This window comes from Salmo salar, chromosome ssa08 (genome assembly GCF_905237065.1).
Source record: "Salmo salar chromosome ssa08, Ssal_v3.1, whole genome shotgun sequence".
NCBI classification, from domain to species: Eukaryota; Metazoa; Chordata; class Actinopteri; order Salmoniformes; family Salmonidae; genus Salmo; species Salmo salar.
The window spans coordinates 6,880,007-7,011,203 of record NC_059449.1 but is presented as its reverse complement, the minus strand read 5'-3'; the positions used below and the strand labels follow the sequence as shown (position 1 = coordinate 7,011,203).

Here is a 131,197-nt window from a genome sequence, read left to right as displayed (position 1 = left end):
TGAAAGAGGGAGAAGCAACCTAGTCCACACTCTGGTAAGGTTATTTTTCAGATTACATTGTGCAAATGTTCCTTTCTTTTGCTTTGCATTATCATGACACAAGGCGAGACCCAAATGCAGACACAGGAGGCAGATGGTTGGAGTTTAAGATGCAAAAGAATGGTCATGGACAGGCAAAAGGTCAAAACCAGATGTTAAAAGAGTTTTATATCTTGATGATAATAATCAACAATCAATAAGCCTTGACCAATTCCCAAGACAATGGGTTAAATATTTAGGCAAGGACTCAGCTTTCTGCAAAAGGTTCATGTAGCTTTATTCAGAGAACGTTCTGAGGTCAAGATAACAAAACAGTCATTATATAGTTTCTTGCTTACTTACACACATGCATTTACACACAAACTGTTGGTGAACTGCATCCCCTTTGACTTCCCAGACTGTTTATCACTATCCAGCTCAGCCTGTTCCTTTCCCTCAAGGTTAGGAACCCCTTGAAGTTTCTACTCCCTTTACCATCTGGCCCCTGCCATCTTGGGCACACTAAATACACACACACATTTCTCTCCCTCTCCAGCCTCTACTAGACTTTCTGGGACTAATCGGACTAATCATTCATTACATTGATTATTCATTAACCATGCTACATGACTAATAATTCATCATGGTTTATTGATTCATTTACCTTTATTAGATAATTCTCTTATCATTCCACCCTTAAATGATTCAATAATTCACCATGATGATCAAACGCTATATGGGAACACTACTAATCACATGCTATATGTAAACACTATTAATCATATGCTATATGTAAACACTATTAATCACATGCTATATGTAAACACTATTAATCATATGCTATATGTAAACACAATTAATCACATGTTATATGTAACCACAATTGTGATACAAGGATTAAACAAAACCAATACATGAATATTCCTCCTATACCCATCAATGACTGTCCTAAGCCTATTTTCAATTATGACACTTCGATTCAGGATTTTCATCATAATTTTCATTAAGGAACAGTCAATCTAAATGTTGAAAATTCAATCTAAACGTTTAAAATTGTGTCATCAAACATTGGCTCCTCGTGATTAAAAGAGCCATTTTCCTGGCCTGGAGGCCCGCATTTGCCATCCCACTGATCGGAGCTCGGAATCGGCCCATATCTCACCAACTGCTGCGTCATCGATCTCTCTAGAGTCCTGGTGATTAAACCTCTCACACATGGGACGAGAAAACATCCACACAACACAAGCACACTCATACAGGTGAAAGCAGCCCATAATACAGTTCTTACAACACTTTTCCATTTCCCAAACATGAGAAGTGTTATCAGGAATGTACGTGCAGCAATGAACCTAATCATTCTACCTACACCGCCCTCTTCTGCCAATAACATATTGAGAGTCAGTCTATTTTACCAGGTCATGAGGGAGGTGGCGGATAATTAGTCAGAGAACCTCTTTACTGCATCCCCGTTTTCATTCATGAATCTCTGTTGATTATAAAAGATGTCATTAATCCAATCCACATTTCTATTTGTTGTCAACCACCAAAATAATTTGGTGTTAAAGCATTCACATATTTGATTCATAGCTTTGTATTCATCTGGAACTTCCCTGAGGATGCCAATAGCATCCATCTAGACAAAGCTACTCCCATCCTGGTCAAAACTACTCCTGTGCCTACTTTAGCCTCCTATAACTGGCCTCTGATGACTAACTTAAACTGGTTGGACCTATAACCCCAGGGCGCAAGTTCCTAACCACCCTTTGTGGTAATTTCTGTCGTATGCGTCCTTTGCTGGTACTAGCCCACCCTACATCAGTTATAGGTGCTGTGAGGTTAAGAATTTTCTATTCATCTTTCAAACCTAAGTCAGTCACATTAACGATTACTTTCCAGCCATTAAAGTCATCTAAGTTCTCGGTGCCATTCTTGTATCTATAACACTGGTACTCATCAGGAGTTAAGGTGAACCGAGGTGGGTTGGCTAAGCACTTCTATCTGGCCAACCCCAATTCCTGTACAGTTGTCTGCTTCCCCAGGAAATTGTTTAATGTTTACCTTGATCTTCTTTGATTCCTTATTCTGTATGTCACTCATCAGTGTATTATATAGTTTATCTTTTACTTCTTCTCAATGACAACGGTATCGTATGATTAGTACCGGAAGGTGGTGGATCTGAATGTATCAGAAAGGTTACCAAAACTATGATGCAGCTCAGAGTCTCTACTCTTCCCAAAAACCGCCAACCCTCTCCTGCCCTTAGTCTCTCTGCTAGGTACCACCCCATACTCACACCTCTAGGAGCACACACAGTGATGAACAGTCGGGATAGGGAATCTTTGTTAAGGAGGTAACCCCCGGACCCTGTTGGTACTTGGTTCTTCTCCTAACTCTGTGTGTGATCAGCAGTGCTCATATGTGTACATACCTCCTTGCAGTGGATAACGTGGACCCAAGTGACTCTTTCAGCTTTTCTAATGGCAAAGGCAGCAGTGGTTTAACAGAACCTGGTATGGGCCTTCCCAACGGGACTGCTTCCAGTCTTTTCTCCTCAAGGACTGGATCCACACCCAGTCTCCTGGTTGGATCGAGTGAATCACCTTCTCCTGTAATTCACCTGTTGGACACAAAATCTTGGACATACGGGTTTGGTTAACAAACAGTCTTCTCATGAGTTCTGTTAGTATTTCTTCAACTTCTATGTCTACCTGTTCTGGTATCTCTAACTCTGGCATTCTATTTGTTCAACCTGATTAGCTAAATTGTAATCCATCATTTAAAGAGATAGATCCTAGTGAACCAACTCTAGGGATAATATCTTGACCTAATATTTTAACTACCATAATCATGTCCACCAAGTAAGTTGGGAACGCTTCTACCCATTTGCTATACTTATCTATTCCTGTTAAACACCCCTTCTTCCCCTCTCTTCGGAATAGTTCCATAAGTCCATTTCCAAATGTTGGAATGGATATCCTACAATTTTTTTATTTTTTTTTAAGTAGTTATTCTCTAGGCCACTAGGTCTTTCCTAACCTGCAGTGTTTCCTTACCTGCTCTATCACCTGTTCTACTATCCTACCCCCCCCCCCCGTTGATACATTGCTTAGCCTATGTATCAATATTTCTGCATATCTAAACAATGTCTTTGGTAAGATAAGTAAATTATCCTTATGTCAGGCCTTCTCTTGTGAGATTGCCCCCTTTCATTTTCCACATGTCCAATTCTTCCTGGGGCCTTCATCCTTGGCTATCATGTAACAATTCTCTGTCAAGTGTCTTATCGTCTTTAAGATTTAACAACTACTTTCAACAAAATTACCAAACCTAACTTAAAATCAAAACTAAAATACATGCTTGCCAACGGAGCCGATAGTCTCTCCATGAATTAATATCCTAAAGCTAAGTGAACCAAATTCTCTTCCTATCTACTCCTGCTGGCCCCCCTCCTTTCTTCCTGCTACTCCCCAACCCTCAAGGTTTCAGCAGTGCAGGGGAGGACTTCTCCATCTGCCCTTCCTGCTATCTGTCTGTTGCTCTTTCTCATAACAGTCAGTATCAAATATGGGTTGTTTACAAATATTGACTAAATGTCTCATTGTCTCCTTGGTTGCACTCCTGAATTTTAGAAAAATCAACCTGTCTAGATATTGCATATCTACTTAAATTTATCTCAATACCCTCAATGATCCTGGATCACCTACAGATGTCATATATACCTGTCCTGTTGACATAAGTCTACCATTATTAAACTTATTCACAACAAAATATAGTAATACTATTATATCAATTCCACAGCCTTGTTGTGTTAAATCTCTTCCACTGAATTCAACAACAGCTGACTTCCTAAGGGAAAATACTTATCTAGATAATGTAAAAAATACCCCTACTACTGGTCAAAATATTTTCAAATAACATAATCCGATCAAAATGACTAATCTGAATTACTCCACAAAGAAAAATCATTGTACCCTTATCGTCATTCTGTCTTCTCATTGGTTCAAATGATCAATTGTGTCTAAGAACTTTAACTCCATCGTAATTATCAGTTCTACCAATTTCCTTAAAATCAATATCACCAATGACCTTAAATTCACCATCCAAATGGCTTTTCATTGCGGCTGATCAGACCACAAAAGGAAAAGTCACCAGAGGGGTCAAAAGTCATACCACCCTTTCAGAACCGTGTTTCTTACTACATTAGACAAATGAAGGCTAAGAACTTTATCTACATTTTGTATCCCAGGTTCCCAGAACATTCCCTATCAAAATAATTTCACGTGCTTAATTAAAACTCAGAAAACAAACTTCCAAAATGCCATGTGTGTATACCCCTTTAAGATATCCTGTCCCTAGGAATTTTTCCCAAAGAGAGCTAAGCGCTCCTTTTTCCATAAAATAACCATGAACATTTGGTCATCATTCCTTATACTACACCGATTCAGAAACCCAAACGTTAGCTACAAACAAAACCTAATAATACTTATAATTCCATTGTACTCCCCCCCAATCATTAGTTTTAAACTACCTCAATGGTTTATGTGATTGAACATGCCTTTCCTTCCTCCTCCTCTGAGTCTGGCTGTGGGCGCCTGACCTTCTTCTCTCTGTATTTGTCTCGACCCCCTCTCTGGCATCTCTTACTTCCCTCAGATCTGCTAGCCCCCACCCTACGAGGTTCTGTTTGATGGCACGACTTATCTCGGGACGCATTCCACTGAGGAAAGCAAATTTTAATTGCTGATAATACGGGGCATCAAATCCATCCACTACCGGGGGTTCTATTAACCCACTATTTGCGTTGGACACGTCCTTTAATCTCTCTAGGTATTGGCTTATAGTCTCACTGTCTTCTTGTTTACACTCGTGGACCTTAGAGAAATCTGCATGTCGGTGATAGTGGTCGCTCAGATTATTACACAGCTGTGTGATTTTCTCGACATATTGTCCATCTATCGCCCAGGGCACTACTATTAAATCACCATTTCCTGGTACCCAATTTATTTGTTTAACCATTGATTCCAATCTTTCAACATTTAAAAAGCAAATGAAAAAGGTAATTCAAATAACCAAATGCAACCTAGCTAATTTCCAAAACATATGAAATTGTTTTACTACAGAGGTACCAAAACTATACTTCAAGGGCTCAGAGCGAGTGACGTCACCAATTGAAACGCTGTTAGCGCGCACCACCGCGGTTACACTCACCCCCCTTACAAATAGCGCATCCTCGAGTTAGCTTGCGACTCTACGTCCTACAGGAACGCGCACGCCGGCCAGGCACACGTACAACTATGATTCATTTGCACTGTTCCTGCGAAATAAAATAAACTCACCCTGCAATCCACCTTTCTGACCTGACATTGTTTCATGCAATGGTAACATTATAATGTTAGCATACATTCACTTCCCGTTCAATTCACTGGTGTTACTAGACAATCAAACCACGAATCAATAACCAGAATTTATCACCAAACTTTTACGATTCCATTATTCAGACCAGAATCGCTTCCAGCCACATATAGTCCAGTGCTCACAACCAACTCTCCTCGTTTTACCCATAGGAAAAAATATTATCTCTTTTCAAACAGCGTTCTGCCTTACCTCTATCGTAAGATTAAAACCAATGTTACAACTTTATCTCTCTTTCGGCTTCACTCTTATGAAATGTCCAAGACTTTAAAAAATATGATGTATATCGCCAAAATTCTGTCGCAATTACCTATCCGCTCCTTATAATTCATTAGATTTAGGTAACTGCCTTTTCCTTGATCCCGTCATTCAAATACAACTTCCATTCTCTATAAATCCTTTAAGCAGGCCATTTAGACCACAAACAACGTACTTTATCGAATTCGCCTCGCTATTATTTTGAATGAATCTGTCTTTCAATTTAACCTAAACAAGCTATCAAAGCATTCGGTTTCTATCTTAAACAAACACTAACAACCGTATCGTTCCAGTCAAAACATACCAACAGTTGAATGACAATCAGCACCTCAAATTATCCCTTATCGCCATTCTGTCTATCCGTAAACTGTCTCTGTCTACTGTTCCTTGGTGGGGCCTTACAATCCTCTGCCATGTGGCCTGTTTTATTGCAGTTGTAGCACTTTCTGTCCTCGGGTTCTATCCACTTTCTACTCTCCCTGTTTCCCCTTTCTTTTTAAAATCTTTCCTGCTTTTTCCTGCAATTTCCCCAAGAGTGGCGATCAAATTTTCTGCTCCTGTCTGTTCTTTCTTACTTTTCTTTTCCTTGCCATTATGCTCATGGTGTATAGCATACCTCTTTACTTCGGCCAATGTGGCTGTTCCCCACCCTATCAGAGTCTCTTTTATGATTTGGCAAATTTCAGGCTTCATACCACTCAAGAAGGCTATTTTTAACTGTTGGTGGTAAGGTCCGTCGTCTCCCTGTCTAGGCTCTACCAGTCCACTATTAGCATTGAACACGTCTCTCAGTCTCTCTAAATACTGGCAAACAGTTTCCCCATCCCCTTGTTTACACTCATGTATCTTTGAAAAGTCTGCATGTCTATGGTAATAGTCCCTAAGATTATTACAGAGCTGTGTCAATTTGTCTGCATAATCCCCATCTCCTTCCCATGGTAAAACCGGTTCTCCTCCTTGCCCTGGAACCCAGGCTCCCTTCACTGCTGCCCAGTCTTTCCCCACTATCTGTCGGACAGCCCTTTCCAATTCTCCTGTATTTAGTTTAAAACTCTCGGTCAGTCCCTCCATATCTCTCCTAAACCCTTCTATTCCTGTTTTTGGATGTGCTATTCCCTCAACTGCTCTTGCTACATCTCTCTGAGTCCAGGGTCGATACACTTGTAAGGTATCCGATTGATCAGCTTTGCCTGCCCTAGGATTAGGAAGCTCTATGAGAGGACATTGATCCTCCTCCCAATCTGATTGAACCTCCCTCAGCCCTGGCTTATTATATGGTGCCAGTCGCTTTTTAAGGTTAGACTCTCTTGGTTCTCGCTCTTCTTTCCTCTCCCTGGCTATGGCTTGCTCTCTCTGTTCGCGTTCATATCTTTCTCTCTTTTTCTCCTTTGAGGATTTACCACCCATGTTTATTCAATTACTGTTATTCCTATTGTCACAATATGTGTGTACTTACTCAATTACTACGTTTATTTTCTAATATGTATTTTCACTTTAAATGGGTGTAACCTCCTTCCTCCTGTTTGGAATAATCAGACCTATTTTGCGCGCCTCCGGTAGATCTCGATTATCCCCTCTAAAATGTATTTTGACAGGCAATCTATATTCATACAAATTATGTCCCTGACCTACGTTCTTATAAATTGTATTATTATATTTCGCCTTCCATATTATGTTTTCTGCCTAATATATTATTGACCAGGTATCGTTTAGGTCTCAATATTAGCTCCAATTCTCACAATCTATGTGTGTGCTTCTATAATTCTGTTATTATACTTAAATCTCACAATCTATGTGTGTGCTCTACTGTTATCTCACTTACTCCTGTTAGTCCTAGACTAACGTAACTTACTTATCTTTATTTCGCCTTCTATATTACGTTTTCCGGCTACTGTACTTCGACCAGTTTTACTGTTAGGTCTTACTGTTAAATACTGTACTTCAACCAGTTTTACTTTTAGGTCTTACTGTTAAATACTGTACTTCAACCAGTTTTACTTTTAGGTCTTACTGCAACCGGTTTTACTTTTAGGTCTTACTGCAACCAGTTTTACTTTTAGGTCTTACTGCAACCAGTTTTACTTTTAGGTCTTACTGCAACCAGTTTTACTTTTAGGTCTTACTGCGACCAGTTTTACTTTTAGGTCTTACTGCGACCAGTTTTACTTTTAGGTCTTACTGCAACCAGTTTTACTTTTAGGTCTTACTGCAACCAGTTTTACTTTTAGGTCTTACTGCGACCAGTTTTACTTTTAGGTCTTACTGCGACCAGTTTTACTTTTAGGTCTTAGATCTGTGACCCAGTGCCGCCAACACTAACATAGATACTTTTGTCTTAAACTTTCTCTACATTAGATTATATGGACGGTATACCCGATACAAAGCTTACTTTTTGTTAGTTTTACGGTTAATATCCTCCCTCACATTTATCTTGACCAATGCTTAATAGGAATTTAATCCAGTCCATTCTAAGTCAATTTTTAGTAAGTTTAGAATTTAACCCCAAACTAATGAATAAAGATTACTGACCTTATTTTGCAGCTGAGAATTCAATGTAGGTTGGATCTCGTCACCGCTTCTGTCGCATACCAGTTTGCCACCGGCCTGTAAAGAACCCACAGAAAAGGGCCAGGTCTTTGATTGACGGATATTTCCTCCACCCGTGCATGGTTTCGGTGTCTCCATGGAACGACAGGAGCGGGTATTGAAATCCGTCTCGAAAAGGACCAATTGTTAAAAGAGTTTTATATCTTGATGATAATAATCAACAATCAATAAGCCTTGACCAATTCCCAAGGTTTGTAAGACAATGGGTTAAATAATTAGGCAAGGACTCAGCTTTCTGCAAAAGGTTCATGTAGCTTTATTCAGAGAACGTTCTGAGGTCAAGGTAACAAAACAGTCATTATATAGTTTCTTGCTTACTTACGCACATGCATTTACACACAAACTGTTGGTGAACTGCATCCCCCTTTGACTTCCCACACTGTTTATCACTATCCAGCTCAGCCTGTTCCTTTCCCTCAAAGTTAGGAACCCCTTGAAGTTTCTACTCCCTTTACCATCTGTCCCCTGCCCTCTTGGGCACACTAAATACACACACATCTATCTCCCTCTCCAGCCTCTACTAGACTTTCTGGGACTAATCGGACTAATCATTCATTACATTGATTATTCATTAACCATGCTCCATGACTAATAATTCATCATGGTTTATTGATTCATTTACCTTTATTAGATAATTCTCTTATCACCAGATCAGAGTCCAGGAGGTACAGAGTGGCAGACAGGCTCGTAGTCAAGGCAGGCAGAATGTACTCGCCTGCCTGACCAGAGTCCAGAAACAGGCAAGGGTCAAAACCGGGAGGACCAGCAAAAAGAGAAAAGAGAAGGCAGGAGCACAGGGAAAAAACGCTGCTTGACTTAAACATACAAAATTAACTGGCACAGAGAGACAAGAAACACAGGGATAAATACACTGGGGAAAACAAGCAACACCTGGAGGGGGTGTAGACAATAACAAGAACAGGTGAAACTGATCAGGGTGACAGTACCCCCCCTAAAAGGGACGCCACTGGGCGCCTACCTGGTTGACCGGGGTGTCGGCGGTGGAAGTTGGTGATGAGGGCTGGATCCAGGATGTCTCTAGCGGGAACCCAGCACCTCTCCTCCGGGCCGTAACCCTCCCAGTCAACCAGGTAATGGAAACCCGTGCCCCGTGGTCGAACACCCAGGAGACGTTTTACCGTGGGGGGGCCTGGTAACAGAAGACAAAGAACAGTGAGACACGGGCTTAATCTTAGACACAAGGAAGGTAGGGTGAATACGGAGGGTACGGGGTAACACAAGACGGGCAGCAGTGGAACTCAGGACTCTGGAGATGGGAAACGGCCCAATGAAACGAGGGGACAGTTTGCGGGACTCTACCCGGAGGGGCAGGTCCCGTGTGGACAGCCATACCCTCTGCCCAATGCGGTAGCGGGGAGCTGGAGTCCGGCGGCGGTCCGCTTGTTGATGATACCTGGAGTTGGTCTTGAGAAGTGCTACCCGAGCTCTTCTCCAGGTAGGTCAACAGTGACGGACGAACATCTGGGCCGAGGGTACGTTGACTTCCGGTTCCTGTTCTGGGAAGAGTGGCGGTAGATACCCAATGGAGCACTCTAAAGGGGAGAGTCCGGTGTCTGAACAGGGATGGTGTTCCGGGCATACTCCACCCAGACCAGTTGTTGGCTCCAGGTAGTAGGATTGGTTGAGACCAAGCATCTTAGGGTGGTCTCTAAGTCCTGGTTAGCTCGCGCCGACTGGCCGTTCGACTGTGGATGAAACCCGGAGGATAGGCTGGCCAATGCCCCAATAAGGGTGCAGAACGCCTTCCAGAACTGAGACGAGAACCCCGGTCGGAAACCATATCCACCGGGAGTCCATGGATCCTGAAGACGTGCTACACCATGAGCTGGGCCGTTTCCTTGGCAGAAGGAAGTTTGGGGAGAGCGGCCTTTGAGAATCAATCCACCACTGTCAGAATGACGGTGTTGCCATCAGACGGGGGAAGCCCAGTGACAAAATCCAGGGAGATATGAGACCAGGGTCGATGAGGGACCGGTAGTGGCTGAAGAAGGCCAGAAGGAGATTGCCGTGGAGGCTTGTTCTGGGCGCACACCGTGCATGCGGCGACGAAGGCAGAGGCATCAGGCACCATTGTGGGTCACCAGAAACGTTGTCAAAAGAAGGCTAGAGTATATCGGGAGTCAGGATGACAGGTTAGCCTGGAGAAATGAGCCCATTCCAAGACCCAGAACCGGATTGAGTTGGGGACAAACAGCCGGTTAGCCGGGCCCCCTTCAGGTCCAGGCTGGGAGCGTTGGGCCTTGCGAACCAGGGTCTCAATACCCCAATCCAATGTGGCTGCTAGGCATAAGGTAGGGAGAATGGTTTTGGTGACCGAGGGTGTGACAGAGGAACTGTATAGGCGAGAGAGAGTGTCAGGCTTCACATTTTTGGACCCTGGGCGGTAGGAAATGGTGAGTTTAATCTGGTAAACAACAGAGCCCACTGGGCCTGCCTGGAGTTAAAGCGCTTGGCTGTACAGAGATATTCCAGATTTTTATGGTCGGTCCAGACCAAGAATGGCTGTTCTGCTCCTTCCAGCCAGTGCCTCCACTCTTCCAACGCCATCTTGACTGCCAGGAGTTCTCGGTTGCCTACGTTGTAGTTCCTCTCTGCAGAATTGAGATGATGGGACAGGAAGGCACAGGGATGAAGCTTTTGGTCCTGGGCAGATCGCTGGGACAGAATGGCCCCCACTCCAACATCAGATGCATCCACCTTAACCACAAATTGATGCAACAGGTCCGGATGGATGAGGATGGGTGCTGTTGTGAACCGATGCTTCAGGTCCACAAAGGCTTTGTTGACAGCAGCAGACCATTTGAACGGTACATTGGGAGAAGTGAGTGCCGAGAGGGGGCCTGGCAGGGTGCTGTAACCCAGAATGAAATGGCGGTAGAAGTTTGCAAATCTTAGGAAACGTTGCAACTGCACCCTGGACGTAGGTTGAGGCCAATCCACCCCTGCTTTCACCTTTCCAGGATCCATCTGGACATTACCCTCAACAACGACATGTTCCAGAGAAGCGATTGTAGAGCCGTGGAACTCACACTTCTTGGCTTTCATGAACAGAGGTTCAAAAGCCGAGGAGAGGAGTGGTATTGTGTAACGATTTTTTACAACAATGCTATTCAGTCCCCGGTAGTCAATGCACGGAGGGTCTTGTCCTTCTCCACAAAGAAAACCCTGCGCCGGCAGGAGATGCTGACGGACGGACGGCCCCAGTAGCCAGAGACTCCTCTATGTACTTCTCCATAGCTTTGGTTTCTGGCCCGGATAGAGAATATAGCCTGGGAGAAGATCAATGGCACAATCATAAGGACGGTGCGGGGGTAGGGAAGTAGCACGTGCCTTACTGAAAACTTGAAATAGGTCATGGTACTCAGTGGGAATGACAAACATCCGAAGCCTTGCTGACGTCCTGAGGAAGACGTCTGGGGGAAAGTTGTGCTGCTTGAAGACAGTGGGAATGGCAAGATGGGCTCCAACCCATGATGGAACTTGTGGTCCAGTCAATAATAGGATCATGTTTTTGGAGCCAGGAAAACCCCAAAACAACAAGTACATGGGGAGATGCAATGAGGAGGAACTGTATGGTCTCACTGTGGTTACTGGAAATCCGTATTTGAATGGGCACCGTACAATAGGTGACTCCATCTATTGAGCGGCTGTCCAGTGCCCTAGCATCCATGGGAACCGAGAGAGGTTGAATGGGAATACTTAGCTCAGAAGCAATAGTAGCATCCATAAAACTCTCATCCGCCCCAGAGTCAATAAGCACTCGGAGAGGCTTAGATTGGTCTCCCCATAGCACAAGCACAAAGAAAGGTGTGCGGGTGATGGGAATTAGGGAACTCCCAGTCTGACTCACCAAAGTACTTGTACCCACCAGCGACAAGGGTTTCCTAACAGGGCAGGTAGCTATGTAATGTCCTGCCTCTCCACAGTACAGACAACAGTTGGAATTCAGCCTACATGAGCGTTCCCCAACCGATAACCTAGCTCTTCCCAACTGCATAGGCTCAGGACAATCCAACTCACCCGTCGTAGATAGTTCACAAGGGAGCTCGGGTGGCTTCGGATCCTCTCGGCAAAACTGCCTTCGTGAACTTCCGGATTCCTTTGAAAATGAGCTAGCCATAGCGGGTGAACGAGTGTGCCCGAGGCCAGACCTCCTATCACTCCTGCGTTCCCTTAAGCGTCCATCAATTTTAATGGTAAGAGCGATGAGGGAGTCGAGATCCACCGACAATTCCCGAGCAGCTAGCTCCTCTTTTACCACCTCGGATAATCCATGAAGAAAGGTATCGAAGAGAGACTCTGGATTCCAGGCACTCTCGGCGGCCAAAGTGCGGAAATCCACCGCATAGTCTGCCACACTATGGGAGTTTTGACGTAAATCAAGAAGTTTACTGGCCGCCTCTCTCCCGGATACCGAAGACTCGAATACCTTCCTCACTTCTGCCATAAATTCCTCCAGATGACAAAGTGTGGATTGTTGCTCCCAGACAGCCTTGGCCCAGGAGAGCGCCCTTCCCGATATTAGCGTAATAATATACGCCATCTTCGACTGGTCCGAAGGGAACGAAGTTGGCTATAGCTCAAATAAGCGAGCACTGAGAAAGAAAACCCCGACAGGTACCAGGATCTCCAGAATATAGCTCCGGAGAAGGTATGCAGGGTTATCGGGGAACTGGGGTAGGCTGTACCAACTCATCACTAAAAGGAAAAAATGTACTGGGAGGTTGGGGTCTCTCAGGGATGGCAGACAGCCTATGAGTTAACTCCTGAATTAGCTCCATAGTAGCCTTAAACCCTTGATCGTGGCATTACAGGACCTTCCAGAAGGTCCTGTAACAGCTCCTCATGTCTCCCAATGGTGGCTCCTTGCAGGGAGACAGCGTGACGAAGCTGGTCCAAGTCTGCTGGGTTTGTCATGGCCAGTTCGTACTATCATGACACAAGGTGAGACCCAAATGCAGACACAGGAGGCAGATTGTTGGAGTTTAAGATGTTTAAGATGTTTGCCTACTCCAAAAGGAATAGGCAAGAGAATGGTCGTGGACAGGCAAAAGGTCAAAACCAGATCAGAGTCCAGGAGGTACAGAGTGGCAGACAGGCTCGTAGTCAAGGCAGGCAGAATGGTCAGGCAGGCGGGTACAGAGTCCAGAAACAGGCAAGGGTAAAAACCGGGAGGACTAGCAAAAAGAGAAAAGAGAAGGCAGGAGCATGGGGGAAGAAAAACGCCCTGTGCAACTCGGTCCTGGACTTCCTGACGGGCCACCCCCAGGTGGTGAAGGTAGGAAACAACATCTCCACTCCGCTGATCCTCAATACTGGGACCCCACAAGGGTGCGTTCTTAGCCCTCTCCTGTACTCCCTGTTTACCCACGACTGTGTGACCATGCACGCCTCCAACTCAGTCTTCAAGTTTGCACACGACACTACAGTGGTAGGCTTGATTACCAACAACGACGAGACGGCCTACAGGGAGGAGGTGAGGGCCCTCGGAGAGTGGTGTCAGGAAAATAACCTCTCAGTCAATGTCAGCAAAACAAAGTAGATGATCGTGGACTTCAGGAAACAGCAAAAGGAGCACCCCCCCAATCCACATCGACGGGACAGCAGTGGAGAAGGTGGAAAGTTTTAAGTTCCTCTGTGTACATGTCATCGACAAACTGAAATGGTCCACGCACAGACAGTGTGGTGAAGAATGCGTAACAGCATCTCTTCAACCTCAAGAGGCTGAAAAAATGTGGCTTGTCACCGAAAACCCTCACTAACTTTTACATGTGCACAATTGAGAGCATCCTGTCGGGCTGTTTCACCGCCTGGTATGGCAACTGCACCGCACACAACCGCATGGCTCTCCAGAGGGTGGTGCAGTCTGCACAACGCATCACCGGGGGCAAACTACCTGCCCTCCAGGACACCTACAACACCCAATGTCACAGGAAGGCAAAAAAGCACATCAAGGACAACAACCACCTGAGCCACTGCCTATTCACCCCGCTTCTATCCAGAAGGCAAGGTCAGTACAGACAGAGATTAAAAAACAGCTTCTATCTCAAGGCCATCAGATTGTTAAACAGCCACCACTAGCACAGAGAGGCTGCTGCCTACCTACAGACTTGATATCATTGGCCACTTTAATAAATGGAACACTAGTCACTTTAATAATGCCACTTTAAGAATGTTTACATATCTCGCTTTACTCATCTCATATGTATATACTGTATACTGCATCTTTCACTATCTATTCTTTACTATCTATTGCATCTTAGCCGCTCTGTCACTACTCATCCATATATTTTATACCTTTATATTCTCATCCCATTCCTTTATTAGATTGTGTGTTAGGTTTTGTTGTGGAATTGTTACATATTACCTGTTAGATACTTCTGCACTGTCAGATCTAGAAGCATAAGCACTTCGCTACACTCGCAGTAACATCTGGTAACCATGTGTATGTGACCAATCAAATTTGATTTGGTTATATTATGTAATGCTTGTATGTGTTGTTTTTTTCTTCATTTCCAGAGATGGAGTCAATTTAGCAGACCAGCTCACAGGAATAGCAGGAAGAGGAGAGTTGTCTGGTTGTTGTTTTGACCTTCTCCTCCAATGGGTTTTGAGCGGGAGGTGAGGAGAGAGGACGCGAGGAATCAAGGAAATGCAACTGAGATTTTCCAACTGTCCTCAATTGAGATTTTCCAACTGTCCTTATTCCGCTTACTATGTCCTTGTTGGAAGGCTTTTTTAGTATAAAATTCATGGAATTCATAAAGTAAATAGTTTCTCAATACTTAGGATAGCATTCATTATTAGTTGTACATAGATTGCATCAAAATTGACTGAATTGGGGTTAAGGTGTGATCTTTACTCCCAAATTTCTCTTAAATATAACTTCCAAATGAAAAGAGACGAGACATAAAATAATCTGCGAAAAAATGCTATTTTATGGACAACGGTGAATGGTTATTAAAATAACCTTGGTGTTTTAATAACCATCCATGGGACTTCGCCTGCTGGCGATGAGAAGTAGGTGGTCAGCTTCTCCCTCACCTGGAGTGCCTGTTGGGGGCGTTGTTGGCACCTGCCCTGATGATATCAGGTAGGTGACCATTTGGCGTGCCCATCTCCATCCGGAGCAGCTTCTGGAATGACCTCCGCAGGTAGTTGCATCGACATTTGAGGGGCCGAGACCAAGCACTCTCCGATACATTCTCCACCGGGCTGCCAGAATCCCAAAGGCGCATTCAACAACTAACCTTGCCCTGGATAGTCGTTTGTTAAAGATCCTTACAGGCTTTGGCAATGGCAGCTGGTGTCCAGCGTAGGGCCTCATGAGGTTGGGTCTCAAAGGGAAGGCCTCGTCGCCGACGAAGACGTGGGGAACGGGTCCCTCCTTGGGGACAGGCATGTATTCACCAACCAGACAGTCCCAAATGGCTTGTGCCACAGAGGGGACAATGTCTGCCACCGTGGACCGTCCAACTCGGAAGCTGAATCCGAAGGTGCTGTAGGAGTCCCCTGTTGCCAAGAATCTGAAATATAATTCAAAATAATTATATTTCCCCAAAAAAGGTATGGCATGCGCATGTCATACATGGGCTATATAGTAAGACAGAGGGGCGCTGTTTCGCTTTCTTGGATGCTTTCTCCGCTGATAGTTTCAGCCACTTGCGAATTGAAGGAAAGTTGACGGTGCACAGTGTACAGCTCAGACGCTGGAATTATTTTGGATAAACGTACAAAGGTAACCTACTTTTTGAAGTGATTTGTTTAACAATCAGATAAAACCTCATGACTGGTTGTGTTCATGGCACATTAAAGGTAATACATTTGTATAGTTAATTCGATGTGTTAACTATAAATCTATGGAACGCCGTTTGGGTGTTTACGTGTCAAAAAAGATACACATCAAATAACACTATATGACGTGTTAAATAAACTTTTAATTTGTCGTGTCAAATAACACAATTCTATTAGAATGTTGTGTGTGATGAGTTTTCACGTGTAAGCCAAGCTCCACCACTATCAGTAGCACTGTCAAAGCTGAACAAAAAAGTCAACAAACAAGCACACACTGGTCACGAATGATGTGTTTACAGTACCGCGATGGTAATAAAGCATTATTTGTTCGACCGCAACTTCTGGTGTAGCTAGCTTTAGCTTGGTACCTAGCTAGCACCAATACAACCGGCCTGAAAACAATGACCAGTAGAAACTGCAGTCATTGTCATTATCCTTAACAATGATTTAGGAATCCCTGTGAATAAGTATTAGCTACGTAGCCACTTGTTGTTCGCCTATTGAAATTGAACTTCAGTTCATGAAAATAAATGGCTAGTGAAACCGATGTGAAATGGCTAGTTAGTTAGCGGTGGTGCGTGCTAATAGCGTTTCAATCAGTGACGTCACTCACTCTGAGACCTGAAGTGGTTGTTCCCCTTGCGTTGCAAGGGCCGCGGCTTTTGTGGCGCGATGGGTAACGATGCTTCGTGGGTGTCAGTTGTTGATGTGTGCAAGGGTCCCTGGTTCGAGCCCAGGTTGGGGCGAAGAGAGGGAAGGAACCTACACTGTTACACTAGCCAGCTACCAAACCTTGTTGCCCAAAGCTAATGTTATAAGCAGCCAGCTAGCTTCATCTGGCTAGTGAGGCTTGATCGGACCAGTTATGTGTTGTGAAGCTAGCCACAATAAGGATTAGGCACAATAGTGGAATTTGCAGTTTGCCTTCAAAACTGAAAGTACCTCTTTGAAAGTGATGCAGAAGGTTACATTTGGTGGAATTATGCCATGTTTAGACTAGATAATGTTAAACAAGGTTGGAATGTGAAGCAATGAAATGGGTAACCAGTCTACTCTGTGACACCCACAGAACACAACTGTGAAGAGTTTACGCAAATATTAGTGTTGTAGCTTTTATCGCGGGACTGTTACTGTGTGAAATCACCTCCCCAGTCAGCCTATTGTGTGTATTGACATTCATATTGCACTGTACAGCTTTACCTAAGGATTGGGGATCAATGAAATGGGGTATCAGTCTACTCAATACCCAAGATATTCTCAGAGTTATCAGACTCCAAAACATCCACCCAATATTGTATTTCCTTGGGAATGGTGTTCAATACACATGGGTTGACAATAAATGTGGCTCAATTCACAGTTGTTTCAGAGTCCCGCAATAAGAGCTACGACGCTAATGTTCTCTGGGTGTCACTAAGTAGACTGATACCCCATGTCATTGATCCACAATCCATAGGTAAGGCTGTACAGTGAAATAAGTATGCCCCCAATGCAATTCTAAAGTCTAATACATTCAGTGTGATTTCAACAGCTTTTTGTGAAATGAACAAATTATTCTCTTTTGTTGATTTTATATGACAACATTTCAAACTCGTTTAGCATGATCTATTCAATTATGGCATAATTATATTTGCATGAATTTGCATCACTGTCAATGACATTCTTTTATTTTGAAGGCTAACCGCAAAGTCCACTATTGTGGCTAGCTTCACATAGATGGATCCGACCACCATTAATCAAATAACAACCGTTTTATGAGGGTTATTTTAGATGATGACACCGAACTATATAGCTACTGAAACAGATTGTCGTTTTGGTGTGTTTTTGGGGAAGAACATTGTTTGCATCCATGAGCTAGCTAGCTTTATTTTATGACCAGCACTGTAGGTGCGTGAGACAACTTTACCAGCGTCATAGCATGCGTATCGATGAATCGTTGTGACCTATGAAATACGAGTGATAGTGTAATCATTGTGTAATAACTACGTAAAAGAATTCTGAACTCGTTAAATTATTATGTGACGTGTAGTCATATTCAGGTCCTGATTGGTCAACAAGCTTATTTGACACGTCAAATAGTGTTATTTGACACATGAAATAAATAGTATATTTTTTGACACGCAAAAACCCAAACAGCGTTCCATATAAATACCATTAAAAGAAAATGGTGCATGCGCATTAGTGGCATGGGCCTCTGACTGGCCTCTCCCTGGGGCTCCAAATCAATTGGTCTGCACATTCTTACTCCTTCTCGCTCTCTCTCCTTCCTCCTGCCCTCTCTTTCCCTCTCACTCCTTCCTCCTGCGCTCTCTTTCTCTCTCACTCATTCACTCTTTCACTTCCCTCCACCTATTTTCTCTTTCTTTTCCTCCTCTCTCACATCCCTCTCAGATGAAGTGCAGATCTGCTGCCCCCGGTGGCCACCTTGTGTCGGTTTATAACAAAAAGGCCAACGCGGACCCGCTTTAGAACCAAGCCAAAAGCCCTCGCATCTGGCTGGGAGGCTTTGAACTCTTCCTGGTAGGAGAGGGATGGATGGAGAGGGAGATGGATGGATGGAGAGAGAGAGGGGGGTGAAGGGGGATTAATGCATGTGGGGAAGAGAGTAAGGGAAGGACCACTATGCCAAACGCCTTCCCATCTGTCTAGGAGGCTTCAAACTCTTCCAGGTAGGAGAGGAAGTGATGGATGGAGAGAGGGGTATGGATGGAGAGAGAGGGAGTGATGAAGACAAGGCAGATAATGGGTGGATGGAGAAGAAGGTAAATTAAGGTGGGAGGAAAGAGTGATGTTCGGTAGAAGGGGAATGAGGGAAGCTTTGCAGCACAACATTTCACTTTGAACATATGACTTCTGTCTTGATATCTACATTTACATTATTCCGACCCCTTCACTTTTTCCACATTTTGTTACGTTACAGCCTTATTCTAAAATGGATTCAATTGTTTTTTCCCTCATCAATCTACACACTACCCCATAAATGACAAACACAGGGTTTTAGAAATAAAAAACGGAAATATTACATTTATGTAATTATTCAGACCTTTTACTCAGTACTTTGTTGAAGCACCTTTGGCAGCGATTACAGCCTCGAGTCTTTTTGGGTGTTACGCTACAAGCTAGGCACACCTGTATTTTGGGAGTTTCTCCCATTCTTCTCTGCAGATCCTCTTAAGCTCTGACAGGTTGGATGGTGAGCATCGCTGCACAGCTATTTTCAGGTCTCTCCAAAGATGGTAAATTGGGTTCAAGTCCGAGCCTGGCTGGGCCACTCAAGGATATTCATAGACTGGTTTTCATCAAGGATCTCTCTGTAGTTTTCTCTGTTCATGTTTCCCTCGATCCTGACTAGTCTCCCAGTCCCTGGTGCTGAAAAACATCCCCACAGCATGATGCTGCCACTACCATGCTTCACCGTAGGGATGGCATTGGCCAGGTGATGAGAGGTGCCTGGTTTCTGTGACGCTTGGCATTCAGGCTAAAGAGTTCAATCTTGGTTTCATCAGACCAGATCCTCTTGTTTCTCATAGTCTTGAGAGTCCTTTAGGTGCCTTATGGCAAACTCCAAGTGAGCTGTCATGTGCCTTTTACTGAGGGGTGCTTTCCGTCTGGCCACTCTACCATAAAGTCCTGATTGGTGGAGTGCTGCAGAGATAGTTGTCCTTCTGGAAGGTTCTCCCATCTCCACAAAGGAACTCTGGAGCTCTGTCAGAGTGACCATTGGGCTCTTGGTCACCTCCCTGACCTAGGCCCTTCTCCCCCGATTGCTCAGTTTGGCCGGGCGGCCGGCTCTAGAAAGAGTCTTGGTGGTTCCAAACTTCTTCCATTTAAGAATGATGGAGGCCACTGTGTTCTTGGGGACCTTCAATGCTGCAGAAATGTTTTGGTAACCTTACCCAGATCTGTGCCTCGGCACAATCCTGTCTCGGAGCTCTACAGACAATTCCTTCGACCTCATGGCTTGGTTTTTGCTCTGACATGCACTGTCAACTGTGGGACCTTATATAGACAGGTGTGTGCCTTTCCAAATCATGTCCAATCAATTGAATTTACCACAGGTGAACTCCAATCAAGTTGTAGAAACATCTCAAGGATGATCAATGGAAACAGGATGCAACTGCGCTCAATTTCCATTCTCATAGCAAAGGGTCTGAATTCTTATGTAAATAAGGTATTTCTGTTTTTTTATTTATAGTACATTTGCAAAAATGTCTAAACCTGTTTTTGCTTTGTCATTATGGGGTATTGTGTGTAGATTGATGAGGAACATGTTTTATTTAATCAATTTTAGAATAAGGCTGTAAAGTAACAATGTGGAAAAAGTGAAGATGTCTGAATACTTTCAGAATGCGCTGTACATATTTTCTCAACACCTGTCTTTCTATCGCTCTCTCTTTCTTTAAACACCTCTTTCTCTCTCTCCCTCCTTCTCTCAGTGTTGTAAGTTTGTGTGGACTGACGGCTCCAACTGGAACCCCTGGGGAGCCCATCGCCTGCTGGACGAGCCGCGAGGACTGTGTGGAGATGAACTGAAGCAGTAAGAGATGGATGGAGGGAGGAGTGATGGGAAGGAGAGAGGGATGGATGGTTTTTACTTGCAATAGCTGTGATATATGTTTGTTTTTACCTACCTTAGTTGAATGCAGTGGCTAATTAACGGCTAAAATGACAAACGTGAAATTAACATTTAATGGAAGGTGGTGGGGAGGAAGTTAGAATGAAATGTGGAGAGAAGAGATGCTATTTTGAACACATTTTAACCTCTGTTTGTCTGTCTGTCTCTCTGTATATGTGTTCTCTATCTCCAAGGCATTGGGAAGTGGAACGACCACACATGCTTCACCAAGAAGAGCACGTGTGCTTCAAGAACAGAGTTTGAGGAGAGAGAGAGACTGTGGGTCTTTTCTAATATCCACACTCACATACTTAGTATGAAGCAGCAATGGGTCCCCTGGTCAAAATATTGCACTATAAAGGATAGGGTGCCATTTCGCACTCACCCTGCTCCTTTCTCTAATGATCCCAACCCACAGATCTCCCACTGTGAAACCAAACCACAGAGAGATGTGCCTGCTTTCTGCAAACTAAAAAAATGCATGAAAAATAGAAATAAAGAGTGTTAAGCAAGTAAACAACTAGAGTTTTTGTTTGTCTGTTTCGAGCAGGATTTGAGTCTCTGGCAGAATCAAACCAGAATCAAATTGAAGTGACATCATTTTATTTAAGTTGTGGGTAGCCTTTAATAGGAGCTCAAATACAATAGTCCATGGTGGGTCACATGCAAAGTTAAGGATTACACATACAACCTCCACTATGAAAATATTACAGGTAAATTACAGGTTCATGTGAAATATTAGGGATATTACAATGCTATACATATATGCATTCTCTGTCTGGGGTGAAGTCTACCCTAGATACAGATCCAGGATCTGCTTCCCCTTCCCCAATCCTTACCATAACCATTTGTGGGGAAAATGTTAAACTGATCCAAGATTAGGGTCTATGGGCAATATCACCCTAAACCTACATTTGCAGCCAAACATCCCAAATTGCCACCACCCACCCCTTTCCATTCCATTGGCTGTCCGTTAGCCGTATTGCCCAATGGAAAAGGCCCCTGAGTCGTTTGACTGCTTCTCTACTCCAATGAACTCCCTACTCCGATACAGCCCATTGCTGGATAAGGAGTTCTCGATCTGCGTGTCTGATACCTAATGGAGTAATGGTAGATTGGGGGAGAGAGAGGAAATTACTTTATTGAATTGTATACACTTGAAGAACATCAGGTGCACATTTTCACTTAGTCTCCAGTTGCTATCAATGCATGATTTAAGTGGACGTTAGAATTTGCCCCTTAGTTTCAACTATTCCTCTGGGCCGTATGTATCAACTTCTCAGAGTAGGCTTACTGATTTAATATCAGTTTTGCCTTTTAGATTACAATGAATAAGGTCATGGGATAGGGGTGAGCTGATCCTAGATCAGCACTCCTACTCTGAGATGGGGCCCCAGGCTTGCAAAGGCTGACACTTGTTATTAAGAGAAATATCTATATCACAGTAAGCAGGGTTGGTGTCTTGCCTATAATTTTACCTCCTCAAACTTCTTGGCCTTGTATTGCTCTGCTCCCTTCAGAAAGTTCAAGAGTATGATGTCACAAAGCACGGTGCCCTGCAACCAATCCAAGGCAGAGAAAGAAAACAAGGTTTTAAAATAGAATAGAAAGAAATTGAAGAAATGAGGAGAGAAGATGAGAAGAAAGGAGAAGAGAGTAGAAAATAAGAATAACTTCATTTTCCCCGGAAATAAATTCAGTTGGCGAGACATTTTCAAACTAGCCAATAGAGACTGTGTGGATAATATTATTACAAAGTTAAGAGACTGAAGGTGGAACAGATATGTTTTAATTCAAAACTAGCCTAGAGACGGTGTGGATAGAAAGTAGCAACTGAAAAGAAGGGCTCACCACTCCAACTGACGTAAAAGCAGCTACCATGTTGATCAGAGTTGGGATCATGTTAAACTTCCCTGCCTGTAAGAAACAAGTTAAGTACTTTTTTCTTTTAAGGGGTTAAGTATTTTACAGAAGTGAACATAACACACACACACACACACACACACACACACACACACACACACACCACAAACACACACACACACACACACACACACACACACACACACACACACACACACACACACACACATGACCCCCCCATCTAATAACACATACATGTAGAACAGTCATGGACCCACATAGGCAATTAGAGACACACACACACACACACACACACACACACACACACACACACACACACACACACACACACACACACACACACACACACACCTTCCATTAAAATCACTCACATTTCCATTGACAAGCACATCAAACCTGATGGCATAGGCCTTGAGCAGAGTACGGTAATCTGTCCCGTTGTCCATCTTGTAGTACTTAGCATACCTATCAGCACAACATGGACAGAGAGTAAGGACATGGGCAATGCACATGGGTTGACAGCTAATCCTACCCCGAGTCCATATTTACAAACGAAGCATGTATTTAGTGAGTCCGCTAGATCAGAGGCAGTAGGGATGACCAGGGATGTTCTATTGATAAGTATCTGAATTAGACCATTTTCCTGTCCTGCTAAGCATTCCAAATGCAACGAGTACTTTTGGTTGTCAGGGAAAATGTATGGAGTAAAAAGTACATAATTGTCTTTCGATTTTGGAAAATTGCGCTGAAGAGGATGGCTGACGTTTTACATGCCCGTAATCAATTGTGCTATTTTGTTAGTTTTTTTTGCGTTGTTCGTAACTTATTTTTTTACTTATTTTGTGCATAATGTTGGTGCTACTGTCTCTTATGACTGAAAATAACTTTTGGACATCAGAACTGGGATTACTCACCACGGACTGGAAGAAGCTTTTTCCTTTAACGAGTCCAACGAGAAAGATATACTGCTCTCCCGGGGACAGGCCCAGGTCCATGTCATTTGCGTGAAGAAAAGACGTAGGAAAAGAGGACGCAGATCAAGCTGCCTTTTGAGAATCCATAAGCGAGCGAGTAAACTCCCATTACCATCAATTCTACTTGCTAACATGCATTCATTGGAAAATAAAATGGATGACCTACGATTACGACTTTCCTACCAACGAGATATTAAGACCTGTAATATCCTATGTTTGGCTAAACGACGACACAGACAATATAGATCTGAAGGGATTTTCAATGCACCGGCAGAACAGAGAAGCTACGTCTGGTAAGACAAGGGGTGGGGGTGTGTGTCTTTTTGTCAATAACAGCTGGTGCGCAATGTCAAATATGAAAGAAGTCTTGAGGTATGATAAGCTGTAGACCACACTATCTCCCAAGAGAGTTCTCATCTATATTATTTGTAGCCGTCTATTTACCACCACAGACCGATGCTGGCACTAAGAGTGCACTCAACCAACTCTATAAAACCATTAGCAAACAAGAAAATCCTCTCCCAGAAGCGGGGCTCTTAGTGGCTGGTGACTTTAATGCAGGCAAACTTAAATCAGTTTTACCAAATTCTTACCAACATGTCACATGTGCAACCAGAGGGGAAAAAACTCTAGATCACCTTTACTCCACACACAGAGATGCATACAAACCTCTCCCCCGCCCTCCATTTGGCAAATCCAACCATAATTCTATCCTCCTGATTCCTGCTTACAAGCTAAAACTTAAACAGGAAGTACCAGTGACTCGCTTAATATGGAAGTGGTCAGATGATGCGGATGCTACGCTACAGGACTGTTTTGCTAGCACAGACTGGAATATGTTCCGGGATTCATCGAATGATATTGAGGTGTATACCACCTCAGTCATCAGCTTCATCAACAAGTGCATTCCCACAGTGACCGTACGTACATATCCCAACCAGAAGTCATGGATTACAGGCAACATCCGCATCGAGCTAAAGGCTAGAGCTGCCGCTTTCAAGGAGCGGGACACTAATCCGGATGCCTATATGAAATCCTGCTATGCCCTCAGATGAACCATCAGTCAAACAAAGCGTCAATACAGGTTTAAGATTGAATCCTATTACACCGGCTTAGACGCTCGTCGGATGTGGCAGGGCTTGAAAACTATTATGGACTACAAAGGGAAACCCAGATGCGAGCTGCCCAGTGAAGCGAGCCTACCAGACGAGCTATATACCTTTTATGCACTCTTCAAGGCAAACAACACTGAAGCATGCACGAGAGCACCGGCTGTTCTGGATGACCGTGTAATAACGCTCTCGTTAGCCGATGTAAGCAAGACCTTTCCACAGGTCAACATTCACAAAGCCGCAGGGCCAGATGGATTACCAGGATGTGTACTCAAAGCATTCGCGGACCAATTGGCAAGTATCTTCACAGACATTTTCAACCTCTCCCTGACTGAGTCTGTAATACCTACATGTTTCAAACAGACCACCATAGTCCCTGTGCCCAAGGAAGCGAAAGTAACCTGCCTAAATGATTAGTAGCACTCACACCGGTAGCCATGAAGTGCGTTTGAAAGGTCATGGCTCACATCAACAGCATCCTCCTGGATACCCTAGACCCACTCCAGTTTGCATACCACCCCAACAGATCCACGGATGACGCAATCTCAATCGCACTCAACACTGGCCTTTCCCACCTGGACAAAAGGAACACCTACGTGAGAATGGTGTTCATTGAGTACAGCTCAGCGTTCAAGACCATAGTGCCCACAAAGCTCATCACTAAGCTAAGGATCCTGGGACTAAATACCTCCCTCTGCAACTGGATCCTGGGTAGGCAACAACACGTATTCCACACTGATCCTCAACACTGGGGCCCCTCAGGGGTGTGTACTCCCCTCCTGTACTCCCTGTTCACCCACGACTGCGTGGCCAAACACGACTCCAACACCATCATTAAGTTTGCTGACGACACAACAGTGGTAGGCCTGATCACCAACAACGATGAGACAGCCTATAGGGAGGAGGTCAGAGAACTGGCAGTGTGGTTCCAGGACAACAACCTCTCCCTCAATGTGAGCAAGACAAAGGAGCTGATCGTGGACTACAGGAAAAGGCGGGCTGAACAGGCCCTCATTAACATCAATGGTGCTGTAGTGGAGCGGGTCGAGAGTTTCAAGTTCCTTGGTGTCCACATCACCAACGATCTATCATGACCCAAACACACCAAGACAGTCGTGAAGAGGGCACGACAAAACCTTTTCCCCCTCAGGAGACAGAAAAGATTTGGCATGGGTCCCGAAATCCTCAAAAAGTTCTACAGCTGCACCATCGAGAGCATCCTGACCGGTTGCATCCCCGCCTGGTATGGCAACTGGCAAGGGATGGAATAAGAATATGTACATATAAATATATGGATGAGCGATGGCCAAGCGACATTGACAAGATGCAATAGATGGTATAAAATAAGTATATACTGTACATATGAGATGAGTAATGTAAGATATGTAAACATTATTAAAGTGGCATTTTTTAAAGTGACTAGCGATCCATTTATTAAAGGGGCTAATGATTTGAGTCTGTATGTTGGCAGTAGCCTCTTTGTGTTAGTGATGGCTGTTTAACAATCTGATGGCCTTGAGATAGAAGCTGTTTTTCAGTATCTCGGCCCCAGCTTTGATGCACCTGTACTGACCTCGTCTCATGGATGGTAGCGGGGTGTACAGGCAGTGGCTCGGGTGGTTGTTGTCCTTGATAATCTTTTTGGCCTTCCTATGACATTGGGTGCTGTAGGTGTCCTGGAGGGCAGGTAGTTTGCCCCCTGTGATGCGTTGTGCAGACCGCACCACCCTCTGGAGAGGTTGATGGCGGTGCAGTTGCCATACCAGGCAGTGATACAGCCCGACAGGATGCTTTTAATGTGCATCTGTAAAAGTTTGTGAGGGTTTTAGGTGACAAGCCACATTTCTTCAGCCTCTTCTTCACCACTCTGTCTGTGTGCGTGGACCATTTCAGTTTGTCCGTGATGTGTACGCCGAGGAACTTAAAACTTTCCACCTTCTACACTACTGTCCCGTCGATGTGGATAGGGGGGTGCTCCCTCTGCTGTTTCCTGAAGTCCACGATCATCTCCTTTGTTTTGTTGAAGTTGAGTGAGAGGTTGTTTTCCTCACAACACACTCCGAGTGCCCTTACCTCCTCCCTGAATCCTGAGCCAAATATTGTGTGTCATTCAGTTGTTGTAGCCACTAGGTGGTGATCTACCTCAGTGGTTATCAACTGGTGTGCTGCGAAACTTTTCCTAATCTCGATCATTTTTTGAACACTCACTTATACACGTGACCTGTGAAATGCACATGGAATTTTGTCTTGGGAGCACCAGTGCCGCTCAGATAATACATTGAATGGCACATTGTTTCAAGTCCCGTGTGCTCAGGCTGTTGTTACCTTTGTATCATTTGAAGGTCACGCATCATGAGCAAGGTCATTTTTATAATTTTACTTTGCCTGTGACTGAGAACCATTAGCACATGCACGTCTGATTAGGCTTACCTGTACCACAGCCTCTGCCACAGAAAAATACGGAGCGTGGTGTTGTGTTCCTGGTTGCACCTTTACAATGCAGAAAACCAATGTCTTTAACCCAACCCGTTAAAAATGAATGACCTATTTTATCAGAGCTAAAAAAAATCCTTCCAGCACATTTTTCGTGGGGTGCTCATTAAGGGGTATCAGAAAAATGTATCAAATAAACCCGATTTAATCTATTCAAATTTTTGTCACAGAAGTAGATGACTTGCAGTTTGGATCAGATGAGACTGAGTTAATTTACACTAAATCAATTAATAGGGACATTTTAGGTGTCAGACCTAATTTTTTCTTCCATCACGCTGTGCCGTGGTAAAATCACTGATCTAGCTTAAAGACATTTACCACTCATAGGCAACCCAATTTGAAGAAGAAGACAATGCTCGGATCATTGACTGATCGCTCCCAACCCATAGGAATCCCCACCAATTTGACTACTTTAAAATGGTGTAAGCCCTCAATGGCAATGTCCATGCAAAAACTGGTTATATACATCTAGATATCTCTATGTATCTCTATGGGGCTCACACTCTAAAGGTTAGAGGTCAGAGGTCATGGCTACCTGAAGTTGTACCCAGGGGAGACGCTGTTCTTCTCCGACATGGCGTCCAGCCGGGTGAAGGAGTAGGAGGGGTTACACTCATCCTCTGACTTGTCCAGGTCACACATCCAGCCAATCTTTATACCTATCACCCCTCCCTGTAGGAAGGGGTTGACATACATTTAGAAAATCTCTCTCTGGGAAAAAGACAGCATTTGAATGTAGCCTAAAGGGGAAGGAGTGAATACAGCCGACGGGTAGGAAAAAGAGAGAAAGAGAGCATAATATGTGAGTATATAAAAAGACTAGTATCGATGGAAATAACTGTGGATAGAAATCACAGGAGGCTGCTAATAATGGCTGGAACGGAGCAACTGAAATGGCATCAAACACCTGGAAACCACGTGTTTGATGAATTTGTTACCATTCCACTGATTCCACTCCAGTCATGAATAAGAACCTGTTCGCCCCAATTAAGGTGCCACCAACATTCAGTGATAGTAACACATCGCATTCAGAAGGTATTCAGACCCCTTCCTTCATTACACATTTTGTTACATTACAGCCTTATTCTAAAATTGATAAAATCCTTTTTTCCCCCCTCATCAATCTACACACAATAACCATAATGACAAAGCAAAAACGTTTTTTTTAGAAATGTTTGCAAATGTATATATATTTTTTAAACAGAAATAACTTAATTACATAAGTATTCAGACCCTTTGCTATGAAACTTGAAAATGAGCTCAGGTGCATCCTGTTTCCATTGATCATCCTTGAGCTGTTTCTACAACTTGATTGGAGTCCACCTGTGGTAAATTCAATTGATTGGACATGATTTGGAAAGGCACACACCTGTCTATATAAGGCCTCACAGTTGACAGTGCATGTCAGAGCAAAAACCAAGCAATGAGGTCAAAGGATTGTCAGTAGATCTCCGAGACAGGATTGTGTCGAGGTACAGATCTAAGGAAGGGTTCCAAAACGTTTCTTCAGCATCGAAGTTCCCCAAGAACACAGTGGCCTCCATCATTCTTAAAAGGAAGAAGTTTGCAACCACCAAGACTCTTCCTATAGCTGGACACCTGGGTCAAACTGAGCAATTGTGGGAGAAGGGCCTTGGTCAGGGAGGTGACAAAGAACCCGATGGTCACTCTGACAGAGCACCAGAGTTCCTCTGTGGAGATGGGAGAACCTTCCATAAGGATAACGATCTCTGCAGCACTCCACCAATCAGGCCTTTATGGTAGAGTGGACAGATGGAAGCCTCTCCTCAGTAAAAGGCATATGACAGCCCATTTAGAGATTTCCAAGAGGCCCTTAAAAGGACAAGATTCTCTGGTCTGATGAAACCAAGATTGAACTCTTTGGCCGGGCACCATCCCTACGGTAAAGCATGGTGGAGGCTGTGGGGATGTTTTTCAGCGGCAGGGACTGGGAGATGAATGAAGCAAAATACAGAGATCCTTGATGAAAACCTGCTCCAGACTGCTCAGGACCTCAGACTGGACAATGATCCTAAGCAAACAGCCAAGACAACTTAGAAGTGGCTTCAGGGCAAGTCTCTAAATGCCCTTAAGTTGCCCAGACTTGAACCCAATCGAACATCTCTGGAGAGACCTAAAAGTAGCTGTGCAGCGACGTTTCTCATCCAACCTGACAGAGCTTGAGAGGATCTGCAGAGAAGAATGGGAGAAACTCCCCAAATACAGGTGTACCAAGCTTGTAGCATCATACCCAAGAAGACTTGAGGCTGTAATCACTGCCAAATGTGCTTCAACAAAGAACTGAGTAAAGGGTCTGAATACTTATGTAAATGTGATATTTCAGTTTTTTTATATATAAAAAAAATGCCAAAAGAATCCAAAAGCCTGTTTTTCCTTTGTCATTATGGGGCATTGTGTGTAGATTGATGAGGGAAAATAACAATTTTATCAATTTTAGAATAAGGCTGTAACATAACAACATGTGGAAAAAGTGAAGGGGTCTGAATACTTTCTGAATGCACTGTATGCCAAGTTAATATACTAGTATGGATATATACCTGGGAGTGAACCACCATACCTTCTGTGCCAGCGTGGTGAAGTTCTGGTGTGCATAGCGGATGACGTCCCCCACCCTGAAGATGGGACAGTAGGTGTTGTTCTCATGGTCAAAGTTACACGCCTTGATGTACTGAGGGGTGATGGTGGGCAGGAAGTTACCCCTGAGATGCGCACACACACACACACATATAAACACAGGAGAGACAGGGGACCATTTAGAGTTGTAACATGATTATCTTTATCATCATGGTCAACATCATTATCAACATCAACATCATCATAATCATCATCATAATCAATCATCATCATCCTCACTTGGTGAAGTTGAAGAGGGGGAAACGGATGCTGTTCTTGATGAAGATGGTAAAGTTCTCCACCTCCATCATAGGATGCCTGAGGGAAGGTCAGAAAGAAAACCATGTTCATCAACATACACATCTGAGCGCGACATATGTTTGTTGTTGAACGCCGAAAGCTGAACGAGAGACCTCGGTTTATTGTTTTTGTAAAGCTGTCAGTGTTTTTATATACTTATATTTGATTTTGGATCCTGCGGCTCTGTTGGGCTTAGTTGCTCTGAGCGCTGCTGTCTGTCCCGGGATCCTTCAGGATTCCGCAGAGGGGGAGAGACATGGAAGCCCAGCTAGACTAGCTGGTTCGGCGGTCTCAAATTGAGGTCACTATTGAACGTTTCCAGTGCTGCAGGAGCTGTGTTTACTTTGCTTTGTTCCAGGACAACGTGGACCATGCTGACTTTCAATGCAGCAACTGCTTGCTTGCGGAGGACTACAGGAGCGAAGTGGCTACTCTTAGCAAGCAAGTAGCACACCTACACAAGCTACTGGGGAATTCACGCCCGCGTACTTTTTATTTTTCTTCCACCCCAGTAGCCGGACGCCGCTCTGTTCTGGTGGAATGGAACACAAGTCACTTTTGTCATGACGTTGGCCTGTGGGTAAGGTTTATGACCCCCCCATAAATACCTTTCTCCCTTCCCCTCTCTTTCTGACCCTACTGAAGGACTGTTGAATAGCCTGTGTTAAATATAGAGAGTCTGGGAACATCAAACAAATGGGGAAAAGGAACCATATTTTGGTAATAAAACCAGTTGGAAATATGCTTTGGAACGTAATGAGTATGGATGTCAGTTCGGTTGTCATCTGAGACATTATGACTGATGACAGGACGACATAAACTGTACCTGGGAAAGTATACACCCTCTAGTTATCAGAGTCACATGGAATTGTTATGCAATTGAAATGTTTGATATTGAAATTGTTTGTTAGGAGATTAAATGTAATTTTAGCTTCCAAATGAGAGAATTGGGTTTTCATAAGGAAAGTGCCGTGCTTGATCAGTGGCCCGCCCCTGTGAAGAGACAGGGGTTATAAACGATGAAACACATCCTTCCCCCTCTCCACTATATAAGCCTTTGACGAAAAGATAACCACATGTTCCACTACGTGAGGTCTGCAACCTCTGCGTTATAAGGACACACATGTCAAGTACAGAACTAAGCCAACCTCGGCGTGAGCTTTGGTGGCGAATGGTATGAACTTTGAGCTTATTCACTACAGAAGTGATACTTCCTAGCCATTGAGTTAGCAGCGGCCGCTGTAGACGTGGGCTAGGAAAGGACGGACGACGGATCCAGTCTAACAACCACAGACGAAGATACCACCATGTATCCACTTTACCACCATTGACATTCTTCCGAGGACAGGAAGATCTGTTGGCCAACCTGGCCAGCATCTACGACCAATCTACCGAAGCGCAGCTCAGAGTAAATATTTATTGCATTTTCCTTTTCCAAATGGGCGATAATTTAGAATGCATAAGATAATGTATTTACGATAGCATAGCTGCTGTTTCTTTGTTCCTAAGTCTTCCCGCTCTTTCATTTAAGCCAACCCCCTTTCTTTGTGTAATTAATGTCAGCTCCGTCCACCAGGGACGTTTTCTGTATGACATCATTTGTGTTCTGTGTATATGTAATTCTGTGTGATTAGTTTAGGTACTTAGTAAATAAATAATTAAACCCAATTTTGTATTGCTGATTCAACTTGTTAGCCAGGGTTCGTGAAGATAACCAAGAATTTACAACTTTCATTATTAGACTGAAAATAAGATGATTAAGATGACGGCTATCGATGTAAAATATTACTAAGTATTTTAAGAGTTTATTCGGAAGATAACAGCTCTATAAACGTTCTTCCGTGGTGCCCCGACTTTCTAGTTAATTACATTTACATGATTAGCTTAATCAGGTAATATTAATTACAGAGAAAGGATTTTATAGAATAGCATGTCATATCACTTAATCCGGCATAGCCAAAGACACGACACTTTAATAATGTTTACATATCTGGCATTACTCATCTCGTGTGTACAGTTGAAGTCAGAAGTTTACAAACACTTACGTTGGAGTCATTCAAACTCATTTTTCAACCACTCCACAAATGTTGTGTTAACAAACTATAGTTTTGGCAAGTCGGTTAGGACATCTACTTTGTGCGTGACACAAGTCATTTTTCCAACAATTGTTTACAGACAGAATATTTCACTTATAATTCACTGTATCACAATTCCAGTGTGTCAGAAGTTTACATACACTAAGTTGACTGTGCCTTTAAACAGCTTGGAAAAATCCAGAAAATGATGTCATGGCTTTAGAAGCTTCTGATAGGCTAATTGATGTCATTTGAGTCAATTGGAGGTGTACCTGTGGATGTATTTCAAGGCCTACCTTCAAACTCAGTGCCTCTTTGCTTGACATCATGGGAAAATCCAAAGAAATCAGCCAAGACCTCAGAACAAAAATTGTAGACCTCCACAAATCTGGTTCATCCTTGGGAGCAATTACCAAACGCCTGAAGGTACCACGTTCATCTGTACAAACAATAATACGCAAGTATAAACACCATGGGACCACGCAGCCGTCATACCTCTCAGGAATGAGACGTGTTCTGTCTCCTAGAGATGAACGTACTTTGGTGCGAAAAGTGCAAATCAATCTCAGAACAACAGCAAAGGACCTTGTGAAGATGCTGGAGGAAACCGGAAACCGGTACAAAAGTATCTATATCCACAGTAAAAAGAGTCATATATCGACATATTGTGAAAGGCCACTCAGCAAGGAAAAACTGCTTCAAAACTATACTATACTATTCTACTGTATCTTAGTCCGTTCCGCTCTGACATCGCTCATCCATATGTATATAGTCTTAATTCATTCCTACTTAGATTTGTGTGTATTGGGTATATGTTGTGTAATTTGTTAGATATTACTTGTAAGATATTACTGCACTGTTGGAGCTAGAAGCACAAGCGTTTCGCTTCAACTGCAATAACATCTGCTAATCACATTTATGTGACCAATAAATTTGAATTGGAAGTGTCGCCGCCGTGTCGGCTCTCCACAGCCGACTGGCCGGTGCTCAGCAGGGTTCCATCCCCGAAGGTGTCTCCCCTTCCCTGGAGAACAGAGCTGTTCTCGACCCAACCAACCAGCCATGGAGATACGTCACCCGACATGGAAGTCGAAGACCGCGTCCTCTGGCAACAGGGGTCTTCTTGGAGATGTTGAGCTCGGACCTGACACAGACCAGAAACAGCTTTGCCACCCTGGATCCAGAGGTTCCAGCGCCTTCTTCCTTGGGGGCTTCCCACTCAAGATCGGATCTGGAGGTACCTGTGTCTTCATCCTCTGTTCTGTCTCCCTCACCGGTGACTTCTACCTCAGGATCAGATCCTCGGAGCTCCCACCCTCATCAGACTGTGAGGCTGCGTGAGAGACAAGCCCATTTAACATCGCCAGCTGTCATCATAAGCAGCTCTATGAAACATCTTGGTTCCCAAGGCAAAAACCCTGTGCTGCCCAGGAGCACGACTACAGGACATCACAAGGCTGCTTCCGACTGTTCTACAACAGATGCCGGGACGCTGACACTGTCGTAATCCATGTGGGGTCAAACGACATCAGGAGGGCTAGCTCGGAACATCTGAAAATGGATTTTAAGAACTGATTTTAGCATTAAAAGACAAAAAAAAACAGCCAATCGTTTCAGGACCAGTACCATCGTTGGGCCGTGGGTGTGAAAGATTCAGCAGGCTACTGGCCTTACACATCTGACAAAAATATTATTGTAGCTCTGCTTGAGTCACTTTTATAGATAACTTTGACACCTTCTGGAAACAGAAGATACTCTACAGGAATGACGGAGTCCATCCGAATCATCTTGGCTCCTGCATTTCAAGGCTGCATTGAAACAATGACTTATCAATGACCCAAGACCAGCTCAGCTAATCCGTACCATTGAGATGTCATAATGCTGCATTAAATGTACATTATCATAGGGGCATTGGCACACACAATGTAAGTAACTTAATTTATGTCCCGCTAATTGCCCTGAATACCTTTGTTAACCCTACAGCTATTGGATGCAGTAATCATGAGCCTATGAACAAGAGTTACACTGTTAGCACTGAGGCGGTGTACCCTAGTAGGAAGACCACTTTTGCAGCTCACCATGCACTATCAAGTCTACTTCTGATAAGCTTCCCAGTAAAGCTTTAAAAACAATCAAGCAACACAGAAAAGTGCTAAAAATAGCCCATAGTAACATATGCAGCCTGAGAAACAAGGTCCATGAAGTCAATAACTGGCTTGCAACAGATGACATTCATGTCATTCATATACCTCTCTTTCGTATCATCCGAGATCCCTAAAGATTGGAAAGCTGCCGCAGTCATCCCTCTCTTCAAAGGGGGTGACACTCTAGACCCAAACTGTTATAGACCTATAACCATCCTGCCCTGCCTTTCTAAAGTCTTCGAAAGCCAAGTTAATAAACAGATCACTGACCATTTCGAATCCCACCGTACCTTCTCCGCTGTGCAATCCGGTTTTTGAGCTGGTCATGGGCGCACCTCAGCCATGCTCAAGGTCCTAAACAATATCATAACCGCCATCGATAAAAGACAGTACTGTGCAGCCGTCTTCATCGACTTGGCCAAGGCTTTCGACTCTGTCAATCACCGTATTCTTATCAGCAGACTCAACAGCCTTGGTTTCTCAAATGACTGCCTCGCCTGGTTCACCAACTACTTCTCAGACAGAGTTCAGTGTGTCAAATCGGAGGACCTGTTGTCCGGACCTCTGGCAGTCTCTATGGGTGTGCCACAGGGTTCAATTCTCAGGTCGACTCTTTTCTCTGTATATATCAACGATGTCGCTCTTGCTGCGAGTGATTGCCTGATCCACCTCTACGCAGACGACACCATTCTGTATACAACTGGCCCTTCTTTGGAAACTGTATTAACTAACCTCCAAACGAGCTTCAATGCCATACAACACTCCTTCCAACTGCTCTTAAATGCTAGTAAAACCAAATGCGTGCTTTTCAACCGTTCGCTGCCCACACCCGCCCGCCCGACTAGCATCACTAATCTGGACGGTTCTGACTTAGAATATGTGGACAACTACAATTACCTAGGTGTCTGGCTAGACTGTAAACTCTCCTTCCAGACTCATATTAAACATCTCTAATCCAAAATTAAATCTGGAATCGGCTTTCTATTTTGCAACAAAGCCTCCTTCACTCACGCCGCCAAACATACCCTCATAAAACGGACTATCCTACCGTTCCTTGACTTCTGCGATGTCGTTTACAAAAAAGCTTCCAATACTCTACTCAGCAAACTGGATGCAGTCTATCACAGTGCCATCCGTTTTGTCACCAAAGCCCCTTATACCACCCACCACTGCGACCTGTATGCTCTAGTCGGCTGGCCCTCGCTACATTCATCGCCAGACACACTGGCTCCAGGTCATCTATGAGTCTATGCTTGGTAAAGCTCCGCCTTATCTCAGCTCACTGGTCAAGATAACAACACCCACCAGTTACATGCACTCCAGCAGGTATATTTCACTGGTCATCCCCAAAGCCAAACCTCCTTGGCTGCCTTTCCTTCCAGTTCTCTGCTGCCAGTGACTGGAACGAATTGCAAAAATTGCTGAAGCTGGAGACCTATATTTCCCTCACTAACTTTAAACATCAGCTATCTGAGCAGCTAACCAATCGCTGCAGCTGTACATAGCCCATCTGTAAATAGCCCACCCAATCTACCTACCTCATCTCCATATTATTTTTATTTACTTTTCTGCTCATCAGTATTTCTACTTGCACATCACCATCTGCTCATCTATCACTCCAGTGTTCATTTGCTAAATTGTAATTACTTCGCTACTATGGTCTATTTATTGCCTTACCTCCTCACGCCATTTGCACACACTGTATATAGACTTTCTTTTTATTTCTATTGTGTTAGTGACTGTATGCTTGTTTATTCCATGTGTAACTCTGTGTTGTTGTTTGTGTCGCACTGCTTTGCTTTATCTTGGCCAGGTCGCAGTTGTAAATGAGAACTTGTTCTCAACTGGCTTACCTGGTTAAATAAAGGTGAAATAAAAATAATAAAAATATATATATTCTGACTATCTCTGAAACTCACTTAGATAATACCTTTGATGATACAGTGGTAGCAATACATGGTTATAATGTTTACCGAAAAGACAGAAATGCCAATGGGGGCGGTGTTGCGGTTTATATAAAGAACCACATTCTTGTAAAGCTTAGATCTAATGTTAAATACTCTTGAAGTAATATGGCTACAGGTTCATCTGCCTCACCTAAAGCCCATTCTTGTGGGAAGCTGCTATAGACCACCAAGTGCTAACAGTCAGTATCTGGATAATATGTGTGAAATGCTTGATAATGTATGTGATCTCAACAGAGAAGTATACTTTCTGGGTGATTTAAATATTGACTCTCATCAAGCTGCCCACTCAAGAAAAAGACGTCAAACTGTAACCAGTAACCTGGTTCAAGTTGTCGGTCAACCCACCATGGTATTTACAAACAGCACAGGAATGAAATTGATCACATCTTTACTAATGCTGCAGAAATTGCTTTAAAGCAGTATACAAATCCATAGGATGTAGTGATCACAATATAAAAGCCATATCTGAGAAAACCAAAGTTTAAAAGCTGGGCCTAATATAATGTATACTGCTTAAAAACAATTCAGGGAACACTTAAACAACACATCCTAGATCTGAATGAAAGAAATAATCTTATTAAATACTTTTTCTTTACATAGTTGAATGTGCTGACAACAAAATAACACAAAAATAATCAATAGAAATCCAATTTATCAACCCATGGAGGTCTGTATTTGGAGTCACACTCAAAATTAAAGTGGATAACCACACTACAGGCTGACCCAACTTTGATGTAATGTCCTTAAAACAAGTCAAAATGAGGCTCAGTAGTGTGTGTGGCCTCCACGTGCCTGTATGACCTCCCTACAATGCCTGGGCATGATCCTGATGAGGTGGCGGATGGTCTCCTGAGGGATCTCCTCCCAGACCTGGACTAAAGCATCCGCCAACTCCTGGACAGTCTGTGGTGCAACGTGGCGTTGGTGGATGGAGCGAGACATGATGTCCCAGATGTGCTCAATTGGATTCAGGTCTGGGGAATGGGCGGGCCAGTCCATAGCATCAATGCCTTCCTCTTGCAGCAACTGCTGACACACTCCAGCCACATGAGGTCTAGCATTGTCTTGCATTAGGAGGAACCCAGGGCCAACCGCGCCAGCATATGGTCTCACAAGGGGTCTGAGGATCTCATCTCGGTACCTAATGGCAGTCAGGCTACCTCTGGCGAGCACATGGAGGGCTGTGCGGCCCCCCAAAGAAATGCCACCCCACACCATGACTGACCCACTGCCAAACCGGTCATGCTGGAGGATGTTGCAGGCAGCAGAACGTTCTCCACGGCGTCTCCAGACTCGGTCACGTCTGTCACATGTGCTCAGTGTAAACCTGCTTTCATCTGTGAAGAGCACAGGGCGCCAGTGGCGAATTTGCCAATCTTGGTGTTCTCTGGCAAATGCCAAACGTCCTGCACGGTGTTGGGCTGTAAGCACAACCCCCACCTGTGGACGTTAGGCCCTCATACCACCCTCATGGAGTCTGTTTCTGACCGTTTGAGCAGACACATGCACATTTGTGGCCTGCTGGAGGTCATTTTGCAGGGCTCTGGCAGTGCTTCTCCTGCTCCTCCTTGCACAAAGGCGGAGGTAGCGGTCCTGCTGCTGGGTTGTTGCCCTCCTACGGCCTCCTCCACGTCTCCTGATGTACTGGCCTGTCTCCTGGTAGCGCCTCAATGCTCTGGACACTACGCTGACAGACACAGCAAACCTTCTTGCCACAGCTCGCATTGATGTGCCATCCTGGATGAGCTGCACTACCTGAGCCACTTGTGTGGGTTGTAGACTCCGTCTCATGCTACCACTAGAGTGAAATCACCGCCAGCATTCAAAAGTGACCAAAACATCAGCCAGGAAGCATAGGAACTGAGAAGTGGTCTGTGGTCCCCACCTGCAGAACCACTCCTTTATTGGGGGTGTCTTGCTAATTGCCTATCATTTCCACCTGTTGTCTATTCCATTTGCACAACAGCATGTGAAATTATTGTCAATCAGTGTTGCTTCCTAAGTGGACAGTTTGATTTCACAGAAGTGTGATTGACTTGGAGTTACATTGTGTTGTTTAAGTGTTCTCTTTATTTTTTTGAGCAGTGTAGAATAGGTCATACAATAAGTTTTGTAGTGATTCATATGTTGATGATGGAAATAATATTTGCTGGTCTGTGGTGTGTAATGAGGAGCAACCAGACGCTGCACTTGACACATTTATGAAATTGCTTAAAACTGTTAAATCCCCTTGGATACATGAGGAATTGAAAAATGTTATGTTTGAGAGGGAGGAGGCAAAAGGTATGGCAAATAAGTCTGGCAGCCCAACTGACTGGCAAACGTACTGCAAATGAAGAAATAATGTGATTAAGCTAAATAAAAATAAACTATACTATGAAACAAAGATAAATTATATAAAGAATGATGGAGCACCTTAAATGACATTTTGGGGGAAAAAAACAACTCAGCTCCATCATTCATTGAATCATGCCAGCAACAAATGCTGACACTACACATCCAAGTGTATCTGACCAAATTATGAAAGACAAGACTTGTACTTTTGAATTCCGTAAAGTCAGTGTGGAAGACGTGAAAAAATTATTGTTGTCTATCAACAATGACAAGCCACCGGGGTCTGACAATCTGAACGGAAAATGATTGAGGATTATAGCGGACGATATTGCCACTCCTATTTGCCACATCTTCAATTTAAGCCTACTAGAAAGCGTGTGCCCTCAGGCCTGGAGGGAAGCTAAAATCATTCCCTACCCAAGAATAGTAAAAACCCCCTTACTGGCTCAAATAGCTGACCAATCAGCCTGCTACCAACACTTAGTAAACTTCTGGAAAAAATTGTGTTTGACCAGATACAATGCTATTTCACAGTAAACAAATTGATAACAGACTTTCAGCATGCATATAGAGAAGGACACTCAACAAGCATGGCACTTACACAAATTACTGATGATTGGTTGAGAGAAATTGATAATACAATTATTGTGGGGGCTGTCTTGTTAGACTTCAGTGCAGCTTTTGACATTATCAATTAGAGTCTGCTGCTGGAAAAACGTATATGTTATGGCTTTACACCCCCTGCTATAATGTGGCTATATAGTTACTTGTCTAACAGAACACAGAGGGTGTTCTTTAATGGAAGCCTCCAAAACATAATCCAGGTAGAATCAGGAATTCCCCAGGGTAGCAGTTTAGGCCCCTTGCTTTTTTCAATCAATACTAACGACATGCCACAGGCTTTGAGTAAGGCCAGTGTGTTTATGTATGTGGATGACTCAACACTATACATGTCAGCTACTACAGTGACTGAAGTGACTGCAACACTTAACAAAGGGCTGCAGTTCGTTTTGGAATGGGAAGCAAGGAATAAGTTACTCCTAAATATTTCCAAACGAAAAGTATTGTATTTGGAACAAATCATTCACTAAATCCTAAAACTAAAATTGAGCAAGTTGAGGTGACTAAACTGTTTGAGTAACCCTGGATTGTAAACTGTCATGGTCAAAACATATTGATACAGCAGTAGCTAAGATGGGGAGAAGTCTGTCAATAATAAAGCGCTGCTCTGCCTTTTTAACAACACTATCAACAAGGCAGGTCCTACAGTCCCTGGTTTTGTCGCACCTGGACTACTGTTCAATCATGTGGTCAGGTGCCACAAAGAGGGACTTGGGAAAATTGCAGTTGGCTCAGAACAGGGCAGCACGGCTGGCCCTTAAGTACACGGAGAGCTAACATTAATGACATGCATGTCAATCTCTCATGGCTCAAAGTGGAAGAGAGATTGACTTCCTCATTACTTGTTTTTTACTTGTTTTTTGACAAACTGAATGTACCGAGCTGTCTGTTTAAAATACTAACACACAGCTCGGACACCCATGCATACCCCATAAGACATGCCACCAGAGGTCTCTTCACAGTCCCCAAGTCCAGAACAGATTATGGAAGGCACACAGTACTACATAGAGCCATGACTACATGGAAGCCTATTCCACATCAGGTAACTGATGCAAGCAGTAGAATCAGATTTAAAAAGCAGGTAAAAATATACCTTATGGAACAGCGGGGACTGTGAAGTAACACAAACATAAGCACAGACACATGCACACACGATAACATATGCACTATACACACACATACACATGAATTTTGCGTTGTAGATATGTGGCAGTGGAGTATGGGCCTGAGGGCACACACTAGGTATTGTAATGTTTTTAAAATTGTATAACTGCCTTAATTTTGCCAGACCCCAGGATGAGTAGCTGCTGCCTTGGCAAATACAAATACACACACACACACACGCACGCACGCACGCACGCACGCACGCACGCACGCACGCACACGGTTACCCACGTCTTGATGTAGTCGATCTCCGCGGGGCACCAGCCTCTGATCTCACAGGTGTTGAGGGTGTCGTTGAAATGTACACACCTGCCCGTCGGAAGACCTGAGGAAGAGAGGGAGGGTAAAGAGAGAGGGGGAAAGAGAAAGAGAGAGGCAGGGGAGAGAGAGACAGAGAAAGAAAGAAAGAAAGAAAGAAAGAAAGAAAGAAAGAAAGAAAGAAAGAAAGAAAGAAAGAAAGAAAGAAAGAAAGAAAGAAAGAAAGAAAGAAAGAAAGAAAGAAAGAAAGAAAGAAAGAAGGACAGATAGGGACAATAAATGACAAAGACCAAACCATTATTCTGGAAGCAACTGTTTGGCAAATTCTGTAACATCTTCAATCCTCTGAAGGAAAGACAATAAGAAAGGGAAGCAAATTGATACAGAAAAAGTGGAGAACCTCACCATTTCCTCCAGGCTTGTTGAGGAACCTAGTGCAGTTGTTGTCGTGCGTACACTTGAATTTCATCTCACTCTGTGCATCACACATAATACAGTGTTAGAGTAACATACAGAGACAGAGACAGAGGAAGACAGACAGACACAAAGAGACAGACAGAGAGAGAAAGAGACAGACAGAGAAAGAGACAGACAGACAGACAGACAGACAGACAGACAGACAGACAGACAGACAGACAGACAGACAGACAGACAGACAGACAGACAGACAGACAGACAGACAGACAGACAGACAGACAGACAGACAGACAGACAGACAGACAAAAACACAGAGAGAGAGAGAGAGAGAGAGAGAGAAGAACAAACATATGGGGGGGAAACAACAGAGGGCCAATGGTAGAGTAAGTGGTCTCACTTCGGGACAGTATCCCTGCACCTGGTTCTCTGTGGTGATGAATTTAGTGATGATGCAGAACACAGAGGCCCCCTGTCAGACCACACACACACACACACACACACACACACACACACACACACACACACACACACACACACACACACACACACACACACACACACACACACACACACACACACACAGCATCAAAAACACTCCCATTTCCATTGACCAGCACATCAAACCTGATGTCATAATCCACACATACCTCAGTATCAATATTTGGTATCCATTTTGTGTCAAGTATTAAGCGATGTTTAAAGGGCTTTTAACAAATCCACTACCCACGAAGCGCCTACAACAACCCAGATATAAACAAAGACTGAGCAAGCAGAGGAGACAGAGGCTATACAACAACTATACAAAGGCTCCTTAGTCTATCTATCAATGCCAATTGCCAACATTAACATAAGGAATCCAAATATCTCAGACCATAATCAATAGAATGTGTCGCTTGTCGGTGTGTGTGTGTGTGTGTGTGTGTGTGTGTGTGTGTGCATGCTTGGGTACCTACAGTACGTGCGTGCATGTGTGCATGTGTCTGTGTGTGCGCATGCACGCGTACAGATGTTTGCGTGTGTTTTTGTGTTACCTGAGAAGGGGTGACGTACTCAGCTACGTCCATGACTCGGTTGTTGTACAGTCCAAAGCCTTTGACTTTGGTCATGACAGACGACTCTATAGCCGTGTCTCTGATCTGGTACGCCTTCTCATGCACAAACACCCACCTGAGAGAGGTGCAGGAGAGGAAGAAGGAGAGAGAAGAGAGAGGGGGGGATGGAGAGAGAGGGGTTGAGATAACATAATGGGAAAAATCATTCAACCACAGTTTCCCTTCTCTTTCTGTCACGTATAGAGTAATAATGAATGGTCTATGAGTCTTTAAAGACTGGCCCTTCGTTGGGCTGAAAGAGATTCTAATTAACAAACAATAGATTCATAAGATTCAGCTCCATAAGCAGATGTTGAAAAAAACATTTGTTTGAAAAGACGTTGAAAATACCTAAAGCACAGCCTTTATAATGAGAAATGTGCATCTGACTGGAAGTGTGCGGAGACTTTTTCCTGTTTCTCCAATGAAAAGACGTTGAAAAGACGTCTTTCAACCAATTTTTCTCACCGGGAGATCCAGAATGAGCATAGGGTGATAGTACTTGCGTCTGACTGGAAGTGTGCGGAGACTTTTTCTTGTTTCTCCAATGAAAAAACGTTGAAAAGACGTCTTTCAACCAATTGCTTTCACTGGGAGATCCAGAATGTGAGTGATAGAGGGATACTACTGACCCGATGAAGTAGGTGATGATGAGGAGCTGTACGACGCGGTTGATGATCCCGATGGTCCAGCTCTTCACCACCACCGACTTGGTGGTCTCGTAGGTGAAGAAGTCTGTGATACACGTCCACATCCTGGCGTTGAGGCAACCCGCAACACCCAATAAATTCAACGTGTCACAGCGAACAATTCACAGAATGCCTCTTCAGAGTGTGTACAGTACGTGTGACTTAGCTACACCCCCCCCAAAACAAAAGACAAATCTCAAGATGTGTTGATTTCCCTACATACTAAAACACTGCTATTTGTTCCAAAAAAGCAACCTGATCCTATTCTTCGCTTCTTTCAAAAAGGTCCAAATAACAGACCTCAGTGTCGCTGCTGAAGTAGTGAAATGGTAAACATCCTTACTCTCTCCCTCCCCCTTTCTCCATCTCTCTCTTTACCCCCTTCTCTCATCTCTCTTTTCCCCCCTCTCTCCATCTCTCTCCATCTCTCTCTTTACCTCCCTCCCTCCCCCTCTCTCTTTCTGTCTCTGCTTTTTTCTTTCCTCCACTTACCAGATTGACTCTCAACCCCTTTATCTTTCTTTCTCCTCTTCTGCTTCCCCTAATGCACACACACGCACACGCACACGCACGCACGCACGCACGCACGCACACACGCACACACACACACACACACACACACACACACACACAAACACAAACACACACGCACACGCACACACACACACACACACGCACACGCACACGCACACGCACACACACACACACAAACACACACACACAAAAAGATGAGGAAAAGACTTGAGCGTTTCTAAGGAGGAGGAGATTCATTTCCTGAGTGGTGCCAGTCAGTCTGTCAGCATCCTCAGTAAAATTACCAAAACTGGAGTTCGAAGTAAAATACAATCCCATTACAATTAACGACAGACACAACGCACGCACAAATTAACATTTAATGCGCAGTAACCTGGATTGTTAATTTCCTCATCTGTTGTCTTTGGCCCTTAACCTGAGGTCTAAAAGTCCATGACCATAGCTATTGCATGCTACTGTATGTATGTTATAGATACATTTTCATAAATATCGATTTCACCCGAAGTTTCAACCGTGTCTTCATCCCAAGTGGCACCCTATTCCCTATATAATGCCCTACTTTTGACCAGGGTCCATAGGTCAAAAGTAGTGCACTATGAAGGGAATAGGGCGTCATTTGGGATGCAGCCCCTTGTCTTTGACCATGCACATTGAAAGATGAACATATAACCTAATGTACGGCTCCACCACTTTTCAGCGTTATTTTCATTATCTCCAGCACAATACCAGTGTCTACATATGTGAAAACGGTGTATTTCTACATTTTGTAAAAAAAACATTTAAAGTTAACATTTTAAAGACAGTGATTTTCAAACACTATGACATTCTTTTTTTAACCACGCTCTGTTTTCACATATGGATTGGTGCTGGAGATAATAAGGTTGAAAAGTAGCCCTTTAATAATGCATAATAATTGATTGGATTTATATAGCGCTTTTCCATAGACTGAAAGATACTAGACTAGAGATTAAGGCAGTATCTCTGGATGTCAGATATGTGTATGTATACAGTATAATAATAATAACACATTTTAATTGTACAGCGCTTTTCATTCCAGAGTTGTCTTAAAGGTCTACGGAGGGGGAAAAAAGTAAATACACTACCGTTCAAAAGTTTGGGGTGACTTAGAAATGTCCTTGTTTTTTAAAGAATAGGTCACTTTTTGTCCATTAAACTAACATCAAATTGATCAGAAATACAGTGTAGACATTGTTAATGTTGATAATGACTATTGTAGCCGGAAACGGCTGATATTTTATGGAATATCTACGTTGGTGTACAGAGGCCCATTATCAGCAACCATCACTCCTGTGTTCCAATGGCATGTTGTATTATTTAATCCAAGTTTATCATTTTAAAAGGCTAATTGATCATTAGAAAACCCTTTTGCAATTATGTAAGCACAGCTGAAAACTGTCGTCGTAATTAAAGAAGCAATAAAACTGGCCTTCTTTAGACTAGTTGAATATCTGGAGCATCAGCATTGGTGGGTTCGATTACAGGCTCAAAATGGCCAGAAACAAAGGCTTTCTTCTGAAACTTGTCAGTCTATTCTTGTTCTGAGAAATGGAGGTTATTCCATGCGAGAAATTGCCAAGAAACTGAAGATCTCATACAACGCTGTGTACTACTCCCTTCACAGAACAGCGCAAACTGGCTCTAACCAGAATAGAAAGAGGAGTGGGAGGCCCCGGTGCACAACTGAGCAAGAGGACAAGATAAACAGACATCTCACAAGTCCTCAACTGGCAGCTTCATTAAATAGTACCCGCAAAACACCAGTCTCAACGTCAGCAATAAAGAGACGACTCCGGGATGCTGGCCTTCTAGGCAGAGCTGCAAAGAGAAAGCCATAGCTCTGTCCAGTGTCTGCGTTCTTTTGCCCATCTTAATCTTTTTTTATTGGCCAGTCTGAGATATGGCTTTTTCTTTGCAACTCTGCCTGGAAGTCCAGCATCCCGGATTCACTTCTTCATTGTTCCAAACTTCTTCCATTTAAGAATGGTGGAAGCCACTGAGTTCTTGGGAACCTTCAATGCTGCAGACATTTTTTGGTACCCTTCCCCAGATCTGTGCCTCGATACAATCCTGTCTCAGACCTCTACGGACAATTCCTTCGACCTCATGGCTTGGTTTTTGCTGACATGCACTGTCAACTGCGGGACCTTATATAGACAGGTGTGTGCCTTTCCAAATCATGTCCAATCAATTGAATTTACCACAGGTGGACTCCAATCAAGTTGTAGAAACATCTCAAGGATGATCAATGGAAACAGGATGCACCTGAGCTCAATTTTGAGTCTTATAGCAATGGGTCTGAATACTTTTGTAAATAAGGTATTTATGCTTTTTATTTTTAATAAATTTGCAAAGATAAAAAAAAAAAAAGGTTTTCACTTTGTCGTTATGGGGTATTGTGTGTAGATTGATCAGGATTTTCTTTAAATTTAATCATTTTTGAATAAGACTGCAATGTAACAAAAAGTGGAAAAAGTCAAGGGGGCTGAATACTTTAAGAATGCACCGTATTTCTGTATTTTGAAAGTTATATATCTTGAAAACTTGATTGCTGACATGCAACACATTTTGGCACTATATCAACAATTGACTAATGAAAAAAATACCAAAATATCTTCTTCCTTTACTTTTTCTCGGGTTGAGGTGGCCTAGTCATTAAGAGCATTGGGCCAGTAAGTGAAAGGTCACTGGTTCAAATCCCAGCACTGACTACATACAGTGAGGGAAATAAGTATTTGATCCCCTGCTGATTTTGTACGTTTGCCCACTGACAAAGAAATGATCGGTCTATAATTTTAATGGTAGGTTTATTTGAACAGTGAGAGACAGAATAACAAAAAAATCCAGAAAAACGCATGTCAAAAATGTTCTAAATTGATTTGCATTTTAATGAGGGAAATAAGTATTTGACACCCTCTCAATCAGAAAGATTTCTGGCTCCCAGGTGTCTTTTATACAGGTAACGAGCTGAGATTAGGAGCACACTCTTAAAGGGAGTGCTCCTAATCTCAGCTTGTTACCTGTATAAAAGACACCTGTCCACAGAAGCAATCAATCAGATTCCAAACTCTCCACCATGGCCAAGACCAAAGAGCTCTGCAAGGATGTCAGGGACAAGATTGTAGACCTACACAAGGCTGGAATGGGCTACAAGTCCATCGCCAAGCAGCTTGGTGAGAAGGTGATAACATTTGGTGCGATTATTTGCAAATGGAAGAAACACAAAACAACTGTCAATATCCCTCGGCCTGGGGCTCCATGCAAGATCTCACCTCGTGGGGTTGCAATGATCATGAGAACGGTGAGGAATCAGCCCAGAACTACACGGGAGGATCTTCTCAATGATCTTAAGGCAGCTGGGACCATAGTCCCCAAGAAAACAATTGGTAACACACTACGCCGTGAAGGACTGAAATCCTGCAGCGCCCGCAAGGTCCCCCTGCTCAAGAAAGCACATACACATGCCCATCTGAAGTTTGCCAATGAACATCTGAATGATTCAGAGGACAACTGGGTGAAAGTGTTGTGGTCAGATGAGACCAAAATGGAGCTCTTTGACATCAACTCAACTCGCCGTGTTTGGAGGAGGAGGAATGCTGCCTATGACCCCAAGAACACCATCCCCACCGTCAAACATGGAGGTGGAAACATTATGCTTTGGGGGTGTTTTTCTGCTAAGGGGACAGGACAACTTCACCGCATCAAAGGGACGATGGACGGGGCCATGTACCATGAAATCTTGGGTGAGAACCTCCTTCCCTCAGCTAGGGCATTGAAAATGGGTCGTGGATGGGTATTCCAGCATGACAATGACCCAAAACACACGGCCAAGGCAACAATGGAGTGGCTCAAGAAGAAGCACATTAAGGTCCTGGAGTGGCCTAGCCAGTCTCCAGACCTTAATCCCATAGAACATCTGTGGAGGGAGCTGAAGGTTCGAGTTGCCAAACGTCAGCCTCGAAACCTTAATGACTTGGAGAATATCTGCAAAGAGGAGTGGGACAAAATCCCTCCTGAGATGTGTGCAAACCTGGTGGCCAACTACAAGAAACGTCTGACCTCTATTGCCAACAAGGGTTTTACCACCAAGTACTAAGTCATGTTTTGCAGAGGGATCAAATACTTATTTCCCTCATTAAAATGCAAATCAATTTATAACATTTTTGACATGCGTTTTTCTGGATTTTTTTGTTGCTATTCTTTCTCTCACTGTTCAAATAAACCTACCATTAAAATTATAGACTGATCATTTCTTTGTCAGTGGGCAAACGTACAAAATCAGCATGGGATCAAATACTTTTCCCCCTCACTGTAGGTGAACAATCTGCCGATGTACCTTTGAGCAAGGCACTTAACTATAATTGCTCCTGTAAGTCACGTTTTATAAGAGCATCTGCTAAACGACTAAAATGTTAAGGAATTGAATGGGCCCCTATGGGCGTTAAAGCGGTCAGAGACAGTGCCATGGGGGTGGCGACAGTGTCCTAGTCCAAATTACAAGCACTGTACAACGGATCGTAAGTATTTATGGCCATGGCCCTGTTAAGAATTCAGTACACCATAGCATCCGTCTCTCTCTTAGCCCAGAGGGTTAAGTCCCAAATTACACCCTATAGGTCCTGGTCAAAAGTAGTGCACTATATAGGGAATAGGGCCCTATTTGGGATGCGCACAGAGAGTTATATTTGTCATAATGATGATTGTGGCGCCGTTAGAGAATACAGATACTGGGAAGTTCTTTCCAACCTGTTATTAGATTTCCTTAGAAATGGGAGAATGAGAGAGGGGGAGAAAAAGAAACAAGGGAGAGAAAGAGAAAGATTGCCGGGGGAGAGACAGCGATGAAGAGAGAGAAAGGAAATGGACTTAATAGCTGATAAATAAAACTCATCCACACCTTAAATTAGATTACCTAGTAAGTGGTCTGAGAGGAAGGAGAGAGATAGAGGGATGGAGAGGACAGACAGACAGAAGATGGAGCGGAAGGGGATGGAGAACAGACAATGATAAGGGGAGAGAGAAACAACAAAAAAGAACAAAGGACATGATGGAAAGGGCGGCAGGTAGCCTAGCGGTTAGAACGTTGGACCAGTAACTGAAAGGTTGGTTTGAATACCCGAGCTGACAAGGTGAAAAATCTGTCGATGAGTAAGGCTGACCCTGTAAAACAACACATTTTACTGCACCTCTCCGGTGTACGTGACAATACAAGATATATATACTGTATACAGGTATATCAATCCAGGGCTAATATATAGAGAGAAGAGGGTAAGTGTTGTGGCAGATAAACAATATAACTGTCATATACAGAAGATGGTGTGGTTGGAGAGGGGTGTGCAGAGAAACACAGAGAGAGAGAACAAAAGGGAGTGTGAGAGAGAGAACAAGAAAATAGATTTTGAGGTTGGCTAAGAAGGAGAGGGGAGAGAGAATTGATAGTATTGCTGGAAAGAGAGCGAGGGAGCAGCAGGAGATTGTGTTCCTTTCGAGCGCTTGTCATCAGTATCAGATTACGTACCGACACTTAAAAGACAGGCCTCCTCCACCCATCCCCCTCTCCTGTCCTCCCCGTCATTCTCACTTGTCATAGTTGACCACACCGTGGCATATTGAAACCACAGCCCTCTTCACTACTCTAACTCAGTCCAACACCACACATCCTTCTAAACCACGTTGAATAACCATAGAATGTTTATTGTGCGTCGCTAACAGCAAATGGTTGTTTATGTGTGTGTGTGTGTGTGTGTGCGCGTGCGTGCGTGCATGTGTGTATGAACATGCGTATATGACAGACAGCATTTAAGCCAGTCAGCACCAAAACACTCAAGACATGAAAAAGAGCATTTACTTATAATATTTAATTGAGTAATATTCTGGAAAACTACATTTCACAGTAGGCAAGGGTTTTTACCTGAGTTGTTCACAGCCTAAACCGACAGACAGTGTCATGCATGTGTAGCTGGGAAATATAGTCATGACACTGGTCAGGTTATGGGATTTTTGCACTGGGCTAAAACAATGAAATACGGTATTTTGCTTCCTGAGATAAGAGGGATAGTTTTACAATTCCTGGACAGAATATTTTTGAATACATCGGTATGAATTATCTTCATACTTGCTTCATGTACTTTAAAACGGAATAGAATTAGCGTGTGAGAGAGGAACAGAGGGCGGTAGAGTTCACAACCCCTCTCCACACGTTGCCCTCTTTTCCCTCACCATGTCCTTCCCTCTCTTTCTCCCTCTCCTCTCAGGCGCGCCTCAGTCTGATCCTGAGTCAGAACTGGGTGGGGTCGAGGCCACCTCCTCCTCTTGTTCATCTGAACCCTGAGATGGAGAAAGAGAGAGGGTAAAAGAAGAGGCGTGAACATGATTAAACAAAACAATTGTCTGAAATGCCATACTTGTAGCAAAATGCTTTGTATGTGAAGTACAGTGTGTGTGTGCATGCGCGTCCTCACCTTGCGTTTGCCCTTGCCTCTGTCTGACTCTGAGGAGCTCTCTTCGCTGGAGATAAACTCCCTGCTCTTAAAGCTGTCGTTTCCTGTCTCCCTCTCTCTCTCCCTCCCTCCACCAGACTTCCCCTTCTTATTCTCCTCATCACTCTTCCCTCCCTTCTTTTTCCTCAACCTGAACACATGAAAAAGAGGAGGAGATATATTCAAGACAGGATAAATAAGCAAACGTTCAGACAAAAATACTTCAAATATGATGCACCTTTTGGTGTTATGATCAGCAAAACTCTTACATGATAATCTATGATAATCTATGACACAGACCCAGACTAAGCCTAGTCCTCGATTAAAAAGCATGCTCAATGGAGAATCTCAATTAGAAATGATTTCTAGTCTAGCAGTATGCTTAATCTGGGTCTGGGAAACCATCCCACGTTATATATACACTGTAAATTATATACAAGTAGTGCATCAATTGTATCTAAACTCTTAGAAAAAAATGTTCTGGATAGAACCAAAAAGAGTTGTAGTGCTTTCTTCATATTCATAGGTTGCACCTCCGTCACTCGGCGGTGCCATAGTGGTGCCCTAAAGTGGTGATAAACCCAGTCACTCTGGACAGAGGCTAACTACGGTTTAGTCTAAATTACACTACTGTGCCTGGAAATACAATGACATTACTAAAGTAGTCAAATATTTAGTAGGAAACAACTTTGCCAGCATTATCATGTCGTCAAATGTACTTTACAGATTGCAATGTTGTCATTAGCTAGCAAAGTTTGTCACAAATAGCTAGCAATGCTAACGTTAGCGAGCTAAAATCCGGTGGCCTCTCCTCAATCTTAGCTAGATAGCTAACGTTATACTGCATCTAAAGTCAATATGGCGACATCAAAATGATGACAAAAGGTTTTCCTACTAATTATTTGTCTCCTTTTGAATGTCATTGTATTTCCAAGTCACTGTAATGCACTTTTGATATAATCTTCATCAACACTCATTGACGATGCATTGAGTAGAATGCTCAGTCGGGCATCAGTCCAAAATGAACGTTCAAAAAATATTGTGACGAAACAGGCAACCCAGGAATATGGCACCCTTAAAGGTTCTATATAAAACCCTTTTGTAGGGTTCTTTGATCAGAACCCAAGGGGTTCTTCTTCACTGAACCAAAATTGGTTCCATATAGAACCCTTGGGTTTCCTACAGGGTTCTATATGGAACCAATTTTGGTTCTATATTGAATCTTAATCAATCAAATGTATTTATGAAGCCCTTTTTACATCAGCCAATGTCACAAAGTGCTATACAGAAACCCAGCCTGAAACCCCAAACAGCAAGCAATGCAGATGTAGAAGCCATGTACAGAGCATTCGGAAAGTATTCAGACCCCTTCACTTTATCCACATTTTGTTACAGCCTTATTCTAAAATTGATTAAATCGTTTTTTCTCCTCATCAATCTACACACAATACACCATACTGACAAGGCAAAAACAGGTTTTTAGAAAATGTTGCAAATGTATAAAATATAAAAAACAGAAATACACATTTACATAAGTATTCAGACCCTTTACTCAGTACAATGTTGAAGCACCTTTGGCAGCGATTACAGCCTCGAGTTGTCTTGGGTACGATGCTACAAGCTTGGCACACCTGTATTTGGGGAGTTTCTCCCATTCTCTTCTGCAGATCCTCTCAAGCTCGGTCAGGTTGGATGGGGAGTGTCGTTGCACAGCTATTTTCAGGTCTCTCCAGAGATGTTCAATCGGGTTCAAGGACATTCAGAGACTTGTCCTGAAGCCACTCCTGCGTTGTCTTGGCTGTGTGCTTAGGGTCGTTGTCCTGTTGGTAGGTGAACCTTTGCCCCAGTCTGAGGTCCTGAGCACTGGAACAGGTTTTCATCAAGGATCTCTTTGTACTTTGCTCCGTTCATCTTTCTCTCAATCCTGACTAGTCTCCCAGTCCCTGCCGCTGAAAAACATCCCCACAGCATGATGCTGCCACCACCATTCTTCACCGTAGGGATGGTGGCAGGTTTCCTTCAGACATGACACTTGGCATTCAGGCCAAAGGGTTCAATCTTGGTTTCGTCAGACCAGAGAATCTTGTTTCTCATGGTCTGAGAGTCCTTTCAGTGCCTTTTGGCAAACTCCAAGCGCGCTGCCTTTTTTTTTAGGCTGCAACGTAACAAAATGTGGAAAAAGTGAAGGGGGTCTGAATACTTTCCGAATGCACTGTATGAAGCAAGCATAGAACCCTTTTTGGTTCTATCCAGAACCTTTTTTTGTAAGAGTGTAGGATGTAGGTGTTTAACGGGGACATGATACTGAACTTTTTGGAGGGGGCAGAGGATCCCCCTCCACTCTTTCTGTACTCCCTCATAGTCCTTCTTCGCCTCCTCCGCGTTCCACGACAGACAGAGAGACAGAGAGACACAGAGACAGAGAGAGGCGGGGAGAGGAATCGGGCGGAGGAAAAGAAAGAGATAGTCAATAGGTCAAAAATGAACTACATTTTTTTATAATGCACTACATTTCTTCACACTATTGAAAGGGAGAGCAAAAGAAAAACAAGAGGGAAGGATGAGAGGAGGACAATTGCAATACTGGTATCTCTCTCTCTCTCTCCCCCTCCCTCTCTCACACCTCTTTCTGCTCCTTCCCCAATTCCCTCCACATCTCCCCGGCCCTCTTGGAGATCTCTGCTTTGATGCTATCGCGACTGGCGTTCAGCCACAGGAAATAGGCGCTCATCGGCCTCTTGGGGGCGCCACTGTCCTTCGGCTTCTTCTGAGGAGAGAGAGGGAAGGAGGGCGAGGGGAGAAAAGAGGGAGGGAGAGTGGAAGGGAAGAAGGAGAAAAACAGAGGTGAAGAGAGAGAACACGCAAAGAGGAGGAAGGACAGAGAAAGAGAGGAAAGAGGAAAAAGGAGGAGAGAGGTTGAGAGGTTGAGAGATGGAAAGACGGGTTCATTTCAGATAAGGTACTTAGTTTTACCTCTCCTCCCTCTTTCCCTCCATTCCTCCCTCCTTTACCTTGCGTGGTTTCCTCTCCTTCACCAGTTTGGCCTTCTTGGCTGGTCTCTTCTTCTTCTTCTCTCTGTCACTGTCTCCCCCCGCTGCACTGCTGTCACTGGCTGACGCCTTACTGTCATACCTGAGAGAGGAGACAGAGAAAGAGAGAGAGTGTGAGAGAAAGAGAAAGTGTGAGAGTGAAAGAAAGTAGGCAAGTGAGAGAGAGGGAGGCAGGATGAGAAGAGAGAGGGGAAAGTGAAAGAGATTGAGTGATAAAAACATTGAAAAAAAGCGGTAAATTGAAGGGAGTGATGGATTGGAAACAAATACATACTCTTCCGCTATGTCATCCTCCTCCTCTCCAGGGTTAAAAGACTAATCTGGAAGACAAGAGAAACAACTGTGATTGGCCCTGCCTCCTGTCACTCACCACTCTCACCCTGACTGACATCGTTTCAATTATTTGAGTTCCATTTCGTTCCGTTTTCTTCCCCTGTGATCCCAATGTGCAGTTACTCTAGAGATAAATCAGGCCAAGCCCGAACTGTGTGATGTAGTAAAGAGTTGTAGTTTTCAACAGGCCAATATTATACACTGTTTAGTGCAGAAAACATGGTAAATAACTACAATGACCATAATACATTGCGCGCCTACTTGCATTGCGCGCCTACTCAGGACAGACACCGAGAGGGAGAGAAGAGACAGAAGAATGCGCTATCGAGAGGAATAGAGAGCAGTTGCTTCGCAAGGTATTTAAAAAAAATACATGATATAAGTGATTGATAGTTGGTATTAAAAGTATGGTCATAAAAGTATGACTTATTTAGTTTGAAGAACTACTAAAATAAGGATTTTGTCAGACAGCATAGGCAGCAGCTCTATAGAGGTTAGATGATGACTTGAAATGAAATAATAAACTAATAAAATAAAACAAATGTAATATACACAACAACCAAAATATTTTATTAACGTTAAGTAATGTGAATAAATGTTGGTTAATAAGTGATAAGCCGTAATGGGCAGTCACTACCATCATGGGACTTTTATTCATTGATTTATTCTCTGTTGTTACAGCATTCAACCCACATAATGCATAGTGCTTTTAATATTTACAAAAATGATCTAAACCGAAAACAGTGATTATTTTTTAAGAATCAAACCGAAACCGAACCAACATAAATAATCGCTCAGCAATATCTGTCACTCACTGTTCTCACCCTCTGATTGGCCCCGCCTCCTGTCACTCACTGCTCTCGCCATCTGATTGGCCAAGCCTTCTGTCACCGCTCTCTTCATCGGAGTCATCACTGTCATTGGCCTCCTCTCTGATCTTGCCCTCCTCTTTCATCCTGTTCAGGTAGGCATCGTGCTCGTCCTCGTCTAAGTTCTCCAACATGTCATCTTTACCCCTCATACCCTGACAGGACAAAAATACCCAGCAGTATTATAGTAAATACATAGTAGTATCATAGTAAATACACAGTAGTACTGTAGTAATACAAGGAAATATCATTCATTGTAAAACGCAGACAACCCATGTAAAGATGCTAACTAACTGTGGGAAATATACACAGTGAACAAAATGTAAAATGTTGTCACACTTTACCAAGTTAGGTGTCACTTTGCTATATCATCAGTAATAACACACACAGATTTAGACTCCTCCCACCCCCACAATTCCATAAGAGACAGGCAATGCAATTAACACCCCCAATCCTGATCATAACATTCTCCCAAATCACACACCATGCAGTTTAAAACCAAACCACCACCTCCGTACAGGACCAACCTTTTTCTACCGGACCACAACACAGAGAGACAGAGAGGACAGGTCAGTGGACGAAGGGATGAAGGCACATCTAATGAAAGAGTGAAATAGTGGAGTTGACAGGTGACCAGGTGAGATGTTTACCTCTTTGAATCCTCTGTTCTTGATGCTGAGCTTCTTGGCGGTCACAAAGTCAAAAAGCTTCCCATACCCCTTCTTTGATGGAGAGATAGAACGAGAGAGAGAGAGAAAGAGAGAGGATGGAGTGAAAGATGAGACGTGACAAAGGTGTGTGTATGTATAAGTGTATGTGTGTGAGTGTTTGTGTGTGCGTTTCGTGTATGCGTGTGTGTGAGTGTTTGGGTGTGCGTTTCGTGTATGCGTGTGTGTGAGTGTTTGGGTGTGCGTTTCGTGTATGCGTGTGTGGGAGTGTTTGTGTGTGCGTTTCGTGTATGCGTGTGTGTGAGTGTTTGTGCGTGCGTTTCGTGTATGCGTGTGTATCCGTCACCTCTCGATGCTGCTGAAGGTGAACTGGGTGCCCTGCTTGGTTTCGTTCTCAAACTCGAAGGAGCGCGTGGTGGTGGTGCCTCTGGCGAAGTTAACACATGACACCTGGACGGATGAAGAAGAAGGAGTAGAAGAAGTATGAAGGAATGAAAGAACAACAACAAAAAGGTACTTGAATGTCCCATAAGGACAAATAACAAGCATACAGCACCTCCTCAAAGCGCAGGTGCACGGGGGGCTTGTGTACGTAGACAAAACCCCTCTCCAGAGGGTAGAGCAGGCCTGACGACGCTTTGTAGGAACACGTTATACACTGGGTCCCTGAGTGACTGCAGGGGAGAGAGTTAGAGCTTTAAGAGAAAGTTCTATTTTAGAGTGGAATGACAGACCAACATGAACGCTAGCTGTGCGCAGCAGTTGGCCGTCCTATCGCCTCTGACCACAGAACATCGGACATCATTTTCCATTCATTTCCAGATGATTTTAAATGTGGAATCGGCACAGTTCGTCGACTACTGCGCGCGGCTGACATTCATGTTGCTTAGTCTTGTCTTAGAAATGTGTGTATGAATGTGTGTTTACTCCTGGACGTACGTGCGTGCGTGCGTGCGTGCGTGCGTGCGTGTGTGTGTGTGTGTGTTTACCCCAGAAAGTTTTCTGGCACGGTGATCTTCCTGTTGACCAGAGCCTTCATCACCCTGCTGACCATCTCATAGAGAGAACCTGACATGTTCTTATTGAGCTTCCCCCTATAACGCTTCTCCACTCCCTCTCTAGAGAGAAGAGAGAGGAGAGAGAGAGAGGAGAGAGGAGAGACAGAAAGAGAGAGGAGAGAGATGAGAGAGGAGAGCGCGAGAGAGAGAGAAGAGACAGAGAGGGAGAGCGTGAGAGAGAGAGAGGAGAGCGCGAGAGAGAGAGAGAGAGAGAGAGAGCGCGCGAGAGAGAGAGAGGACAGCGCGAGAGAGAGAGCGGAGAGCGCGAGAGAGAGCGTGAGAGAGAGAGAGAGAGAGAGAGAGAGAGAGAGAGAGAGAGAGAGAGAGAGAGAGGTATGTACAAATTCAGTGGTAGGCCTCGAGTGGACTTCTATGGTAGGTACACCTATAGCTTATCTCTTGGCAGTAATACTGTGGACTACTTATCACTGACCTCAACCCAGAGTCTCTCAGAGCGTTTACTGTCAGCCCACTGACACCCTTATCAGATCACAGAAAAATCACAGTCTATCTGAACAGAACAATACTCAATCATGAGGCAGCAAAACCAAAGGAACTGAGTAATATTAAGAAATGCTATAGATGGAAGGAATGTAGTGTGGAAACCTACCAAAAAACAATTAGGCAACAACAAATTCAATCCCTTTTAGACAACTTCCTGGACAAAACGTTCCACTGTAATAGTGAAGGTGTAAACTTGGCAGAAGAAAATCTAAACAGTATATTTGACCTCTCAATTTCAAGCAGACAACCTAAGAAAATGAACAACAATGACAAATGGTTTGATGAAGAATGCAAAAACCTGAGAAAGAAATTGGGAAACCTGTCCAACCAAAAACATAGAGACCCAGAAAACCTGAGCCTACGCCTTCACTATGGTGAATCACTAAAACAATACAGAAATACACTATGGAAAAAGAAGGAACAGCACGTCAGAAATCAGCTCAATGTAATTGAAGAATCCATAGACTCTAACCACTTCTGGGAAAATTGGAAAACACTAAACAAACAACAACACGAAGAATTATCTATTCAAAATGGAGATGTATGGATAAACCACTTCTCCAATATTTTTGGCTTTATAACAAAGAACAAAGAGCAAAAACATATACATGATCAAATACAAATCTTAGAATCAACTATTAAAGACTATTAAAGAACCCACTGGATTCTCCAATTACATTGAATGAACTACAGGACAAAATACAAACCCTCCAACCCAAAAAGGCCTGTGGTGTTGATGGAATCTTCAATTAAATGATAAAATATACAGACAACAAATTCCAATTGGCTAAACTTAAACTCTTTAACGTCATACTTAGCTCTGGCATCTTCCCCAATATTTGGAACCAACGACTGATCACCTCAATCCACAAATGTGGAGACAAATTACGGTGGGATATGCGTCAACAGCAACCTTGGGAAAATCCTCTGCATTATCATTAACAGCAGAATTGTACATTTCCTCAGTGAAAACAATATACTGAGCAAATGTCAAATTGGCTTTTTACCAAATTACCATATGAAAGACCACGTATTCCCCCTGCACACCCTAATTGACAAACAAACAAACCAAAACAAAGGCAAAGTCTTCTCATGCTTTGTTGATTTAAAAAAAGCCTTTGACTTAATTTGGAATGAGGGTCTGCTATACAAATTGATGGAAAGTCGTGTTGTGGGAAAAACATACAACATTATAAAATCCAAACAACAAGTGTGCGATTAAAATTGGCAAAAAACACACACATTTCTTCCCACAGGGCCATGCGGTGAGACAGGGATGCAGCTTAAGCCCCACCCTCTTCAACATATATATCAACGAAATGGCGACGGCACTAGAACAGTCTGCAGTCCCCGGCCACACCCTACTAGAATCTGAAGTCAAATGTCTACTGTTTGCTGATGATCTGGTGCTTCTGTCACCAACCAAGGGGGGCATACAGCAGCACCTAGATCTTCTGCACAGATTCTGTCAGACCTGGGCCCTGACAGTAAATCTCAGTAAGACAAAAATAATGGTGTTCCAAAAAAGGTCCAGTTGCCAAGACCACATATACAAATTCCATCTAGATACCGTTGCCCTGGAGCACATAAAAAAACTATACATATCTCTGCCTAAACATCAACGCCACGGGTAACTTCCACAAAGCTGTGAATGAGCTGAGAGACAAGGCAGGAAGGGCCTTCTATGCCATCAAAGGGAACATAAAATTCAACATACCAATTAGGATCTGGCTAAAAAAATCAGTTATAGAACCCATTGCCATTTATGAGGTCTGGGGTCCCCCCACCAACCAAGAATTCACAAAATGGGACAAACACCATATTGAGACTCTGCATGTATAATTCTCCAAAAATATCCTCTGTGTACAAAGTAAAACACCAAATAATGCATGCAGAGCAGAATCAGGCCGATATCCGCTAATTATCAACATCCAGAAAAGAACCGTTAAATTCTACAACCACCTAAAAGGAAGCGATTCCCAAACCTTCCATGACAAAACCATCACCTACAGAGAGATGAACCTGGAGAAGAGTCCCCTAAACAAGCTGGTCCTGGGCCTCTGTTCACAAACAGACCCCACAAAGCAACACAATTAGACCCAACCAAATCGTGAGAAAACAAAAAGATAATTACTTGACACATTGGAAACAATTTACAAAAAACAGAGCAAACTAGAATTCTATTTGGCCCTAAACAGAGAGTACACAGTGGCATAATACCTGACCACTGTGACTGACCCAAAAATAAGGAAAGCTTTGACTATGTACAGACTCAGTGAGCATAGCCTTCTTATTGCGAAAGGCCACCGTAGGCAGACCAGGCTCTCAAGAGAAGACAGGTTATGTGCAACACTGCCCACAAAATGAGGTGGAAGTAAAGTAAAGGGGTACATCTTCCTACTTTTGCCACAGGTGAAGGGGTAGTTGGCATGAATAAGGTTTGTGTGTGCCTACCTGCCCCTGCATATGTGTGCATAAAGGTGTGTGTGTGTGTATACGTGTGTAAAGGTGTGTGTGTAAAGGTATGTGTGTGTATATGTGTGTAAAGGTATGTGTGTGTATATGTGTGTAAAGGTGTGTGTGTAAAGGTGTGTAAAGGTGTGTGCGTATGTACCTGCCCCTGGGCGTGAGACACTGCAGCTCTTTGAAGATACACACAGCATCTCCGGTAACCTGGATCACATCTGCCTTGGACAGCACACTGTCTCTAAACACCTGAGAGGGGGACAAAACATGTTACATTACATGCAATATCTACATTTGTTAATTTATTCATTTGAGGCATTTGGCAGAGACCTTTGTTCAAATCCCCTGTAGATACTCATTTATTTCAGTTTTAACATGTCAAACTTTTATCCCAATAAAGTTGAACTTGACGGTTGGTGGCAGTTCAGTTGACTGCCAGTCCAAGCCGTTTGAGTGTCTCATTATTCAGACAGAGATGTCTAGTCGCTGAGTCCTGACACTGAAGTTTGTTGTGGAGAAGAGTTTGCTCTGCAGGACTGAAAAGGTCAAAACATCCATAATACAAGCTGACTTTGGTCATCAGTTGGACAGTGTTTCCTCCGACACACTGGTGCGGCTGGCTTCCGGGTTAAGTGAGCAGTGTGTCAAGAAGCAGTGCGGCTTGGCAGGGTCGTGTTTCGGAGGACGCATGGCTCTCGACCTTCGCCTCTCCCGAGTTCGTTGGGGAGTTGCAGCGATGAGACAAGATAGCAACTACCAATTAGATATCACGAAATTGGTGAGAAAAATGGGAGAAAAACATAAACAAACAAAAAAAACATCCATAATACTGGAGGCTATGAGAGACTATGCATTATCCTGACGACTTACTGTAAATATCAGTTGCTTCGTTCTGTTGTTGTGTTTTACATTTTAATATGTGATCGTGTCTGTATGTACTTTGACTGCTGCAAAATGAATTGCCTTTTGAGGACGTTAAAGTTTTCTGAATCTGAATATGGGACTAATATGGGAGTCTATACCAGACTTTGACGAACGCTGCCATCCATTAGTTCTGATCTCCGCTGCAACAAAAAAAAACATTACAACTTAAAGAACATTTCAGTGAGTGTGGGTTTTTCCTTTCTTCAAGTCTATACCAGACACACGCTCACACACAGCCCCCCACCTCTACGGGTTCTGGCCCCTCTTCCGTGGTGGCGGTGTCCCCGGGCGGGACATAGAAGCGGACCTCCATGAGCGACACCTCTGCCTCATCGTTCTGGTGGAACTCCAGCGTCACCTCGTTCTTCCCCGTGGCACACTGGGACACGCTGGCCAGGGGGATCTCAAATGCTGGGCTGTCACTCACCTCGAATGACAGGAGAGGGCCTGGGGATAGCAACTAGACTGTGTTGGAGCCAAAATGTTATAACCAAAATGGCCTCTGAGAACTTGAATATGTGGTACTGTTGTCCTTACCAGAGAATTTGGCGGTGCCCCAGTTCCAACCTTTCACACATAATTCCTTCTCTGACAGCTCCACTTTGTAGTGGGCTTTGAAGTACTCAGAGATCTTCTCAAAGTCCTGGAGAGAGAGAGGAGAGGGATGTAGAGAGAGAAGACAATGTTTATTTTCCATGCAGATTTTTCTGTTTCAAATGATTCTATACTCCTCTTTGATCTCGTTCCTACTCCAAACTCACTCTTTACTCTCTTTTCATTCCCATTCTTTCCTCTTTCCACCTCTTTCCTCCCTGGTCTCATTTTTTCTCTCTTCCATCATCCATACCTCCCTCCCCTGCATCCTTCCCTCCATCTCTCTGTCTCCCCTCAACGATATCTCCCTCCCTCCCCCTCCCTCTCTCTCTCCTCCTACCCTCCCTCCTTTTTTCCTCTCCTCCACCCCTTTCCTCTCCTCACTTCTCCTCATCCCTCTCTCTTCCCCCCCATCCCTCTGGTCACCGTGTCTCTGAAGCCGTCATATTTGTAGATGTGCCCGGTGCTGGTGGTCACTGGGCCTGAGACAGTTCCACAGATGGGATGCTGTCCACCTTCCCTGTCTTACTGCTCTTATACACAACACTCTGTCTACCGAACCACAGACGGCCGTCATTCTGGGGAAAACACAGTAAATAGTGTTGACACCCAGTTGAAGTCGGAAGTTTACGTACATACACCTTAGCAAAATATATTTCAACTACATTTTTCACAATTAATCTTAAATGTAAGTAAAAATTCCCTGTCTTAGGTCAGTTAGGATAACCACTTTATTTTAAGAATGTGAAATGTCAGAATAATAGTAGAGAGAATGATTAATTTCAGCTTTTATTTCTTTCATCACATTCCCAGTTGGTCAGAAGTTTACATACACTCAATTAGTATTTGGTAGCATTGCCTTTAAATTGTTTAACTTGGGTCAAACGTTTTGGGGAGCCTTCCATAAGCTTCCCACAATAAGTTGGGTGAATTTTGGCCCATTCCTCCTGACAGAGCTGGTGTAACTGAGTATGGTTTGTATGCCTCCTTGCTCGCACACACCTTTTCAGTTCTGCCCACAGATTTTCTATGGGATTGAGGTCAGGGCTTTGTGATGGCCAGTCCAATACCTTGACTTTGTTGTCCTTAAGCCATTTTGCCACAACTTTGGAAGTATGCTTGGGGTCATTGTCCATTTGAAAGACCCATTTGCGACCAAGCTTTAACATCCTGACTGATGTCTTGAGATGTTGCTTCAATATATCCAAATCATTTTCCTCCCTCATGATGCCATCTATTTTGTGAAGTGCAGCAGTCCCTCCTGCAGCAAAGCACCCCCACAACATGATGCTGCCACCTCCATGCTTTACGGTTGGGATAGTGCTCTTCGGCTTGCAAGCCTCACCCCTTTTCCTCCAAAAATATCTATGGTCATTATGGCCAAACAGTTCTATTTTTGTTTCATCAGACCAGAGGACATTTCTCAAAAAATTACGATCTTTGTCCCCATGTGCAGTTGCAAACCGTAGTCTGGCTTTTTTATGGCGGTTTCGGAGCGGTGGCTTCTTCCTTCCTGAGCGGCCTTTCAGATTATGTCGATATAGGACTTGTTTTACTGTGGATATAGATACTTTTGTACCTGTTTCCTCCAGCATCTTCACAAGGTCCTTTGCTGTTGTTCTGGAATTGATTTGCACTTTTCGCACCAAAGTATGTTCATCTCTAGGAGACAGAACGCGTCTCCTTACTGAGCAGTATGACGGATGCGTGGTCCCATGGTGTTTATACTTGCGTACTATTGTTTGTACAGATGAACGTGGTACCTTAAGGCGTTTGGAAATTCCTCCCAAAGACGGACCAGACTTGTGGAGGTCTACAATTTTTGTTCTGAGGTCTTGGCTGATTCATTTAGATTTTCCCATGATGTCAAGCAAAAAGGCACTGAGTTTGAGGTAGGCCTTGAAATACATCCACAGCTACACCTCCAATTGACTCAAATGATGTCAATTAGTCTTTCAAAAGCTTCTAAAGCCATGACATCATTTTCTGGAATTTTCCAAGCTGTTTAAAGGCACAGTCAACTTAGCGTATGTAAACTTCTGACGTATGTAAACTTCTAAACCCACTGGAATTGTGATAGTGAATTATAAGTGAAATAATCTGTCTGTAAACAATTGTTGGAAAAATTACTTGTGTCATACACAAAGTAGATGTCCTAACCGACTTGCCAAAACTATAGTTTGTTTACAAGAAATGTGTGGAGTGGTTGAAAAACGATTTTTAATGACTCCAACATAAGTGTATGTAAACTTCCGACTTCAACTGTATATATACTGTATAGAAACACCTGACGTAAACATAGACAAACACACATTTAGAAAAGTTGGTAATAGTTTTTAACTGTTGACTTGTTACTGCATTGTCAGATATCTGTTGCTGTGCAGAAACACACACAAACAGTCTCTCCTCGAGTCCTCTCTCTCTATTTCTCTCACACACACGCACAAACACGCACGCGCACACACACACACACACACACACACACACACACACACACACGACCCTTTGACCTCCTGGTAAATGTCACTGAACTCCAGTGGGTTGCCCATGGCAGCTATTCCTCAGGTCCTCAGGAGCCACTGTACCTCTAATACCACACACTGAGGATAACCATCTGCCTTCATTATACTGGTCCTCGAGCTCAATTGGTAAAGCATGGGGCTTGCAACACCAGGACGGTGGGTACGATTACCGGGATCACTCGTAAATAAAGTGTATGCACGCAACTGTAATTCGCTTTGAATAAAAGTCTCTGCTAAATGGAATATATAATTATTATAATATTATCACCGTATCTACTGTACTGTACTGTCTATAGTATAAACTAACTACAAACTCATAGAGATATCACTGTCTAACTCCACATTTGTAAGAAATATATATTGTTTCAATGATTTACATTTTATGTGCAGGAAGTGGACTAAATCTTGAATGAAATACATCTAAACGATTTATATGGAAGCCTGTATGAACTGCATGCCCCAACAATTTAGCATAGTAGGCCTTGCAGTGATGATTATAACAACCCGACCAAGCTTGCTTGTTATGTGTTGCTGTCAGCTGTCAAGCAAATTGGGACTGAGACATGTAAATAACCATTATGACATGTAAAAACTATTATGCAATATAGTACAGCTTGCTATAATGGTGCCATTACTATGTTATTGTCTACCGATTATAGTTGATATGTGGAATAACGTCTTGTTTACATTACTAACCGTTTTGTTGTAGCTGTCAACTTGTAATGTTGTGCGTGGGGAGAACGTCAAGTCTTTACGTCGTGTACGTCGAAAGTGACGTAGCCAAGGCTGTTATGTGTTACGTTTGACGTTTTTTTCTTCTCTTGGTCCGGGTTTCTTGCGTTTCGATTGTTTTGTTCATGAGAACATACAAATTGATCGTCAGGCAAAAAACGAAGTGGAAAGACATCGAACAGAATTGCGATCTGGTATGTTATAAAACAATATCAAGGGCTTGATAAAAAACGTTTTTGCACGCAAAGAATTGCGCAAGTGCAAGAAACCAATGAAAACGCGCAGAATAGGTCATATGGTAGTAATGCATACAAAATGTTCACAATACTTTGCATTGGTGGCGAAATATCGTCGAAATTGCAAGTTATGCAGCTAATGTTTGCATGACAGACCTCAATCCATTTGTAAAGGAACTGAGGTTGAGTGTGGGACGTTCAGTCGCTGTGTCAAAATGTAGTTATGCCCTGTGTGTAACGTCAACCCGCAAACTATACTGCAGACTTGGTTTAAACGAAACAAGAACCCAGATTCTGAATTCTACTATTGAAATAGAAACACTGCCTACTCATCAATGTCAGTAGAAAACACACCCTGTCTGTCTGCCTGTCTGTCAGCCATGACGGCCAAACGTGCAGCTCTGATCACCGATTCCTACAAGGTGGTAAAGAGATCCAGGAGAGAGGAGAAGAGAGAGAAGAGGACCCCATCGCCTCCCCAGAAGGGTTAGACTTGTGTGTGTGTGTGTGTGTGTGTATGTGTGTCCAGCAAACCACACAGCAGTCATACAAGACAAATGGAACATAGTAGAGTATGAAATTGAACAACTGTTTTCAAATGACACGCAAATAATTGTATTGACACAATGAATAAAATGAAATAGCGTGCTAGAATAGTTTTATCGCTCTCCGGAGAGGAAATTAGTGATGCAACTCAGCTTGTCAATAGAGCACTATTGCCCAGCTGTATGTGATTGGTCATGGTGGTGTCAGTCTAACCTCGCTTCCTGTCTCTCGTCCAATCAGACACTGAGCCGCGCCCCCTCACGGCCAGAGAGATAGAGCTGCAGGAGCTGAGGCAGTTTGACCAGGACTGGCGGTATGGACCCTGCACAGGTAAAATTCAGTAAACGGTGTTAACTATCTGACAACACATTTTTAATACCGTTGTTCATAATAACAATATGCAGCACAGCGGAGAGCCAGTGTTTCATCTTTGCACTGTTCCTTTATAGTGTGATGTTTTAGCGTTTCCTCTCCTGTGACATATTGCTTTGTGAATTGTTTTAAACCAATCCAATTGTTTTCCTTCCTGTATCTCATAGTGTTATATGATCTACAGTAGCATTCCTACTCCCACTGTACTCACACTCTCTCTCTCTCTATCAGGTATCAGTCGCTTGCAGCGGTGGGAGAGAGCTGCACAGCATGGGTTAAACCCCCCTCAGGAGATCAGAGATATGCTGCTTAGCGCAGACACAGACCCGGACTACACACACTGGTACTACGATCAGAATAGTACACACACAACGAACAAGCAGATGCACACACACACATACACAAATGCATGTACATTCTTAGAAAAAAAGGGTTGTTCGGCTGTCCCCATAGGAGAATCCTTTTGGGTTCTAGGTAGAAGTATTTTGGGTTCCATGTAGAACCCTCTGTGGAAATGGTTCTACATGGAACAAAAAAGGGTTATTCAAAGGGTTCTCCTATGGGGACAGCCGAAGAACCCTTTTAGGTTCTAGATAGCACCTTTTTTCTAAGAGTGTACACACACCACACACACAGTCAAAAATACACAAAAAACTCTCAAAAACACACACACTTGATTCTGGACCATTACAAATGTATTCCAGCCATACAGTATCATAAGTAACGTTGTGCATAACAGTAATGAGAAATTATACAATTGTCATAAAATATTGTGTTTGTACTGTTTTGTCTTTCAGCCTGTGGAGTGACTATCCATTGTGAGAAATAAAAAGTGGAGCGACAGAGAAGATAAAAGTGAAATGTCCAAAGTTCATGTGCTTTTGCTTTTGTTCAGTTCAGGTTTGACTGCTAACCATCACACTACACATTTTTGATTAAAATACCCTTTTCTACCCAAATATCTGTTTTTGTTAGGTCTGTCACACAAACACACACACACCACTGCCTACGTCACACATTTGGTACACTTTTGAGACATTTCCATAAATATTTTTATAGGTAACCTATTTCAAAATAAAGTATTTCAATTGTATATGTACCAGAGTGAGGAAGAGAGCGCGAGGGACAGTCAGATGTTGCTATTACCTGCTAATGTTGTGTAGATAGTGACACATTCTATTACACAGTAATACACATTGAGTATACCAAACATTAGGAACACCTTTACCCTCAGAACAGCCTCAATACATTGGGGCATGGACTCTGCAAGGTGTCGAAAGTGTTCCACAGGGATGCTGGCCCATGTTGACTCCAATGCTTCCCACAGTTGGCTGGATGTCCTTTGGGTGGTGGACCATTCTTGATACACACGGGATGGCACACATACACAATCCATGTCTCAATTGTCTCCAGGCTTAAAAATCCTTCTTTAACTTGTCTCTTCCCCATCATCTACACTGATTGAAGTGGCTTTAACAAGTGACATCAATAAGGGATCATAGCTTTCAGCTGGATTCACCTAGTCAGTTGTCCATGGAAAGCGCAAGCGATCTTAATGTTTTGTATACTCAGTGTATATGTAGCTATACAGACAAGTTTTCATCACTCATTGTGTATTTATTCCTTGTTTTATTATTTTTCGAGTATTTCAATTTTTTCTCAGCATTTTTGGGAAGGGCCCGTGAGTGTTAGTCTATATCTGTTGTTTACGAAGCATGTGACAAATAAAATGTGATTTGATTTGTGTAATAGCCCAGAATACGTGATGTAGGCTAATGTGTTGCGTCAGACTAGCAATAGCCTACTGCTTTTAACGTGACGTCTTACAGAGCAGATAGGTGTGTTTGTGGGTGTGTGTGAGAGAGAGAGAGATGGGGCTGGGGGCACATAATTTCTGACCACATATGACTTTACGTACATATGCGACCAGATATGCCGCGTTCAAAACAACTGGGAACTCGGAAAAATACGAGATGAAATCATGATATCGGTGTTCTTCAGGTCGGAGCTCTAGAAAGAGTCCGATATTGCGCGTCACTCATTAGCCGTAAGACGCATTCTGGTGACAGATGGGCGTTGGGGGAGGGAGCTCTCAGCTTTACCTTTTAATCTACGTCCCGCCTATTTTACTTGACAAACTTTACTATTGGTCAGGGGTAACGCGAAGCGAGTGTCCTTGACGAACCCATTGGGTTGTACAAAAGTCAATCATCTGAAAAACGACTGTCGCACAGCACGTTCATTGGTCAAGCACTGAGCCAAGGGCAAGGTTGGGGTTCCACCCTCCTGCAGCAAATCACCGGTAGGCGTGTTTATGGAAGTTGCTGCAATGTGATTCGCTGTACAGCCATTTCAGTCTAAATCCCAGGTCTCTAATTGGCCTAACTTCTGCTCCTACGATTTCTGCCACTGAAGCACAACTGTGTAATTATGTGGCCTAGCATTAAGTAAAGCGACGGCTATTTAGATAGCTATGACATAGCGGGTGGATTAAAGCGCACGACATCGGTGTTGTAATCTTATATAAAAGTAGGGGAATACGCCTCCAACAAACCTTAGTTGTACCGGAAGAAAATGACTGTTATTCTCTGAAAATGCCTTCCTAATAATTTTCCAGGACGTAACGTTAGCTAGCGATTCAGTGGGAGAGATAGCCAGGCAGTTAATGTAACGTTAGATCGATTTCTCAATTCGTCGTGGGTATTAACGTTTTCTTTTTGTGGTTTTCTAATCCTATTTGTTTTGATATTGTGTTATTTACTCAACGTTTCGGAATTAGTTGTTAGTCAACGCAATACCGGGATACGTATTGCACTGGTAAGTCTCCCTAAATTATTTGAGCGTAAACGTCCCGTGCAAACAGGATTATTCGCTAGTTACCGATTCTGAGAACGCCAGTTAGCAAATGTTAGCATATTGAAGGCGTCGCAGCGGATCGGCCTGGAAGCAGGACATTTACCTTCAATGCAGATATTTAAAAGCTCGTCAACAAGACTGTATCGTTGTATATCAACAAATAGACGACATTACTTTTATTTTATTTGTAAAATAAGGTGAGAATGGTTGACAAACAGTTGACCTGTGTCTGCGTGCTCACTTGAGCTCTGCGTTGGATGCTGCGAAGATGATTCTTTCAGTAACATTCTGAGATTGTGACATTGTATCTTCTTCGAACCATCGATAGATGCAATTTAGCACAATGTAGCACAATTCACGGTTCTAGTATATTACGATGTTGCTAAGTTTACTGTATCGTGTTGAATCCCCTACTGAACCGGAAAAGGTGCTGTAAATCAACCTAATTTACATGCAACAGGTGCAACTGCTCACCTGATACACTATCTAGGCTCGTTTTGTAATGTCCCTAGGCGGTTATTTCGGTCTCAACATTGTCGGTATTTATAATATCAAGTCGGTCCCCATATTGTGGTAATGTTTCATTCAGTGCAGTGAGATCATGAATAGAATGAAATGGAGAGTACACAATTCTCCCCCCCCTCCATTTTATTACCACTAGTTAAGATTTAATGTTATGTAGGCCTACTGATGTGTTGTGCATCCCCCTTCACACTCTCTCTTTCTCCCTCCATCCTCTCCGTCCGTCTCCACCCCCCTTCTCTCCATCCCGCTCTCCTTCAGGGATGGACAATGCCCATACTAAGACGGTCGAGGAGGTGTTGGGGTATTTCTGTGTGAATGAGTCGACAGGCCTGAGCTGTGAACAGCTGAGGAAGAGCAAGGAGAGATGGGGCCCAAACGGTATGTCCTAGTTTGTGACCTAAATGACACTATTACCTATGTAATGCGCTGCTTTTGACCAGCGCCTATAGGACTCAGTTCACTATTTTTGACCAATGTAGGAAATAGGTGCCATTTGGGACACTGCCCTAACCCTTCACTCCTAATCCTTAACCCTTGACCCCTATTTCACCCTTAAATTAAATAAACGCCAGACTTTTACTCTCACCAGTATTCAATTGTTTCAATGATTATTATAAAGTAATGACACCCAAGTTAGGCCTATGTTTAGTAATGTGATGATGATATTGATGATGGCTGATAATAGCAATGTTATTACTATGTTTATAACAATCTCTTTCTCTCTTGATTTCTGAACTCCATGATGCAGAGTTACCGGCAGAAGAAGGTAAGATGTTTATTATCTCTCTCTGTTTGCTCTCTCTCTCTGTCCCCTGCATTTACATTCTTTCCATCTCTGTGTTTCCAGGGAAGTCACTATGGGAGCTGGTCCTGGAACAGTTTGAGGATCTGTTAGTTCGTATTCTTCTGCTGGCTGCCTGCATCTCCTTCGTAAGGACACACACACAAAGACAACCAGAACAAACACTATTGTAAATACTGTAACTTTACAGTAAATGGCTAAGTTACAGCCTACCCAAAGCCAGTCAGACATATGTTTATAGCTATTTCAATATGTTGTTCTGAGAATTACTATTCACTCTTTATATCCTCACAGTATTACCATCCATGTCACATACTCTCTTGGTTCTTGAAAACACATTCCTCTTTAACCTCTCTCTTCTCTCTCTCTTTTCTGACAGACTCTTGCCTGGTTCGAGGAAGGAGAGGGGACCATCACAGCCTTCGTGGAACCCTTCGTCATCCTCCTCATCCTCATCGCCAACGCTATCGTCGGGGTGTGGCAGGTAAAGTCAGTGTTTTGACATGTTGCAACAGTGCGTGTTCCTTCCTAAGTGTGTGTGTGTTCATGCATAAACAAGTTTATTCATGTCCGAGATGATGTGTGTTCATTCGCGTGTGTGTGATTCCAGGAGCGAAATGCTGAGAACGCGATCGAGGCGCTGAAGGAGTATGAGCCTGAGATGGGGAAGGTGTACCGACAGGACAGGAAGAGTGTCCAGAGGGTCCGGGCTAAGGACCTCGTACCTGGGGACATAGTGGAGGTGGCAGGTAGGCAGAACTACAAATCCCAGAGTCCTCTAGGGACCACAGTGTTCTACACTATAACTGATAACATTGTTGCGGTACTATAGCAGGTAGGCAGAAAAATCCCACCATCCTCTAGTCATGGGGCCCAAGTGTATTTTAGAAGAACAGCAACTCCAAAAAAACACACCTATGATATTGAGGTACTATAGCAGGTAGGAGAAAAGACTACAAGTTCTGTAACTCCTGAAAGGTCCCTAGTGTTCTATATATCATGCCTGGGGAGTAGAGATACAGCGAAGGTGGCAAGTGTGTAGGGGGAAACAAAAACTACAAATCCCATAACCATTTAGTAAATCCCATACCCAAAGTGTTCTATTATTGACCGAGTTGTTTAAACGTAAAAAAAAAAAATGTTTAGTTACCCTTGACATTTTTTTATCTGTATGGGTTGGATCTTAGCCCTCTTGCATCATCATGGAAATCAAAGAAGAAATGTTTTATGGGAAATTAACCTCTATGGGCTAGGTGGGACGCAAGCGTCCCACCCGTGGTGCACTCCATCAACAGCAGGTGCATTTCAAGAGCGGCAAATTTGAATCCAAATAAATGTCAAAATTCAAATTTTTCAAACATACAACTATTTTACACCCTTTGAAAGATAAACATCTCCTTAATCTAACCACGTTTTACGATTTCAAAAAGGTTTTACGGCGAAAGCATACATTTAGAGTATGTTAGGACAGTACATTTACAAGAGTTGTGTGTAATGTTTTGTCAATTCAAAGACAGGGTCACCAAAACCATAAAACCAGCTAAAATGATGCACTAACCTTTTACAATCTCCATCAGATGACACTCCTAGGACATTATGTTAGACAATGCATGCATTTTTAGTTCTATCAAGTTCATATTTATATCCAAAAACAGCGTTTTACTATGGCATTGATGTTGAGGAAATCGTTTTCCTCCAATAACCGGCAGTCAAGTCAGCGTCACAAATTAAATAATTAAAATTAGAAAACATTGGTAAAATATTATATTGTCATTTAAAGAATTATAGATTTACATCTCTTGAACGCAATCAACTTGCCAGATTTAAAAATAACCTTACTGGGAAATCACACTTTGCAATAATCTGAGCACTGCGCCCAGAAAAATACGCGTTGCGATACAGACTAGACGTCATGTTGGGGAGATCTAAAATCGAAAATACTATGTAAATAATCCATTACCTTTGATTCTCTTCATCAGATGTCACTTCCAGGTATCACAGGTCCATAACGAATGTAGTTTTGTTCAAAAAAGCTCATCATTTATGTCCAAAAATCTCCGTCTTGTTAGCACATGATCTAAGCCAGCCGGACTTCTCGTCATGAACGAGGGGAAAAAATATATTTACGTTCGTTCAAACATGTCAAACGTTGTTATAGCATAAATCATTAGGGCCTTTTTTTAACCAGAACATGAATAATATTCAAGGTGGACGAATGCATACTCTTTTATAACGTATTGGAACGAGGGTACCCAACATGAACTCGCGCGCCAGGTGTCTGATGGGCCATCATCGTTCCATGGCTCTTGTTCGGTCAGATCTCCCTCCAGAAGACTCAAAACACTTTGTAAAGGCTGGTGACATCTAGTGGATGCAATAGGAAGTGCCAAAATATTCCTCAGCCCCTGTGTTTTTCAATGGGATAGGTTTAAAGGTAATACAACACATCAGGTATCCACTTCCTGTCAGAAAATGTCTCAGGGTTTTGCCTGCCAAATGAGTTCTGTTATACTCACAGACACCATTCAAACAGTTTTAGAAAATTTAGGGTGTTTTCTATCCATATGTAATAAGTATATGCATATTCTAGTTACTGGGTAGGAGTGGTAACCAGATTAAATCGGGTATGTTTTTTTTATCCAGCCGTGTCAATACTGCCCCCTAGCCCTAACAGGTTAATCATTTAATCAAGGTGCTGTCAGTTGATGTGATATTCGAAGAGGACTACAATACCCAATATCCCTGCATCTTGATAAGCTCTGGGAATGAGGCCAGACGAGTTCAGCGACGCTAACCTTTCTTTTCCAAATATTTCCTCAAACTTTTTACAGATATCTGATTGAAAATGCAGTTTGGGGGTCAGTTTCACATTTCTGTGTGACTTTTAGCGACAACACAGTTCGAAGGGTTAAGACCGCCCCAATTGTCGAATCCTCAAGGCGCTCCGTTTCTATTCTTAGAGCTTCAAAGAAGTAACAGAGGAAATGGGGGTTGAGTGTGTTTTTTATTTGTGTGTGACTCAGAGAGATTCACAGTGGCGATGTTTGGCTTAAAGAGCATGGGAACTTTGTGACACCAATCACAGTTTACCAAGCGGAACACTGGGGGATGCGTCCCAAATGGCACCCTATTCCCTTTTATAGTGCGCTATTTTTGACCAGAGCTAAGGAATAGAGTGCCATTTGGGAATCATCCATGGAGGATTGTTAAAAAAACGTAACGCACTGTTTATCTCATCAATCATCACATCGCTGCCTGTCTGTCCCTCTGAGCCAATGATCTTGCTGGGTTTGAGATGTTTACCAATTAATTTGGTTGATTGACAGGTCATAAATAAATAAAACAGCAGTTATGTGGAAATAAGAGGATAATAGTCTATGGGCTTTAGTTTACTAAACTTATTTTTGCTATTTTCACAACCATAATTATCAACGCTGTTGCTGGCATGGGCGGTAAAGGGCTGGGTTTTAATGAATTAACAAGTTTAGGGTGTGTCGAGGCTTGGCCCTTCACTGGCCAATCAGAAACGTGCTCCATGGCGAAATATGTGGTTGCTTTAAGTTGTGTATTTACGGTCTTTTATGTATTGCCTTGGAATCAACTCCAATTCCAATGTTAGTCTGTTTATAGTTTGTTCAACAGCTTACAGAAACTTAATAACAAAATGTAGACCTATCCCATCTTTGCTAAATTCAGTATGTCAACTTGACCCTGTTTACATTCCACTTTGTTCTAAGAAATTGCATGGCTTCAATGTGGAAATATACACAAGTTGAAACAACTTGTTTTAAATACAGTAGCTGGACAAAGGTCCACTATAAAGGGAGAATGTCCGCTCACCTTTTTTAAACTGCTACCAAATATGTTTTATATACAATACCGTTCAAAAGTTTGGGGTCACTTAGAAATGTCCTTGTTTTTGAAAGAAGAGCACTTAAAAAAATTTTTTTGTCCATTTTAAAATAACATCAAATTGATCAGCAATACAGTGTAGACATTGTTAATGTTGTAAATAACTATTGCAGCTGGAAACGGCAGATTATTTTATGGAATATCTACATAGGCGTACAGAGGCCCATTATCAGCAACCATCACTCCTGTGTTCCAATGGCACGTTGTGTTAATCCAAGTTTATCATTTTAAAAGGCTAATTGATCATTAGAAAACCCTTTTTATTTTAGCACAGCTGACAACTCTTGTCCTGATTAAAGAAGCAATACAACTGGCCTTCTTTTGATTAGTTGAGTATCTGGAGCATCAGCATTTGTGGGTTCAATTACATGCTCAAAATGGCCTAGACACAAAGACCTTTCTTCTGAAACTCGTCAGACTATTCTTGTTCTGAGAAATGAAGGCTATTCCATGTGAGAAATTGCCAAGAAACTGAAGATCCCCTACAACGCTGGGTACTACTCCCTTCACAGAACAGCGCAAACTGGCTCTAACCAGAATAGAAAGAGGAGTGGGAGGCCCCGGTGCACAACTAAGCAAGAGGACAAGTACATTAGAGTGTCTAGTTTGAGAAACAGACTCCTCACAAATCCTCAACTGGCAGCTTCATTAAATAGTACCCGCAAAACACCAGTCTCAACCTCAACAGTGAAGATGTGACTCCGGGATGCTGGCCTTCTAGGTTCCTTTGTCCATGGTCTGTGTTCTTTTGCCCATCTTAATCTTTTATTTTTATTGGCCAGTCTGAGATATGGATTTTTCTTTGCAACTGCCTGGAAGGCCAGCGTCCCGGAGTTGCCTCTTCACTGTTGACGTTGAGACTGGTGTTTTGCGGGTACTATTTAATGAAGGTGCCAGTTGAGGACTTGTGAGGCGTCTGTTTGCTTACAGTTGACCGGGGCAGCTCTAGCAGAGCAGAAATTTGACAGACTGACTTGTTGGAAAGGTGGCATCCTATGACGGTGCCACGTTGAAAGTCACTGAGCTCTTCCGTATGGGCCATTCAACTGTCAATGTTTGTCTATGGAGATTGCATTGCTGTGTGCTCCATTTTTAAACTCCTGTCAGCAATGGGTGTGGCTGATCTAGCCAAATCCACTAATTTGAAGGGGTGTCCACATATTTCTGCAATGTAAGACTTGAACCATCACCTCCCCCATTCTGCCCCTTTTTCCCCCAGTGGGTGATAAAGTCCCAGCAGACATCCGGCTGACCTCCATCCGCTCCACCACACTGCGAGTGGACCAGTCCATCCTGACGGGGGAGTCTGTGTCGGTGATCAAACACACAGACCCAGTGCCTGACCCGCGAGCCGTCAACCAGGACAAGAAAAACATGCTGTTCTCTGTAAGTGGGAGAGGGAGTGTGTGTGTGTGTGGGGGGGTTTAGTTCATTATCTGATTAGGAATAGACCAGCCCAGCATGCTGGAGTAAGGCCTCAAGCCAAAAGGTGCACATTTGTTTGTGTAAGTGTAGAAGAGCGAGTGTGCGTTTTATTGATCTAATGGGAGATATGGCGTGAGAGAGGAACCAGAACTCAGGACCGTGTGTGCGTGCACTGGGATGCTTTGATGCGAGTGTTGAAGGTCTGACTCAACCATTTGTTGAATAAAACATCACTCGCATTGTTTGCACAGGACACATACAAAAACACAATATACTGCGTGATGTAATCTACTAAAGCGCTCCTAATACACTTCTGAAGAGGCAGGTGAACGAGCTTCAAGACCACTCAGTCTTCCAGGTTAATGTACTGATAGTGGAGCAATCGAACTGGACCATCGAGGGCTGTGTTGGTACTAGACCTACACCCACGTACTGATTCTGTTCTGTATATCACTAAGCGATACCGAATGTGCGAGATGCATGTCGTTGATCCCCACGCCACCTATATAGTCAAAACACAATTAGTGATTTATAATACATCTACCCTATGAGCACAAGACGTTGGAAACACTTTGTGGTTTAAATGTCTTTGACAAAATGTTGAAAATACAGTATCTATTTCTGGTTGAAAAGACGTCTTTCTGCTCTTGTGTTGACTGTGTAATCCATACATTTTCTCTGACTCGTTTTTCTATTTGATCTGGAAAAGTATGCTGCTTTACAGATCAAACTCATGTAGTAGTTAGTGTACCAACACATTGCTTTGTATCATTGTTGTTCCAGGGCACCAACATTGCGGCGGGCAGGGCTATAGGTGTGGTGGTAGCTACAGGGGTGCAGACTGAGATCGGGAAGATTCGTGACGAGATGGCTGCTACAGACCCAGAGAGAACACCGCTGCAGCAGAAACTGGACCAGTTTGGAGAACAGCTGTCCAAGGTACAAGGACTTTCCTTCTCTTCCCTCTTTCTTTCCCTCATTCCTTTTATTTTTGATCTGTCAGCTGTATTGTTCTTAACTGACTTGCCTAGTTAAATAACAAAAAATATATTTTTTTAAATTGTGAGTGGCAGTGCTGTGATTACAGGCTCTCTCTCTCCCTCCCTCTAGGTGATCACAGTGATCTGTGTGGCAGTTTGGGGTATCAACGTTGGCCATTTCAATGACCCGGTCCACGGTGGCAGCTGGCTCAGAGGGGCTGTCTACTACTTCAAGATCGCTGTGGCACTGGCTGTAGCTGCCATCCCTGAGGGTACGTGATGGGACCAACCACCTCTCTCTCTTCTCTCCTCTCTCTTTCCTCTCTCTCCTCTCTCTCTTTTCTTATCTCCTTCTCTGCCTCTGTGTGACACACACAAAGTAGAGCATGAGTCAATTCCATTCTATTCTGAGCAATTTAAACCAAAATGAATTCTCTCAAGACCGCTCCTCTCTGTGTCCATGTAGACTCTAACTCGATAAATAGATTGATCAGTGTACTTTAGTTACATGACTCGGAGGAACCATTATGGAACCATATATTTAACCCTGCTAACCGTCCCTTCACCCTATTCAATCTTGCCCCCCCCCCGCTGCAGGCCTACCCGCTGTGATCACCACCTGCCTGGCTCTGGGGACCAGACGCATGGCCCGGAAGAACGCCATCGTCCGCAGTCTGCCCTCTGTGGAGACCTTGGGCTGCACCTCGGTCATCTGCTCCGACAAGACTGGTACCCTCACCACCAACCAGATGTCTGTCCACCGGGTGAGAGGGGGAGGGAGGGAGGGGAAAAATGTAGATGGGAGAAGAGTAACCACTTGGGTTCCCTGGAGCTGACCTGAAATTGGAATGGTTTGGCATGTTGATTGACAGACACTCAGCCTGATGCTGACCTAACCTTACTGATTGTGACAATGAGTGTGTATTTTCTAACCCGGTCTGTCTGTATCTGCATGTGTGTGTAGATATTTGTTGTGGACAGTGTGTCAGGGGAGCAATGCGCCCTGAGTGAGTTTTCGGTGACTGGATCGACTTACGCCCCGGAAGGGGAAGTGTGAGTGCCTTTAACCTTTTAACCCTTAACTGATGATTGCCACGTTCAAGGTAACTGGGAACTCATGAACAAAACGAGCCCAGACTGGGAAAAATCGCTTTGAATGGTCATCCAACATGAAATTCCATGTCAGAAACTCTGGCATCTCTCTAGAGCTCCGAAATTCTGACCTGAAGATTAGGGACATCATGATCTGACCTCGTTTCTTTGTTCCCAGTTATCTTGAAAGCGCTAGATGTCATGACAAATCACTCATCCCCAATTTTACTAGGACTGTCTGAGCGGGGGGGAAACTGAAAACTAGCTGTTATTGGCAGAGGGGTTTGGAACTCTTTCTTATTGGTGTATTAACTAATTTTTACCGCCTGGTGATGTCACCAGGCAGGCCAAAACTCCATCCCACCAAAATAGGCTGAAATTTCAGGCAGTCTTGTCAAATGGACATGATAATTTTTCACAATTTCCATTTTATTCCAACCTCAGTGTGGAAATTTAAGATGCTGAGAAATGTTATCTTTCTAATATTTGGTTCCCCTCTACTACTTTCTTTCTCTGGTGTCCTTCTCCCCCTCTTCTGGCTTTTCACAATCCCTTACTTCTCACTCCATCTTTCCCCTTTCTCTCTTACACTCTCTCCCTCTTATCTCTCTCCATGTCATCTTCCATATCCACCCTTAACTCTCTTCTCCTTGTCCTTCTCTCTCTCTCCCCCAGGTATAAGGATGAGACGGTAGTGAAGTGTAGTCAATATGAGGGCCTGGTGGAGATGGCCTCCATCTGTGCTCTGTGTAACGACTCCTCTCTAGACTACAACGAGGTGAGAACAGCGCCAGCCTACTTTGCGCACTACACTGCACACCGTAACCACTGCACTGCACACCATGATACACACAAATGTCCATGGACAGACACTTCTTAGTTCTAGTCCTGGAGAGCTACTTTTTTTGTTCCAGTCCAGTAGCATCTGTTTGGAATAATACATTCAAATAATATCCTTGTTGACCCTTAACCTGTGGTTGTGTGTCCCAGTCTAAGGGTGTGTATGAGAAGGTAGGCGAAGCCACAGAGACGGCCCTGTGCTGTCTGGTGGAGAAGATGAACGTGTTCGACACAGACCTCCGAGGACTGTCCGCTGTCGAGAGAGCTACTGCCTGCTGCTCGGTGTGTGTGTGTGTCTGTAATATAAAAAATCTGTCTGTGTTTTTGAAAAAATCTCTGTGTACCATTTGAGATGTGCTGACCTAATTTACCTCCTGGCAGGATGATTGAATGATTTATGTCCTCTATCTCCCTCCCTCTATCCTCTCCATCAGGTGATTAAACAGTTGATGAGGAAGGAGTTGACGTTGGAGTTCTCTCGTGACAGGAAGTCCATGTCAGTGTTCTGTTCTCCCAACAAGCTCAGCCGCTCTGCCACTGGGGCCAAGATGTTTGTCAAGGTCAGCTCTCTCTCTCGCTCTCTCTCTCTCCGTTCTTTCTTGTCATTTCTGTTCCTTACGCGTTTCTTTCATCTGAGCTCTTTCTCTAACACTCTCTCCTCACTTTGTATCAACTTGTCGCCTCTCTCCCAGGGAGCTCCGGAGAGCGTGCTGGAGCGCTGCCGTTGGATCCGGGTGAACGGGGGCGCGCGGGTGCCCATGACACCAGCCGGGCGGGAGCAGCTCCAGGGGACCGTCAGGGAGTGGGCCACGGGGCGGGACACCCTCCGATGCCTCGCCATGGCGACCCGGGACTCGCCCCCTGAGATACGCTCCCTCAACCTGGAGAACTCGGCTACCTTCGCCGACTACGAGGTGAGTGATTTTTTTAGGATCATTTCATCCTTTGTGTTATTATGCACTTTTTATTCATCTCTTTTATTGCTTTTTGACTATAAAGTGTGTTGTGGATTTTTTAAAGGCACTTCAAATACAGTTTTATTTGATTAGCGTTAAATAAACAACAATGCCCCCCCCCCCCCCCCAGTCGGACCTGACCTTCGTGGGCTGCGTGGGGATGCTGGACCCCCCAGGAAGGAAGTACTTGGTGCGGTCCGCATGTGTCGACAGGCTGGCATCCGGGTCATCATGATCACAGGTATGACACGCCTCGCACCCACTCCCTCTGTTTGTTGTGTTGTGATACATGTTTGTTGGATGGGAAGACGCATAATCCAAGGGGATTCAATGAAGTCAACTGAACAGAATTTCTAGCCTCACACTCACCTACCTTAAAATGATATTGTAACGTGAAAGGCCGGGACGATACCAGCATTGGAATATGTTTTTCAATGGCAAAAAGGAATACACGATGCAGACAACTTTTTTTTTTGTCCTTTAAAAAGCTGCTGTATGTCAAATATTGTATGCTTTAGCTTGGAAAATGAAATAAATGTGACATTAGGGCTTTTTTCCTCTAAGTTAAATCCGTTTTGTTTACTTGGCACGACACTATCGAGTATCACGTTACTGGTATCGGCCCCGCCCTTATAACGCGGTTTCAAACCGTTTTACCTGCTGGGTGTCATCTCTCCATCTAACGTCTTACCTCTAAACTCACCCCCCCAGGTGACAACAAGGGCACGGCCATGTCCATCTGTCGTCGCGTGGGCATCATCACGGAGGAGGAGGAGGAGGCGGGCAGGGACGACCCGTTCTCAGGGGGCCTGACGGGGAGGGAGTTTGACGAGCTGCCCCCCCACCTCCAGAGGCAGGCCTGTCGTACCGGGCGCTGCTTTGCCCGTGTGGAACCCACGCACAAGAGCCGCATCGTGGAGTACCTACAGAGCCTCGATGACATCACAGCCATGGTGAGAGGGCTGTGTTTAGGGGGTTGGTGAACGTGTCTCTCGTTTGGCAGCAGCGTCCCTGTCTAGGTCTCTACTTTGTGACACTCAAAAAGGCATGTTTGCATTGTGTGGGGCCTTTCAATGCGTTTCCTCCCTGTTTTGACTCACCGCCTGTTCTTGCCCCCTCCCATCCCACTCTCCCCCAGACTGGTGATGGAGTAAATGACGCGCCAGCCCTGAAGAAGGCCGAGATCGGGATCGCCATGGGTTCAGGCACGGCTGTGGCCAAGTCCGCCTCCGAGATGATCTTAGCTGATGATAACTTCTCTACCATCGTAGCGGCTGTAGAAGAGGGCAGAGCCATCTACAACAACATGAAACAGTTCATACGATACCTCATCTCTTCCAACATAGGAGAGGTTGTCTGGTGAGGATAGGGGGATGAGAGGGATGGGTTAGAGGAGAGGAAGGGAAAGCCATCTATAACAAAACGGAACAGTTTATACTTAGAGGTTGTATGGTGTGGAGAGGGGGATGGAAACGGGGGAGGGAGAGAGGGTGGTGGGCTTATGGTTATAAATAAAGGGGAAGGATAACAGAACAGTGGTGCACATTTAGGAGAGGATTAGTTTTTAGGTCAGGTGACAATAGGGAGAAGGAAAATTTAAAAAGGAGAGATGGTTGAAGGGTTTAACTTGAGGGAAAATAGTGGTCTGGGACAGTGAGAGAGGATTTCTGAATTATTATGTTGTATCCCTCTCTCACCCTCTTCCCTCCAGTATTTTCATGACCGCTGCTCTGGGCATGCCCGAGGCCCTGATCCCAGTCCAGTTGCTGTGGGTCAACCTGGTGACAGACGGCTTCCCGGCCACTGCCCTGGGCTTCAACCCCCCTGACCTGGACATCATGTCCCGCCCCCCACGCTCCCCCAAGGAGCCACTCATCTCCGGATGGCTCTTCTGCAGATACCTCATTGTCGGATGTGAGTAAATCTAGTATATCTCGATCTATATCTATGGCAGATACCGCATTGTGAGGTTATAGATTATGAACAGACAGGGTTTTTGTATTTTGAACTTGTATACTTTGCAGAGGTAGCCTCGTGAGCACTTTGTGACAGATGTATTTGTAAACCACTAACATTTGGACGATTGATTGATTTTACGTCACAATATCAGCTGGGATTCTAGAATATACACATCTAACCTTTGACCTCTCTCTCAGGCTATGTGGGAGCAGCCACAGTAGGAGCGGCAGCCTGGTGGTTCATGGCAGCACACGACGGACCCAAACTCTCCTTCTACCAACTGGTAAGAACACGTCCCTCTCTTCTCTCACTTCTCTTACTTTACCGTCTCTAACCTCCGACCTCTCACTCCCTCCCCATCTCGCTCTTTTGTTGTTGTTGCTCTCTCTCTCTCTCTCCTCTCAGTCCCACTATCTCCAGTGCAGTGAAGGCCACGGGGAGTTTGCCGGGGTGCAGTGCTCGGTGTTCGAGTCTCCCTACCCCATGACCATGGCCCTGTCTGTGCTCGTTACCATAGAGATGTGTAACGCCCTCAACAGGTACGCTACTAAAACTGCAACTCCCAACGATTCCTTGCGGCACTTAGCATCGGTCATAGAGATCATTATTTATGACGCGACACAGAACAGGTTTAGTTCTCGTACGATAACATTTCTATTTATTAGTCACAGTACATTCTACATGTATGAATAGCAACTATAAAGTTCATTCAGTTCTGTTGCATTTGTTGTCCACCTTTTGCTCTTTTCAATCAGACATAAATGTTTAAGTCAAATTAAACAAAAAAAATGATCATGATATGCGTGATTATTCAATTGAGTACAGATTTATATCAGATTATTTAGTATAAGTGTGGATATTTTACTGACATCTGACTTTGTACTGATATCCAGAGTTCTGTTGTTAGTATCAATATTTTATTGGCATCTTTTGCGTTTGTACTGGTCCATCTCTGAGCGCTGCTGTGTGTGTCCTCAGTCTGTCGGAAAACCAGTCCTTGCTGAAAATGCCTCCTTGGTCCAACCCCTGGCTGGTGGGAGCTATCTGTCTCTCCATGGCGCTCCACTTCCTCATCCTCTACGTTGACCCCCTGCCTGTAAGTCTGTGTGTGTGTTTGTTCATCTGGCATAATTTTGTCAACAACAATAACATATTAGTCAAACACCTATTTTTCAGTGGCAATTGTCGTGACTATAACTGACTAAATAGACTCAAAAAAAATAAACTAAATGAAAATAAGTTTTCATTTCAGTTGACTAAAACGAGACCAGATGAAATCTCTGACTACTAAATGGACTGGAAAATAAATGTGGGAGAGCTTTTCAGCGACGTGCACAATTAATATTAGCAGCACAGATGCGCAGGGAAGGATGCCCCAGACCCGGCACAGTACACACAGCCTACATCCGCTGGTGAGCTGCAGGGGAGTTAGCGTTGAGTGTGAGCAGAGAGGGGCTCCGCTCTGGCTCCCCCTCCGATTATACACGTTGTGGTGGCGACTCTTGCTTCCCCGTAGCTAACCAGTCACCACCAGCCTTCTAGTTAATTACCCTTTGCCTGGTTAACTAGTATGGGCTATGTGGGACGCTAGCATCCCACCTGCGGGACACAGCCAGTGAAATAGCAGGGCGGCAAATTCAAAACAGCAATCTCATTCAAATTTCTCAAACATACAACTATTTTACACCATTTTAAAAATACACTTCTTCTTAATCCAACCATGTTGTCTGATTTCAAAAAGGCTTTACGGCGAAAGCAAAACATTAGATTGTTAGGACAGTGCCTAAAAAATAAAAGCCACACAGCCATTTTCCAAGCAAGGACAGGCGTCACAAAAACAGAAATACAGCTAAAATTAAGCACTAACCTTTGGTGATCTTCATCAGATGGCACTCATAGGACTTCATGTTACACAATACATGTATGTTTTGCTCGATAAAGTTAATATTTATATCCAAAAACCCCATTTTACATTGGCCCGTAATGTTCAGAAATGGTTTTCCTCCGAAAACTTCCGGTGAATGAGTACATCAATTTATAGAAATACTCATCATAAACGTTGATAAAATATTAAACTGTTATTCAAAGAATTATAGATAAACATCTCCTTAATGCAACTGCTGTGACAGATTTTCAAAAAAGCTTCACGGGGAAAGCACACTTTGCAATAATCTGAGTACTGCGCTCAGAAAAAGACATCAAGCAATACAGATACCCGCCATTTTGGAGTCATCTAAAATTATAAATATTCACTTAGCTTTGATCTTCATCAGAATGCACTCCTAGGAATCCCAGGTCCACAATAAATGTTGTTTTGTTCGATAAAGTCCATCATTTATGTCCTTTTTGTTAGTGCGTTCAGTAAGCTACTCCAAATGTAGGAAGCGCGGACAAAATTTCATGACGAAAAGTAAAAAAAAAAGTTATATTTACGTTCGTAGAAACATGTCAAATGATGTATAGCATCAATCTTTAGGGCCTTTTTAACATCAAAGTTCAATAATATTCCAACCGGACGATTCAAATGTCTTCAAAAATGTAATGGAACACAGCTACCTCTCACGTGAACGTGCGCAACTGAGGCCATGTCATTCTCTCGGTCATCACACTCCAGGAGGTCTTGTTCGCTCTCTGTTCACTGCAAAAGCCTGAAACAACGTTCTAAAGACTGTTGACATCTAGTGGAAGCCTTAGGGTTCATTTGCACTTCCTAAGTCACTGTGTACTGAATAGGCCCAGTCTTGAAAAACTACAAACCACTTCCTGGTTGGATTCTTTTCTCAGGTTTTTGCCTGCCATATGAGTTCTGTTATACTCACAGACATCATTCAAACAGTTTTAGAAACGTCAGTGTTTTCTATCCAAATCTACTAATAATATGCATATCCTACATTCTGAGCCCGACTAGTAGGCAGTTTAATTTCCGAATACTGCCCCCTGTCACTAAAAAGTTAAGAAACACAAGCTGCTTTATAAAATTAAAAGCAACTTTAATAGTAAAACAACAACCGGGCTATGCTTTTCTCCCTTGAGTAGGCTGTAGAAAAGAAGACACTTTTTGAAAAAAAAATGTCTTGCTCAACCCTCCCTCTTTTCCCACTAAATTTCATATACAGGTTCTGTAACCAACGTAGCCAAGCTTCCCTCTTTTCCCACTAAATTTCATATACAGGTTCTGTAACCAACGTAGCCAAGCTTCCCTCTTTTCCCACTAAATTTCATATACAGGTTCTGTAACCAACGTAGCCAAGCTTCCCTCTTTTCCCACTAAATTTCATATACAGGTTCTGTAACCAACGTAGCCAAGCTTCCCTCTTTTCCCACTAAATTTCATATACAGGTTCTGTAACCAACGTAGCCAAGCTTCCCTCTTTTCCCACTAAATTTCATATACAGGTTCTGTAACCAACGTAGCCAAGCTTCCCTCTTTTCCCACTAAATTTCATATACAGGTTCTGTAACCAACGTAGCCAAGCTTCCCTCTTTTCCCACTAAATTTCATATACAGGTTCTGTAACCAACGTAGCCAAGCCTCCCTCTTTTCCCACTAAATTTCATATACAGGTTCTGTAACCAACGTAGCCAAGCCTCCCTCTTTTCCCACTAAATTTCATATACAGGTTCTGTAACCAACGTAGCCAAGCCTCCCTCTTTTCGTCAGAATGACTTGATTATCCGTTCAAAAGACATGACCCATAATTCCGCCACTACATTTTTTTCTTCTTTCTGTCGTGCATTGGCAGGCCGCATGTCACATTCATAAAGCATATTGTGGGCCGTTCTAAAACTAGTTGACTAAATTCCGCATCCCACTACGCTATATCTGACTGGGTAACACGGACTCTGACTTCAGCCACTCGGACTTGAGCACAGGGGACTTGGGAATTGATTCGGACTCGAAGTTTAGTGACTCTACCACATCACTTGGCGAAACAGTCATTAGCTCCCATTCTACTTCTGAACATCAATGTGGCTGGGGCGTCTGGAACCTTGTTATCAATGGCAATGATGCAACCGCGTGATGGAGGTACAACCATACTACTTTGCGGCATCATCTGGCGATGGTGCTTCTCTCATTCCTTCTGTCTCTTGCTCTCTGCGTTTGTCTGTTTGTTTAGTGTGTAATATCTATGTAGGCTTAATTAGGAATTTACATGGCCAGATAATTCTTATAAACTTTTCTTTCAGGACCCTGTCTTTTCATAGATAATTCGTAAAAATCCAAATTACCTCAGATCTTCATTGTAAAGGGTTTAAACACTGTTTCCCCATGCTTGTTCAATGAACCATAAACAATTAATTAACATGCATCTGTGGAACGGTCGTTAAGACACTAACAGCTTACAGACGGTAGGCAATTAAGGTCACAGTTATGAAAACTTAGGACACTAAAGAGGCCTTTCTACTGACTCTGAAAAACACCAAAAGAAAGATGCCCAGGGTCCCTGCTCATCTGCGTGAACGTGCCTTAGGCATGCTGCAAGGAGGCATGAGGACTGCAGATGTGGCCAGGGCAATAAATTGCAATGTCCGTACTGTGAGACTCCTAAGACAGCGCTACTGGGAGACAGGATGGACAGCTGAACATCCTCGCAGTGGCAGACCACGTGTAACAACACCTACACAGGATCGGTACATCCGAACATCACACCTGTGGGACAGGTACAGGATGCTACAACAACTGCCCGAGTTACACCAGGAACGCACAATCCCTCCATCAGTGCTCAGAATGTCCGCAATAGGCTGAGAAAGGCTGGACTGAGGGCTTGTAGGCCTGTTGTAAGGCAAGTCCTCACCAGACATGGGCACAAACCCACCGTTGCTGGACCAGACAGGACTGGCAAAACGTGCTCTTCACTGACGAGTCGCGGTTTTGTCTCACCAGGGGTGATGGTTGGATTTGCATTTATCGTCGACGGAATGAGCGTTGCACAGAGGCCTGTATTTTGGAGCGGGATCGATTTGGAGGTGGAGGGTCCGTCATGGTCTGGGGCGGTATGTCACAGCATCATCGGACTGGGGTTGTTGTCATTGCAGGCAATCTCAACGCCGTGCGTTACAGGAAAGACATCCTCCCTCATGTGGTACCCTTCCTGCAGGCTCATCTTGACATGACCCTCCAGCATGACAATGCCACCAGCCATACGGCTCGTTCTGTGTGTGATTTCCTGCAAGAAAGGAATGTCAGTGTTCTGCCATGGCCAGCGAAGAGGCCGGATCTCAATCCCATTGAGCACGTCTGGGACCTGTTGGATCGGCGGGTGAGGGCTAGGGCCATTCCCCCCCCCCCCCCCAGAAATGTCCGGGAACTTGCAGGTGCCTTGGTGGAAGAGTGGGGTAAAATCTCTCAGCAAGAACTGGCAAATCTGGTGCAGTCCATGAGGAGGAGATGCACTGCAGTACTTAATGCAGCTGGTGGCCACACCAGATTACTGACTGTTACTTTTGATTTTGACCCCCCCCCCCACACCCAATTTGTTCAATATCTGTTAGTCACATGTCTGTGGAACTTGTTCAGTTTATGTCTCAGTTGTTGAATCTTATGTTCATACAAATATTTACACATGTTAAGTTTGCTGAAAACAAACGCAGTTGACAGTGAGGATGTTTTCTTTTTTTGCTGAGTTTATATAATAGTATTCTTATTTATGCTTTGTGGAAGAATATGATCTCATGCAGAAAAATATCTTGGTAGGACAAGGTTATGTATGTTTATATTTACTATAGGTTAATGAGGCAATACAAATGTGATGTGGCTAAAATGAAAGGACATTTTACTTGACCAAAATGGCCCATTGTTTTCATTATTTTGACAGACTAGACTAAATCATTATTCAAATGACAAAAATGGGACTAAGACTTTGAATAAAAAAAAGTGCCAAAATTACCTCTGCTGAACAGTGAAGTGTGTGTGTGTTACATTGTGCTCTCCGATATCTCATTGTCTAACCACCACTTGCCTTCTCTCTCCCTTCCCTTCTCTCCCATCTAGGTGGTGTTCCAGATCCGCCCACTGTCGTGGCCACAGTGGGTTGTAGTCCTCAAGATGTCCCTGCCCGTCATCTTCATGGACGAGGCCCTTAAGTTCCTGGCCCGGAACTGGATTGAGCCGGGTACCGACGTGGAGCGCCAGGAGGAGGAGCGGGAGCGCCGGCGGAGGGGTCAAGGGCCAGGGGGCATGACCGCCTCCGTAAGCAGGGCGTTCAAGGGCGTGTCCTGGTCGTTCGTTTTAATGTCGTTCCCTCTATTGGTCTGGATTTACAGCCTAGACTCTGATATTACTAACATGTTCTATGAGTGACGGGGAGAAGAGGGGGTGGGAGGGGTTTGGTGAATGAATGAAAGGGAAGGAACTATAAAATAAATAGGGGAGCAAGTTGAGGTGAAGATGGAGTGCAGGGAAAGAAAAATAAAAAAACACATTTTTGGAGGGATAAAGCCAGGGATGGAGGGATGAAAGGTGAACAATCTGAGATGGTGAGAGAAAGAGGGATACACAGGAAGTGAAGAGGAGGGAGCTGATATATCCTAGCTCAGCACGCTGACTTTTTTAATACGGCCCTGATTGTGAGGGATTTTACAAAACTCAAGGTCCTATTTAATCAAGCCTGGTTTAACGAGTTACCGGAATAGGTCTTGAGAATATCACTCCTCTTGTGCAGAAAGAACACACGTTTGGGTTCACGTAGCTCCTTGACAACATCATTTTTACAATGTGGGACAAACCAGAGAAGAAACGCAATTTTGTAGTTGATTCAAACAATCTTTCTGGCTGCTCAGAGTGAGTGTTTATTTTTTTCCAATTTAACTTCTCCCCAGAAAGCTTATTTGATTGAATATGGCTTTTGCTTGTGTCTTGAACTCTCTCCTGCATATTTATTCAATTTTGAAAGGTAAATTCCTGTCCATAGATGATTTCTAACATGAGATAGTACTTATTAATTTCATTCCAGTTTCTCTACCTGTAAGGTGACAGGTGGGAAGGTAGAGAGAAAGCGAGGGAGAGAGAAGCTTCTTCAGTCCAGTCTAGGGAATGGAGGGATGACTGGACGAAAAGCGAGAAAGGGAGAGCTGAAGAATCTTCCAGCATCAGTCAGACTGGCCACACACTGACATTCCAGCCAGCTTCAGAAATACAATCAATAATCAATTAACATTTGATTTAATTTAGATGTCATCAAACAGTGTCTAGAGAAGAGGACAGCAGAGTTACTTATTTAATGTGTATTTCCTAGGGTTATGGGCTGGCAAAGTTGAATTTTGAAAAGTAAAAGATTTTTCGTTCGTTTTCACTGCACTATTCATATTTATTAACGACACTGAATTGTGTTTTCTTTTTTTGATTTCTGTCAGATTTTTCTATGCCCAACTTCTTTGCTACAGAATGGATGTTGCTGCCATGTATGGTTCTGATAAGGAGACAAAGGGTATGATGCCATAAAGAGTAGCCAACCTTCTTTATCATCATGCATGTTTGAGATTGACTACTGGTACATTGCAGATGGACTGCTCAGAATCACTGATCTCCAAATCACCTTGCATTCTAAATAACTACTCATTATGTGATCAAGATTAGCGATTCTGTGCTGTGCCTTGCTCAAACACATCCTCCTCAAACAGGCTGACTGTTGATCTATACTAGAACTGTCCAGGTTGGGTAGTAATGGGCTTTAGGTGCAGGCTTGGCAACTTTTTACGTGACCAGATTCGTTCTGATGTCCTCCACACGATTTCAGCTTGGAACTGCGTCCTTAAAGTTATGTCACAATCCTCACGTAGGCCTAGAAGTAGTCGACTTGCCTCTCCGGAAGGCTCCAACATCTCTGACATTGTTTTCAGGCTGAGAAATTGCATCATATTTTAGCTAGGCTACTCTACCATTCTACTAGTTGACCCTGTGTGTTGATGGTCTTAACAGCCACTGTGACATCGCACCATGAACTAAAGGTACAAAGATGTGTCGTCTGCTTATGTGGACACCAATACCACTTCCCCTATAGTAGTGGGTTTGTTAGGGCTGGGAAAACTTTTGTATTTTATTTACTACACACCAAATTTGCTTACTCCCCCCCCCACCCCCCACCCCCAAGACTTGCAACATTGTTTTTAGTTATGATTTGATATAAGTACTACGGTAATTCGGATTAATTGTCGCTGTGGAATCTGTATTACCCCTACTGTGCTATTTTATTTTCTGAATGTAGTAAAGGGTGGGGGGGGGGGAGTTATTATTAAAATCATTAATAGGTGTAAGAATGAGAGGAGTGGAAAAGGGGGATTAGGGAGGAGAAGAGGGGCAGTCTGACAGGGTGGCTTTACAAAAGAAAGGGATGAGGGAGAGATGCTGAGAGAAGAGGTCTCTTTTCTTTCCATCTCTCTGTTTCCCTACTAGCATTCTGACTGTCTTCATCTGAAACCAATAAGCAAAATAATTATTAAACTAACGACTTCAAAGAAATACACATTGAGTGGAGTTATTGGAACTTTTTTAACATTTTCTTTTGACTGAATTAAAGTGGGAATGTATTTTGTTTATTGTAAATTGTTCCATTGCTGTCTGTCACATTACTGCTATTTCAAATATGGAAAATGCTTTATGGGATGAAAACAATAAAATTGTTAATTTAAATGTACGTTTCTGTGGTTGCTGATTTTACAGTTAGGGGTCAGAGCAGTGTAATGATATACATGGCTGTGGTTATTCTTCACATTGTAAAGCCATGGTGTGTCTCAATATGGCCCCTCACCATGTAGTCCAGGGTTTCCCAAACTCCTACATTGGGAAACCCTGATGTTGGCTAACCTCACCAGGAAAGACTTTATGCTGTTTGTTAGTGTATATATATTTTTATATCGCCGCAAGGTGGCGCAGTAGAGCAGGGTTTGAAGATTTGACAGCTGTGAAGTACCACTGACAACTGGGCGTACATGCGTAAATGGAAATTCGTTGCGGCGTGTGTGTGTGTGTGTGTGTGTGGGGTGGGGGGTTTATCTAGACCGTAGGAAGGAGAGAGGAGGGGTTTAAAACCATGCAGATGTAATGAAGTTGTGACGAGGAACTAACCGAATGGAAAGTGAAGTTTCACAAGACCAACAGTAACTGACTGTGTAACGTGTTAGCAACACATGAACACTTTAAGTCCCGCTTTTTTTCACTAAAGAAGGGAAATAAACCATTTACCATAGATATCAATTCTTTCAGGGATTAGCGTCTGAAGTAAGTCATTTCCATCATATTTTTTGGTTTTGCATGTTCAGAAATGTTAATCTTTTGTGTCTGTGGTAAGAGGAATTTGACTTTACGCACATGGCACAAGACTTCTCTTGAATATTCGTTTTTTCCCCTCATTCTATTTCATTCTTATATTACATAGTTTTTCATTTGTTATCCTATTAATGTACATGCCTTTTGTGTAGACAGAGTGACAAGGATGATTTTATATCAGTTTGCACAATGCTAAAGTTAATATGTTGACACTATTATGTTTGGCGCTAATTATATACACATCACAAATTTGGTCTTGACACGTTTCAGGTGTCGTTTGGCCATAAGAGTAGTATAATGGAGGGTGACCAGTAGATTGTTTATAGTCAACTTTGTATATTTGGAAATGGGTCCAGATTTGAACGCGGCACTGGCCAGTCCATGCGCTGTGCACGTAAAAGGTGTCACCACCGGTGTCACCTGGACGCAGCTGTTAGTGCGCACACAGGGGACCAAGAGGAGAGGTCAAGTGACTGGCCGCACTAGGGGAAACAGCTGAGAGTGAGTGACAGAGAGAGAGGTGGGGCGGTTTTACCACCCCTGGTTTTAGGAAGAGATCTGTGACCATCCATTTTAACTCCATATTACTACTAGTAGTAAACCAACCTATGACCATGCCAACAGCACCAATCAACCAGGGCCACAGACTTGGTTGTGATGCAAACATTCTATGACATGTCATCTCTTTCTCACTGGACACACTTCACAGTTAGTTGGTGTCAGTAGACTGATCTGTTCATCACATGGCCAGTGAATGGTGGTGCCAGTGTTAACATATGGTGTATTTACTTTGCCTTAACTGGTGTCTACAGCAGGAATTGGAAATTCAGCAACTCTTGGAGGACAGTGGAAGTTGATAAAAGGGCTTCTTTATTATTAGTTTACCAATAAAGAAGATCTTTATCAACTTCCACTGTCCTCCAAAAGTTGCTGAATTTCTGAGAATGCTGCTTTTTTAAATCAAATAAAATGTTATTGGTCACATACACATGTTTAGCAGATGTTATTGCGGGTGTAGTGAAATGCTTGTGTTCCTAGCTCCAACAGTGCAGTAATATCTAACAATTCACAACAATACACACAAGACATACAACCTAAAAGTAAAAGAATGGAATTAAGAAATATATAAATATTAGGACAAGCAATGTCGGAGTCCGGAGTATAAATATAAATATATGATGGAATGAATAGACATTATGGACAGTATGTGGAGAGAATATTTAGTATATATGTAGAATACGTAGGATAGAATAGTATTTATACAGCAATGGTTGAATGGGATGGACTTGACTCGAATACAGTATATACATATGAAATGAGTAAAACAGTATGTAAGCATTATTAAGGTGACCAGTGTTCCATTATTAAAGATACCAGTGTTCCATGTCTATGTACAAAGGTCAGCAGTCTCTAAGATGCAGGGTTGAGTAATCGGGTGGTAGCCGGCTAGTGACAGTGACTTAAGTTCATGGCAGGGTACTGGGTGAAGAACAAAAAAACACACAAAAATACTCCAAAGTTGCTTAGGAGCTAGAAGCAGAGCTGCTATGTCTGTTGGTACCATCTTCCTGCTGAAGGGAAAGATAATTCATTGACAGACCATTTCCCCTTTTTCCCCTTTGGTTCCACTGGCACACTAAACAAAAAATGACTTATGACCAGTGCCTGAATTGGGCCAGTACACACCAGTAATATGTACAGGCTCCTCTATAAACAGTACCAGCACCCATTTTAGTCCACATCAAGCAACATCTCCCTGTTTTTTGTTTAGTCATTTAGCAGACACTCTTATCCAGAGCAACTAGGGTTAAGTTCCTTGCTCAGGGACACAGCAACAGATTTTTCACCTAGTTGGCTCTGGGATTCAAACCAGCAACCTTTCGGTTACTGGCCCGATGCTCTAAACCGCCGTCTCCATCTGAGTGATGGTTGGAAGTGACGTGACATCCCGTTGGTGATCGTCGTTATAGCAATCATAACACGACCAGCCAGACAGACAGTCAGTCAGTCATTGTGGACAGGACTCGTGTGGCGGGTGCAGTCTCTCTGGATGCATCCCAAACGGGCACCCTATTCCCTACATAGTGAACTATAAAGGGAGTAGCGTGCCATTTGGGGCCATCCTCTATCTGTCCCTGGCAAGGTTGAGATACAACTTTATCTGTTCTGCTGGGGGGCATCGGGGTGAAAAGAATCAGAGAGACAGACAGACGAAAGAGATGAAGACCGAAATAGTAAGGGGAGAGAGATCAACAAAATGGACAGGGGAGGGGGATTCTTCAGAGGGGGTCTCCTCAGATCCGGCGCCAGGAGACAATGAAGTTACAAAGATAAAAGAAAATATGTTTTTTCCGATGGCATGATCCGGAGACACTGATGACATCATCGGGTGTGAATCATGTGATTTTAGCCAACTATGAGCAGGCAAAGATTACTTACGACCACGTCTATATGACATAAGTATATTGTATCTGGAATGTGCTCATACTGAACCCAAACAGAAAAAAACATGTAATTTAACCTTTATTTAACTAGGCAAGTCAGTTAAGAAAAAAATCTTATTTACAATGACGGCCTACACCGGCCAAACCCGGACGACGCTGGGCCAATTGTGTGCCGCCCTATGGGACTCCCAATCAGGGCCGGTGATTGGGAGTCCCATCCCCAGATCCTCAAAAAGTTCTACAGCTGCACCATTGAGAGCATCTTGACCGGTTGCATCACCGCCTGGTATGGCAACTGCTCGGCATCTGACCGTAAGGAGCTACAGAGGGTAGTGTGTACGGCCCAGTACATCATTGGGGCCAAGAGTCCTGCCATCCAGGACCTAAACTCAGCAAAAAAAGAAACGTCCTCTCACTGTCAACTGGGTTTATTTTCAGCAAACATAACATGTGTAAATATTTGTATGGACATAACAAGATTCAACAACTGAGACATAAACTGAACAAGTTCCACAGACATGTGACTAACAGAAATGGAATAATGTGTCCCTGAACTAAGGGGGGGGTTAAAATCAAAAGTAACAGTCAGTACCTGGTGTGGCCACCAGCTGCATTAAGTACTGCAGTGCATCTCCTCCTCATGGACTGCACCAGATTTGCCAGTTCTTCCTGAGAGATTTTACCCCACTCTTTCACCAAGGCACTTGCAAGTTCCCTCACATTTCTGGGGGAATGGCCCTAGTCCTCACCCTCCGATCCAACAGGTCCCAGACGTGCTCAATGGGATTGAGATTCGGGCTCTTCGCTGGCCATGGCAGAACACTGACATTCCTGTCTTGCAGGAAATCACACACAGAACGAGCAGTATGGCTGGTGGCATTGTCATGCTGGAAGGTCATGTCAGGATGAGCCTGCAGGAAGGGTACCACATGAGGGAGGAGGATGTCTTCCCTGTAACGCACAGCGTTGAGATTGCCTGCAATGACAACAAGCTCAGTCTGATGATGCTGTGACATACCGCCCCAGACCATGACGGACCCTCCACCTCCAAATCGATCCCGCTCCAGAGTACAGGCCTTGGTGTAACGCTCATTCCTTCAATGATAAACGCGAATCCGACCTTCACCCCTGGTGAGACAAAACCGCGACTTGTCAGTGAAGAGCACTTTTTGCCAGTCCTGTCTGGTCCAGCGACAGTGAGTTTGTGCCCATAGGCGACGTTGTTGCCGGTGATGTCTGGTGAGGACTTGCCTTTCAACAGGCCTACAAGCCCTCAGTCAAGCCTCTCTCAGCCTATTGCGGACAGTCTGAGCACTGATGGAGGGATTGTGCGTTCCTGGTGTAACTCGGGCAGTTGTTGTTGCCATCCTGTACCTGTCCCGCAGGTGTGATGTTCGGATGTACCGAGCCTGTGCAGGTGTTGTTACACGTGGTCTGCCAAGGCGAGGACGATCAGCTGTCTCCTTGTAGCGCTGTCTTAGGCGTCTCACAGTACGGACATTGCAATTTATTGCCCTGGCCACATCTGCAGACCTCATGCCTCCTTGCAGCATGCCTAAGGCACGTTCATGCAGATGAGCAGGGACCCTGGGCATCTTTCTTTTGATGTTTTTCAGAGTCAGTAGAAAGTCCTCTTTACTGTCCTAAGTTTTCATAACTGTGACCTTAATTGCCTACCGTAAGCTGTTAGTGTCTTAACGACCGTTCCACAGGTGCATGTTCATTAATTGTTTATGGTTCATTGAACAAGCATGGGAAACAGTGTTTAAACCCTTTACAATGAAGATATTTGGATATTTACGAATTATCTTTGAAAAGACAGGGTCCTGAAAAAGGGATGTTTCTTTTTTTACTGAGTTTATATACTAGACAGTGTCAGAGGAAAGCCCACAAAATGTTCAGATACTCCAGTCACCCAAGTCATAGACTTTTTCTCTGCTACCCACACGGCAAGTGGTACTGGAGCGCCAAGTCTAGTACCAAAAGGCTCCTTAACAGCTTCTACCCCCAAGCCATAAGACTCCTGAACAATTAATCAAATTTCCACCAGACTATTTACGTTTACATCCCCCCCCCATTTGTTTTGTACACTGCTGCTACTCAACTAACCTGTACCCCCGCACATATACTCGGTACCGGTACCCCCTGTATATAGCCTCGTTATTGTTATTTTATTGTGTTACTTTTTATTGGTTTTTACTTTAGTTTATTTGGTAAATATTTTCTTAACTCTTTCTTGAACTGCATTGTTGGTTAAGGGCTTGTAAGTAAGCATTTCACGGTAAGGTCTACACTTGTTGTATTCGGCGCATGTGACAAATAAAGTTTGATTTGATGTTAGGGTGGTGCTAGAGATGACCAATTTCATGTTGAAAAAGGATGAAGTTTCTCTTTAAACACTTCTCCAGCCATTGTAATAACCAGATATTCTGTGCAACATAGATGTGTTCCCATGTAGTGTACAAGTGTAGTTAAGTGTAACTGGGTCTGTGACCACTGCAGCTATTTTTGGCCCCAGCTGGCAGGAGTCCCAGTCCGGCTGCAGGCCTGTGCTCAAGATAGGTAATAGACCCTCAGTCAAACCTGCTTTGACTGAGGGTCACAGATAGACTGGCATTTATTCACACTTATATCAAATATTTTTATAACTAAACCAAGAAAGACCACAGCCTATAATTTCAAATGGGAACAAATGAGTCATAGTGGGCAGAACAAGCAAGGTGGTGGGCAGAGCCAAGCACGAGCTAGCGAGATCCTATTGGCATGCTATAACATGCATTTGCATATTTATGTTAGGGACCGCCTACTCTGAAGTGTGTGTGTGTGTGCAATAACTCAATTCGTCTTTGCTCTCCTTCTAAACAACATAATTTTATATTTTTTTCTACAAAACTTAGTCCACTCTGTTCATAACAGATTCTAGTTTTGGGAACAGAAAACTGAATTGAGATCAAATCTTTCATTGATGAGAAAATTAGCAGAACGTCGACCAAAATCCATCTCGTTCCATCTTCTCCCACTGCCGGCCACTGGGCTTCCTCTCACAACCATATTTGGTCGTGAGTGGAAACGCCAAGCGGATGCTTCAAATGTATACATCCTGTGAAATATCTGTCTCATTGTTCTATCTGTGCTTATATGTATACACACACACACATACATCTAACATACAGACGTCATGCCTTTTGGCCACAGGTAAACATGTACAAATTTGTGAGTTATACTCAGGAGGAAAATCTTCTCACTAGAATTTCAATTTTTACAAGGCACATTGCACAAGGCTAAACTCTCCCTAACTAGGTCAGGCTGTGTGCGTATGTGTGTGCCCATAGGCACATGCAAATAACAGAGTGTGTGTTTGTGTCAGTCCATGCTCTCTGATACCTGATAGGTCCACAGTGTGAGGTCAGACACAACGCAATAAGGTCAATGTGACGTGGTGAGGTTGGAGTATGTGTTCTGGAAGGGTTTTGGAGAAGATCAGGATGTCATCGAGGTCAACAAAGACGAACCTATTCAATATATCCCTAAGAGTGGCATTGACCAATGCTTGGAAGACTGCCAGTAAATTCAATAATCCGAAGGGCATGACTAAATACTCATAGTGACCACTAGGGGTATTAAAGGCAGTTTTCCACTCATCTCTCTCTCCCTGATATTCACCAAATTGTAAGCGTTGCAGAGGTCCAGTTTGGTGAAGAATTGGGCCCTTTTTGCCAACTCCAAGGCGGCGTACATCAGAGGTAGGGGGTAGCGATTCTTGATCGTAATCCGGTTCAGCCCGCTGTAATCGATGCAAGGACGCAGGCCTCCATCCTTCTTACCCACGAAGAAGAAGAAGTCTGCACCAGCTGGATGTAGAAGGGCGAATGAAACCTGCCTCCAGCGACTCCCGGATGTAATTGTCCATGACCAGGAGAATAGTAGGTTATGTAGAGCTAGACAGGGGTACCCTAGGATGAGGGGGTTCTCGGGAGCAGTGATCAAAAGGAAACTAAGAGTCTCTGAGTGATTCACCCCAACCTGCAGTAGAATGGGCTTGGTCTGATATTCCACCAAGCCAGAGACAATGGGGCATCCATCAAGGGCTTGAATCTGCAGAGGGATGTGACATTTCACGCAGGGGATTTGTAATTTGTAAAAGTCTTGACCAATGGAATCCGCTGTGGCCCCGGAGTCCACGAAGGCTTGAATCTGGTGCTGACGGTTGTCCCATTGGAGGGTTTCGGGTAGTGACAGACGGTGACTGGGTAGCTGGGAGGTATCTGCACAGCTTGTCAGGGTCTCCCTTTGTCCTGGCGAGCCCTGGCGTTTCCCGTCAGCTCTGGGCATGTAGCTCGGAGATGACTGAGACCTCCGCAGTAGAGGCAGTAGCCTTCGAGGAATGCGCCTGTCACGCTCCTGTGGGCTCAGACGTGTGCGTCCCAGGTCCATGGGCTCCTCAGTGCTGGGTTCGGGGAGACTTGGGATGCTCAGGAAACTGGAATACTGGGGTGGTGTCATAAAGGTGCTGTCTCACACATTCTCAGAGGCAGTTGTCGATCCTGATTTCCAGCGTTATCAGGGACTCGAGGTCCTCTCCCAGGTCCCAAGAAGCCAGTTCATCCTTGATGGAGTTAGACAAACCCTGGTGGAAAGCGGTGACCAAGGCCTCCATATTCCACCCACTCTCGGCGGCGAGGGTGCGGAACTCAATGGCGAAGTCAGCCAATGGTCTGACCCCTTGGCGGATGTTGAACAGTCAGCTGGCCGCTTCTCGTCCGCCAACTGGGTAGTCGAAAACTCGTCACAGCTCGGCAGTGAAGGCTAATATGGAGTTGCAGGATGGTGGCTGCTGTTCCCACACCGATCGGTGTGGAACGAGGAGGACTGTAGCTCGAACACCAGGGAACAATGAGTGAGGAACCCCTTTCATCCTCCCGGGTGGCCGACATACCGCTCGGGGGCTGGGATCTTGGGTTCCAGGTGCAGGTTCCCTGGAGGAACTACGGCGACGCCTGTAGCACTGGGCGATGAGACTTGGGCATTGGCTCCTCCTGGGTTGAGGTTGGACTGTGGTTGGAGGGAGTTGGTAAGTGCCCAGAGGCTCCTTGGTGGGTTACAACATTCTTGATCTGGGTGACAGGTGGAACCATGACAGTCAATTCAGGGGTCACTACTCAAATCAAATCAAAGTTTATTTGTCACGTGCGCCGAATACAACAGGTGTAGTAGACCTTACAGTGAAATGCTTACTTACAGGCTCTAACCAATAGTGCAAAAAAAGGTTTGTGTGTGTGTGTGTGTGTGTGTGTGTGTGTGTGTGTGTGTGTGTGTGTGTGTGTGTGTGTGTGTGTGTGTGTGTGCGTGCGTGCGCGTGTAGGTAAGTAAAGAAATAAAACAGTAAAAAGACGTGAAAATAAGAGTAGCAAGGCTATATACAGACACCGTTTAGTCAGGCTTATTGAGGTAGTATGTACATGTAGGTATGGTTAAAGTGACTATGCGTATATGATGAACAGAGAGTAGCAGTAGCGTAAAAAGAGGGGTTGGAGGGTGGTGTGACACAATGCAGATAGCCCGGTTAGCCAATGTGTGGGAGCACTGGTTGGTCGGGCCAATTGAGGTAGTATGTACATTAATTTATAGTTAAAGTGACTATGCATATAAGATAAACAGAGAGTAGCAGCAGCGTAAAAGAGGGGTTATGGGGGGGGGGGGCACACAATGCAAATAGTCCGGGTAGCCATTTGATTACCTGTTCAGGAGTCTTATGGCTTGGGGGTAAAACTGTTGAGAAGCCTTTTTGTCCTAGACTTGGCACTCCGGTACCGCTTGCCATGCGGTAGTAGAGAGAACAGTCTGTGACTGGGGTGGCTGGGGTCTTTGACAATTTTTAGGGCCTTCCTCTGACACCGCCTGGTGTAGAGGTCCTCGATGGCAGGCAGCTTAGCCCCAGTGATGTGCTGCGCCGTACGCACTACCCTCTGAAGTGCTTTGCGGTCGGAGGCCGAGCAATTGCGTTACCAGGCAATGATGCAACCGGTCAGGATGCTCTCGACGTTGCAGCTGTAGAACCTTTTGAGGATCTCAGGACCCATGCCAAATCTTTTTAGTTTCCTGAGGGTGAATAGGCTTTGTTGTGCCCTCCTCACGACTGTCTTGGTGTGTTTGGACCATTCTAGTTTGTTGTTGAGGTGGACACCAAGGAACTTGAAGCTCTCAACCTGCTCCACTACAGCCCCGTCGATGAGAATGGGGGCGTGCTCGGTGCTCCTTTTCCTGTAGTCCACAATCATCTCCTTAGTCTTGGTTACGTTGAGGGATAGGTTGTTATTCTGGCACCACCCGGCCAGGTCTCTGACCTCCTCCCTATAGGCTGTCTCGTCGGTGTTGATACTCTACTCACCACTCAGGTCTTTTCTCATCTTTATCTCTCTTTTATTCTCCTCTACACCAATCCCTTATTCCTCTCCCTCCTCGGGGCAGTTAGTTCTTTCCACTTACACTAACAGGGAAACTGTCCCTTTTTTTTAAGCAGTTATTGGTCATGTACTGTATGGTCAGAATTAGGTACTAATGGATTACATGTAACCGGGATTACGTAATCAGATTACAAAAATGCAGTAACTAATCAACCCAAAAATAAATAAACACAAGTATTCTGATTACAGTTACATTCTTAAAAACAGCTGATTACATTTTGGTTTACCCTATCTAATATCAAGATGTGGGCTTAAAGTGTTTGTCTCAAACACACTGAGTTTTTGAAAGCTGTGCTGAGCCACACAGCTTGGAAGTAACATTTCAGTGGAAGCTTTACCCTTTTTTTCTAATCTATTTGAAATCTCCAAAACTTCAACATTTGCTCTCTTGGTTGCTTTCCACAGAATTTTTTTTGACCAAAAAACATCAGACCCCCACTTACTGAGAACTGAATCATCCCACATTGTGTCAGGATTATCAAATAAGGAACATTTTTGATTAGTCAACACAGCCCCATCCTGTTCACTTCCCAAGCACAAATCAGCTGCTTACTCGGCGAAACCTCTAGTTTCAGTGGAAATGAGTACACTCAAATCTACCCTTCTGTCTTTGCAGTAGTGCTGAGCGATTAGTGCTTTTTGAAGTCAGTTTGGTTTCAGTTCTATTATTCAAAAAATAATCACGGTTTTCGATTTCGATTTAAAAAAAAAATAACATTAAATGCACTATGATTATGCGGGTTGAATGCTGTAACACAGAATAAAACAATTACTAAAAGTCCCATGATGGTAGTGACTGCCCATTACGGCTTATCACTTATTAACCATCATTTATTTACATTACTTGAATAAAATATTTCAGTTGTTGTGTATATACTAAAAACATTATTTGTTTACTTTATTATTTCATTCCAAGTCATCTTATCTCTAGCTGCTGCCTATGCTGTCAAAGAAAATCACTTATTTTGTAGCTCTTCAAAGTAAATAAGGCATACTTCTATGACTGCTGAATACCAACTATCAATCACTTAGATCATGTATTTTCAGGTGGAGTTCCTCACAAAGGAACTGCTCTCGATCACACATATTAACTTAGCAGGCATAACAGAAACACACAGACCGGACAAGTAGGCGCACAATGGATTATGGTCATTGTAGTTAATTACCAGGTTTTCTGCGCTAAACTTTGTCGAATATTCGCCTGTTGTAAACTAAAACTCCCTACTACATCGCACAGTTCGGGCTTGATCTGATTTATCTTTCGAGGAATTGGCAATGTGCGCATTGAGCTCACAAAAAATAAAATAACTAAATGGAATTCAAATAATTGAAACCAACAAAAAATGATAAATAACCAACATTTCGGCTCATCGCTCAGCACCATATTACAGACATATGTATGGGTTTTTTGCTAACTTAGAGTAGTCTACATTCAGAGTATTTCCACAATGAATTATCCAACTCATGAAATAATTCGATTTCTCTTGGAGCCGTTACATCTGTCTATTGAAGTCTTCATCGTACCAGTCTGTTATGTTAAGGGTGCTATATGTTTTATACAAAGTCAATGTCAACACATTCAGGGATTATAGCAGAATGGGCAGAGAAACCACTCAGCACAGCTTCCTTCCAGAAACCAGAATAATGTTGTCGCCGTGATGGTGGTGATGATGAGTCAGTCATGTGGTTAACCTCACTCTCAGTAGTAGTATCCCACAGAGAATTTATATTGCCGTCCCTGTCTTTTTGTTGCTCTCTGAGCTCAGATGAAAGTGAGGAGGAAAGCAGCTGCATACTTAAAAAAAAAAAAAAAATCCTTTCTTGCTTTGATATGTATTTTTAGTTTTTGTCGACCTTTGACGTTGTTGATGCCACATTGAAGTTCTGTACGGAGAGTGTGTGCAGTTCTTCATTCTTTAAGAAACGATTGTTAAATGTTAAACTCTCTCTCCCCTTCCTCTTGTCTTTTTCTTTCTACCACCTTCTCGCTCGCTCTCTCTCGCTCTCTCTCTCGCTCTCTTTCTCTCCCCCCAGAGCAGCGATGGCTCCTTCTCTGGCCCAGGCCTATCGTAGGCGGTGGTGGATGGCGGTGACTGCGGTCATAGAGAACCTGCTGTTCTCTGCTGTGCTGCTGGGCTGGGGATCGCTACTCATCATGCTCAAGAACGAGGGCTTCTACTCACACCTCTGCATAAGTACGTCCCCATCCATGGGTAACACTCACACAGGGATACCGTATACTTCAGGGTTGAGGCCAATTCCATACTAAGGGATACTGTATACTTCAGGGTTGGGGTCAATTCCATACTAAGGGATACTGTATACTTCAGGGTTGAGGTCAATTCCATACTAAGGGATACTGTATACTTCAGGGTTGAGGTCAATTCCATACTAAGGGATACTGTATACTTCAGGGTTGAGGTCAATTCCATACTAAGGGATACCGTATACTTCAGGGTTGAGGCCAATTCCATACTAAGGGATACTGTATACTTCAGGGTTGAGGTCAATTCCATACTAAGGGATACTGTATACTTCAGGGTTGAGGTCAATTCCATACTAAGGGATACTGTATACTTCAGGGTTGAGGTCAATTCCATACTAAGGGATACTGTATACTTCAGGATTGAGGTCAATTCCATACTAAGGGATACTGTATACTTCAGGGTTGAGGTCAATTCCATACTAAGGGATACCGTATACTTCAGGGTTGAGGTCAATTCCATACTAAGGGATACCGTATACTTCAGGGTTGAGGTCAATTCCATACTAAGGGATACCGTATACTTCAGGGTTGAGGTCAATTCCATACTAAGGGATACTGTATACTTCAGGGTTGAGGTCAATTCCATACTAAGGGATACCGTATACTTCAGGGTTGAGGTCAATTCCATACTAAGTGATACTGTATACTTCAGGGTTGAGGTAAATTCCATACTAAGGGATACTGTATACTTCAGGGTTGAGGTCAATTCCATACTAAGGGATACCGTATACTTCAGGGTTGAGGTCAATTCCATACTAAGGGATACCGTATACTTCAGGGTTGAGGTCAATTCCATACTAAGGGATACTGTATACTTCAGGGTTGAGGTCAATTCCATACTAAGGGATACCGTATACTTCAGGGTTGAGGTCAATTCCATACTAAGTGATACTGTATACTTCAGGGTTGAGGTCAATTCCATACTAAGGGATACTGTATACTTCAGGGTTGGGTTCAATACCATTTAAATTCCAGTCAATTCAGAAAATAGACCAAATGCCAATTCAAAATGTTTCTCATTGAAAAGTACTGAACAGAATTTCAGAGTACTTCCTGAATTGTCTGGAATTGAAATGGAATTGACCCCAGGTATACATAAACCTGTGCATAGATACTGTGGCGTGAATCCTAACTACCACTGATATCAATGCATGACTAAGTGAAAATTCAACTGCAGTGGACCTTGGGATTCACCGCTGTATACGTCCATAGATAGATATGTCTATAGCACATGTGGTTTCCTGTGTCTTGTATAGTTCTCAACTCCCCCCTCTCTCATCCCCTTCCTTACCCTTCTCCTGCTCCCCCCTCTCTCTCTCCACCTCCCTACCTTTCTCCCCCTCACTCTCTCACTCTCTCTCTCCACCTTACCCTTCTCCTTCTCCCCCCTCTCTTTCTTCACTTCTCTCCACCCCCCCTCCCAGACAATGAGACAGTGTTCAGTAACATCAGTTCGTGGGACAGTGGTATCTGGCATAGCTGCGTGGACCAGGAAGAGATGTTGAATCTGGGCTTTACCATTGGCTCCTTCCTGCTGAGTGCAGCCACTCTGCCGCTAGGTATCCTGATGGACAAGTACGGGCCCCGCCCACTCCGCCTCCTCGGCAGGTAAAAGACGGGACACATCATCATCGTCATTGCCATCATCATTATAGTAATAGTAAATCAACAACGATTAACACTGTCATTGTCATCATCATCATTATTATTGCAATCATCATCATCATCACAAATACCATTGAGCATTGTCATCGTCATAATTATTTAAACAATTATCATGTTCATCGTCATGACCATAGTCATCATCATTATCTTCCATCAGTCAGCATCAGTCAGCAACTCTCTCTCTTGCAGTGCGTGTTTTGCTTTCTCTTGTGCCATGATAGCCGGAGCTGCCTATAACCCTGAAGGTAAGAATCCTAAGCCACTGTAAGTCACTGTAAATGAACACTAAATGTACATAAAAATCACATTAAAACACATCTGCTTATTACATTACACTGCACACACAGATCTCACTAACTCTGTCCTCTTCCTCTTGTCTCCTCCTTCCTCCTTCTGCTCCTCCTCCTCCTCCAGTACTCTCGGCCCTCATTTTCATCGCAGTCTCCTTCAATGGCTTCGGAGGAATCTGCCTCACCTTCACCTCCCTCACGGTAAGACATGCGCACACACACACACACGCACACACACACACACACACACACACACACACACACACACACACACACACACACACACACACACACACACACACACACACACACACACACACACACACACACACACACACACACACACACACACACCGTCCTTCTCCTCTACATGGACACAACGACAACATATCCAAAGCTACCAAGTTCCCAGAACACGCCAGCGGCTGGTTGGAGGGGCTATAGGAGGACGGACTCATTGTAATGGCTGGAATGGAATTCATGGAACGGTATCAAACATATGGAAACCACGTTTGTCTCCATTCCATTCCTTCCATTCCAGCCATTATAATGAGCCCCTTCTCCTATAGCTCCTCCCACCCCTCATGACCAAAACCTCCCGTCACCTGAAAAGTTTCTTACCGCGTGCTGTGGCCCATAGAGACTAAAGGACTGCAGTCTATGCTGCACCCCGCTTTAAGTCATCTCTGGACTGTACACAAAATAACTGCACTCTACTGCATTTGCACTCTGTTCATGTCTCTGCATGTAGATACATTCATACTGATACAGTAGATGTACACATTTACAGTATATCAGCAGTATACCCACTGTATGTCAACCGTATACCCACTGTATATCAACAATATACCCACTGTATATCAACAATATACCCACTGTATATCAACAATATACCCACTATATGAACCCTTGACTTTTTCCACATTTTGTGACGTTACAGCCTTATTCTAAAATGGATTAAATCGTTTGTTTCCCTACACACAATACCCCAAAAGGACAAAGTAAAAACAGGTTTTAAAAAAACTGAAATATCACGTTTACATAAGTATTCAGACTCTTTACTCAGTACTTTATTGAAGCACATTTGGCGGCGATTACAGCCTCGAGTCTTCTTGACAATGACGCTACAATCTTGGCACACCTGTATTTGGGGAGTTTCTCCCATTCTTCTCTGCAGATCCTCTCAAGCTCTGTCAGGTTGGATGGGGAGCATTGCAGCACAGCTATTTTCAGGTCTCTCCAGAGATGTTCGATAGGGTTGAAGTCCAGGCTCTGGCTGGGCCACTCAAGGACATTCAGTGACTTGTCCCGAAGCCACTCGTGTTGTCTTGGCTGTTTGCTTAGGGTCGTTGTCCTGTTGAAAGGTGAACCTTCGCCCCAGTCTGAGGTCCTGAGCGCTCTGGAGCAGGTTTTCATCAAGGATCTCTCTGTACTTTGCGCCGTTCATCTTCCCTCGATCTTGACTAGTCTCACAGTCCCTACCACTGAAATGTATCCCCACAGCATGATGCTGCCAACACCATGCTTCACCATAGGGATGGTGCCAGGTTTCCTCCAGACATGACGCTTGGCATTCAGGTCAAATAGTTCAATCTTGGTTTCATCAGACCAGAGAATCTTGTTTCTCACGGTCTGAGAGTCCTTTAGGTGCCTTTTGGCAAACTCCAAGCAGCTGTTATGAACCTTTTTCTGAAGAGTGTCTTCTGTCTGGCCACTCTACCATAATGGCCTGATTGGTGGGGTACTGCAGAGATGGTTGTCCTTCTGGAAGGTTCTCCCATCTCCACAGAGGAACTCTGGAGCTCTGTCAGAGTGACCATTGGGTTCTTGGGCCTTCTCTCCCGATTGCTCAGTTTGGCTGTGCTGCCAGCTCTAGGAAGAGTCTTGGTGGTTCCAAACGTGTTCCACTGATGAAGGCCACTGTGCTCTTGGAGACCTTCAATGCTGCAGAAATATTTTGGTACCCTTTCCCAGATCTGTGCCTCGACACAATCCTGTATCGGAGCTCTACAGACAATCCCTATGACCTCATGGCTTGGTTTTTTTCTCTGTCATCCACTATCAACTGTGGAACATGATTTAGACAGTTGTGTGCCTTTCCAAATAATTTCCAATCAATTGAATTTACCACAGGTGGACTCCAATCAAAAAAGTTGTAGAAACATCTCAAGGATGATAAATGGAAACAGGATGCACCTGATCTCAATTTAGAGTCTCATAGCAAAGGGTCTGAATACTTATGTAAATAAGGTATTTCTGTTTTAAATTTTTTATACATTTAAAACCCTGTTTTCGCTGCGTAATTATTGTGTGTAAATTGATAAGCAAAAAAAGTAATTTAATCAATTTTAGAATAAGGCTGTAACGTGACAAAATGTGGAAAAAGTCAAGGGGTCTGAATACTTTTCGAATGCACTGTATAAGGCATACTGTAGCTATTACTATTATACGCTATATTACTGTATATTTTTGTCTGTTGGTGTTTTGGGAGGATGTATACTTTTTTCTGTATAGTATGTGTGTATTTTAGTTTTTCTTTGCGTATAAATGTGATTAATAGTGTGTGTGTGTGTGTGTGTGTGTGTGTGTGTGTGTGTGTGTGTGTGTGTGTGTGTGTGTGTGTGTGTGTGTGTGTGTGTGTGTGTGTGTTGGCCATTCAGAGTCTCCACGGCACATGCTGTTCTGCTCCTGGCTCTAAATTCTGGCACACGTCCGTCGGCCAATCAGATCACTGGGCTGTTGACACACTCGTCCCTGCCCCCCACCCCTTCCCAAAACACACAAGGACACGCGTCTCTCCCTCTCTCCACCCTCTGTCTATCTCCCTCTCCCCCTCTCTCTACCCCCCTCTCTCTCTCTACTGTATATCTCTTTCTTTTCCTCTATATATACACACACACTGTAACCCTCCGGGTCTATACCAGTAGTTCCGTCTGTACCAGTAGTTCCAGGTGGTCAAGGCCCTTTCGTTCCATTGACCTAAATCACACGTCCGTCCGTCAATCCGTCAGTCAGTCAATATTAGGTACATGAGCTATATGACCTTACATTCTCCAGGGCAATCTTTTTTTGTTCTTGTAGAATGTTGTTCTGATTCTGTTTTTAAAGCTCCCTGCTTTTTCTCAAGTTCACCCATCTTCCTACCCTCTCTCTGTCTCTCTACCCCTCTCTCTGTCACTCTACCTCTCTGTCGGTCCCTCTACCTCTATCTGTCCCTCTACCTCTCTGTCGGTCCCTCTACCTCTCTGTCGGTCCCTCTACCTCTCTGTCGGTCCCTCTACCTCTCTGTCGGTCCCTCTACCTCTCTGTCGGTCCCTCTACCTCTCTGTCGGTCCCTCTACCTCTCTGTCGGTCCCTCTACCTCTCTATCTGTCCCTCTACCTCTCTATCTGTCCCTCTACCTCTCTATCTGTCCCTCTACCTCTCTGTCGGTCCCTCTACCTCTCTATCTGTCCCTCTACCTCTCTCTCACTCCCTCTCTGCCTCTTTCACACACGTACATGTACACATACCCACCAGTGGAGGCTGGTGGGAGGGGCTATAGGAGGACGGGCTCATTGTCATGGCTGGAATGGAATTAATGGAACGGAGTCAAACATTGGTTTCCGTATGTTGGGTGTGTTTGAGACCGTTCCATTCATTTAATTCCCGCCATTACAATGAGCCCATCCTCCTATAGCTCCTCCCACCAGCCTCCTCTGATACCCACACATGACAGGGCTCTATGCTGACCTTTTTTTTGACAAAGAGCATGTGTGCGCCTAAGATGAAAAATGTAATTTAGGAGCACAATGAAAAATAAAGGAGGTAATGAAGCCAGAATCGCCCAAAAATGTTGGCGCACTGGTGCTCCTAAATTAAAATTCCAGGTCGCAGCAAAAATATTTAGGAGCATATGCAAGTAAATGGTTACACTGTAGAGCACTGCATGACATGGCAAACGCCTCACACGTTTCCCTCCTAGTCATTGACTCTTTCGTTCTATCCACCTAAATAGTGTCAACCTTTGGTTCTGTCTGCCTGTCTCTGTCTGTCAGTCCATGTCCATGGTAGTGTGTGTGGGGGCCACGTAGCTGAGGCCCCTGAATACCTCCGATTGGTCATTAAGAACGAGCTGGAGCTCAGCCATTACCCATACACTGACCTACAGGACCTGGAGAAAAAATGGTCATGGTCATGGGGCGACTTTATCCGTACCTCTGCCAAGACCTGACCAGGGAAAACTGCAGGCCCTAGTTATTGGCTAAAACTACACTCTTAGGAGAAAGGTTTCTATGTAGTACCAAAAATGGTTCTATCACTTCATATAGCAACCCTTAAGGTTCTATATAGAACCCTTTTGTAGGGTTCTTTAATCAGAACCCTAGGGGTTCTATATAGTAAGTGTAGGGGTTCTATATAGTAAGTGTAGGGGTTCTATATAGTAAGTGTAGGGCACAGGGTTGTTCCTGGTCAGGTCACTTGGTCTGGAAAACTGTGGTACTGGCTAGTATGTCACTATCAGCAGGGTTAAATTGGGGGGGGGGTGATAAGAATGGAAAAACAGGGAGAGAGACTGTTGTGGAAAGCAGGAAAGATCTAGAGAGGGAGAGAGCGGGATAAGGAGGAGGAGAGGGATAGGAAGGTGGGGAGGACAGCAGTATGTCCTCAGTTAAACTTAGTAACCAACTGGAAATAGGGTGTCAAAGTGTGTGTGTGTGTTTTGCTTCTTCCTGTTTTTTTTGTGTTTTTTTTTATACCATTTCGCATTTAATTGTTAAAGAGAGATAACTGCCCAAGCATCAGAAGAATATCTTTTTTTTAAAGGAGTGGTAATTCCCACCCTTTTCCTATTTTCAGATTTGAATTGAACTGATAGTGAAGGGATGACAGAGGGGAAAGATATACAGAGTTATTATTTCTATAAATGATTTCTATAACTTGTTTACATAGATTACATAGATTCCGGTTGTAATGCACATCTTTAAATAGAGGTTAGCACAATGGTGTTTGATATATCTCTTTAAGCTCAGCTTGGCACAGTGTGGAGTGACATAGTTTGCATCCGAAATGGCACCATATTCCCTACATAGTGGTCAAAGGTAGTGCACTATATTGTGAATAGGGTGCTACTTCAAATCGTAACACATATCTATATAGAGAAGTGCAAACAGTGCTGTAGCTCTGAGTCTGTACGTTTATATACAATGTACAAAAAGGCTAATCACATAAATTTGATTTAAGCCCCCATAGAGAAATTGTGTCACAATTCTGGTATGTATTTAAGCTCAGTGTGGTGACACAGTATGTGTTGTCACTAGATTTAACTTGAACTAATTACCGCTCCGTGCAGCGAACATTCATGTAAGCTCGCGAGGTCAGGCGATGTTTTCCAAAGGGAGAGTGGTGCTGACACACAGCCTGATGTGATGTACGGTATTATCTGTGTGTCTTTTTATCTGCGTAGGCTGGCACTGGCACAGTGTCGTTGGCACGACATAGGGGTAAATATTCACAGCTGTTTGTGTTGGGTATTACTTCAGCAGGTTAAGGAGGACACTGCTTCTACTGTGCCACCTGCACAATTTCACGCACACACACGTTCACAGCAACAACAAAAAAAAAGCATTTTTGGCACGCAGACACTCAGTACTTGCACAACGTCCTCCAACAGAGAAAAGAGAAAGGAGAGAATGAGTGAGGAAAATAGGAAGGCAACGACAAGACTTCTTGTATGGCATTTGTTCATTCATAACCCCGTATGTCCACATTTTCTACCTTTTCCCTTTGTTAAACCGTTAGTTTTGTAAAAGTGCCAGCAACCAAGAAATGTCTAAAATTAACCTTGTACTGTGTAGCAATATTATATACCAAGTCAGAGGCTGTGAATACAAACCAAGGCTATTCCACTTGCCTCGGGCTAGCATGTGTCTTCTAAAGCAGCAGAGTAACTGACCTAACACATGTTGCGAAGCTGCATATTAGGACCCTCTCCATAAAGATGAACAGCTCATATGACCACCTGGTGTTTCTTTCATAGAATTGCATCTTGAGCACTTCCAGTGCCTTCAGGAAATATTCACACCCCTTTACTTTTCCCCAATTTTGCTGTTAGAGCCTGAATTTAAAATGGATTACATTTAGATTTTGTGTCACTGATCTACACACAATACCCCATAATGTCAAAGTGGAATTTTGTTTCTAGAAATGTTTTTTTTATTTTATAAAAGATGTAAAGCTGAAATCTCTTGAGTCAATAAGTATTCAACCCATTGTTATGACAAGCCTAAATAAGTTCAGGAGTACAAATGTGCTTAACAAATCACATAATAAGTTGCATGTTCAATAATAGTGGTTAATATGATTTTTGAATGACTACCCCATCTCTGTACCTCACACATACAATTATCTGTAAGGTCCCTAAACCGAATAGTGAATCTCAAGCACAGATTCAACCACGAAACCAGGGAGGTTTGTCAATGCCTCGCAAAGAACGGCACCGATTGGTAGAATTGTAAAAAAAAAAAAATATTTAAAAAGCAGACACTGAATATCACTTTGAGCATGGTGTAGTTATGAATTACACTTTGGATCGTGTATCAATACACCCAGTCACGACAATGATACAGGTGTCCATCCTAACAGTTGCCGGAGAGAAAGGAAAGCGGTCACGGATTTCACCATGAGGTCAATGGTGACTTTTAAAACAGTTACAGAGGTTAATGGCAGTGATAGAAGAAAACTGAGGATGGATCAACAACATTGTAGTTACTCCACAATGACCTAAGCTAAATTAGAGTGAAAAGAAGGAAGCCTCTACAGAATAAAAATATTCCAAAACATGCATCCTGTTTGCAACAAGGAAATTAAGTAATACGGCAAAAAATGTGGCAAAGAAATGAACTTTTTTGTTCTGAATACAAAGTGTTATGGTTGGGGAAAATCCAACACAACATCACATTGTATATTTATCATATATTTTCAAGTGTGGTGGTGGCTGCATCATGTTGAGGGTATGCTTGTCATCGTCAAGGACTAGGGAAGAAAAAAAAAAATCTCATAAAAAGAAACGGAATACAGCTATAAGTGCACGCAAAATCCTAAAGGAAAACCTGGTTCAGTCTGCTTTCCAACATACACTGGGAGATTAATTCACCTTTAAGTTGGACAATAACCTAAAACACAAGGCCAAATCTAAACTGGAGTTGCTTACCAAGACAATGTTGAAGGTTTTGACTTAAATCGGCATGAAAATCTATGGAAAGACATGAAAATTGTCAAAGACTCCAGCCACCCTAGTCATAGACTGTATCTCTGCTACCGCACGGCAAGCGGTACCGGAGCCCCAAGTCTAGGTCCAAAAGGCTTCTTAACAGCTTCTACCCCCAAGACATAAGACTCCTGAACAGCTAATCAAAGGGCTACCCAGACCCCTCTTTTACGCTGCTGCTACTCTGTTTATTATTTATGTATAGTCACTTTAATAACTCTACCTACATGTACATAGTACCTCGACTAACCAGTGCCCCCGCACATTGACTCTGTACCAGCACCCCCTGTATATAGCCTCACTTGTTATTTACCTGCTGCTGTTTAATTATTTGTTACTTTTATTTTCTATTTTTTACTTATCTATTTTTTACTTAAACATTTCTTAACTTCTTAAAGTGTTGTTGGTTAAGGGCTTGTACGTAAGCATTTCACTGTAAGGTCTACACCTGTTGTATTTGGCGCATGTGACAAACACAATTTGATTTGATTTGAAATGCCTGTCTGGCAATGATCAACAATCAACTTGACAGAGTTGATTTAAAAAATAAAATAATGGGCAAATATTGTACAATCCAGGTGTGCAAAGCTCTTAGAGCCTTACCCAGAAAGACTCCGAGCTGTAATCGCCCCCAAAGGTGTTTCTACAAAGTATTGCCTCAGGGGTGTGAATAGATATGCACATTTGATATTTCTGCGTTTCATTTTCCATCAATTTGCAAAAAATGCCAGATTCAGTTAACAGTCACTGCTCAGCTGTGATCTTTGTCTGTCTTCCTCTCCCTCCCTCTCTTCTATCTCCCACTCTCGCTGTTTCCCCTCTTGCTACCTCTCCGTCTCCCCCCCTACCCCTTCTCTCTGTCTCCTAGTTGCCCAACATGTTTGGGAACGTGCGCTCCACCATCCTGTCTCTAATGATCGGCTCCTACGCCTCTTCAGCCGTCACCTTCCCTGGAGTCAAGGTAGGAGAGTTACTCCTCAGTTCCCTCTGGGTGTTTAGGTCCGTGTTTGTTACGGTAAGCACCTTGGGACAAATGTTGATTGGTTTGTTGATTGATTGAGGATTCACCGAAAGGCATTACCTTATGGCTTTACTTGATATCGTGATATATTATAGTTGAATTTGCGAACCTCTTTCCCATACTTCTCTCTCTCCCACCCTCTGTTTCTTCTCTCCAGTTGATCTATGATCTAGGTGTGTCCTTCAGGGTGATTATGTGGGTGTGGTCGGGGCTAGCCGGTCTCGTCTTCCTCAACTGCTTCCTTAATTGGCCGGTGGAGTCTTTCCCCGCACCTGAGGACATCAGCTACACGTCAGTCTCCATGACAACGTTACTATCATAACACAACATTACATGACTTAACTCTAACGTTAAAGACTGTTACAGTAACCCAAAATCATTGAATAACAGAGGGAGTTTTTTTCTCTCTCTCTCTCTCTCTCTCTCTCTCTCTCCTCTCCTCTCCTCTCCTCTCCTCTCCTCTCCTCTCCTCTCCTCTCCTCTCCTCTCCTCTCCTCTCCTCTCCTCTCCTCTCCTCTCCTCTCCTCTCCTCTCATCTCCTCTCCTCCCTCCCACCTTGCCCCCTTGCTCCCACAGTAAGGAGGTGAAGCTGAGTGGCATGGTGATGGATGACAAGGTGACGGGGGACAGATTCTACAGTCATGAGACCACGATGGAAAAGAAGATGGCTGCGAAGCAGCAGGAACCAGATCCCTCGTCAGAGCAGCTCCCAACTGGAGAACAGACACAGGGTGAGGAATAGCATGGGATCACAACAAAAACAGTTAGAACCAGTCAGATCTAGACATAACTGCTTAGAACCGGATACAGTTAAATGGAACTGGTCAGAACCGGTCAGAGCTGGTCTTCCAGGGCTTCACTCACCAACCAGAATAAATGGACGATATTGAGCTCAACCCTACTTTAATCTGTTCAACTTTTTAATAAAAATTGAGAAATTGAGAAAGTAATTTAGCCAAGTGTCATCATCTCATGTTTAATTCTTATCCCCGCACCTCCCCTTCTTTCCCTGACAGGTGGCCCTCCTTTCCGCAGTTCAGTCTGCTCGCCCATCTTCCTGTGGAGTCTCATCACCATGGCGATGACCCAGCTACGCATCATCTTCTTTATGGGCGCCATGAACAAGATTCTGGAGTTCCTGGTTACCCATGGCGACCCACACCGTAAGGACCAATCACTTGTAAAGGCTTGAAGTTGTGGGCACTGTCCCATTTGCCTTGTGAAACCAGACTGATTTCGTAATAGCTCACATTCTGTTTCACTTCAAGTGATGTTAAACAAAACATAAGCGCAGTGGTTAGTCTGCCAAATCTTTATTCTGTCACATATCTTAATCTTTATTTTTTTGTAAAGTATATTGTGATGATAAAATAAAAGTTGACTTGAATATCTGTGGCGCCGAATGGTCACAGTTGTCGGAGAATGGCATCTGTGATTTGTTATGATGTTAGTGGGTGGGAATTTGTGACTTCCATGACTTTCTGTGTGTTTTTTGTTTTCAGCCTCTAACGATCTATTGATGGAGGCAGAGCAACAAGGTGAGAGAACGAAACAGAAAGATCCTTGTTTGATATTGGAAGCTATTACAATGAGTCCGTCCTCCTATAGCCCCTCCAACCAGCCGCTGGCGTGTTCTGGGAACTTGGTAGCTTTGGATATGTTGTCGTTGTGTCCATGTAGAGGAGAAGGACGGTGTGTGTGTGTGTGTGTGTGTGTGTGTGTGTGTGTGTGTGTGTGTGTGTGTGTGTGTGTGTGTGTGTGTGTGTGTGTGTGTGTGTGTGTGTGTGTGTGTGTGTGTGAGAGAGAGGTGCATTTGTGCATGTGTGCGTGCGTGCATTCGGGTGTGTGAGAGAAAGTGTGTGTGTGTGTGTGTGTGGTAATGTATAGTGACTGTGTATGTGCACATGTACGTACGTGTGTGTGTTTTCTGACCGTGTGTCTCCTCTCCTTAGTGGGTTTCTACTCGTCAGTGTTTGGCTCTCTGCAGCTGCTCTGCCTGCTCACCTGTCCTCTGATTGGCTACATCATGGACTGGAGGATGAAGGAGTGCGACGTAGACCAGAGGTGTGCGTGTGTGCGTGCACGTGTGTGTGTGTGTGTGTGTGCACGCATGTGTGTAACAGAGTGAAACAGAGAGAGAGCGGAACAAGGAGAGAGAGAGAGAGAACGTAGGAACTTCAGTTACAAACCACCCATCTCATCCATCATGCTGATTGGACAGTGTTTACACTTACAGCCCACCAAGAAAATCTCTGGGTCCTAGGTATTGTAAAACATTCACCTGGTCATTCGTGGCCCCCCTAGTAAACTGCATGTCCTTGCATGTGTCTATTGGTGCCTGGGATGCATTAATACAAAATCACCACTAGCTGGCGACATAAGCTGTTCATCCCTATGGAGACATGGACAGCAGTTGACTAATATTGGTCACTCAGCTGTCTTTTATTTATTATTTATTATTTAACCTTTATTTAACTAGGCAAGTCAGTTAAGAACAAATTCTTATTTACAATGACGGCCTACACCGGCCAAACCTGGACAACGCTGGGCAAATTGTGCGCCACCCTATGGGACTCCCAATCATGGCTGGTTGTGATACAGCCTGGATTTGAACCAGGGTGTCTGTAGTGACGCTTCTAGCACTGAGATGATGTGCCTTAGACTGCTGCGCCACTCTCTTTAAGGGAGAAATAATTCAGAAGGGACCAAGCATGACATGTTGAGAGAGAGCCGGGTTGTGTTCATCAGACATCCAACTAAAGAAAACTGACTAAAATGCTAATTTTCGCTTTCCTTTGTATAAAATGTTTAAATGTCTTCTGTGGCATTCCATAATAAACACAACCCTTGGTATTTTACTCATGCTTACATTTTTTTAATTTTATCCCTGACCTCTTCTTTCCAGCCAACCTGAACCCCCGAAGAGAGACAGGAAGATCCAGAAACTGACCAACGCCATCCGCGCTTTCATCATCACCAACTTTCTACTGGTCACCTTTGGAGTCATCCAGATGATAGACAACCTGCCTGTACAGGTAAGAAGACAGCCACATGACCCTACCGCACACAGCTCACCTGGGGTGCGTTCAACAGGCCCCCGCTTTGTGGAACGTTTCGATAGAAATATATGGGGGGCCTCCCGAGTGGCGCAGTGGTCTAAGGCTGTGCCACTAGAGATCCTGGTATGAGTCCAGGCTCCGTCGCTGCTGGCCGCGACCAGGAGACCCATGGGGCGGCGCACGATTAGCCCACCGTTGTCCGGGTTAGGGGATGTTCTTGTTCCATCGTGCTATAGCGACTCCTGTGGTGGACCGGGCGCAATGCACACTGACACGGTTGCCAGGTGTACGGTGTTTCCTCCGACACATTGGTGCGGCTGGCTTCCGGATTAAGCGGTGTCAAGAAACAGTGCGGCTTGGCAGGGTTGTTACGAAGGATGCACGGCTCTCGACCTTTACCTCTCCCGAATCCGTACGGGAGTTGCAGCGATGAGACAAGACTCCGGAGGGATGCGTGGCTGTCACATTTGTTATTTGAATAAAGATTTAGACTAGTTACTGTATTGTCAAAATGATGAAAACTGTGGGCCGTTTTTGTCAACTAAATGCCCTTTCATTTTAGTTACATCACATTTGTATCGCCTCATTAACCTACAGTAAACATTAATCACTGACTTCCATATGCACAAACATACATAGCCTTGTCCTATGAACATATTTTTCTGCATAACATCCTACAACCTGACAAACATATAGAAGAATTATCTGGCCATGTAAATGTCTAATTCAGCCTACATAGATATTGCACATTACATACAAAACAAACAGATACACACAAACACAGGGAGAGAGAGAGTAGCACCAGATGGTGCCGCAAAGTACCGTATTGGCAAAGTAGTATGGGTTGCTCCTCCTCCACTCGGTCGCGTCTGTCGTGTCTTTGGCATCATTAAAACTGAAGACATATTTATCAAATAACTCTCTGTAATTATTATTACGCGATTAACCTGATTAATCATGTAACTGTAATTAACTAGGAAGTCGGGGCACCAAGGAAAATATTCAGATTACAAAGTTATACTTTTCCTAATATAACTTTCAGATATTTTAATATCTGATCAATTAGTCTTCTAATTAATGACGTATTCTTTACCTCACGTCAGTCTCATTCCAAACGTCGTAAATTGTTGGTTATCTGCACGAACCCAGTCTTCACTATGAGTCATCCATACATCAATTGTCTTAAAATAATTTATTTACTAACTAGGTAATTCACAGAAATGCATAACAAACAGTAGATATGGTTACAAGGAAATGATAGGAGAATGTTCCCTAGTGGGCTAAACCGGCATGGCGGCTTGTTAGACAAAAGGGGGGTGGGGGTCAGCTGAGAAGGCACTACAGAGTTGATAATTATAACAATTGAAATGCTAACCCTTTGCACATGAACGCTCACTCATTCGGGAACAATTGCAATCAATATATATATTTACGCTCAGTGTGTCGTCGGGATCTCTGTTGAAAAGTTTGTTTCTGTTGGAGAGTCTGTCCGCCCTCTCTCTCTCTGTCATGGTTAGAATGGGTAGATCAGAGTGACATTCATTAATGTCGTTATAGGACAGATGTTTCGGCGGTTGTCGGTCTTCACGTTCAATGATACCGAATTCCTAGCTGCAGACTAGTAATTCATATCAAAAACTTGTTCTTATTCTGTCGGTATCGATAGTCTAAGAGTTTAACCACGTGGTATGGTTAAAAGTTCAGCAAGAGGAATGCATGGTCAAACCTTGGCCCTCTCGTTATCGAGGTAAGCTGGTCTCCAACCTTTAGCCATCTCGTAATTGAGGTAAGCTCGGTCTCCAACCTTTAGCCATCTCGTAATTGAGGTAAGCTCGGTCTGGTGATATAAAACCCCCACCTAGGTTTTCTTCGGAAGAGCAGAAAAAGGCTGTCTCATGATGCCAGGTCCTGTCTGTGTTCATGGGCGGTCCTCTGATTTAGGAATTGGAGTTCCCTTCATTAAACAGTCCAAAATCACATTACACAATTTCACAAATAGCTTCATCCTTATTCATTCATTTTATACAACCATTAGATGTAAGTCTCATACCTGAGACTCTTCTATAAACATGATTATGGTAATGTGGCGGTATTGTCTCTCATGGGTTTCACAAAATTGTACCAAACGGACCAGTTCGTAGCTGGATTCTTCACCGATCTTATATACCTTCTCCAGAACATAAATGTCGTTCGGTTCTCCAGTTCTGTGAGGTGGAAGAACTCCTTTGTTCTCTATGAAACCCACTCTCTCTATACTGTGGCCATGTGGAGAGAATCTCCTCATAGGAATTTACGACCGCTCTTACAGAGCCTGGTGTCAGAAGTATAGAGGTCGGGGGATGGTGCATAGAAAAGGCCTGGTGCAGAGGGAGGGGGGTCAACTGTGCTCGCTGTACCCAAAGAGGGCAACGTCATGACACGTCATTGCCATTGTTTTCAACGTTCCACAGACGCCGCTGCCACATTGGTGTCTGAAAGTATAACGGGGGCAGTGGTGTAAAAGTACTTAGGTAAAAATACTTTAAAGTACTATTTCATTCATTTTGGGGGTATCTGTACTTTACTTTACTATTTTTATTTACTTCATGACATTCCTAAAGAAAATAATGTACTTTTTACTCCATATATTTTCCCCGACACCCAAAAGTACTCGTTAAATTTTAAATGCTTGGCAGGACAGGAAAATGGTCCGATTCATGTACTCATCAAGAGAACATTCCTGGCCATCCCTACTGCCCATGATTTGGTGGACTCACTAAACACACATGATTCGTTTTTTTAAATGACGTCTGAGTGTTGGGACTGTGCCCCTAGCTATCCATGAATTTAAAAAGAATAAGAAAATGGGTCTGTCTGGTTTGCTTAATTTAAGGAATTTGAAATGATTTATACTTTTGATACTTAAGTATATTTATAACCAACTACTTGTAGACTTTTACTCAAGTAGTATTTTACTGGGTGACTTTCACTTTTACTGGAGTCACTCTCTATTAAGGTATCTTAACTTTTACTCAAGTATTACAATTGGGTACTTTTTCCACCACTGAAAGGGGGCTAATGACTTTGGAATGGGAGCTAATGACAGTTTCGCCCAGTGATGTAGTCAAGTCACTAAACCTTGAGTCCGAATCGAGTCCTGGTCCACATTACCTAAAAATAAAGTTATTTACCCAGTCAGATATACCCTTACAAAAATTATTGCAGTTTTGAAACTGCAGTAAAAGTGCAGTAACTGCAGTCAACTGGTATTCTAGATGCAGTAATTGCAGAATAACTGCAGTGTACTGCAGTGTACTGTAAAACTGCAGCTACACTGCAAAATTACTGTAGTAAAAAAAAAACAGTTATTTGTGACGCAGTATTTGCAACATACTGCACTTTAACTGTAGTTATACTGTATTGTACTGCCGTTATACTGCACTCTGTCTGCAATCTTTTTTCATAAGGGTAATGCAGTGGCAAGAGGAATTTAGGGAATTTCTTTCTGTGCCACCAAATGTTTGCATGTTTCGTCACAATATTGTTTTGAACATTGGTTTTGGACTGATGCCTGACTGAGCATTCTACTTAGTGCATTGTCAATGAGCACTGAAGAAGATTTGATCAAAACTGCATTACAGTGGCTTGGAAATACAATGACATTCAAAAATGAGGCAAATAATTAGTAGGAAAACCTTTTGTCATCATTTTGATGTTGCCAGATTGACTTTAGATGCAGTATAACGTTTGCTAGCTAAGATTGAGGGGAGGCCACCGGATTTTAGCTAGCTAACGTTAGCATTGCTAGTTATTTTTGACAAACGTTGCTAGCTAGCTAATTACAACATTGCCATCTGTCTAAAACAGGCCTGGGCAATTATTTTCCATGGAAGGCCACATTAGAATATATTTTTTCCATCGTGGGCCAGAATAAAATTACAGGATTATACATCATGTGTATGACTGTGTTGACAGATATATCTACTGTAAATCACGTTCAGATATGCTACTTATTTTTCTTTTTTAACATGCACAGAAATAAACCACATCCATGTTCTCCTTTTGGTAGTTATTTTCATTATTAAACATGCAATGAACTACACAGAGGGAAAAGTACACTGTGCATTCAGCACCATGGACAGAACTCTTGTTAACGGGTATGCACAAAAACACAAAAAAGAGCGGGAGCTCAACATTACATTTAAACTAACGTAAACTAACTCACTCTTGTACATCGCCTTGGTCCGTACAATTGACCTTATTTTAGCGCCCAAAAAACATAATACTTCCAGATCAACTGTAATATCAATACCATTGTAAAGCACAATTTCTCCCCTTTCCAACAAAATCAATGACGAGACCTTCACGCTGCCCGTTTCTGTATGATTCAAGAAGGCAATGAGCTCCGTCGGGTCTTTTTAAAAATGGCGGGTGGGAAGCGAAACTAATGCGTGATAGTGAGAAGGAGAGATGTCGTGTGGGGAAACGGCTTTTTTTCACTCGATCTGTCCAACTTATCACCTTATCGCCTCTAAAATGTCAATAAAACACTATGAAGAGTTTATATAATGTGTCATTACATACCTATTTGAAGGTTTGTGTCGAGTTTGAATCGGGTTTTTAGGGCGGCGCTAAAGTGATCTTCAGAAGTAAACAGCGGCTTTTGAGAGTCATGATCGCTTGCAGTGACGATGCAAAAAATGACTAGGTATCCCACCTTACCCCGTCACTGTCCATTTCTTGTTTTTAAACGATGAGAGAAGTGCTACACCTGGTGGAGAGAGATTGTAAGACAGAAATAGTTGCTTTATGCGTGCTGTACGTTACGGCATGACACGTCACAATGTAACAGAGGGTCAGTTTTCTCAACTTTTCTCCAATACTATAGAGCCATTACCATACCGATCAACGCTTGAATAGAAACGTAGTTCACACCCCAGATTTTTAAGTCAACACAGTCGCTACAGTCCTATTAGTTTTCTTTGCAGCCTCGTTTGAATGTCGCGGTTGCTCACATTGGTACGGAATGGGGTGAGTTTACGTTAGTCAATCAGTGTGAGGAGTGAAGTTGTCTGATGGGCATTGACTAGAGCAGTGAAGTCAGGTGTAGTTTCTGACGTCGCTATGTGCAGGATTGCTGAGAGGTGAGAGTCAGTAAGAGATGATCTGTGCATTGACTTGTTATATTTCATCACTGAAAATGTCTGTTCACATACATAGGTTGACCAAAACAGTACAAACATCTTCTGAGCATGACTCCTAATCTTTGGAAAGTTTTTTTCATCAAGAGATGACATTGTTTTGAATAGTTCTCCAATTACTGCATCAGACTGAAGATCGATAAGCTCAAGTTGCAGGTCAGTGGGAGCGTTATCCATATTGAAGGTGAAAGGAGAGGAGACCAACAGCATGTAATTTTACAACACTTTGAAATCCTCAAAACGACGAGAAAACTCACCGTTCAATGCATGCAGCAGCGATGTATACTTCTCCCGCTGGTCATCTGATAGGGAACAGACTAGTAGTGTAGGAAGGTGGGTGAGATTGTTGGCTTCTACTTGGCGGGTCAGGAGGAGTAATTTTCCCTTGAAGGCTTTGACAAGGCTGTACATCTGATGTGGAAAAAGGCCCTTCCCTTGTAGTTTGGAATTCAGTTCATTCATGAGGGCCATGATGTCCACGGTGAAGGCAAAATCAGCCAACCATTCTTTATCTTGCAGTTGAGGGAAATCCACATATTTTCCTTTCATTTGCAAAAACTCAGCAATCTCCGACTTCAGGTCCCACACCCTTTTAAGCACCTTCCCCAAACTTAGCCATCTCACATTTGGGTGGTAGAGGAGATCTGCATGACCCGACTCTGTCTCTTCCAACAGTGAGACAAACTGCCTGTGGTTTAAAGATTTTGCTCTTATGAAGTTTACCACTTTAGTGACTGTATCCACAACATGGCTCATTTTCAGAACACATTTACAGAGCACCTACTGATGAATAATGCAATGCAGGAAAATCATTTTCTGATCTGGGTTCAGCTCAGCTACTTGATCTTGTATCCTTTTCAAAAGACCAACGTTTTTTCCTGTGAAGTTTGGGCACCCATCAGTGGTCACACTGGATAACTTTTCAAAACTCAGTCCCAGCTTTGCCACACACTTATTAACCTCCTCCAATAAATCTTTCCCTGTGGATGTGCTCTTCATTGACTGCACTGAAGCAAGCTCCTCTGTCATTTCAAAGTCTGGGGTTATGCCTCGTAAAAATATCAACAACTACGCCTTGTCACGTGCATCACTGCTCTCATCCAGGGCCAAGGAGAAATAGATGAAATCCTTTACCTTGTCTTTCAACCTTCGTTCCATATTTCTTTGAAATCTTTGAAAAACTATTTTTTTGTGCAATTTCTATCTAGCTACTATTTGTAACTGTGACGTGTGTGTCCGCCTGTCAGTCACTGTCTGTCATCTTGCAGTTGTTTATTTATACGTGCCTTCAAAATAAATGTCCCACAAGCAGTGGGAGTTAAATCCTTACACAAAGGCAAGTATTCATTGGGCTTTTAATTTGAATAACATTTGTATTTACGTTTTTATAAACTTTATTATTGCAAATTCTTTATGTGATCTGAGCATGATTCCGCAGTCCGTATTGAATCAGGTCGCGGGCCGCATACGGTCCCCAGTCCGACCTATGCCCAGGCCTGGTTTAAAGTAAATTTGACGAGATGGTAATGCTGGCAAAGATGTTTCCTACTAAATATTTGAAAACTTTAGCAATGTCAACGTATTTCCAGGCACTGTAGTGTAATTTAGACAAAACAGTAGTTAGCCTCTGTCCAGAATGAATGGGCTTATCACCACTTAAGGGCACCTCTATGTCGCCACCGGTAAACTGGCGCCTTGAGAACGTTCATAACAATGGCAAGACGCGACCGAGTGACGGTGATGCAACCTATGAATGAATAGGCTGCCAGGGTCATGTTCAGTTGCAAAACGTTCTCAAACGTTTCAGATATAAATTCCATCAACAGATAAGATGTTAGTTCTTATTCAAAGTGTCAGAGAGGCATGTTTGTCCTACATAGCATTTATATCTGAACGTTCCAAAACGTTGCATCCTACTGAATGCGCCCCCAGGTTGTTAATTATAGCTAACAAATGAGGTAACATGACTGAACAAGGTGTAGCCTAAACAAATGGTTAACGGTACGGTCCGCATGTGGCCTAGTTTTAGTACGGCCCGCGATATGCTTGATTATTGTAAAATGCGACCCACCAATGCAAGATAGAAAGTAAAAAAAATGTAGCTCTGGTATTATGGGTCATACACTATATATACATAAGTATGTGGACACCCCTTCAAATTAGTTGATTCGTCTATTTCAGCCACAGGACAAACAAATAAAATCGAGCACACCGCCATGCCATCTCCATAGACAAACATTGGCAGAAGAATGGCCTTACTGAAGAGCTCAGTGACTTTAAACGTGATACTGTCATAGGATGCCACCTTTCCAACAAGTCAGTCCATCAAATTGCTGTTATTGTTATTGCGGTTATTGTGAAGTACAAATGTTTAAGAGCAATGGCAGCCCACACAAGCTCACCGAACGGAACCGTTGAGTGCTGAAGCCCATAGCGCGTAAAAATCGTCTGTCCTATGTTACAACACTCACTACCAAGTTCCAAACTGTTTCTTAACGCAACTTCAGCACAAGAACTGTTCGTCGGGAGCTTCATGAAATGGGTTTCTATGACCGAGGAGCTGCACACAAGCCTAAGATTACCATGCGCAATGCCAAGCGTCGGCTGGAGTGGTGTAAAGCTCGCCGCCATTAGACTCTGGAGCAGTGGAAACGTCTGAAGTGATGAATCACGTTTCCCCAACTGGCAGTCAGATGGACAAATCTGGGTTTGGTGGATGCCAGGAGAACGCTACCTGCCCAAATGCATAGTGCCAACTGTAAAGTTTGGTGGAGGAGGAATAATGGTCTGTGGCTGTTTTTCATGGTTCGGGCTAGGCCCCTTAGTTCCAGTGTAGGGAAATCCTAACACTATAGCATAAAAGTACATTCTAGACGATTCTGTGCTTCCAACTTTGTGGCAGCAGTTTGGGGAAGGCCCTTTCCTGTTTCAGAATGACAATGCCCCCGTGCACAAAGTGAGATTCATACAGAAATGGTTTGTTGAGATCGGTGTGAAAAAACTTGACTGGCCTGCACAGAGCCCTGACCTCAACCCCATCAAACACCTTTGGGATGAATTGGAACGCCGACTGCGAGCCAGGCGTTATTGCCCGACCTCACCAATGCTCAAGTGGCTGAATGGAAGCAAATCCCAGCAGCAATGTTCCTACATCTAGTGGAAAGCCTTCCCAGAAGAGTGGAGGCTATTACAGCAGCAGGAGGGGGACCAGCTCCATTTTAATGCCTGTGATTTTGGAATGAGATGTTCGACGAACACGTGTCCACATACTTTTGGTCATGTAGTGTATCTTTTGAATGGTAAGGGCTAGAATCAATCCGTTTTCTCTGAGGAAAAGATTGAGACTTGACTACATTGACTACAGAACCTGGCTCTGAAATCCATTGGGGAAAGTGTAAGGGTTAAGCGAGACTGTGCTGCTAATATTAATTGTGGTTATCACAGAAAAGCTCTCAATCTCTCCAAAAACTCTTGTCCAGTCCACTTAGAAGTCCGATTTTTGTCAAAAATAATTTCATCTTGTCTCGTTTTAGTCAACTGTAATGAAAATCACTTTTACTGTTTCCTCTCTATTGATGAGATTATGTATTTTGTTGTGTATATATTTAGTTTTCATGTATTTTCAAGAGGGCCACAATGGAACTTTTTTGTGTGTCATCCTTGATGATTTTTAAATGCAGCAGTATCAAGGTGTGGTTGTATTGTGTTTTTAATTGTCCAAATAAAATAAACTATTTCTCTCCCTCTCCGTCCCCCTATCCTTTTATTTTCCTAATACCCCCCTTTCTCTATCTCTTTCTCTCCTCTCTTTCCCTCCCTCCCAGATAATTTCCTTCATCGTCCACACCATGGTCAGAGGTTTCGTCCACTCCTGTGCTGGAGGACTCTATGCTGCTGTGTAAGTACATTACAACGTCAACTAAACACATTGCTGGACGTTTGCTTTCCAGCATATTACACCCACGCTGTGATCGTCTCAGTAAGATTCGTAGGTGTCAGATAGCTTTGAGAATTGTTCGTTACACAATTTGGAAAACACTATGTTGCATATCAATAGCAGTGAAAGGCTAAATTATTTGATACAATTCACAAATGTCACAAATTGGAGAGGTCAGTCAGTTTTGATTGGAGAGGTAACCATTACATCCTGCCCCTTCCAGATATCCGTCCAATCACTTTGGGACATTGACGGGGATGCAGTCGATGATCAGCGCGCTATTCGCTCTCCTCCAGCAGCCTCTTTTCGTCATCATGGTGGGACACCTGGGAGGAGACCCCTACTGGGTAAGGCTACACACACACACGCACATGCACACATACACACAAACACGCACACAGAGCATACAGACACACAGATCACATACATGCATGCAGACACACACAGCACACATGATGACATTAGTACTTTGCCATTGTACTACTGAGATTGTAAGGTGAATGAATAAAAATTGATTCATGTGAATGGGCAGAAACAGACAATTGAGGCAATAAGATTTATTAGAACGGTATGTCTCAAACACGTTCGTTCTCTGACTAACTCTATCTTCCGATCAACAGATCAATCTGAGCCTGCTCATTGCCTCATTGGCTGGATTCCTGTTGCCCGGATACCTGATCTATCACCGTAGGAACCTGATGCGAGAGAAGGTGGAGGAGTGTGAGAGGGAGGCCGCTAACCAGTCAGAAAGAGAGAGACAAACCTTATTGCAATCAGAAAATGGCCATACCAAAAACCATACTAATGGACATCTCAGCAATTAAGCTTCAGAATCTTGACCAAACTAGCTGTCAAATATCATAGTCGTTAATTGTAAAATATCATTATAGACCATCGTCATGACGATGACAAATTATGGTTGTCATTTTCGACAAGGACAGTGATGACGATATTGTTTGGACATGTCGCCCTTTGTCACGTCCTGACAAGCAGAGGGAGTAGTGGTGTAGTATTTTGGTCAGGACGTGGCAGAAGAAGTCTGTATGGGTTGTCTAGTATGCCTGTTTCTGGGTTAGTCTTGTGACTCCTGATCAGGAACAGCTAGGGATCGTTGTTCCTGATTGGGAGTCATATATTTAGGAGTATGTTTGTCACTTGGGTTTGTGGGTGGTTGTGCTAACACTGCTAGTCTTTTGTTTGTAGTAAGCATGTTAGCCTGTCGTGAGTGCCGTGTGTATTGTTTTCCTGTGTATACTTTGCTTTAATGTATTTAGTTTGGTCCATACACCACGGCTTCAACTACTGTGACAGAACCACCCACCTAAACAAGACCAAGCAGCGGAAAAAGGAGAGGAACGCTGAGTACATGGACTATGGTGAGAAATGGACCTGGGAGGAGATCTTGGAGGGAAAAGGCTCCTACACTTGGGAGGAGATCCAGGCTGGAAAGGATCGCCTTCCATGGGGACAGGTGGAAAGGGAGAGGGAGGAACGGCGAAAGGCTGGTGAGGACCGGGAACGCTACCGGGGTACACGACTGGCGAGGCACCCCTAATAATTTTTTTGGGGGGGGCACACGGGTAGTTTGGCTAGGCCAAGGAAGAGCACTATCTCACCCATACGCACGCACAGTCTGGTGCGCGCCATTCCAGCCCCTCGCAGATGCCGTGCTAGAGTGGGCATCCAGCCTGGTAGTAGGATGCCTGCGCAGCGCATCTGGTCGCCAGTACGCCTCCTAGGACCAGGCTACCCTACTCCCGCTCTACGCATGGCAACCATCAGGCCCCTGCACAGCCCAGTTCGCCCTGTACCAGCACCCCGCTTGTACAGGGCTGCTAGTTCCATCCAGCCAGGACGGGTGGTGCGGTCAAGGCCACCTGTGCGCCTCCATGGCCCAGTCTTTCCGGTTCCCGCCTCTCGTGCTATCCCGGAAGTGAGTACCTCCAGTATGGCACGACCAGTACCAACAACCTGGACCAAGCTTCCCATGAGTCGGCCTAGTCCTATTCAGCCTGTTCCCGCTCCTCGCACTAGCCCTAGGGTGCGTGTCTTCAGCCTGGTACCACCTCTACCAGCTCCACGCACCAGGCTTCCAGTGCGTCGGCCCAGCCTCAAGAGCCCGGCACCAGTGTGCAGTCCAGAGTATCCGGCACCAGTGTGCAGTCCAGAGTATCCGGCACCAGTGTGCAGTCCAGAGTATCCGGCACCAGTGTGCAGTCCAGAGTATCCGGCACCAGTGTGCAGTCCAGAGTATCCGGCACCAGTGTGCAGTCTAGAGTAGGGGACTGCCTGCGACCCGGAAGCGAAGGGGACTGCCTGCGACCCGGAAGCGAAGGGGACTGCCTGCGACCCGGAACCGGGTGAGTCTACCTACGACTCAGAACTGAAATTGACTAACTGTGTTGTAAATGAGTCTGCCTACAGCATGGAAATGAGGGGACCTGCCCACGAGCCACAACTACTTGAGTCTGTCTACGACCCGGACCCCAATGAGTCTACCTACAACCTGGAGGGCAGGAGGCCGGAACCAGAGCCACCTCCAGGGTAGGTGGGTTGGGGAGGGAGGGTGTAGCACAGTGCCGTCGTTGACGGCAGCCACCCTCCCTTCCCTCCCTTTTTTGTTTAGGGGATATTTTTGTTGTGGTATTGGGGATTTTTGTTTTCTTTTAAGGTGCATCCCGGGGTCTGCACCTTTGGGGGGGGGGGGGTACTGTCACGTCCTGACCAGCAGAGGGAGTAGTGGTGTCGTATTTTGGTCAGGACGTGGCAGAAGAAGTCTGTATGGGTTGTCTAGTATGTCTGTTTCTGGGTTAGTCTTGTGACTCCTGATCAGGAACAGCTGGGGATCGTTGTTCCTGATTGGGAGTCATATATTTAGGAATATGTTTGTCACTTGGGTTTGTGGGTGGTTGTGTTAACACTGCTAGTCTTTTGTTTGTAGTAAGCCTGTTGGCCTGTCGTGAGTTCCGTGTTTATTGTTTTCCTGTGTATACTTTTCTTTAATTTATTATTCTTTACATTAAAAGATGAGTATCCACATTCCGTCTGCAGTTTGGTCCATACAACACGGCTTCAACTACTATGACACCCTTAAGCCCTTTTTCATTTGACATCAAAATACACACTCAATATACACATTTTTGTTTTAGGTATGACATGCCAAAGAAATACTAAAATATACATTTAACTAATATTTATTTTAGTTAAAAACATTTCATGGCTAAACGTGAAATAGAAATCTCAATGGAAATTGAGGTTTGGCAATTCAATAATTAAGCAATAATATTTACGCTGACCAAAAATTCCATGAAGGCTATTGGTACCTTTTCAGGTCACCCTTCCACCAACCAGAAGCACAGCTCTCAGTATTCTGTAGTAGACAGGAAGTGGATCTCTTTCGCTATCAGATTGGCTGGTGTAACATTGAACTACCTCCCCCACCCAACTCTCACAACCCCACAGTCACTTCATTCATTTAGGCCGAGCAGCCAGTCTGGTAGTAATATTTTATTGGTCATTGTTTTGTCTTTCTGCCTTTCCCGGTTCCCTCCCTGTATCTATACTTGTCTTTATTGTGTCTTTACATCCAGCGGAGGAGACAAAGTGGGAATGGTGGAGAAGGGGAACTGCAGTTTCCCCATACATGTGCCCAGACCGCACATCCCTATTAATTTGACTATCAATCTGCACCTGCAATCTTTCCCCGTGTCCCCTTTTTTATGTCCATGTCATTGTAAGTCCACTAAGTACTATGCCCAATTGGTCAAGTCTGCGGCAATGTCTGAAATGGCACCCTATTCCCTATATAGTGCACTACTTTTGACCAGAGCCCACAGGGTACAATTTCAGACACACCCTCTATGTCCTTGTGTTCATCCCAGAGTTAGTATTTAAATAACTCTGTGCATCACAATGTGTCCACCTGAAATGTGTGATAGTCCCAAATGGCGCACTACTTTTGACCAGAACCCTATGGGCCCTGGTCAAAGGCAGTATACTACATAGGAAATCGAGTGCCATTTGGGACAGAACCTAGGTTTTGAGATGACATCATCATCCATTGTTATTTCAGCCAATCATAGCTAAGTTCAGGACAGTGGTACGGTGTGTGAGGTGTTGTGCAGGCACAGCCTAGTTTGTAACAAAATGTATGGAATTTTGTTTTTAGATAATCATGTTATTGAACTTGTTGCATATCATAAAATTGGAACGTGAAATGTCTGTGTAGTTAAAGAGAAATGCCAATCAGTACCCATCACCAAAACCTTTAAGGTGAGCTGTTACACATTAGCTTTTACAGAGAGCTGTTGATTAGTTTAAAAGAAAAGTATTTATATAAATGTGGGCAAGAAAGAGCACTTGTCAAAAGCTGATTCAATCTGGTCCAACAGCCCACCAACCAACCATCTTGAAATGTTAAACTGTGTTTACAGTTAGCAGTACTGTATGAGATAAAATAGATGTACAGATGTGTTGCTCAAATCAACTCCAAAAGCTGGTTGAATCTGATCAACCAACCGTCTTCAGTATTTAAAAACAATACATTATTTACAGTTAACAGTACTCTATGAGGTCAAATAAAACACTATTTACAGTTAACAGTATTGTATTTGGTCAAATAAAAGTTTTGTTAGTTAACAGTACTGTATGAGGTCAAATATAACAAACAGTATTACTAGTTAACAGTACTGTATGAGGTCAAATATAACAAACAGTATTACTAGTTAACAGTACTGTATGAGGTCAAATATAACAAACAGTATTACTAGTTAACAGTACTTTATGCGGTCAAATATAACAAACAGTATTACTAGTTAACAGTAATGTATGAGGTAAGATGGATGCACCTGAACCCCAATATCACTGTCCCCATGACAACGACAGTAGAATCACCTCATTGGAGCAGGGCTTCATTTAGCAGGTGCATTGCCGCTACCAGGCAATTTATTTAGTGTGCATCCCACTAAATCCCTATGTAGGGTATGGGGTGCATTTGTGATGGAGACAGTGTGTATCACTTAGTAGCGCTTGAATCTGAAAGATAATACTGTAATGTATGTATGTAATGATATGTAATAAATTGAATGTGTGTGCTTTATTGTAAGTGCCTGGGAAGCAAGTCTTTTTGTGGTAGTCTGGTCTCAGATCTGTTTGTGCTTTTCCCAACTCTATTGCAAGACAAATATGGCATGACAATAAGTGAAAAGGAGTTGACATGATTGCACAAACAGAATGGCACTCTGGCTACTTTTGTGCAATGTAGTGGTATGTGTAGTACCTATAGTGTCTGAATTGCACTATGAGAATGTAAAGCCATAGTTTTGCTACATATGCGTGTTGAATGTTTTCTCATCTTTTTAAGACTTGAGAGTTGCTGTGCTATTTATTTTATTTGAGCATCAGAAAAAGAACAGTTGGTTCATCCACATCACAGTTGCTCTTCAACTATGCCTCTCAAGAGTAGGAGTGGTGATCTAGGATCAGTTTAGCCTTTTAGATCATAATTAATTAGATAACATGGACAGGGGGGGGACCAGATCCTAGATCAGTACTCCTACTCTGAGATGCTTTATGATTACATGCCCAGAACATAGGGCAACTTTCACATACTGTACTTCCACCTCTGTGTTTGAGAACATTCATTATTATCACTGATCTTATTACATTTGTAATAATAAGATCATATTATGTGGGCAATGTGGTGAAGAGAATGTAAGAGGATCCAAAACAATTTATTATAAATAGGCTTTGAATAGAAAATGTCATATTTAAAGACATGCTCCGGAGCCTGTATTTTATTGGTTTCTAGTGAACACAACCCAGGTGTGGGTCATTAGGTCATTCCCTGGTTGCGGGATTACAGAACTGTGGACTTGACAGACCAACTCTACAGAACCCAAACATGGCTGGTGAGTAACCTTCTCAAACTGTAATAAGACACATGAGAACTTTATTTTTCTACCTGTAAGGATAAGGGTGTAACATAAGGCTACAACAATAGGGCAAAGTGAAGTGTCTATTAGTTAATAAGAAGTGGCAAGGAGTCTTCTAGTAGAAACTGACCTAAGATCAGTTATGTGTTTCCTCCACAATTGTTTTTAAAGGAAGGGATTGGTGTTGAGTAAACTGATCCTATATCTGTGTCTAAGGGCAACTTGTAGCCTACCTGGAGTGGGACGCAAACTGCAGATACCTTTTCTTTGCAGTAATGTGACTTACACTGAAATAGAAGGACGCATTAGATCAGGGTTTGTAAACCAGTCCATTTATTCTTAACCTCCTTCCCAGTCTCAATTTCTACTGCCTAAAGAGTCAGCTTGTAGATTAGATGAATTATTTATTATATTTTATTTAGTGTCAGTTAGGGGTGGGAAGAGTGTAATGCAAAGACACATTGTCTATGAAACCACATGACACTCAAAGAGAGAAAAACTGACTAACGCCATATCCCATCTCTTCAGAGATGTTCCTTAGTATTTGATACAGGCCATCTCCACCTCCGCCCATAAACTCTCCTGAAGGCTGAGGCCTCCCTGTGGGTTCTGCCCCCTCACCCTCTACACCCTCATCCTCTACTCCAAATCTTATTCCGTCAATTTATTGAATAAACGGCCAAATTCCATGCATGAATTGAGCCTAACAATGACTTTTGTGTTGTTGTGTAACGTAATAAATTGTCCTCCAATACGTGGAAATAACCACCAAGGATGTAACATCTACATTATTATAAGCAGTAAGAGCTACAATAATTCAAATTGGGCTCTGAAGAGTAGATTCATGTCCCTGAAAATTGGCATTGCAAGCTGAGCTATGAAATACATTTCTGAAATATGCCCCTGAAGGTCTTGTTACAGTACATCCACTTTGAAGCAAAGGTTTTTACAAGTTTACTGTTGGAAGCGACTTGCATCCCAGTTAGCAATGAGCACTCGGTAGCCCGGCGTCCCTCCATAGTGGTCTATCGCGGTGCACCAGCTTTTTTTCCCCAAACCGCCTCACAGAGCACTTGCGATAGGCCGTTTGGGTCACGCTGCTACTCCCACTGACATACCGTTTTCCTTACACAACCCAGTCGCCCTTCTCCAGACCGGCAACACGGCAGCTGCCAGTCGGAGCCAGTGGCATACCTACTCCCTGTCACCACTTATTTTATACATATTTATATTATTTAAAATACATTGAATACCATGTCCATTTGAAAAAGGTTTGTTGAAAAGTACAGTAAATCATTATGTGTGTGTGTGTAAAATATATCTGATAACGAGGGGCAGTCCTGGTCACCTGGATCCACTGGTGACAAATCAAATTCAGTCAAATCAAATGTTATTGTCATGTACCTGCAGGCTTCTCACACAGTTCAGTGACATACTGTAGTAGCAGCAGGGTTTTAGGTAGGTGTGCTGATTATTACATTTACATTACATTTAAGTCATTTAGCAGACGCTCTTGTCCAGAGCGACTTACAAAATGGTGCATTCACCTTATGATATCCAGTGGAACAACCACTTTACAATAGTGCATCTAAATCTTTTAAGGGGGGGGTTAGAAGGATTACTTTATCCTATCCTAGGTATTCCTTAAAGAGGTGGGGTTTCAGGTGTCTCCGGAAGGTGGTGATTGACTCCGCTGTCCTGGCGTCGTGAGGGAGCTTGTTCCACCATTGGGGTGCCAGAGCAGCGAACAGTTTTGACTGGGCTGAGCGGGAACTGTGCTTCCTCAGAGGTAGGGGGGCCAGCAGGCCAGTGGTGGATGAACGCAGTGCCCTTGTTTGGGTGTAGGGCCTGATCAGAGCCTGAAGGTATGGAGGTGCCGTTCCCTTCACAGCTCCGTAGGCAATCACCATGGTCTTGTAGCGGATGCGAGCTTCAACTGGAAGCCAGTGGAGAGAGCGGAGGAGCGGGGTGACGTGAGAGAACTTGGGAAGGTTGAACACCAGACGGGCTGCGGCGTTCTGGATGAGTTGTAGGGGTTTAATGGCACAGGCAGGGAGCCCAGCCAACAGCGAGTTGCAGTAATCCAGACGGGAGATGACAAGTGCCTGGATTAGGACCTGCGCCGCTTCCTGTGTGAGGCAGGGTCGTACTCTGCGAATGTTGTAGAGCATGAACCTACAGGATCGGGTCACCGCCTTGATGTTAGTGGAGAACGACAGGGTGTTGTCCAGGATCACGCCAAGGTTCTTAGCACTCTGGGAGGAGGACACAAGGGAGTTGTCAACCGTGATGG

At 43.6% G+C, this 131,197-nt stretch overlaps 3 protein-coding genes, 1 long non-coding RNA gene and 2 pseudogenes across 5 annotated transcripts; 3 read left to right on the top strand and 3 right to left on the bottom strand.

Annotated features, from left to right (window-relative positions):
- Positions 1-21,333: 21,333 nt before the first annotated feature.
- LOC106609920 (P2X purinoceptor 3) lies at positions 21,334-43,246 on the bottom strand. The gene is made up of 12 exons (XM_045723223.1): positions 42,823-43,246; positions 42,131-42,266; positions 41,497-41,568; positions 41,088-41,157; positions 40,656-40,749; positions 30,060-30,137; positions 29,764-29,905; positions 27,721-27,857; positions 22,978-23,071; positions 22,574-22,639; positions 22,201-22,278; positions 21,334-21,818 (listed from the first exon to the last, which is right to left on the bottom strand). The coding sequence occupies exons 1-12, from the start codon at positions 42,942-42,944 to the stop codon at positions 21,696-21,698; spliced, it is 1,212 nt and encodes a 403-aa protein (XP_045579179.1). The 5' UTR covers positions 42,945-43,246; the 3' UTR covers positions 21,334-21,695.
- Positions 43,247-49,274: 6,028 nt separating this feature from the next.
- Positions 49,275-51,271, bottom strand: LOC123723814 (uncharacterized). Its single transcript, XR_006770772.1, has 2 exons — positions 49,893-51,271; positions 49,275-49,758 (listed from the first exon to the last, which is right to left on the bottom strand). It is a non-coding gene; the product is annotated as an uncharacterized lncRNA (long non-coding RNA).
- Positions 51,272-51,968: 697 nt separating this feature from the next.
- LOC106609904 (FACT complex subunit SSRP1-like) lies at positions 51,969-62,925 on the bottom strand (annotated as a pseudogene).
- A 723-nt stretch (positions 62,926-63,648) lies between these two features.
- pold4 (DNA polymerase delta 4, accessory subunit) lies at positions 63,649-65,743 on the top strand. 2 transcript variants are annotated; one of them, XM_014208887.2, is made up of 5 exons: positions 63,649-63,824; positions 64,245-64,352; positions 64,653-64,742; positions 65,016-65,127; positions 65,582-65,743. In XM_014208887.2, exons 2-5 carry the CDS (start codon positions 64,247-64,249, stop codon positions 65,604-65,606), a joined length of 333 nt encoding a protein of 110 aa, XP_014064362.1. In that variant the 5' UTR covers positions 63,649-63,824; positions 64,245-64,246; the 3' UTR covers positions 65,607-65,743.
- A 1,438-nt stretch (positions 65,744-67,181) lies between these two features.
- LOC106609905 (sarcoplasmic/endoplasmic reticulum calcium ATPase 2-like) lies at positions 67,182-88,760 on the top strand (annotated as a pseudogene).
- Positions 88,761-89,166: 406 nt separating this feature from the next.
- Positions 89,167-124,394, top strand: slc43a1b (solute carrier family 43 member 1b). The gene is made up of 15 exons (XM_014208952.2): positions 89,167-89,348; positions 100,339-100,499; positions 101,995-102,178; positions 102,425-102,480; positions 102,650-102,726; positions 110,643-110,735; positions 110,953-111,086; positions 111,372-111,526; positions 111,812-111,958; positions 112,298-112,333; positions 112,748-112,859; positions 113,701-113,830; positions 122,859-122,932; positions 123,195-123,318; positions 123,592-124,394. The coding sequence occupies exons 2-15, from the start codon at positions 100,346-100,348 to the stop codon at positions 123,793-123,795; spliced, it is 1,680 nt and encodes a 559-aa protein (XP_014064427.1). The 5' UTR covers positions 89,167-89,348; positions 100,339-100,345; the 3' UTR covers positions 123,796-124,394.
- Positions 124,395-131,197: the final 6,803 nt, after the last annotated feature.

Coding starts and splice junctions, on each gene's coding strand:
- LOC106609920 (XM_045723223.1), bottom strand. CDS start 42,944: ATGTGGACGTGTATCACAGACTTCTTCACCTACGAGACCACCAAGTCG. Junction 27,858..29,763: donor TCACCACGCTGGCACAGAAG/GTATGGTGGTTC, acceptor CCCTTCCTACAG/GGAGGGGTGATAGGTATAAA. Junction 21,819..22,200: donor AGGCCAAGAAGTTTGAGGAG/GTAAAATTATAG, acceptor TTACTCCATTAG/GTATCAGACACGCAGATCGA.
- slc43a1b (XM_014208952.2), top strand. CDS start 100,346: ATGGCTCCTTCTCTGGCCCAGGCCTATCGTAGGCGGTGGTGGATGGCG. Junction 102,179..102,424: donor CCACTCCGCCTCCTCGGCAG/GTAAAAGACGGG, acceptor TCTCTCTTGCAG/TGCGTGTTTTGCTTTCTCTT. Junction 112,334..112,747: donor GATGGAGGCAGAGCAACAAG/GTGAGAGAACGA, acceptor TCCTCTCCTTAG/TGGGTTTCTACTCGTCAGTG.
- pold4 (XM_014208887.2), top strand. CDS start 64,247: ATGACGGCCAAACGTGCAGCTCTGATCACCGATTCCTACAAGGTGGTA. Junction 64,353..64,652: donor CCCATCGCCTCCCCAGAAGG/GTTAGACTTGTG, acceptor TCGTCCAATCAG/ACACTGAGCCGCGCCCCCTC. Junction 64,743..65,015: donor GCGGTATGGACCCTGCACAG/GTAAAATTCAGT, acceptor TCTCTCTATCAG/GTATCAGTCGCTTGCAGCGG.